General features: G+C 39.8%; 1 protein-coding gene and 1 long non-coding RNA gene across 2 annotated transcripts in view; both read right to left on the bottom strand.

The window, feature by feature from the left end:
* Positions 1-137517: 137517 nt before the first annotated feature.
* LOC123753854 (uncharacterized) lies at positions 137518-139202 on the bottom strand. The gene is made up of 3 exons (XR_006772331.2): positions 138324-139202; positions 137987-138113; positions 137518-137606 (listed from the first exon to the last, which is right to left on the bottom strand). It is a non-coding gene; the product is annotated as an uncharacterized lncRNA (long non-coding RNA).
* Positions 139203-143117: 3915 nt separating this feature from the next.
* The window catches only part of LOC123753855 (baculoviral IAP repeat-containing protein 8-like), a 1568-nt gene continuing 506 nt past the window's right edge, over positions 143118-144179 (bottom strand). The window contains exon 2 of the mRNA XM_045735803.2: positions 143118-144039. Coding sequence (XP_045591759.2) covers positions 143174-144039 — 866 coding nt within the window. The 3' untranslated portion in view covers positions 143118-143173. The remainder of the gene's footprint in view (positions 144040-144179) is intronic.

The raw sequence follows: 144179 nt of genomic DNA, 5'->3' as shown, positions 1-144179 counted from the left end.
TAGTGTTAATTAGTTATGCCATTAAGATAATGAGAGAGTGGAGGTTTACTCTCTACAAGGCTTATCCTGTACCATTAGGCCGCCTACTGCCCTTTCCCCAGAATGCGACCCACAACAGTTGCCTAACTCCTGGGTACGGGGTTATGTTTATAATAGTTCACTATCGAGGAATAATAATAATAATAATAATAATAATAATAATAATAATTTTTATTTAGGCAAAGGTACATACATAAAGAGATTTTACAAAGTTTGTTGGCTTTATAGATAAGAGCTAGTACATACAATGCCTAAAGCCACTATTACGCAAAGCGTTTCGGGCAGAAACGTTGTCTCTGTTGTCTCAGAATAAGTTGTCTCTCAAGGAAAATGTGAAATATTAATGAGCAGACTTTTTTGTTTTTATTTTTTTCCCCTCGACCAAATATACAGACCTCAGGATGCAAGCCACAACAGTCTCCATGGCACAGTGGTAAGACACTCTCCCGGTGCTTCGCGAGCGATTTGGCCATGGTTCATATCCCGGCCAGGGAGGATTGACTAGGCATCAATCCTTAAATGTAGCCTTTGTTCATCCAGTCGGTACCAGGGAATGGGTACCAGGTTGTTAAATGATTTGGCGGGTCGTATTCCAGGGAAAAAATAAGATTGAGAACCTGCCCGAAACGCTATGCGTGCTAGTGGCTTTACAAGCATGTTAAAATTCTTGTGTATATAAACAAATAAAAAAAGACATTTTTACCACATTTGACTGTTTCCAGTAATCCTGCTAATACAGCTTGGAGTTCAGCCTGCGTTGAATAGACATTGTCAATTAAGCGGCGTCCAATAACAGTATCTACAGTGCCGATGTCAGTGACTCCTCATCCTGCCTTTCCATCCCTAGCTACTGTTCCATCACAGTATACATGTAGAGTGTTTTCTGTACGTCATTTTCTAATTATACAATCATATCTCAGCTCTCTATCTCGTACATACTTTTTTCTTTTGCCTGGGAATAATTACTACATCTACGTTACACTCCTCCCATGGTGGTGTGAATTGTCTCTTAGGCAAAGCAATACATTTTGGAATAACATCATACTTTATAACATTAGAACATAAGGTACTCATATATGATCTCTTATTATACTTTAAAATAAATTATTCGCTATGCATGTTAGTGGCTTTACAAAAAAAGGAAAAATAGCAATCATATGTAATCTCACAAACCCATTGTACCTACTTGTAAATTAAAAATATTATTATTATTTATAAACAAGCTTAGGTATACACAGCAGTGTGCTGCTGACCTATTCTATATAAAAGATTACAGAGTGTAGCTACAAAAAAACTAAAAAAGCTAAAAAACTAGCTTTCAGTTCATCTAATATCCCTGTCTCACAGGATGGTTAGTCCTACATGAAATCAGAAGAGAACATGAAATATAAGGGTGACTGATCTATTTGCCTTCACTAGCACATACTAGGTTCAGCACAAGAATATCTTTCAATATTCTTGAGTGCATAAAGTAATTACATATCGTAAATTACCTCATACCATTTGGTCTGAAATCACTAATAACAGGGCAATAATCACAGATATAGTGTTGGAGAGTATGTCCCAGCTCTTGTTCACATTGTTTACAATTGGAATGTTCACCATTTGGGGATTCATTACCTGCAGCCACCTACTATATATATGAATATCCCAGCCTAATTCTGGCAATTACAATGTCACACTGTCTAGTGGATGTTTTATGTTGCCCGTACATATAATTCTCGGTTTTAAACATGGCATAGCTCTTCTTACTCGTGCTTTCTGGCCTTTGAGTGTAAGTAACTGATCTTCTGTTTTCCCTAATTTCCTGAAATATTGCGGCTTTTACAGCAGATATTGGAATGCCAATATCCAACTCAATTTCAGGCTTATCACATGCAGTTTTAGCTGCCTTGTCTGTGTCATCATGCTGGACAACACCTATGTGAGATGGTATCCATACAAATGAGACTCTGAAACTCTTGCTCTTTGCATTAAAAATGTTATTTATAATGGATGTTACAACATTCCTAATGTCTATTTTGCGTGTTGGGTTTTTAAGGCCGAAGAGCTGACTTTGAATCACAGAATCTCCACACATGCACCTAATTCTGCATGTGTGGAGCTAAGCCAGTTATTGAGTCTCACAATTGTGGTCTGTGTACATATGGTGTCTCTGTGTATTCTACAGGATGCTGCAGTACGACCTGTTGGGATTTGTAATAATTTCAATGGCATATATTGCTACAAAAATAAAACTGACCAATAAAAGAAGAATAGATTGTCATGTAATGTACGTATAATTATATTATTATATGTAACGTATTTTTTAAATTTAAATTGTCTTGAAGTTTCTATGTAAGATTTAAATTAAAATTTAAAATATCATTATTTTTCTTTTTTGTTTTATAAGCATTTATGTATTAAGCAAAAAGTTTTTCTCAATAAATGTATGCTTATAACAAAACTTAGAATATAATAGAACATTTGTGAAACATTTTTCATTTGATAAGTTTAAAATAGTCTCACTGGTTTATTTTTCTAATAAAGAAAATGAGAAGTATTAACTGGGAAGCTATCTTTTTATTTATGTTTTTATAAACAAGCTAAAGTATAGACACCAATGTGCTGCTACCCTCTTCTATATGACAGATTACACAGTGTAGATAAAAAACTAGCAATAAGTTCATCTAAGGCATAGGTTATGTTGGGTGTTTAGGTTCTGTTGGCGATTATTTGTATTTGTAGTACGTGGGTGAAGCAAATATCTGCCTCAATACACAAACAAATTAACTCTGACTAAACTACTACCTATATGTTCATCTATTTTCAGATATCCTAAGCGATTCGCATAGCCGGAGGCAGGAAGACCTTTAAATTTATAGATATGCCGTCAGGGGGGCTTGACGGCTGAGTGAACAGCACTCGGGTTTCATAATTCTAAGGGTCTGGGTTCGATCCCCGGCGGAAGCAGGTAGTAATTTATTACTACCTCTTCTCTACCCAGATGGTAGAGAAGAGGTCGTGGGTGTTCCGTGGTTGTCTAAAAGTGTGTAAGAGAGAGTCAATGTGTTGTTCGTGATAAGAGAGTAGTTTGTCAAGTTGTTTGTCTAATAAAGTTTTCCAGTAGACATTGATGGCAGGAATGTTGGTACTATCATGAAGACTTTCGCTGGTATTGAAATCGTCCCATCGAGTGTTGAGTACCCATCTAAGTGTTCTGTTCTGTATTCTCTGAAGTTTTAGTTTATTAGTGAGTGCGGCTAAGGAAAGAGTTATTGGAGCATATGTTAGGAGAGGTCTAATGAGTGCTTTATAAAGGTGCATTTCAATATCAGGTTTTGCAAATTTTAGTCTGTACAATTTGTTCATGGCATGGAGAGCTGTTGTATGTTTCTGTGTAATGTGTGTGAAAGAGTAGTTGTCGATCAAGAATTGTGGTAGAAGGACATACAGAGATGTTAGTAGGATTGAGAGAGTGAATAGAGTTGAACAGGAATAGGGCTTATAGTTCCTTCACAGGAAAAGTAGGTGATTTTTTATTTGTTGGAGTTAGTTTTAATGCGCCAGTCATACTCCCATTCTGTTACAGTATCGAGTTCTGCTTGTGCTCTGCGTGATAGTGTGTCAATGGTGTTGAGACATCATTAGCGTAACAGATAGATAATAGTGTGATAAATAGGCTCAGGAATGATGTTGATGAATAGGATGTAGAGTGTCGGGGCAGGAATAGAGCCTTGGGGAACACTTTCGTGTAAGTTGAAGTAGTCAGCGTGTTGTTGGAGGAACTTGATTCTAATTGTCCTAAGAAGTAAGAAGTTTGGTGGTGATAAGGGGATGATTAAAGTTATTGCATAGTTTGAATTTGAGTCCGTCATGCCAAAGAGTGTCAAAGGCTTTCTCAACGTCTTTAGTGATGAGTGCAGTCTTGAGTCTTTGGTGCTGATTGATGCTGATGTAATTGGTCATGATATTTAAGGCGTCGTGTGTGGACAGGTGAGGCCGGAATCCAAACTGTTTGTTAGTGAGTAAGTTATTGTCTTCTAGGTGCGTTCTGAGTCTCATGTTGACCAGCCTTTCAAAGACTTTGCCAAATGTCTTTAGACGGCTGATGGGACTATAGATTTTTGGATCAATGTGAAGTCTCCCAGGTTTTGGAATAAGAACAGCAGTGACAGATATGAAGGTGAGAGGGAAATATCCAGAGGCAAGAGAGGCGTTGAATAAGTTAGTGATAGCAGCAGTGATAGAAACAGGGAGTTGTCTAAGGAGGGTATGTTCAATGCCAGATGCACCAGGGGCTCTGTGACGAGTGCCCATGACAGCTGTCTTGACATCAGCTGGAGTCTGGGGAGTCTGTAGTTCAGTGCGGGAGTTGAGGTTGTCAAGGTGGATGAGGTCGTCAGGTGTAGTTCCATGTCTGTTTTGGTGTACCCATTCTTCAACTACTTCAGTGTTGGGAAGAGCAGTTGGTTCAGAAGGATGTGGATGAAAAATGCGTCCCCAATTGTGGTTAAAAATTTTAATTGCATCATCTGGTTCAGGGTGCCTACACAGATTTTGTTGTTGTTATGTAGGAGTTATTTAACACTTTGATGCACACGGCACCCGCGAAAAAACTCGGTGCATTGTGCACGCGGCGTTTTTTTCTCATGAGCGTAAACACCAAACAGTGTGTAATCTTTTCACTCTCCTGACACCAATTCTCGAGCTACATATTTCCTTTTGGTATCAATGTGTTGTCAATAAAAGTATCTACAAGATCATATGTATAAAATGTAACCAAAGCATTAGCTATTCCATCACGAAATAAATAAAAACGTAGATCACTAGTCATCTCGTTGTACGCCCAAACAGCTACAAAATGTTCATACTCTTTTGTTTGTTGTCAGCTCCATATTAGTCCTACAGCGTTAAATTTTATATCACTGATCTCGCAATAAAATTCTCTACACAGACATATGCATATAAATGTAGAATCATGATCGCGGCCAACACAAGAGTGTGTGGAGTGGGCGATTACCCTCGTTGTGTCACCAATTCAATAGCCTCTCCTCTAAGTTACAATACAATGCCGTTTTCTCAAATAGGCACTGTGCCTATTAGAGAAAACGAAACTTTAATGGCAAACATATTCATACAAACCCCAAGTCGATTGAGTAGTATATACCCACAATAACACGGACCGTAAATGTACGTCGTGATCGCACAACCCATTTCGGGCCGTAAATCCAAGTGAAGATGGCACGAAAGTGTTAAATGGTGTGTGAGTTGATCCCTGTAAGCGTTTGATTTGTTTCCAAAATTCCTGAGTGTCAGTTTTCTGTGTTGTTCTGCTTGTGCTATGAGGTGTCTCAAGTGTTTTGTGTGGTCTTCATCTGGGCTGTTGAGGATGTGTCTTTTAGTGTTGTGAGGTCCCAGAGTACTTGTCTATAGCGATGTATGTTGTGTAAGAATCGAGAATGATAACAAGCTAAGAGGCGTTTTGTGCAAATGGAAGTGGTGAAAGTGAATTGTGGATTGTGTAATGTTTTAGGAATGGAGATGTTTGCAGCATGGATGATGGTGTCTTGTATGTTGCGTGCTTGTGTGTCAATGTCAGTGTGATGTTTGTCATTGTGTTCATAAGTGAGATCAGTGTCATCAATGTGTTGTTTGAACACGTCACAATTATGGTATGGTATGAGAACTGAGAAGTGCTGGGGATGAGAATAGGATTGTTGGCAACTATGAGAATTAAGGGAATATGATCAGAGCCCGTAATGGGTCCTGGTGAAATGTAGTGTTGTAGGTTGTTGCCAAGTATGTAGGTGCATGTAAGATCAGGTCTGCCAGAACCTGCATGACTGAAAAAAATAGCGAAATCTGGGCCAAGGAAGAATAGATGTTGTTGAAGATATAGTTGATGAAACTGTTGTCCATGGTGATTTGAGGTATTGTGGTGGAATGTAGGGTGCACTGAGGTCTGCAAGCAGAAAAACAGGCAAATGAGTGTGGTTGAAGAGGGTGGTGATGTCTTGCATGGGAATGCCGGTGTTAGGACGGATGTAGGTGGTGCAGATGATGAGTGGGCCTATTTGGATGTGGAATTTGATAGCTAAGAAATGTTTGTGAAGTCAAGAAGTGTGTAAATGTTCGTGTTTGTTTGTAGAACGTTTGAGTATTGCAACTCCTTCATGTTCTTCATCAGGTGACTGGTAAGAGGAGTGGCCATAATGTTTGATTATATGTGAGTTTGTAATGTGTGTGATATTGAATAATAACACATCAGGTCTCTCAAGCTCAGCAAAATCTTATATTAGGTGTCTAATAATTGAATTGGATAATCTTTATGACTGTTGAGAGTAGGATGAGGTGCTGGTGGGATTTTGTGCGTGTACATGATGAACATGAGGATGGCGTGAGTCACTTTCTGCGGCATGCATTGAGAAGGGTGTGTTGGGAAGATGGGAGGGACGAGTAATGGGAGTTTTACAACGGGAAGTGGGAGTTAGACAACGAGATGTTGAACGGCCTCGGCGCGAGACACAAACAGTTACTGTCAAGTCCGGGAAACTATAGTATTCTCCACAGCTGAAGTAGTGGTGTTTTGTGGAGTGTGGACTGTAACTGAGAATGGAGTAGAGCGCAAGAGCTTAGGAGGAGGGACAGAGATACTGGGAAGACCGTTGTGAGTGAGAAAAATAGGAAGATAGTCAGCAAAGTCACGACCATCATCCTTGGCCCTTCAGATAAGCAACTTGTACACAGGCAGTGACTCCTTCGAAAGAGAGGTTCTAAAGAGAAGAATAAGGTGGAGGTGGTGAGTGAAGGAAGAGAGGTAGAGAGGACTGAGTTTGTTGTGCAGTAGAAGGGTGGTGATGTTGCTGGTGAGGGGAAGCATGAAGGACACTGGCATGGGACATGGTGTTGGCTGTTGCTGTTTGGTGATGGGATGGGGTTTGGGAGGTTGAGGAAGAATGAGGTTGTGCATGAGTGCGAGGCTGGTTAGTACGAAGAGTTTTCAAAGTTTGTTTTCTCAGAGGACAAGATTTATCTACTGCTGAATGAGCATCTTGGCAATTAGTGCATTTTAGGGTGGGGGCAGAGCACTGAGTGTAAAAATTACCTTCTTCAGAGCATTTAGAGCAAATTTGTGATCTTTTGAATTTGCGTGTTCCCTGACTGTACTTGTTGCATTTGAAGCATTGCAGCAAAGAAAGATATTCAACTGGACTGATGTGGTAGGGTGGAGTGCTGGTGTTGAGGATTTTAATACTTTGATGCAAGAGTTTTTGAGCATCTGCAGGGGAGGAACACTGGATCTTGATGTGTTTGGTATTAAACACTGGGTATATCTCCATTACATTAATAGTATTCCTGTCTGAAATGTCCTGAGAGAGAGAGAGATTTATATTTTTAGGAGCTGAAAGATCAGTGCTGTCGACATTTCGTACAAGAACAGAGCATTTAGTTTTTTGTTCAATCGTGAGTACAGGAGTCAGAGAAGCTTGGGCGAGTTTACTAAAAACAGGTTTCCTAAAACAGGTGAAAAGGTGGTTTTCAGAGGTAATGAGGTTTTTGATGCTGTTGGTGTTAGCATATTTGTCATGATAAGTGACAGGTGCACCAGTGGCAGTGAAGAAAGTAGTGATGCAGTTAACAGTGTCTATGGCTGTAGTGCCAGTGTAGTTCATCCACAGACAGTGAGCCATTGTGACTCACTGTCTACAGACAGTCCCGTGTTTGTGTCAATCACTGCGAATCCATAAAGCTCAGTGTGGGTCAGTGTGTAGGCCAGGTCTAGGCCAGGTCTAGGACCTGGCCTGAGGGTCTCACCACGAACAAACACCGGGTCCAGGAAGGTTGCAACCCCCAGTTATGGTGGGCTCGCATGATCACCGGAGTCCACAACTGCTCGGCACTGTCAGAAACGGAAGAATTTTAGGAGAAGAGAAGAATAATGCACCTATGCCATGCCGCAGCTGCAAAAGGTGAACTGCCGACTTCTCACCTGGGCCTGTTCTGGCTCGAAGTGGGGTTGTTCTCCTAAATGCAGTCCAACCTCGACACAAGCACATTAGACAATACACAAAAGATGCTGCGATAAAGATGTCACTGCTTAGGACGAGATGTGTTGACTGGGAAGCGCCTGGGTCTGCTCCAATACTTTTGTTGGCTGGAAAAGTTGTGGCTTGCACCGAAGTGCTCGTCGAGGCTGGAGAGTTCACAGCTGCTGTAGAACAGCGAGACGAGGCTGGCTTGCTTTATGGCCGGCGAGCTCAAGATCGACTAAGTACAATACAATACAATACAATTTTATTTAGGTAAGGTACATACATACAATAAATTTTTACAAGGATTGGTTGACTTATAGGTAGAGCTAGTACATACAATGCCTAAAGCCACTATTACGCAAAGCGTTTCGGGCATGATAAACTTAAATGACAAACTTAATACTAATTGAGCATAATGAGTAGAATGAAAACAAGAAATGAAAACATAGATGAAAAAGCAGCACAAATACAATTATGTCGACAAACAGCGCTCTTTAAAGAAAAACAGACATTGGTTGACAATAGAAGGGTAAGGTAGGTTACAGGGAATTTATTAGGTATAGCTTCGTTTTTAACTTAAACTGGTTGAGAGAGGTACAGTCTTTAACATGGTTGGGAAGGTCATTCCACATTCTGGGCCCCTTGATTTGTAGAGCATTTCTAGTTTGATTAAGTCGTACTCTAGGAATATCAAAGCTGTGTTTATTTCTGGTGTGGTGCTCATGGGTTCTGTTACAACCTTCTATGAAGCTTTTGAGATCAGGATTGGCATTATAGTTTAGCGTTTTATATATGTATAATACACATGAGAGAATGTGCAGTGACTTAATGTCTAACATATTCAGAGATTTGAGTAGGGGTACCGAGTGATGTCTGGGGCCAGTATTAACACGAGACAGAACACGAAACAATGGGTATAATTTGGGTAAGTTTTAGATTTAGGAAAAAGACCTGGGTAAATACTGGTTCGGTAACAGGGCTTAACCTATTTATTATGTTCATCATGAAATCTTAGCTAGAAAATGATCTAAGAAAATGGAAAACAGTATGAAAATACCTCATTAAGGAAAACGTGTTTATTATGGATGACGTCATTGTACATTAGGCTCGACAGAAGGCTGCCTTTTATTCTCCGCCCACCCCCATCCCCTTTGGAAATAAATATCGAAAATGGGAATAAATATATCATAATAAAAATTGTATATGATGGGAGGAAGCAGTTAGAGAAATGACAGGAAAAAGATCTGAAAATACCCCTGCTACAATGACCGCCCTTGAGGAAAAGCAAAACGGTCGTTCATTGTAGCAAAGGCGGGTATCCATCCCCCCCCCCCCATAGGCCGGTCATTGTAGCAGGGGTATTTTCAGATTTTTTTCCTATCAGTTCTCTAACTGCTTCCTTCCATCATATATAATTTTGTAAACTGGGAATACAAAGGTTCGCTCCTAAGTCCTGCCATTTTCTCTCAAGGGAATTAAACGGCCGCCTCCAGTCAACCCAAAATTTCGTCCGTTTTTAAGACCGTTTTTCTGTTATGAAATATTTATTCCCATTAATGTCAAGGGGGCTAAAAGGCCGCCTTCCATCGCACTTCAATTTCATTACCTTGGTGACCTGCACAGACATCGCTAGTGGTCAATGGCATCAGTCAGTCTTCATCTCCCCTGAATAAGTCCGTTTTCTATTATGGCATATTTATTTCCATTTTCTATATTTATCTCAAGGGGGAACTACGTGGCAGTGTGTAATGTCTGGTAACTGTCTTTCTTCTGCTGGAGACCGACATAAGGGAGACCTCCTTTGGGCATAATGTGTGTGGTTTTAACACCCGACGCTAACCACCGACACACAGGTGGCTCACCTGTCAGGTAGTCACAGACGTTCTACGTCCTCAACTTCACTGCTACTGCACATGTATGGTGTTTTCTGTGACATTTTCTAATTATACAATCATATGTTGCCCTCAGCTCACCTATTGCATATATACTTTGTTTTCTTTTGCAGGGGAATAATTACTACATCTACGTTACAATTGTCCCATGGTGGTGTGAATTGTCTCTTAGGCAAAGCAATGCATTTTGGAATAACATACTCAATAACATTAGAACACAAGGTACTCATATATGATCTCTTATTATACATTAACATAAATTGTTCACTATGTGTGTCAGTGACTTTGCAAGAAAGGAAAAATACCAATCTCACGTAATCTCACAAACCCATTGTACCTTCTTGTAAATTACAAATATTTTTATTATTATTATTATTCATAAACAAGCTTAGGTATACACAGCAGCGTGCTGCTGTCCAATTCTATACAAAAGATTACAGACAGTATATGAAAAACTAGCTATAAGTTCATCAAATATCCGCATCTCACAGGATGGGTTAGTGATACATGGAATCAGGAGAGAACATGATATATAAGGGTGACTGATCTATTAGCCTCCACTAGCACACACTGGGTACAGCACAAGAATATCTTCCAGTATTCCTGAGTACATGAAGTAATTACAGAGCGAAAAGTATCTCATACCATTTGGTCTGAAGTCACTTATAACGTTGCAATCACAGATATAGTGTTGGAGAGTATGTCCCAGCTCTTGTTCACATTGTTTACAATAATAATAATAATAATAATAATAATTTTTATTTAGGCAAAGGTACATACATAAAGAGATTTTACAAAGTTTGTTGGCTCTATAGATAAGAGCTAGTACATACAATGCCTAAAGCCACTATTACGCAAAGCGTTTCGGGCAGGAAAAAAAAACACTACTGACTAAAGCTTAAAACTAATGGGTAAAAAGAAAAAAATGCGTTGAGTACAAATAAAAATAGAGGTAAAAGAGGGGGGAACATTGTTGAAAAAACAGCACAAATACAATTACAAATTATTACAGAAAATTACATTAAAACAGCGTTGATTTGAAAAAAAAAAAAAAAAAAAAAACATACATGGGTTGACAATAGAGGGGTAAGGTAGGTTACAGGGAATTTATTAGGTATAGCTTCGTTTTTAACTTAAACTGGTTGAGAGAGGTACTGTCTTTAACATGGTTGGGAAGGTCATTCCACATTCTGGGCCCCTTGATTTGTAGAGCATTTCTGGTTTGATTAAGTCGTACTCTAGGAATATCAAAACTGTATTTATTTCTGGTGTGGTGCTCATGGGTTCTGTTACAACCTTCTATGAAGCTTTTGAGATCAGGATTGGCATTACAGTTTAGCGTTTTGTATATGTATAGTACACATGAGAGAATGTGCAGTGACTTAATGTCTAACATATTCAGGGATTTGAGTAGGGGTACCGAGTGATGTCTGGGGCCAGAATTGGATATTGTCCTAATAGCAGCTTTGTGTTGAGTAATTAGAGGACGTAAGTGATTTTGGGTAGTAGAGCCCCAAGCACAAATACCATAGTTGAGATATGGATAGATAAGGGAGTAATAGAGAGTCACCAGGGCAGGGCGTGGTACATAACTGTTACTGTTATTACAATTGGAATGTTCACCATTGGGAGATTCATTACCAGTAGCCACCTGCCATAGATACCGATATCACAGTCTAATTCAGACAATTACAATGTCACAATGTCTAGTGGATGTTTAATGCTGCCCGTACATAAAATTTTCGATTCTAAACATGTCCTAGCTCTTTATATTCGTTCTCTCTGGCCTTTGAGTGTCAGAAACTGCTCTTCTATCTTCCCTAATTTCCGGAAATATTGCGGCTTCTACAACAGAGATTGGAGTGCCCATATCCAACTCAATTTCAGGCTTATCACATGCAGTTTAGCTGCCTTGTCGGTGTCATCATGCTGGACAAGACTATGTGATATGGTATCCATACAAATGATACTCTGAAACTCTTGCTCTTTGCATTAATGATGTTGTTTATAATGGATGTTACAACATTCATAATGTCTATTTTGTATTTGGGGTTTTTAAGGGCCTGAAGAGCTGACTTTGAATCACAGAAAATTACTCCTCCACTGTTCTTCAGTGTGTTAGTGGCAAGTTGTAGTGCAGGTAATTCTGCATGTGGAGCTAAGCCAGTTGTTCAGTCTCACAATTGTGGTCCTTGAGCACGCGTTATTTGTATATTCTAAAGGATGTAACACTGTCACCTGTTACAATTTAAAATACATTCAAGGGCAAATAATGCCGTTAAAAATACAAATTTTGAGAAAGGAATATAATGGAACCTAATTTTTAATTGCAATGTCATTTTTATATAATTTTTTTTAAATATATTTATGAAGTTCTGCTGGACTTACTATGTAAGATTAAAATAATTTGTTAAAATATCATTATAATATGTTATTTACTTTTTACTACTTTATCCTTAAATAAAGATTGTTTCTCAATAAGAGTATTTTTTTAACGAAACTAAGAAAATAATAGAAAATTTGTAAAACGTTACGCATTTGATGTAAGTTTAAAATAGTTATCTGGATAAATTTATGTATTAAAGAAAATTAAAAATATTTACTAGGACGCTCTTTTTTTTAGATTTTGCTGTTGTATTAACAAGCTTAGGTATACATAGCAATGTGCTGCTACCCTATTCTGTATGAAAGATTACACAGTTCAGTATATGTACACAGTACGGTATATGTTCAGAGGGACATGACCAGAGACGAGATAGTAAGGGCAGCAGATGCAAGGAAAAGGCGCAAGGAGAGGGAAGAGAGCCAGGGAACCTCAGCCTCCAACCCAGCAATCCCAGAGGGGAGTGGGGAACCCCAATCCAGCAACCCAGGAACCCCAGGGGGGAATGCAACACCCCAGTCCACCACCCAATAGGGCCCTCTCTACCCCCCAGCACAAACCCTTCCTTGCCCCTGCATAATGCCCATCATGAAACCCAAATCCTCCCCCTCCCCTTACCCCAAGTAGCTCCTGCTTTCCCAACCCCTGGTCTTCTCCCTGCCCCAAGCAGGCCTGAGCAAGACCAAAGCCCTCTATCCCCCACTCCACCTCCCTCCAAACCCCTGTCAACTACACCGCAGGAGGGCGTGCCCTCTCCCCAAGCAATTCCTGCTCCCTCACCCCCAGGACTTCTTCCTGACCCAAGCAGGCCTGAGGAAGACCTAAGCCCTCCACCCCCCACCCCACCTCCCCCTGAACCCCTGGCAACTACCTCACAGGAGGAGGAGCCTACCCAAGTAGCAAGGACCATAGAACAACCTCCTACACTTGTAGGGAGTGTGGGTGAAATTGGATATAAGAAAGTGAGCTTCAAGGTAATGTACTCAAACATTGATGGGATTACCAATAAAGCAAGTGAACTGGCAGAAAGGGTGCAAGAAGAAAACCCTGATGTAATAGGACTAACGGAAACAAAATTGTCAGGAGTCATAACAGATGCTGTGTTTCCAAAGGACTACTATATAGTAAGGAAAGAGAGGGAAGGGAGAGGAGGTGGAGGAGTGGCCCTGCTGATAAGGAAGGACTGGAGTTTTGATGAGATGGAAATTCCGGGCTGTGACGGATTCAGAGATTACATAACAGGAACTATAACAATGGGTGGACCTAAGATAATAGTGACAGTCATTTACAACCCTCCCCTAAATGACAGAAGACCTAGACAGGAGTTTGATAGGAACAACATGGCAACCATTAATATAATAGAGAGAGCAGTTTCAGTTGCCTGCAGGAATGGCTCAAGACTCTTAATCATGGGTGATTTCAACCATGGAAAGATAGACTGGGAGAATGGGGACCCACATGGTGGTGCAGATACGTGGCGAGCTAAACTCTTGGAAGTGGCAACAAGGAATTTTCTGAGCCAGCATGTCAAGGAACCCACAAGAATGAGAGGCAATGATGAACCAGCTAGACTCGACTTAATATTCACCCTAAATGAGTCAGAAATAAGGGAAGTCAAAGTTGAAGCCCCCATAGGAATGAGTGACCACAGTGTACTGACCTTTGAGTACTTGGTGGAGGTAGGGATAACCTATCCAAGGATGGGAGTGGAGGGGAAAAGACTGAATTACCGAAGAGGAAAATATGACGAGATGAGGAACTTCCTAATGGGAATACCATGGGAAACAGAACTTAGAGACAAGAATGTGCAGGTCATGATGGATATTGTCACCCAAAAGTGCCAGGAAGCTGCAGACAGGTTTATCCCCGTCCAAAAGGAGAAAAACGAAAAACAACAGAAAAACCCATGGTTCAACCAGGAATGTAAGGTAGCGAAACAACTGAGTAAAAGAACATGGAGAAACTACAGAAATAACAGAACACCAGAGAGCAGGGAGAGGTACCAGAGGGCCAGAAATGAGTACATCAGAGTGAGGAGGGAAGCAGAGAGACAGTTTGAAAATGACATCGCGAGTAAAGCCAAGACCCAACCAAAGCTGCTCCACAGCCATATCAGGAGGAAAACAGCAGTGAAGGAACAAGTGATGAAGCTGCGGAAAGGGGAGAACAGATACACAGAGAATGACAAGGAGGTGTGTGAAGAACTCAACAAGAGATTCCAGGAGGTCTTCACAATAGAACAAGGAGAAGCCCCTGCACTAAATGAGGAGGCGGCAACCTTGGAAACCTTGGAGGAATTTGACCTCACCAGTGATGAGGTCAAAAGGTGTCTGCTGGAGCTAGATGTGACAAAGGCTGTTGGGCCTGATAGAATCTCACCATGGATACTAAAGGAAGGTGCAGAAGCACTAAGTGTGCCACTCTCTATGGTATATAACAGGTCACTGGAAACAGGAGACTTACCAGAAAGTTGGAAGACAGCTAACGTGGTCCCAATATACAAAAAGGGTGACAGGCAAGAGGCACTGAATTACAGGCCAGTTTCCTTAACGTGTATACCATGCAAGGTGCTGGAGAAGATCGTGAGGAAAAGGCTCGTAGAGCATCTGGAGGGAAATAACTTTGTAACGCACCACCAACATGGGTTCAGAGATGGTAAATCGTGCCTCACAGGGTTAATAGAATTTTATGACCAGGCAACGAAAATTAGGCAGGAAAGAGAAGGGTGGGCCGACTGCATTTTCCTGGATTGCCAAAAAGCCTTCGACACAGTACCCCATAAAAGGCTGTTAAAAAAGTTGGAGCAACAGGCAGGAGTAAAAGGGAAGGTGCTCCAGTGGATAAGGGAGTACTTAAGCAACAGGAAACAGCGAGTAACGGTGAGGGGGAAGACATCAGAGTGGCGAGATGTCACCAGCGGAGTCCCACAGGGCTCAGTACTTGGACCCATCCTGTTTCTAATATATGTGAACGATCTTCCAGAGGGTATAGACTCATTCCTCTCGATGTTTGCTGATGATGCAAAAATTATGAGAAGAATCAAGACGGATGAAGATAGACAGAGACTACAGGATGACCTGGATAAACTGGAGGAATGGTCTAGAAAATGGCTGCTGAAGTTCAACTCTGGAAAGTGTAAGGTGATGAAATTAGGCGAAGGGAGCAGGAGGCTGAACACAAGATATCATCTGGGAGGGGAAATCCTGCAAGAATCAAATAGAGAGAAGGATCTGGGGGTTGATATCACACCGAACCTGTCCCCAGAGGCCCACATCAAAAGAATATCATCAGCGGCATATGCTAGACTGGCCAACATAAGAACTGCCTTCAGAAACTTGTGTAAGGAATCTTTCAGAACCCTGTATACCACTTATGTAAGACCAATCCTGGAGTATGCAGCTCCAGCCTGGAGTCCATACCTAGTTAAACACAAGACAAAGTTAGAGAAGATTCAGCGGTATGCCACCAGGCTCGTCCCGGAACTGAGAGGATTGAGCTACGAGGAAAGGCTAAAGGAGCTGAACCTCACATCCCTGGAAAACAGAAGAGTAAGGGGAGACATGATAACCACCTACAAAATTCTCAGGGGAATTGACAGGGTGGACAAAGACAAACTCTTCAGCACGGGTGGGACACGAACAAGGGGACACAGGTGGAAATTTAGTACCCAGATGAGCCACAGAGACGTTAGAAAGAATTTTTTCAGTGTCAGAGTAGTTAATAAATGGAATGCACTAGGAAGTGATGTGGTGGAGGCTGACTCCATACACAGTTTCAAATGTAGGTACGATAGAGCCCAGTAGGCTCAGGAATCTGTACACCAGTTGATTGACAGTTGAGAGGCGGGACCAAAGAGCCAAAGCTCAACCCCCGCAAGCACAATTAGGTGAGTACAATTAGGTGAGTACAGTGAAGATATAAAACTAGCTATACGTTCATCTAATATTCTCATCTCACATGATTGTTAGTCATATATGGAAACATGGGAGCAAATACCAGATTTAATACAAAAATAAATCAACCGTGACTAAACATCAGGAGATAACATGAAATGTAAGTCTGATCTATTAGCCTCCACTAGCACAATCTGGGTACAGCACAAAAATATCTTCCAATATTCCTGAGTGTATGAAGTAATTACAGACCTCAAAGTACCTCATACCATTTGGTCTGAAGTCAATTATAACAGGGCAATAATCACAGATATAGTGTTGGAGAGTATGTCCCAGCTCTTGTTCACATTGTTTACAATTGGAATGTTCACCATTTGGGGATTCATTACCTGCATCCACCTGTTATAAAAATCGATATTCCAGCCTATTTCTGGCAATTACAATGTTACACTGTCTAGTGGATGTTTCATGCTGCCCGTACACATAATTGTCGGTTCTAAACATGTCATAGCTCTTTATACTCGTGCTTTCTGGCCTTTGAGTGTCAGTAACTGCTCCTCTGTCTTCCCTAATTTCCTGAAATATTGCGGCTTTTACAGCAGAGATTGGAATGCCCATATCCAACTCAATTTGCATGAATAATGTTGTTTTATTGGATGTCACAATATTTTTTGTATCTAATTTGCATGTTGGGTTTCTAAGTGCCTGAAGAACTGATTTTGAATCACAGAAAATAACTCCTCCACTGTTCTTCAGTGTGTTAGTGGCAAGTTGTAGTGAAGCTAATTCTGCGTGTGTGGAGCTAAGCCATTTATTCAGTCTCACACTTGTGGTCTGTGTGCATATGTTGTCTTTGTATATGCTACCAGCTGTTACATTGGGACATCTGAACAGACCCATCACCGTCAGCATAGTGCTCATGACGCCGTAAGTTATTTATAAAGGAATCAATGGTTTCAAATTTTGTTGGTTTCAGAAGTGCAGGGTTTTCCTTGCTCTATTTGCTGATGGGCGAGTAAGACTTGTATAACAGGAAAATAAATATCATTACCCCGGGAAATGTATTTACCTGAGAAAGTTTGAGCCAGCTACATCATAGCTTCTCTGTAAACAAAGCCAATCTATATTGATTAACGTGAACGTAAGTCAACCTGACCTAATGGAAATGTAGCAATTATATTAAGGAGCAATATAATTAGTTGCAATATAGATAATTTGATGCGCCTCTTAATTCCTCTTTCCAGGAAGTTCTACACTAATCCTATTCGCGATAATTACAATTATTATCACTTCCAAAGTGCATAAGCTTCAATCAGACCAGGCAACAGGTAGCCTGCATAGACGTTAGTCGGTTTGACAAAGTGAGGCAACGCTTGTAATATAAGCCTCTAGAACGGAATCGTCGTTGCCCTTACCACTTACGGGCTACTCGTGCCCGTGCCACTACTTGGGCGGCTTAATCTTCATCAATCAATCGTCGTTGGTCAGTTTACAGTCCAGAACGGCAGTGGTCCAGTCTGACACCACTCATCACAAGGAGCAGTGTGGGCACAATGCGACCCAAACGTCTTAAGGTCAGAGCTACTCCACTTGACGGTCATACTATCGGGAGAAGCAATATTTTAAAGGTCCTGAAGGACGTTACTGGCCTTGAACCCGCTGATATTACTCAGGAAGGTGAAGATATCGTGCTCTTCTTTTCATGTGAAGAGGAGCTAGAAAAACTCCTGACTAACGATGCCATTCTTCGTAAAGAGCACCACCTACATCCTCACTTCCCACGTCAGTTCCTGGCCGGAAGAACTGTTTTTACCAGCAAGACCAGCCGGTGGATCTCTGAGCGATCTCAACATCATATCAAGGACAATATCGAGGACGAAAATCCAAACCTGTCGGTATTCAACCTGGAGTTCTGCAACACCGACAAAACATCAATGAAGATTACGTTCACCACCATAGCTGCGGCCACCCAGGCTGCCACACAAGGATTCTACTGCTTCGGCCTAAAAATACCACCCCACCAAATAAAAAAGGAACGATACCATGAGATCCAGCAGAGTTTTAAGTGCTACGAGCTCTCCCACCCGACCAACAAGTGTCAGCACCCTGTCCAGAGGTGCAGCCTGTGCGCACTGGACCATCACTACTCCATATGCAAGGCAACAGTCCATCACTGCTTGCTCTGTGATGGCAATCACCCCGCAATTTCCTACCGCTGCCCCCGCAAACAGGAAAGCATCAAGGCCCAGGTTGAAGCCAAGAGAAACAACCCTTCTACCTCCTCGACCAGAGCCCCAAGCGTTCAACCCACCACCTTAGCTCTCACTAGTCGACCAGAAGACTTTCCGGTCTTACCAACATGTGGCTCCTCCCCAGCAGGAGACACAGCCTTCTCATTGGGGACCCAAGGTCCCACATGCTCCTTCACAGCCCCCTGCATCCCGTGCTGGCATTATCCCTGGTCTTCTTAAACTAGCGGAAAGGCTTGCAGGACCAGACAACCAGCGCTTTGTCAGTGAACTAAACGCATTATACATAGACAAAGGCCTGGCCCCCATCATAGCCACTGGCGTAAATCTCACTGCCTCCTCTACCACTCCGGAGACTACCACCATGACGACCAGGTGGTCAACTTCAACACCGACTCCAGAACCGCCCATGACCCGGGCGACACAAACAGAGGTAATTCCTTCTCCAGCTCCCAACACTCCTACCATCACTATCTCAGCAGCCGCGCTAGCAGACGTGCTGTCTACAAACGATAACAGCACCACCAGCGCTCCTGAAATAGCTACAACCACCAATCAACGACACCTGAACCTACCTAAGGCTGCGAGGCGAAAGACAAAAACGCCCACTACGGAGGTTACGGACTCCTCAGTCGAGGAAATCATAGTAGGAGCTCCACCGCCGCATCACAAATACGACACCTACACAGTTCAAGACTTCCTCATGGAGGCCACTTCACCAAACTCCAACGACAGCACTGCTCAGCCAAAGTCGCAGGCAAAGAAAAAACGGAAAACCTAGAGGTCTACACTAACCCCACCAGCTCCATAATTGGTATAGCCAGCCCTCCAGGCTGAAAACCATCATGAAGACCCCCATCCATCGCCATATCTCTAGTATCAGCCACTGATACAGATAATGGCTCCAAAGAGCCTCCACTTACGGGCTCACCATAGCCCGTGCTACTGGAACTTATTGTTCTGAGTAGTGGATCTTAAACAACAACAACAACTCCTACCAGTGTTATAGGTCTGCTCCCTGGGAAGTACAGAAAATAGACCTCGAAATCGTTTACCCCTCAAGGTGAAAAAGATTCATCATGAACCGGGACAATTACGGTGTTTGTATGGAAGCATGATATCTGGGTTACCAAGAGGCAACAGCTTACATGTATATTGTGACAAGGTCGGTGGCGGAGGATGGCAGGGCAGGGTGTGGTGTCCTAATAAGGGAATATACGGAGTTTGGGACTGTGGACAGGATAATTGAACTCCGACTTAGTAATTATATATCATCCACACAAGCTGAATTGCAGGCCATTCTGGCGTGTTTAGAGGAAGTACGTCATGACGACAAAGATGTTTTTGTATTTGTCGATAGCCGAGGAGCACTTGATTTCTTAAATAGTCGAAACCCAGTCTTCGTGTCCATAGTTGAGGATTGTAAGAAAAGGATAACTGAGATACAGCTGAAAGGTCACAGTGTGAAATTCATGTGGATTCCATCTCATGTTGGAATAGTGCTCAACGAGGTGGCGGATGACTTGGCCAAACGTGCCACATCAAAACCACAAGTTGACATTGAATGTGAATTCACAATGAGACAAATAAGAAGCATAATCAGAAATATTCAGGCACAGGCAGAAGTGGAGAGGAGAGGTATAATATATGAGAAGTCAAACCATAAGAACAAATCCACAAGGGCCGTGACGAGGATTCGAACCTGCGTCCGGTAGCATCCCAGACACTGCCTTAATCGACGGAGCTACGACAGGGTAAAAGGGTTGAAACCGAAGTTCTACTGAACTTACTGGATCCCGTAGCCTCTCCGAGGCACAAACCAGGAATTTACACCCCCCCCTGCACCCGAGCTATGTCAATAGGCCGTTCTCCCTCTTCGCCCTTACATCATTACACACAGCGATCACACTAACGTGATGCACCAAATGAACAAACCATACATGGTTAACCATAGCCCGTGCTTCTTGCCCCGCTCCTGTGCCAGGTAAGTTACGGGCTCACCATAGCCCGTGCTACTTGGAACTTGTTCCGAGTAGCTGAATCTGTAACAACAACAACAAACCATGCAACACTACATGTATGTTGTAGTCCGAAACGAAACGCTTTGCGTAATAGTGGCTTTAGGCATTGTATGTACTAGCTCTATCTATAAATCGATCAATTTTTGCAAAATCTCTTGTATGTATGTACATTACCTGAATAAACATTTATTTAATTATTTATTATTATTATTATTATTTATGTGAGTCAAAACACCCATTTCACTTGTGGTAAAAGGAGAAATGCTTGGAGTGACTCTGTGCACATGCGGCTCAGGCTTGGGTACAAATATTACTGGGAATATGGGACAGGTGTTCATGATAATGACACGAAGTGTAAGCTATGTGGTATGTTAAGGTCTTACACCCTTGTCCATTATGTTCTTGATTGTCCCTTGATTAATGTATATAGAAACACTGTGATAAGGACTGTTCCTGAACAAATAGCCTGGATGTGTCACAACGGAAAGGTTGATGATATTAGGAGAGATATAAGAATTTTGCACCAAGACTGTAATCTTTTATTGAATTATCTGCATGTCTCTTGCAAATTGTCTATACAGTATACCTAAGTCATAAAAGTATTTGTGTGTACGTCTGATACCATACTACTTGTGTAAAGGAGGAAATGTATACGTTCATCTCTCAGAATGTTCGGCAATATGTTTGTGATGTGTTTGTATATATGTATGAACACGATGTACTGAACGGGGTGAGAATAGCTTGAGCTACCTCATTCCTTTGTGTGTATTTTACCTCAATAAACTTATTTAAATTTCAATTGCAGTTTCAATCCATTATAAACAACATTATTAATACAAAGAGCAAGAGTTTCAGAGTCTCATTTGTATGGATACCATCTCACATAGGTGTTGTCCAGCATGATGACACAGACAAGGCAGCTAAACTGCATGTGATAAGCCTGAAATTGAGTTGAATATGGTCATTCCCATAAACAATAAGACTAGTTGTTTAGTCTGTTGATTTGTTTTTGTATTGAGGCAGGTATTTGTTCCCATGATTCCATATATGACTAACCATTATGTGAGCTGGGAATATTAGATGAACTTATAGCTTGTTTTTTTTATCTACACTGTGTCATCTTTCATACAGAATAGAGTAGCAGCACATTGTTATGTATACCTAAGCTTGTTAATACAACAACAAAATCTAAAAAAAGCGTCCTAGTTAATATTTTTAATTTTCTTTATTAGATAAATTTATCGAGGTGAACTATTTTAAACTTACATCAAATGAGTAACGTTTCACAAAATTTCTATTATGACCTAAGATTTGTTAAGAAAAAATACTCGTGCTAAGAAACAATTTTTTATAGATTTTAATATTAGGAATAAAATAACATAGAATAATGATATTTTAAAAGTTAAATTTATATATTACATAGAAAACAAGGTACAATTTAAAAAATGTCTTAAAAAATATTTATATAAAAATGACGTCGTCGTCATTTACCACTTATAACTGAGTAAAAATTTCCTCTGTTTATTTTTGAGGCATTGAATGCCCTTAAATTTATTTCAAATTATAGCAGGTGGCAATGTGGGATAGACAGTATATGAACACAGATCATAAGTGTGAGACTCAATAACTGGCTTAGGCACCACACTATGCAGAATTAGCTACTCTATAATTTGCCACTAACGCACTGAAGAACAGTGGTGGAGTAATTTTCTGTGATTCAAAGTCAGCTCTTCAGGCCCTTTAGAACCCAACATGCAAAATAGATACTAAGAATGTTGTAACATCCATTATAAACCACATTATTAATGCAAAGAGCAAGAGTTTCAGTCTCATTTGTATGGATACCATCTCACACAGGTGTCACCATCCTGGTCTCTTAAAAATAACGTCGCTTTTCGCTCGTATGCGCGCTATGGTCAAAAGTGAACGTAATTTGAAATGAAATCGACTCACAAAAGTGTACTTCCCGTTTTCTGTTTGAGTCCGGCTTATTCGGTAAGGTTAGAAGAAGAAACTTTCAATTAACGTTTTGAAACTTTATGAGAATTTCCTGCCCACCTAACCTACCAGAGGACCCTTAACTTACTGTTGTTGAAAAAATCCCAAATTTATTTTCATTTTTTTTCATTTTCATAGTATGGTCACTTTCAGCCATACGGGCAAACGGCCAAAAGCGACGTTATTTTTAAGAGGACAGGTTGGTGACACAGACAAGGCCGCTACAACTGCATGTGATAAGCCCTGAAATTGAGTTGGATATGGTCATTCCAATCTCTGCTGTAAAAGCCGTAATATTTCAGGCAATTAGGGAAGACAGAAGAGCAGTTACTGACACTCAAAAGCCAGAAAGCACGAGTATAAAGAGCTATGACAATGTTTAGAACCGAGAATTATGTGTACGGGCAACATAAAACATCCACTAGACAGTGTGACATTATAATTGCCAGAATTAGGCTGGGATATCGATATCTATAACAGGTGGCTGCAGGTAATGAATCCCCAATGGTGAACATTCCAATTGTAAACTATGTGAACAAGAGCTGGGACATACTCTCCAACACTATATCTGTGATTGCCTTGTTATAAGTAAATAAATAAATAAATAAATAAATGTTTATTCAGGTAAGGTACATACATACAAGAGATTTTACAAAAATTGATATTTATAGATAGAGCTAGCACATACAATGCCTAAAGCCACTATTACGCAAATGGGTTTCGGGCAGGAAAAACATTAAAAGACTAAAACTTACTTCTTAAGTAAGTAAACTTTTTAAGTAAAAACTTATTTAAGTGACTTCATACCAAATAGTATGAGGAACTTTGAGTTCTGTAATTACAAAATACAAATACAAATATTTATTCAGGCAAAGTACATACATACAAGGTGAGATACAAAAGTTGATGGATTTATAGATAGAGCTAGTACATACAATTTTATTTTATTATTATTATTTTCTAGTCTAGTAACTGATTACTATTTTCTAGTCTGATCTTCTAGTTTTTGTTTATTATTTTCTAATTTCCTGAAATATTGCGGCTTTTACAGCAAATATTGGAATGCCAATATCCAACTCAATTTCAGGCTTATCACATGCAGTTTAGCTGCCTTGTCTGTGTCATCATGCTGGACAACACCTATGTGAGATGGTATCCCTAGAAATGAGACTGAAACTCTTGCTCTTTGCATTAATAATGTTGTTTATAATGGATGTTACAACATTCCTCATGTCTATTTTGCATGTTGGGGGTTTTAAGGCCGAAGAGCTGACTTTGAATCACAGTATCTCCACACATGGACCTAATTCTGCATGTGTGGAGCTAAGCCAGTTATTGAGTCTCACAATTGTGGTCTGTGAACATATGGTGTCTTTGTGTATTCTACAAGATGCTGCAGTGCGACCTGTTGGCATTTGTAATAAATTTAATGGCATATATTGCCTCAAAAATAAAATTGAGTCATGGATACCAAGACATGCACAAAGAAAGCCATAAAAGTTTGTTAATTATATAATTATATGTAATGCATTTTTTAAATTTAAATTGTATAGAATTTTCTATGTAGGATATAAATTCAATTTTCAAAATATCATTATTTTTCTTCTTTGTTTTATAAGCATTTATGTATTAAGCAAAAAATGTTCCTCAATAAGTTTATGCTTTCAACAAAACTTAGAATATAATAGAACATTTGTGAAACATTTTTTGTTTGATGTAAGTTTAAAATAGTCTCACTGGTTTATTTTTCTAATAAAGAAAATGAGAAATATTAACTGCGAAGCTATCTTTTTATTTATGTTTTTATAAACAAGCTAAAGTATACACACCAATGTGCACCCTCTTCTATATGACAGATTACACAGTGTAGATAAAAAACTAGCAATAAGTTCATCTAATATTCCCATCTCATAGAATGGTTAGTCATATATGGAATCAGGGGAGCAAATATCTGCCTCAATACACAAACAAATTAACTCTGACTAAATTACTACCTATATGTTCATCTATTTTCAGATATCCTAAACGATTCGCATAGCCGGAGGCAGGAAGACCTTTAAATTTATAGATATGCCGTCTGGGGGGCTTGACGGCTGAGTGGACAGTACTCGGGTTTTATAATTCTAAGGGTCTGGGTTCGATCCCCGGCGGAAGCAGGTAGTAATTTATTACTACATCTTCTCTACCCAGATGGTAGAGAAGAGATCGTGAGTGTTCCGTGGTTGTCTAAGAGTGTGTAAGAGAGGGTCAATGTGTTGTTCGTGATAAGAGAGTAGTCTGTCAAGTTGTTTGTCTAATAAAGTTTTCCAGTAGACATTGATGGCAGGAATGTTGGTACTATCATGAAGACTTTCGCTGGTATTGACATGGTCTCATCGAGTGTTGAGTGCCCATCTAAGTGTTCTGTTCTGTATTCTCTGAAGTTATAGTTTATTAGTGAGTGCGGCTAAGGAAAGAGCTATTGGAGCATATGTTAGGAGAGGTCTAATGAGTGCTTTATAAAGGTGCATTTTAGTATCAGGTTTTGCAAATTTTAGTCTGTACAATTTGTTCATGGCATGGAGAGCTATTGCATGTTTCTGTGTAATGTGTGTGAAAGAGTAGTTGTCGATCAAGTGTGAGGCCAAGAACTGTGGTGGAAGGAGATACAGAGATGTTAGTAGGATTAAGAGAGTGAATAGAGTTGAACAGGAATAGGGCTTATAGTTCTTTCACAGAAAAAGTAGGTGATTTTTTATTTGTTGGAGTTGATTTTAATGCGCCAGTCATACTCCCATTCCGTTACAATATCGAGTTCTGCTTGTGCTCTGCGTGATAGTGTGTCAATGGTGTTGAGACATCATTAGCGTAGCAGATAATAGTGTGATAAATAGGATCAGGAATGATGTTGATGTATAGGATGTAGAGTGTCGGGGCAAGAATAGAGCCTTGGGGAACACTTTCGTGTAAGTTGAAGTAGTCAGAGTGTTGTCGGAGGAACTTGATTCTAATTGTCCTAAGAAGTAAGAAGTTTGGTGGTGATAAGGGGATGATTAAAGTTGTTGCATAGTTTGAATTTTAGGCCGTCATGCCAAAGAGTGTCAAAGGCTTTCTCAACGTCCTTAGTGATGAGTACAGTCTTGAGTCTTTGGTGCTGATTGATGCTGATGTAATTGGTCATGATATTTAAGGCGTCGTGTGTGGACCGGTGAGGCCGGAATCCAAACTGTTTGTTAGTGAGTAAGTCATTGTCTTCTAGGTGCGTTCTGAGTCTCATGTTGACCATCCTTTCAAAGACTTTGCCAAGTGTCTCCAGAAGGCTGATGGATCTATAGTTTTTTGGGTCAGTGTGAAGTTTCCCAGGTTTTGGAATAAGAACAGCAGTGGCAGATATGAAGGTGAGAAGAAAATATCCAGAGGCAAGAGAGGCGTTGAATAAGTTAGTGATAGAAGCAATGATAGAAACAGGAAGTTGTCGAAGGAGGGTATGTCCAATGCCAGACGCACCAGGGGCTCTGTGACGAGTGACCATGACAGCTGTCTTGACATCAGCTGGAGTCTGGGGAGTCTGTAGTTCAGTGCGTGAGTTGAGCTTGTCAAGGTGGATGAGATCGACAGGTGTAGTTTCATGTCTGTTTTGGTGTACACAGTCTTCAACTACTTCAGTGTTGGGAAGAGCAGTTGGTTCAGAAGGATGTAGATGAAAAATGCGTCCCCAATTGTGTTTAAAATTGATAATTACTTCATCACGTGTTAGTGGCAAGTTGTAGTGCAGCTAATTATGCATCTGTGGAGCTAAGCCAATTATTGAGTCTCACAATTGTGGTGTGTGTACATATGTTGTCTTTGTATATTCTACAGGATGGTGCATTGCAACCTGTTAGCATTTGAAATAAATTCAAGTACATGTAATGCCTAAAAAATAAAATTTGCTTGTAGATAATTTAAAGCTAGATATAAAAATTGTAATGTCTCCAATCTCCGTGGTGTAGTGGTAAGACATTGTTCTAGTGTTCCGAGACAACTTTGTCCTGGGTTCGTATCATAGCCGTGGAGGATTTACTGGGCGCAAATCCTTAAATGTAGCCTTTGTTTAACTCAACAGTAAAATGTGTACATGGTTGTAACAACGATTCTTAGGTGCGGGGATCGTATTCCAGGGAACAAAGAGTTAAGAACTTGCCCGAAACGCTACGCGTACTGGCTGCACAAGAATCTAACAACTCTTGTATATATCTCAAAAAAATGTATTTTTATATAAATATTTTTAAAGGTATTTTTGAAATTGTAAAGTGCTTACTATGTAAGATTTGTAACGTACGATTATGATACGTGGATGAGTAGGTTAGATACACGGTGTTCAGTGGATTTTCATATTTATTTATTAGTCTTGGATACGCTAGTAGTGTCGTAGACGTTGAGACGGAGCTTGGAGCAGAGCAGAGAGCCTAGTTTGGCCGGAGTCGCAGAGCTCTATGTGGGAGAGCATATGTTGTCTTTATATATTCAACAGGATGCTTATAGTATTTGAAATAAATTTTTGGGCATATAATGACTCAAAAATAAGTTATAATGATCAACTCTGACTAAAAATCAGGAGAGAACATGAAATGCAAGTCTGATCTATTGGCCTCCACTAGCAAAATCTAGGTACAGCACAAGAATATCTTCCACTATTCCTGAGTGTATGAAGTCATTTCAGAGCTCAAAGTACCTCATACCATTTGGTCTGATATCACTGATAACAGGGCAATCACAGATATGGTGTTGGAGATTGTGTCCCAGCTCTTGTTCACATTGTTTACAATGGGAATGTTCACCATTGGGGGATTCCTTACCTGCAACAACCTGCCATAGATACCGATATCGCAGCCTAATTCAGACAATTACAATGTCACAATGTCTAGTGAATGTTTTATTCTGCCTGTACATAAAATTATCGGTTCTAAACATGCCATAGCTCTTTATGGCCTTTGAGTGTCAGTAACTGCTCTCCTGTCTTCCCTAATTTCCTGAAATATTGCGGCTTTTACAGCAGCGTAAAATGCCCATATACAACTCAATTTCAGGCTTATCACATGCAGTTTTGCTGCCTTGTCTGTGTCATCAACCTGTCCTCTTAAAAATAACATCGCTTTTGACCGTTTGCCTGTATGGCTGAAAGTGACCGTAATTTGAAAATGAAAAAAAATGAAATAAATTTGGGATTTTTTTCAACAACAGTAAGTTAAGGGTCCTCTGGTAGGTTAGGTGGGCAGGAAATTCTCATAAAGTTTCAAAGCGTTATGAAAAACGTTAATTGAAAGTTTCTTCTTCTAACCTTTACCGAATAAGCCGGACGACTCAAACAGAAAACGGGACAGTACCTCACTTTTGTGAGTCGATTTCATTTCAAATTACGTTCACTTTTGGCCATAGTGCGCATACGAGCGAAAAGCGACGCTATTTTTAAGAGACCAGGTTGGTAACACCTGTGTGAGATGGTATCCATACAAATAAACTGAAACTCTTGCTCTTTGCATTAATAATGTGGTTAAAAATGGATGTTACAACATTCTTAGTATCTATTTTGCATGTTGGGTTCTTATTAAGGGCCTGAAGAGCTGACTTTGAATCACAGAAAATTACTCCACCACTGTTCTTCAGTGCGTTAGTGGCAAATTATAGAGTAGCTAATTCTGCATGTGTGGTGCTAGGCCAGTAATTGAGTCTCACACTTGTGATCTGTGTTCATATACTGTCTATCCCACATTGCCACCTGGTATAATATGAAATAAATTCAAAGGCATTCAATGCCTCAAAAATAGAAAAACAAGAAATTATAATTCTTAGCAAGATCCCAAATGATGTTGACGTCATTTTTATATAAATATTTTTTAATATATTTTTAAAATTGTATCTTGTTTTCTATGTAAGATATAAATTAAATTTTTAAAACATCATTATTCTATGTTATTTTCTTCCTAATATTTAAATCTCTAAAAAACTGTTTCTTGGAAAGAGTATTTTTTTTTAACAAATCTTAGGTCATAATAGAAATTTTATGAAACGTTACTCATTTGATGTGAGTTTAAAATAGTTCACCTCGATAAATTTGTCTATTAAAGAAAATTAATAATATTAACTAGGACGCTTTTTTTAGATTTTGTTGTTGTATTAACAAGCTTAGGTATACATAACAATGTGCTGCTACTCTATTCTGTATGAACGATGACACAGTGTAGATAAAAAAACCAAGCTATAAGTTCATCTAATATTCCCATCTCACATAATGGTTAGTCATATATGGAATCATGGGAACAAATACCTGCCTCAATACAAAAACAAATCAACAGACTAAACAACTAGTCTTATTGTTTATGGGAATGCCCATATCAACTCAATTTCACTCTTATCACATGCAGTTTAGCTGCCTTGTCTGTGTCATCATGCTGGACAACACCTATGTGAGATGGTATCCATACAAATGATACTCTGAAACTCTTGCTCCTTGTATTAATAACGTTGTTTATAATGGATTAAAATTGCAATTGAAATTTAAATAAGTTTGTTACGGTAAAATACACACAAAGGAATGAGGTAGCTCAAGCTATTCTCACCCCGTTCAGTACAACGTGTTCAAACGTATATACAAACACATCACAAACAATAAACATATTGCCGAACATTCTGAGAGATAAAGGTATACATTTCCTCCTTTACACAAGTAGTATGGTATCAGACGTACACATAAATACTTTTATGTCTTACCTATACTGTATAGACAATTTGCAAGAGACATGCAGATAATTCAATAAAAGATTACAGTCTTGGTGCAAAATTCTTATATCTCCCCAGAATATCATCAACCTTTCCGTTGTGACACATCCAGGCTATTTGTTCAGGAACAGTCCTTATCTCAGTGTTTCTATATATATTAATCAACGGACAATCAAGAACATATTGGACAAGGGTGTAAGACCTTAACATACCACATAGCTTACACTTCGTGTCATTATCATGAACACCTGTCCCATATTCCCAGTAATATTTGTACCCAAGCCAGAGCCGCATGTGCACAGAGTCACTCCAAGCATTTCTCCTTTTACCACAAGTGAAATGGGTGTTTTGACTCACATAAATAATAATAAATAAATAAATAAATAAATGTTTATTCAGGTAAGGTACATACAAGAGATTTTACAAAAATTGATCGATTTATAGATAGAGCAAGTACATACAATGCCTAAAGCCACTATTACACAAAGCGTTTCGTTTCGGACTATAACATACATGTAGTGTTGCATGGTTTGTTGTTGTTGTTACAGATTCAGCTACTCGAAACAAGTTCTAAGTAGCACGGGCTATGGTGAGCCCGTAACTTACCTGGCACAGGAACGAGGCAAGAAGCACAGGCTATGGTTAGCCATGTATGGTTTGTTCATTTGATGCATCACGTTAGTGTGATCTCTGTGTGTAATGATGTAAGGGCGAAGAGGGAGAACGGCCTATTAACATAGCTCGGGTGCAGGGGGGGGGGTGTAAAATCCTGGTTTGTGCCTCGGAGAGGCTACGGGATTCAGTAAGTTCAGTAGAACTTCGGTTTCAACCCTTTTACCCTGTCGTAGTTCAGTCGATTAAGGCAGTGTCTGGGATGCTCCCGAACGCAGGTTCGAATCCTCGTCACGGCCCTTGTGGATTTGTTCTTATGGTTTGACTTCTCTCATATATTATACCTCTCCTCTCCACTTCTGCCTGTGCCTGATTATTTCTGATTTTGCTTCTTATTTGTCTCATTGTGAATTCACATTCGATGTCAACTTGTGGTTTTGATGTGGCACGTTTGGCCAAGTCATCCGCCACCTCGTTGAGCACTATTCCAACATGAGATGGAATCCACATGAATTTCACACTGTGACCTTTCAGTTGTATCTCAGTTATCCTTTACTTACAATCCTCAACTATTGATATGAAGACTGGGTTTCAACTGTTTAAGGAATCAAGTGCTCCTCGGCTATCGACAAATACAAAAACATTTTTGTCGTCATGACGCACTTCCTCCAAACAAGCCAGAATGGCCTACAGTTCAGCTTGTGTGGATGATATATAATTACTAAGTCGGAGTTCAATTATCCTGTCCACAGTTCCAAACTCAGTATATTCCCTTATTAGGACACCACACCCTGCCCTGCCATCCTCCGCCACCGACCCGTCACAATATACATGTAAACTGTAGCCTCTTGGTAACCGAGATATCATGCTTCCATACAAACACCGTAATTGTCCCGGTTCATGATGAATCTTTTTAACCCTGAGAGGTAAACAATGTCGAGGTCTATTTTCTGTACTTTCCAGGGAGCAGACCTATAACACTGGTAGGAGTTGTTGTTGTTGTTGAAGATTCGCTACTCAGAACAAGAAAGTTCCAGTAGCACGGGCTAGGGTGAGCCCGTAAGTGGAGGCTCTTTGGAGCCATTATCTGTATCAGTGGCTGATACTAGAGATATGGCGATGGATGGGGGTCTTTATGATGGTTTTCAGCCTGGAGGGCTGGCTATACCAATTATGGAGCTGGTGGGGTTAGTGTAGACCTCTAGGTTTTCCGTTTTTTCTTTGCCTGCGACTTTGGCTGAGCAGTGCTGTCGTTAGAGTTTGGTGACGTGGCATCCATGAGGAAGTCTTGAACCGTGTAGGTGTCGTATTTGTGATGCGACGGTGGAGCTCCTACTATGATTTCCTCGTCTGAGGAGTCCGTAGCCTCCGTAGAGGGCGTTTTTTTCTTTCGCCTCGCAGCCTTAGGTAGGCTTAGGTGTCGTTGATTGGTGGTTGTAGCTATTTCAGGAGCGCTGGTGGTGCTGTTATCGTTTGTAGAAAGCACGTCTGCTAGCGCGGCTGCTGAGATAGTGATGGTAGGAGTGTTGGGAGCTGGAGAAGGAATTACCTCTGTTTGTGTCGCCCGGGTCATGGGCGGTCCTGGAGTCGGTGTTGAAGTTGACTGCATAATCGTCCTGGTGGTAGAGGAGGCAGTGAGATTTACGCTAGTGGCTATGATGGGGGCCAGGCCATTGTCTATGAATAATGCGTTTAGTTCACTAACAAAGCGCTGGTTGTCTGGTCCTGCAAGCCTTTCCGCTAGTTTAAGAAGACCAGGGATAATGCCAGCACGTGATGCAGGGGGCTGTGAAGGAGCCTGTGGGACCTTGAAGACCTTGGGTCCCCAATGAGAAGGCTGTGTCGCCTGCTGGGAGGAGCCACATGTTGGTAAGACTGGAAAGTCTTCTGGTCGACTAGTGAGAGCGAAGGTGGTGGGTTGAACGCTTGGGGCTCTGGTCGAGGAGGTAGAAGGGTTGTTTCTCTTGGCTTCAACCTGGGCCTTGATGCTTTCCTGTCTGCGGGGGCAGCGGTAGGAAATTGCGGGGTGATTGCCATCACAGAACAAGCAGCAATGGACTGTTGCCTTGCATATGGAGTAGTGATGGTCCAGTGCGCACAGGCTGCACCTCTGGACAGGGTGTTGACACTTGTTGGTCGGGTGGGAGAGCTCGTAACACTTAAAGCACTGCTGGGTCTCATGGTATCGTTCCTTTTTTATTTGGTGTGGTGGTATTTTTAGGCCGAAGCAGTAGAATCCTTGTGTGGTAGCCTGGGTGGCCGCAGCTATGGTGGTGAACGTAATCTTCATTGATGTTTTGTCGGTGTTGCAGAACTCTAGGTTGAATACCGACAGGTTTGGATTTTCGTCCTCGATATTGTCCTTGATATGATGTTGAGATCGCTCAGAGATCCACTGGCTGGTCCTGCTGATAAAAACAGTTCTTCCGGCCAGGAACTGACGTGGGAAGTGAGGATGTAGGTGGTGCTCTTTGCGAAGAATGGCATCGTTAGTGAGGAGTTTTTCTAGCTCCTCTTCACATGAAAAGAAGAGCACGATATCTTCACCTTCCTGACTAATATCAGCGGGTTCGAGGCCAGTAACGTCCTTCAGGACCTTTAAAATGTTGCTTCTCCCGAAATCATGACCGTCAATTGGAGTCGCTCTGACCTTAAGACGTTTGGGTCGCATTGTGACCACACTGCTCCTTGTGGTGTGTGGTGAGTGGTGTCAGACTGGACCACTGCCGGACTGGACCACTGCCGGACTGGACCACTGCCGGACTGGATCACCGTGCACTTGATATGCTTTTGGCTGCCTTTATTTTGTCTTGGTAGGTGAGGAGATTCTGGGTTGGGTCCAGGTGTCTTTGCTACATCCAGCTACTGGGGCATTTGATGATGTAGGGGTCGTCATTCGTGCTTGTGATGTCTTGGAGACAACAGCAGGTGTATTAATTTTGTTGCCCTGTTCTGTTCGGTTGTTGTTGCCTTGTGGAGTAGTGCTTTGTTTTCTCCACTTGTTCGAGGTCCTGTTCTAGTTTAGACTGGAAGGAATTGGTGCTCTAGTCTGTTGCTGATTTTTATTTCCATTTATTCGGACTTGCCGAGGAGTGTTCCACTGGCTTTCAACTGAGCGTCTGGTAGATTGTGGTCTAGAAGTTGTGGCTTTGGGTTGCTGGGCAGATCCGCAGGTTTGTATTCTTATGACCCTCTCTAGACATCGTTTGTTCCAGGCGTGATGAGTATCTCAGCAATTTGGACATTTTGCGTTTGTTGGTTTGCCTCCTTTATGCAGATGTTTGCATATGTCGGGTGTTGTAGAGCTCGCTGCATACTCCACATCGTATGTGATAAGGGTCATGGGTCATGGATAAGCCTGTCAGGCTTATCCATTAAGCCGTCTTCTGACCTTCCCCAGGATGCGACTCACAACAGTTCTCTATCTCCTGGGTATGGGGTTATGTTTATAATAGTTCACTATCTTGGAATAATTTGTCTCTCAACGAAAATATGAAATATTAATGAGGAGATTTCTTTGATTTTATTTTTTTTTGCCCTCGACCAAACATACAGACCTCAGGATGCAAGCTTCAACAGTCTCCGTGGTACAGTGGTAAGATACTCGCCCTGAGCTTCGCCAGCGATTTGGCCTGGGTTCATATCAAGGCCGGGGAGGATTGACTAGGTGCCAATCCTTAACTGTAGCCTATGTGTTCTAGTAGTGAATGGGTACCTGATTGTTAAACAATTTGGCGGGTCGTATTCCAGGGGAAAAATAAGATTAAGGACCTGCTCGAAACGCTATGCGTGCTAGTGGCTTTATAAGAATGTTAGAACTCTTGTATATATAAACAAATAAAAAAAGTCATTTTTACCACATTTGACTACTTCCTGTAATCCTGCTAATACAGCTTGGAGTTCAGCCTGCGTTGAAGAGACATTATCAGTTAAGCGGCGTCCAATAACAGCATTTACAGTGTCAATGTCAGTGTACTCCCTGATCAAGACTCCACATCCTGCCTTCCCATCCCTAGCTACTGACCCATCACAATATACATGTAAAGTGTTTTCTGTATGTCATTTTCTAATTATTCAATCATATGTTGCCCTCAGTTCTCTTATCTCATACATACTTTGTTTTCTTTTGCAGGGGAATTATTACTACATCTACGTTACATTCCTCCCATGGTGGTGTGAATTGTCTCTTAGGCAAAGCAAGTCATTTTGGAATTACATACTTTATAACATTAGAACATAAGGTACTTATATATGATCTCTAAATATACTTTACCATAAACTGTTAGTTATGTGTGTTAGTGGCTTTGCAAGAAAGGAAAAATACCAATCTTATTTAATCTCACAAACCCTTTGTAAATAAAAAATATTATAATTATTATTATTATTATTTCTAATAACAAGCTTAGGTATACACAGCAGTGGAATGCTGCAATATTCTATATTAAAGATTACAGGAGTCGATGAAAAACTAGCTTTAAGTTCATCTAATATCCGCATCTCACAGGATGGTTAGTCATACATGGAATCAGGAAAAAATATGAAATGTAAGGGTGACTGATCTATTAGCCTCCACTCGCACACACTGGAACCTGTTCTCGCACTTGCTTATAGTCAACATCTTGCTTATGAATAAGTGCCTATCAACCTGGGTACAGCACAAGAATATCTTCCAATATTCCTGAGTGTATGAAGTAATTACAGAGCATAAAATACCTCGTACCATATAGTCTGAAATCACTGATAACAGGGCATTCTCACATATAGTGTTGGAAAGTATGCCGCAGCTCATGTTCGCATCATTGGAATGTTCACCACTTGGGGATTCATTACCTGCAGCCACCTACCATAGATATCGATATCCCAGCCTATTTCTGGCAATTACAATGTCACACTGTCTAGTGGATGTTTTATGTTGCCCGTACATATAGTTACAATTATAATTACATATAGTTATCAGTTCTAAACATGTCATAGCTCTTTATACTTGTGCTCTCTGGTGTTTGAGTGTCGGTAACTGCTCTTCTGTCTTCCCTAATTTCCTGAAAAATTGCAGCTTTTACAGCAGAGATTGGAATGCCCATATCCAACTCAATTTCAGGTTTATCACATGCAGTTTAGCTGCCTCGTCTGTGTCATCATGCTGGACAACACCTATGTAAGATGGTATCCATACAAATGAGACTCTGAAACTCTTGCTCTTTGCATTAATAATGTTGTTTATAAGGGATGTTACAACATTCCAAGTGTCTATTTTGCATGTTGGGTTTTTAAGGGCCTGAAGAGCTGACTTTGAATCACACAAAATTACTCCTCCACTGTTCTTCAGTGTGTTAGTGGTAAGTTATAGTGCAGCTAATTCTGCATGTGTGGAGCTAAGTCAGTTATTGAGTCTCACACTTGTGGTCTGTGTTCATACACAGTATGCATATACTACAGTGCCACCTGTTATCATTTTAAATAAATTGAAGGGCATTTAATGCCTCAAAAAATTAATTTAGAACTTACGAATAAAGTGTATGAATAAGATGAAATATACGTTATTTTTATATTAATATTTATTAATATATTTCTAAAATTGTGTCTTATTTTCTATGTAAGATATTGATTTAGTTTTTAAAATTTTATTATGCAATGTTATTTTCTTTTCAACATTTAAATTTAAAAAAAAAATGTTTCTTAGAACGGATATTTTTTCTAACACATCTTAGATCATAATAGAAATTTTGTGAAACGTTACTCATTTGATGTAAGTTTAAAATAGGTCACCTTGATAAATTCATCCATTAAAGAAAATTCAAAATATTAACTAGGACGCCTTTTTTATATTTTGTTGTATTCAAGCTTAGGTATACATAACAATGTGTTGCTACTCTATTCTGTATGAAAGATGACACAGTGTAGATACAAAAAACTAGCTAATGGTTCATCTAATATTCCCATCTCAAATAATGGTTAGTCATATATGGAATCATGGGAACAAATACCTGCCTCAATACAAAAACAAATCAACTCAGACTAAACAACTAGCTATAAGTTCATCTTTTTTCTTTTTTAAATATCCTGAACGATTCCTATAGCCGGGTACAGGAAGACTTTTAGGTTTGCAGAGATGCCCTCAGGGGGGCCTGATGGGTAAGTAGACAGCGCTCGGAGTTTGTAGTCGTAAGGGTCCGGGTTCGATCCCCGGCGGAGGAGGAAAAAATAGGCAGTTTCTTTCATCCTGATGTATCTGTTCACCTAGCAGTATACATGTAATTGAGAGTTAGACAGCTGCTGCCTGGGTATGTGTGTGTGTGAAAATTAATATTAAGGACTTGCCTGTACCGCTATGCGTGTAATGGCTGTACAACAATGTAAGAACTATTATGTATGTCAATAAAAAGATATATAAATAAAGATCCTCCTAGACCAGTTATACCAACCTTCCTCAGGATGCAAGCCACAACAACAACAAACAGACTGCTGTAACCAAGACTATACTAAATAAATATATCACGAAAAGCCAGGCGATTGTCTCACTTCATAACGAGTACCGCTTAAAAAAAAAATCTTAACAAGCTGAACGTGTACACTTGAGAAGAAGTATAAATTGTAATTAGTGGATTAAGTAGAATTAACAGACCCATTTCATTATCTTAGCCCATCCTCCTGTTTTAGAAGTACTTATAGTAAGGATGAGGACTATAGTATATATATACCGACGTACAACGTAATTAGAAAGTGGAAACCGGTACCACTGAGTTTGTAACGTACAATTATGTTACGTTGTTGGGTAGATTAGATACACGGTGTTAGTGGGTTTTCATATTTATTTGGTAGTCTTGCATACAGCAGTGTCGTAGACGTTGAGACGGAGCTTGGAGTAGAGCAGAGAGCTGAGTGTGGTCGGAGTCGTGGAGCTCTATGTGGGAGAGCGTTGTAGCTGGATGAGGTCCTAGTCTGCTGCCTGTTCTGTGTCGAAGCTGTAGTGTCTTGGGGTCGTTTAGAACTGCATATGCCGAGTGCTACATTCTTGACTGGAAATTGTACCGTCCGCTATTCACATATCGCTTGCTTATATTCGGTAACTACACCTCAACTCCCTCCAATAAGATAGGAGGATGGCTGAACTGTTACCTGTAAATAGGGATAGGGTTATAGCTTGTGTAGTTAGTGCTAATTAGTTATGCCATTAGGATGATGAGATAATGGAGCGAGTATAAGGTTTACTCGCTACAGGACTCCCCCTGCCAGGGAATGGAAGAAAAGCATTACAACAAAAAATACGAGGCTACTGTTCCCTGGGTCGCTGTGGAACATGTTGTCCGGTACCAAAAGATGCAGGTAGTGTGTGGACAAGCTCGGAGAGAAGAATGTGCATGATTGTTGCGTCCTTGGGTCGCTGGTGGAGCATTTAGATCCGGGGCGGATGGGCTCGGGCACCATGACCATAGGAGGTAATGTAGACACGTAGGGAATCACTGTTAAAGCTAAATTGTCCTGAAAGCAACGATCAAGAGTCGGAAACGCAAGCTGTAGGTCCTGTACTGCGCAAGAAAAGTGCTTGAGTCGGCATCATACCAGAATGCAGTGAACGTGTAGATGAATCTGATGAAAGAGCAGCTGTCGTGGGAGTCCCTGAAGGACAAGCAGTGGCAGCGACGGAGAGTCTGCAGGCCAGGCTGTAGATCCTACATGATGTAGTTACTGATGAAGCTGTCAGATGAGTGAGTAACGATCGTGGTGTAGCAAGCTGTTGCAGATAAAAATACAGAGATGATCGCTATGAAAATCACAGCTGAGGTGAGGGTGTCGGCAGCGTTCCATGACAGGTGGCTGCGGTCCACAGTAAGCTGCAACAGCGGTAGAGGTCCAGTGAGAACCCATGTTGAAGTCCGTCGTGGCTGGGTATCGTCGAAACTCTCTGGGATCATCAATGTGATAAGTCCTAAGTGTCTGTACTGTAGCTCACTGAATCACTGTGGAAATTGTACTGTTGGCTATTCTTGTTGTTTTAGATTCAGCTACTCGGAACAAAAAGTTTGGCTATTCTCATATCGCTGGCTTATATTTGGTGACTACACCTCAGCTTCCTCCAATAAGATAGAAGGGTGGAAGAACTGTTACCTGTAATTATTGAAAAGATTATAGCTTCTGTAATTAGTGTTAATTAGTTATGCTATTAAGATAATGAGAGAGTGGAGGTTTACTCTCTACAAGGCTTATCCTGTACCATTAGGTCGCCTACTGCCCTTTCCCCAGAATGCGACCCACAACAGTCGCCTAACTCCTGGGTACGGGGTTATGTTTATAATAGTTCACTATCGAGGAATAAGTTGTCTCTCAAGGAAAATGTGAAATATTAATGAGGAGACTTTTTTGTTTTTATTTTTTTCCCCTCGACCAAATATACAGAACACAGGATGCAAGCCACAACAGTCTCCATGGCACAGTGGTAAGACACTCTCCCGGCGCTTCGCGAGCGATTTGGCCATGGTTCATATCCCGGCCAGGGAGGATTGACTAGGCATCAATCCTTAAATGTAGCCTTTGTTCATCCAGTCGGTACCAGGGAATGGATACCAGGTTGTTAAATGATTTGGCGGGTCGTATTCCAGGGAAAAAATAAGATTGAGAACCTGCCCGAAACGCTATGCGTGCTAGTGGCTTTACAAGCATGTTAAAATTCTTGTGTATATAAACAAATAAAAAAAGACATTTTTACCACATTTGACTGTTTCCTGTAATCCTGCTAATACAGCTTGGAGTTCAGCCTGCGTTGAATAGACATTGTCAATTAAGCGGCGTCCAATAACAGTATCTACAGTGCCGATGTCAGTGACTCCTCATCCTGCCTTTCCATCCCTAGCTACTGTTCCATCACAGTATACATGTAGAGTGTTTTCTGTACGTCATTTTCTAATTATACAATCATATCTCAGCTCTCTATCTCGTACATACTTTTTTCTTTTGCCTGGGAATAATTACTACATCTACGTTACCCTCCTCCCATGGTGGTGTGAATTGTCTCTTAGGCAAAGCAATACATTTTGGAATAACATCATACTTTATAACATTAGAACATAAGGTACTCATATATAATCTCTTATTATACTTTAAAATAAATTATTCGCTATGCATGTTAGTGGCTTTACAAAAAAAGGAAAAATAGCAATCATATGTAATCTCACAAACCCATTGTACCTACTTGTAAATTAAAAATATTATTATTATTTATAAACAAGCTTAGGTATACACAGCAGTGTGCTGCTGACCTATTCTATATAAAAGATTACAGAGTGTAGCTACAAAAAAACTAAAAAAGCTAAAAAACTAGCTTTCAGTTCATCTAATATCCCTGTCTCACAGGATGGTTAGTCCTACATGAAATCAGAAGAGAACATGAAATATAAGGGTGACTGATCTATTTGCCTTCACTAGCACATACTAGGTTCAGCACAAGAATATCTTTCAATATTCTTGAGTGCATAAAGTAATTACATATCGTAAATTACCTCATACCATTTGGTCTGAAATCACTAATAACAGGGCAATAATCACAGATATAGTGTTGGAGAGTATGTCCCAGCTCTTGTTCACATTGTTTACAATTGGAATGTTCACCATTTGGGGATTCATTACCTGCAGCCACCTACTATATATATGAATATCCCAGCCTAATTCTGGCAATTACAATGTCACACTGTCTAGTGGATGTTTTATGTTGCCCGTACATATAATTCTCGGTTTTAAACATGGCATAGCTCTTTTTACTCGTGCTTTCTGGCCTTTGAGTGTAAGTAACTGATCTTCTGTTTTCCCTAATTTCCTGAAATATTGCGGCTTTTACAGCAGATATTGTAATGCCAATATCCAACTCAATTTCAGGCTTATCACATGCAGTTTTAGCTGCCTTGTCTGTGTCATCATGCTGGACAACACCTATGTGAGATGGTATCCATACAAATGAGACTCTGAAACTCTTGCTCTTTGCATTAAAAATGTTATTTATAATGGATGTTACAACATTCCTAATGTCTATTTTGCGTGTTGGGTTTTTAAGGCCGAAGAGCTGACTTTGAATCACAGAATCTCCACACATGCACCTAATTCTGCATGTGTGGAGCTAAGCCAGTTATTGAGTCTCACAATTGTGGTCTGTGTACATATGGTGTCTCTGTGTATTCTACAGGATGCTGCAGTACGACCTGTTGGGATTTGTAATAATTTCAATGGCATATATTGCTACAAAAATAAAACTGACCAATAAAAGAAAAATAGATTGTCATGTAATGTACGTATAATTATATTATTATATGTAACGTATTTTTTAAATTTAAATTGTCTTGAATTTTCTATGTAAGATTTAAATTAAAATTTAAAATATCATTATTTTTCTTTTTTGTTTTATAAGCATTTATGTATTAAGCAAAAAGGTTTTTTCAATAAATGTATGCTTATAACAAAACTTAGAATATAATAGAACATTTGTGAAACATTTTTCATTTGATTAAGTTTAAAATAGTCTCACTGGTTTATTTTTCTAATAAAGAAAATGAGAAGTATTAACTGGGAAGCTATCTTTTTATTTATGTTTTTATAAACAAGCTAAAGTATAGACACCAATGTGCTGCTACCCTCTTCTATATGACAGATTACACAGTGTAGATAAAAAACTAGCAATAAGTTCATCTAAGGCATAGGTTATGTTGGGTGTTTAGGTTCTGTTGGCGATTATTTGTATTTGTAGTACGTGGGTTAAGCAAATATCTGCCTCAATACACAAACAAATTAACTCTGACTAAACTACTACCTATATGTTCATCTATTTTCAGATATCCTAAGCGATTCGCATAGCCGGAGGCAGGAAGACCTTTAAATTTATAGATATGCCGTCAGGGGGGCTTGACGGCTGAGTGAACAGCACTCGGGTTTCATAATTCTAAGGGTCTGGGTTCGATCCCCGGCGGAAGCAGGTAGTAATTTATTACTACCTCTTCTCTACCCAGATGGTAGAGAAGAGGTCGTGGGTGTTCCGTGGTTGTCTAAGAGTGTGTAAGAGAGAGTCAATGTGTTGTTCGTGATAAGAGAGTAGTTTGTCAAATTGTTTGTCTAATAAAGTTTTCCAGTAGACATTGATGGCAGGAATGTTGGTACTATCATGAAGACTTTCGCTGGTATTGAAATCGTCCCGTCGAGTGTTGAGTACCCATCTAAGTGTTCTGTTCTGTATTCTCTGAAGTTTTAGTTTATTATTGAGTGCGGCTAAGGAAAGAGTTATTGGAGCATATGTTAGGAGAGGTCTAATGAGTGCTTTATAAAGGTGCATTTCAATATCAGGTTTTGCAAATTTTAGTCTGTACAATTTGTTCATGGCATGGAGAGCTGTTGTATGTTTCTGTGTAATGTGTGTGAAAGAGTAGTTGTCGATCAAGAATTGTGGTGGAAGGACATACAGAGATGTTAGTAGGATTGAGAGAGTGAATAGAGTTGAACAGGAATAGGGCTTATAGTTCTTTCACAGGAAAAGTAGGTGATTTTTTATTTGTTGGAGTTAGTTTTAATGCGCCAGTCATACTCCCATTCTGTTACAGTATCGAGTTCTGCTTGTGCTCTGCGTGATAGTGTGTCAATGGTGTTGAGACATCATTAGCGTAACAGATAGATAATAGTGTGATAAATAGGCTCAGGAATGATGTTGATGAATAGGATGTAGAGTGTCGGGGCAAGAATAGAGCCTTGGGGAACACTTTCGTGTAAGTTGAAGTAGTCAGAGTGTTGTCGGAGGAACTTGATTCTAATTGTCGTAAGAAGTAAGAAGTTTGGTGGTGATAAGGGGATGATTAAAGTTATTGCATAGTTTGAATTTTAGTCCGTCATGCCAAAGAGTGTCAAAGGCTTTCTCAACGTCCTTAGTGATGAGTGCAGTCTTGAGTCTTTGGTGCTGATTGATGCTGATGTAATTGGTCATGATATTTAAGGCGTCGTGTGTGGACCGGTGAGGCCGGAATCCAAACTGTTTGTTAGTGAGTAAGTCATTGTCTTCTAGGTGCGTTCTGAGTCTCATGTTGACCATCCTTTCAAAGACTTTGCCAAATGTCTTTAGACGGCTGATGGGACTATAGATTTTTGAGTGAGTGTGAAGTTTCCCAGGTTTTGGAATAAGAACAGCAGTGGCAGATATGAAGGTGAGAAGAAAATATCCAGAGGCAAGAGAGGCGTAGAATAAGTTAGTGATAGCAGCAATGATAGAAACAGGAAGTTGTCTAAGGAGGGTATGTCCAATGCCAGACGCACCAGGGGCTCAGTGACGAGTGCCCATGAGAGCTGTCTTGACATCAGCTGGAGTCAGGGGAGTCTGTAGTTCAGTGCGTGAGTTGAGGTTGTCAAGGTGGATGAGATCGACAGGTGTAGTTTCATGTCTGTTTTGGTGTACACAGTCTTCAACTACTTCAGTGTTGGGAAGAGCAGTTGGTTCAGAAGGATGTAGATGAAAAATGTGTCCCCAATTGTGTTTAAAATTGATAATTACTTCATCACGTGTTAGTGGCAAGTTGTAGTGCAGCTAATTCTGCATCTGTGGAGCTAAGCCAATTATTGAGTCTCACAATTGTGGTGTGTGTACATATGTTGTCTTTGTATATTCTACAGGATGGTGAATTGCAACCTGTTAGCATTTGAAATAAATTCAAGTACATGTAATGCCTAAAAAAATAAAATTTGCTTGCAGAAAATTTAAACCTAGATATAAAAATTGTAATGTCTCCAATCTCCGTGGTGTAGTGGTAAGACATTGTTCTAGTGTTCCGAGACAACTTTGTCCTGGGTTCGTATCATAGCCGTGGAGGATTTACTGGGCGCAAATCCTTAAATGTAGCCTTTGTTTAACTCAACAGTAAAATGTGTACATGGTTGTAACAACGATTCTTAGGTGCGGGGATCGTATTCCAGGGAACAAAGAGTTAAGAACTTGCCCGAAACGCTACGCGTACTGGCTGCACAAGAATCTAACAACTCTTGTATATATCTCAAAAAAATGTATTTTTATATAAATATTTTTAAAGGTATTTTTGAAATTGTAAAGTGCTTACTATGTAAGATTTGTAACGTACGATTATGATACGTGGATGAGTAGGTTAGATACACGGTGTTCAGTGGGTTTTCATATTTATTTATTAGTCTTGGATATGCTAGTAGTGTCGTAGACGTTGAGACGGAGCTTGGAGCAGAGCAGAGAGCCTAGTGTTTCCGGAGTCGTAGAGCTCTATGTGGGAGAGCATATGTTGTCTTTATATATTCAACAGGATACTTATAGTATTTGAAATAAATTTTTGGGCATATAATGACTCAAAAATAAGTTATAATGATCAACTCTGACTAAAAATCAGGAGAGAACATGAAATGCAAGTCTGATCTATTGGCCTCCACTAGCAAAATCTAGGTACAGCACAAGAATATCTTCCACTATTCCTGAGTGTATGAAGTAATTTCAGAGCTCAAAGTACGTCATACCATTTGGTCTGATATCACTGATAACAGGGCAATCACAGATATGGTGTTGGAGAGTGTGTCCCAGCTCTTGTTCACATTGTTTACAATGGGAATGTTCACCATTGGGGGATTCCTTACCTGCAACAACCTGCCATAGATACCGATATCGCAGCCTAATTCAGACAATTACAATGTCACAATGTCTAATGAATGTTTTATTCTGCCTGTACATAAAATTATCGGTTCTAAACATGCCATAGCTCTTTATGGCCTTTGAGTGTCAGTAACTGCTCTCCTGTCTTCCCTAATTTCCTGAAATATTGCGGCTTTTACAGCAGCGTAAAATGCCCATATACAACTCAATTTCAGGCTTATCACATGCAGTTTTGCTGCCTTGTCTGTGTCATCAACCTGTCCTCTTAAAAATAACATCGCTTTTGACCGTTTGCCTGTATGGCTGAAAGTGACCGTAATTTGAAAATGAAAAAAAATGAAAATAAATTTGGGATTTTTTTCAACAACAGTAAGTTAAGGGTCCTCTGGTAGGTTAGGTGGGCAGGAAATTCTCATAAAGTTTCAAAGCGTTATGAAAAACGTTAATTGAAAGTTTCTTCTTCTAACCTTACCGAATAAGCCGGACGACTCAAACAGAAAACGGGACAGTACCTCACTTTTGTGAGTCGATTTCATTTCAAATTACGTTCACTTTTGGCCATAGTGCGCATACGAGCGAAAAGCGACGCTATTTTTAAGAGACCAGGTTGGTAACACCTGTGTGAGATGGTATCCATACAAATAAGACTGAAACTCTTGCTCTTTACATTAATAATGTGGTTAAAAATGGATGTTGCAACATTCTTAGTATCTATTTTGCATGTTGGGTTCTTATTAAGGGCCTGAAGAGCTGACTTTGAATCACAGAAAATTACTCCACCACTGTTCTTCAGTGCGTTAGTGGCAAATTATAGAGTAGCTAATTCTGCATGTGTGGTGCTAAGCCAGTTATTCAGTCTCACACTTGTGATCTGTGTTCATATACTGTCTATCCCACATTGCCACCTGGTATAATATGAAATAAATTCAAGGGCATTCAATGCCTCAAAAATAGAAAAACAAGAAATTATAATTTTTAGCAAGATCCCAAATAATGTTGACGTCATTTTTATATAAATATTTTTTAATATATTTTTAAAATTGTATCTTGTTTTCTATGTAAGATATAAATTAAATTTTTAAAATATCATTATTCTATGTTATTTTCTTCCTAATATTTAAATCTCTAAAAAACTTTTTCTTAGAAAGAGTATTTTTTTTAACAAATCTTAGGTCATAATAGAAATTTTATGAAACGTTACTCATTTGATGTAAGTTTAAAATAGTTCACCTCGATAAATTTGTCTATTAAAGAAAATTAATAATATTAACTAGGACGCTTTTTTTAGATTTTGTTGTTGTATTAACAAGCTTAGGTATACATAACAATGTGCTGCTACTCTATTCTGTATGAAAGATGACACAGTGTAGATAAAAAAAACAAGCTATAAGTTCATCTAATATTCCCATCTCACATAATGGTTAGTCATATATGGAATCATGGGAACAAATACCTGCCTCAATACAAAAACAAATCAACAGACTAAACAACTAGTCTTATTGTTTATGGGAATGCCCATATCAACTCAATTTCACTCTTATCACATGCAGTTTAGCTGCCTTGTCTGTGTCATCATGCTGGACAACACCTATGTGAGATGGTATCCCTACAAATGATACTCTGAAACTCTTGCTCCTTGTATTAATAACGTTGTTTATAATGGATTAAAATTGCAATTGAAATTTAAATAAGTTTGTTACGGTAAAATACACACAAAGGAATGAGGTACCTCAAGCTATTCTCACCCCGTTCAGTACAACGTGTTCAAACGTATATACAAACACATCACAAACAATAAACTTATTGCCGAACATTCTGAGAGATAAACGTATACATTTCCTCCTTTACACAAGTAGTGTGGTATCAGACGTACACATAAATACTTTTATGTCTTACCTATACTGTATAGACAATTTGCAAGAGACATGCAGATAATTCAATAAAAGATTACAGTCTTGGTGCAAAATTCTTATATCTCCCCAGAATATCATAAACCTTTCCGTTGTGACACATCCAGGCTATTTGTTCAGGAACAGTCCTTATCTCAGTGTTTCTATATATATTAATCAACGGACAATCAAGAACATAATGGACAAGGGTGTAAGACCTTAACATACCACATAGCTTACTCTTCGTGTCATTATCATGAACACCTGTCCCATATTCCCAGTAATATTTGTACCCAAGCCTGAGCCGCATGTACACAGAGTCACTCCAAGCATTTCTCCTTTTACCACCAGTGAAATGGGTGTTTTGACTCACATAAATAATAATAAATAAATAAATAAATAAATGTTTATTCAGGTAGGGTACATACAAGAGATTTTACAAAAATTGATCGATTTATAGATAGAGCTAGTGCATACAATGCCTAAAGCCACTATTACGCAAAGCGTTTCGTTTCGGACTACAAGATACATGTAGTGTTGCATGGTTTGTTGTTGTTGTTACAGATTCAGCTACTCGAAACAAGTTCTAAGTAGCACGGGCTATGGTGAGCCCGTAACTTACCTGGTACAGGAGCGAGGCAAGAAGCACAGGCTATGGTTAGCCATGTATGGTTTGTTGATTTGATGCATCACGTTAGTGTGATCTCTGTGTGTAATGATGTAAGGGCGAAGAGGGAGAACGGCCTATTAACATAGCTCGGGTGCGGGGGGGGGGGGTGTAAAATCCTGGTTTGTGCCTCGGAGAGGCTACGGGATTCAGTAAGTTCAGTAGAACTTCGGTTTCAACCCTTTTACCCTGTCGTAGTTCAGTCGATTAAGGCAGTGTCTGGGATGCTCCCGGACGCAGGTTCGAATCCTCGTCACGGCCCTTGTGGATTTGTTCTTATGGTTTGACTTCTCTCATATATTATACCTCTCCTCTCCACTTCTGCCTGTGCCTGAATATTTCTGATTTTGCTTCTTATTTGTCTGATTGTGAATTCACATTCGATGTCAACTTGTGGTTTTGATGTGGCACGTTTGGCCAAGTCATTCGCCACCTCGTTGAGCACTATTCCAACATGAGATGGAATCCACATGAATTTCACACTGTGACCTTTCAGTTGTATCTCAGTTATCCTTTACTTACAATCCTCAACTATTGATATGAAGACTGGGTTTCAACTGTTTAAGGAATCAAGTGCTCCTCGGCTATCGACAAATACAAAAACATCTTTGTCGTTTTGACGTACTTCCTCCAAACACGCCAAAATGGCCTGCAGTTCAGCTTGTGTGGATGATATATAATTACTAAGTCGGAGTTCAATTATCCTGTCCACAGTCCCAAACTCAGTATATTCCCTTATTAGGACACCACACCCTGCCCTGCCATCCTCCGCCACCGACCCGTCACAATATACATGTAAACTGTAGCCTCTTGGTAACCGAGATATCATGCTTCCATACAAACACCGTAATTGTCCCGGTTCATGATGAATCTTTTTAACCCTGAGAGGTAAACAATTTCGAGGTCTATTTTCTGTACTTTCCAGGGAGCAGACCTATAACACTGGTAGGTTTCAAAGTTGCTGTTGTTTAAGATTCGCTACTCAGAACAATAAGTTCCAGTAGCACGCGCTATGGTGAGCCCGTAAGTGGAGGCTCTTTGGAGCCATTATCTGTATCAGTGGCTGATACTAGAGATGTGGCGATGGATGGTGGTCTTCATGATGGTTTTCAGCCTGGAGGGCTGGCTATACCAGTTATGGAGCTGGTGGGGTTAGTGTAGACCTCTAAGTTTTTCGTTTTTTCTTTGCCTGCAACTTTGGCTGAGCAGTGCTGTCGTTAGAGTTTGGTGACGTGGCCTCCATGAGGAAGTCTTGAACCGTGTAGGTGTCGTATTTGTGATGCGACGGTGGAGCTCCTACTATGATTTCCTCGTCTGAAGAGTCCGTAGCCTCCGTAGAGGGCGTTTTTTTTCTTTCGCCTCGCAGCCTTAGGTAGGCTTAGGTGTCGTTGATTGGTGGTTGTAGCTATTTCAGGAGCGCTGGTGGTGCTGTTATCGTTTGTAGACAGCACGTCTGCTAGCGCGGCTGCTGAGATAGTGATGGTAGGAGTGTTGGGAGCTGGAGAAGGAATTACCTCTGTTTGTGTCGCCCGGGTCATGGGCGGTCCTGGAGTCGGTGTTGAAGTTGACCGCATAATCGTCCTGGTGGTAGAGGAGGCAGTGAGATTTACGCTAGTGGCTATGATGGGGGCCAGGCCATTGTCTATGTATAATGCGTTTAGTTCACTAACAAAGCGCTGGTTGTCTGGTCCTGCAAGCCTTTCCGCTAGTTTAAGAAGACCAGGGATAATGCCAGCACGTGGTGCAGGGGGCTGTGAAGGAGCCTGTGGGACCTTGAAGACCTTGGGTCCCCAATGAGAAGGCTGTGTCGCCTGCTGGGAGGAGCCACATGTTGGTAAGACTGGAAAGTCTTCTGGTCGACTAGTGAGAGCGAAGGTGGTGGGTTGAACGCTTGGGGCTCTGGTCGAGGAGGTAGAAGGGTTGTTTCTCTTGGCTTCAACCTGGGCCTTGATGCTTTCCTGTCTGCGGGGGCAGCGGTAGGAAATTGCGGGGTGATTGCCATCACAGAACCAGCAGCAATGGACTGTTGCCTTGCATATGGAGTAGTGATGGTCCAGTGCGCACAGGCTGCACCTCTGGACAGGGTGTTGACACTTGTTGGTCGGGTGGGAGAGCTCGTAACACTTAAAGCACTGCTGGGTCTCATGGTATCGTTCCTTTTTTATTTGGTGTGGTGGTATTTTTAGGCCGAAGCAGTAGAATCCTTGTGTGGTAGCCTGGGTGGCCGCAGCTATGGTGGTGAACGTAATCTTCATTGAATGTTTTGTCGGTGTTGCAGAACTCTAGGTTGAATACCGACAGGTTTGGATTTTCGTCCTCGATATTGTCCTTGATATGATGTTGAGATCGCTCAGAGATCCACTGGCTGGTCCTGCTGATAAAAACAGTTCTTCCGGCCAGGAACTGATGTGGGAAGTGAGGATGTAGGTGGTGCTCTTTGCGAAGAATGGCATCGTTAGTGAGGAGTTTTTCTAGCTCCTCTTCACATGAAAAGAAGAGCACGATATCTTCACCTTCCTGACTAATATCAGCGGGTTCGAGGCCAGTAACGTCCTTCAGGACCTTTAAAATGTTGCTTCTCCCGAAATCATGACCGTCAAGTGGAGTCGCTCTGACCTTAAGACGTTTGGGTCGCATTGTGACCACACTGCTCCGTGTGGTGTGTGGTGAGTGGTGTCAGACTGGACCACTGCCGGACTGGACCTACTGCCGGACTGGACCACTGCCGGACTGGATCACCGTGCACTTGATATGCCTTTGGCTGCCTTTATTTTGTCTTGGTAGGTGAGGAGATTCTGGGTTGGGTCCAGGTGTCTTTGCTACATCCAGCTACTGGGGCATTTGATGATGTAGGGGTCGTCATTCGTGCTTGTGATGTCTTGGAGACAACAGCAGGTGTATTAATTTTGTTGCCCTGTTCTGTTCGGTTGTTGTTGCCTTGTGGAGTAGTGCTTTGTTTTCTCCACTTGTTCGAGGTCCTGTTCTAGTTTAGACTGGAAGGAATTGGTGCTCTAGTCTGTTGCTGATTTTTATTTCCATTTATTCGGACTTGCCGAGGAGTGTTCCACTGGCTTTCAACTGAGCGTCTGGTAGATTGTGGTCTAGAAGTTGTGGCTTTGGGTTGCTGGGCAGATCCGCAGGTTTGTATTCTTATGACCCTCTCTAGACATCGTTTGTTCCAGGCGTGATGAGTATCTCAGCAATTTGGACATTTTGCGTTTGTTGGTTTGCCTCCTTTATGCAGATGTTTGCATATGTCGGGTGTTGTAGAGCTCGCTGCATACTCCACATCGTATGTGATAAGGGTCATGGGTCATGGATAAGCCTGTCAGGCTTATCCATTAAGCCGTCTTCTGACCTTCCCAGGATGCGACTCACAACAGTTCTCTATCTCCTGGGTATGGGGTTATGTTTATAATAGTTCACTATCTTGGAATAATTTGTCTCTCAACGAAAATATGAAATATTAATGAGGAGATTTCTTTGATTTTATTTTTTTTTGCCCTCGACCAAACATACAGACCTCAGGATGCAAGCTTCAACAGTCTCCGTGGTACAGTGGTAAGATACTCGCCCTGAGCTTCGCCAGCGATTTGGCCTGGGTTCATATCAAGGCCGGGGAGGATTGACTAGGTGCCAATCCTTAACTGTAGCCTATGTGTTCTAGTAGTGAATGGGTACCTGATTGTTAAACAATTTGGCGGGTCGTATTCCAGGGGAAAAATAAGATTAAGGACCTGCTCGAAACGCTATGCGTGCTAGTGGCTTTATAAGAATGTTAGAACTCTTGTATATATAAACAAATAAAAAAAGTCATTTTTACCACATTGACTACTTCCTGTAATCCTGCTAATACAGCTTGGAGTTCAGCCTGCGTTGAAGAGACATTATCAGTTAAGCGGCGTCCAATAACAGCATTTACAGTGTCAATGTCAGTGTACTCCCTGATCAAGACTCCACATCCTGCCTTCCCATCCCTAGCTACTGACCCATCACAATATACATGTAAAGTGTTTTCTGTATGTCATTTTCTAATTATTCAATCATATGTTGCCCTCAGTTCTCTTATCTCATACATACTTTGTTTTCTTTTGCAGGGGAATTATTACTACATCTACGTTACATTCCTCCCATGGTGGTGTGAATTGTCTCTTAGGCAAAGCAAGTGCATTTTGGAATTACATACTTTATAACATTAGAACATAAGGTACTTATATATGATCTCTAAATATACTTTACCATAAACTGTTAGTTATGTGTGTTAGTGGCTTTGCAAGAAAGGAAAAATACCAATCTTATTAATCTCACAAACCCTTTGTAAATAAAAAATATTATAATTATTATTATTATTATTTCTAATAACAAGCTTAGGTATACACAGCAGTGGAATGCTGCAATATTCTATATTAAAGATTACAGGAGTCGATGAAAAACTAGCTTTAAGTTCATCTAATATCCGCATCTCACAGGATGGTTAGTCATACATGGAATCAGGAAAAAATATGAAATGTAAGGGTGACTGATCTATTAGCCTCCACTCGCACACACTGGAACCTGTTCTCGCACTTGCTTATAGTCAACATCTTGCTTATGAATAAGTGCCTATCAACCTGGGTACAGCACAAGAATATCTTCCAATATTCCTGAGTGTATGAAGTAATTACAGAGCATAAAATACCTCGTACCATATAGTCTGAAATCACTGATAACAGGGCATTCTCACATATAGTGTTGGAAAGTATGCCGCAGCTCATGTTCGCATCATTGGAATGTTCACCACTTGGGGATTCATTACCTGCAGCCACCTACCATAGATATCGATATCCCAGCCTATTTCTGGCAATTACAATGTCACACTGTCTAGTGGATGTTTTATGTTGCCCGTACATATAGTTACAATTATAATTACATATAGTTATCAGTTCTAAACATGTCATAGCTCTTTATACTTGTGCTCTCTGGTGTTTGAGTGTCGGTAACTGCTCTTCTGTCTTCCCTAATTTCCTGAAAAATTGCAGGCTTTTACAGCAGAGATTGGAATGCCCATATCCAACTCAATTTCAGGTTTATCACATGCAGTTTAGCTGCCTCGTCTGTGTCATCATGCTGGACAACACCTATGTAAGATGGTATCCATACAATGAGACTCTGAAACTCTTGCTCTTTGCATTAATAATGTTGTTTATAAGGGATGTTACAACATTCCAAGTGTCTATTTTGCATGTTGGTTTTTAAGGGCCTGAAGAGCTGACTTTGAATCACACAAAATTACTCCTCCACTGTTCTTCAGTGTGTTAGTGGTAAGTTATAGTGCAGCTAATTCTGCATGTGTGGAGCTAAGTCAGTTATTGAGTCTCACACTTGTGGTCTGTGTTCATACACAGTATGCATATACTACAGTGCCACCTGTTATCATTTTAAATAAATTGAAGGGCATTTAATGCCTCAAAAATTAATTTAGAACTTACGAATAAAGTGTATGAATAAGATGAAATATACGTTATTTTTATATTAATATTTATTAATATATTTCTAAAATTGTGTCTTATTTTCTATGTAAGATATTGATTTAGTTTTAAAATTTTATTATGCAATGTTATTTTCTTTTCAACATTTAAATTTAAAAAAAAAATGTTTCTTAGAACGGATATTTTTCTAACACATCTTAGATCATAATAGAAATTTTGTGAAACGTTACTCATTTGATGTAAGTTTAAAATAGGTCACCTTGATAAATTCATCCATTAAAGAAAATTCAAAATATTAACTAGGACGCCTTTTTATATTTTGTTGTATTCAAGCTTAGGTATACATAACAATGTGTTGCTACTCTATTCTGTATGAAAGATGACACAGTGTAGATACAAAAAACTAGCTAATGGTTCATCTAATATTCCCATCTCAAATAATGGTTAGTCATATATGGAATCATGGGAACAAATACCTGCCTCAATACAAAAACAAATCAACTCAGACTAAACAACTAGCTATAAGTTCATCTTTTTCTTTTTTAAATATCCTGAACGATTCCTATAGCCGGGTACAGGAAGACTTTTAGGTTTGCAGAGATGCCCTCAGGGGGGCCTGATGGGTAAGTAGACAGCGCTCGGAGTTTGTAGTCGTAAGGGTCCGGGTTCGATCCCCGGCGGAGGAGGAAAAAATAGGCAGTTTCTTTCATCCTGATGTATCTGTTCACCTAGCAGTATACATGTAATTGAGAGTTAGACAGCTGCTGCCTGGGTATGTGTGTGTGTGAAAATTAATATTAAGGACTTGCCTGTACCGCTATGCGTGTAATGGCTGTACAACAATGTAAGAACTATTATGTATGTCAATAAAAAGATATATAAATAAAGATCCTCCTAGACCAGTTATACCAACCTTCCTCAGGATGCAAGCCCACAAACAACAAACAGACTGCTGTAACCAAGACTATACTAAATAAATATATCACGAAAAGCCAGGCGATTGTCTCACTTCATAACGAGTACCGCTTAAAAAAAAATCTTAACAAGCTGAACGTGTACACTTGAGAAGAAGTATAAATTGTAATTAGTGGATTAAGTAGAATTAACAGACCCATTTCATTATCTTAGCCCATCCTCCTGTTTTAGAAGTACTTATAGTAAGGATGAGGACTATAGTATATATATACCGACGTACAACGTAATTAGAAAGTGGAAACCGGTACCACTGAGTTTGTAACGTACAATTATGTTACGTTGTTGGGTAGATTAGATACACGGTGTTAGTGGGTTTTCATATTTATTTGGTAGTCTTGCATACAGCAGTGTCGTAGACGTTGAGACGGAGCTTGGAGTAGAGCAGAGAGCTGAGTGTGGTCGGAGTCGTGGAGCTCTATGTGGGAGAGCGTTGTAGCTGGATGAGGTCCTAGTCTGCTGCCTGTTCTGTGTCGAAGCTGTAGTGTCTTGGGGTCGTTTAGAACTGCATATGCCGAGTGCTACATTCTTGACTGGAAATTGTACCGTCCGCTATTCACATATCGCTTGCTTATATTCGGTAACTACACCTCAACTCCCTCCAATAAGATAGGAGGATGGCTGAACTGTTACCTGTAAATAGGGATAGGGTTATAGCTTGTGTAGTTAGTGCTAATTAGTTATGCCATTAGGAATGATGAGATAATGGAGCGAGTATAAGGTTTACTCGCTACAGGACTCCCCCTGCCAGGGAATGGAAGAAAAGCATTACAACAAAAATACGAGGCTACTGTTCCCTGGGTCGCTGTGGAACATGTTGTCCGGTACCAAAAGATGCAGGTAGTGTGTGGACAAGCTCGGAGAGAAGAATGTGCATGATTGTTGCGTCCTTGGGTCGCTGGTGGAGCATTTAGATCAGGGGCGGATGGGCTCGGGCACCATGACCATAGGAGGTAATGTAGACACGTAGGGAATCACTGTTAAAGCTAAATTGTCCTGAAAGCAACGATCAAGAGTCGGAAACGCAAGCTGTAGGTCCTGTACTGCGCAAGAAAAGTGCTTGAGTCGGCATCATACCAGAATGCAGTGAACGTGTAGATGAATCTGATGAAAGAGCAGCTGTCGTGGGAGTCCCTGAAGGACAAGCAGTGGCAGCGACGGAGAGTCTGCAGGCCAGGCTGTAGATCCTACATGATGTAGTTACTGATGAAGCTGTCAGATGAGTGAGTAACGATCGTGGTGTAGCAAGCTGTTGCAGATAAAAATACAGAGATGATCGCTATGAAAATCACAGCTGAGGTGAGGGTGTCGGCAGCGTTCCATGACAGGTGGCTGCGGTCCACAGTAAGCTGCAACAGCGGTAGAGGTCCAGTGAGAACCCATGTTGAAGTCCGTCGTGGCTGGGTATCGTCGAAACTCTCTGGGATCATCAATGTGATAAGTCCTAAGTGTCTGTACTGTAGCTCACTGAATCACTGTGGAAATTGTACTGTTGGCTATTCTTGTTGTTTTAGATTCAGCTACTCGGAACAAAAAGTTTGGCTATTCTCATATCGCTGGCTTATATTTGGTGACTACACCTCAGCTTCCTCCAATAAGATAGAAGGGTGGAAGAACTGTTACCTGTAATTATTGAAAAGATTATAGCTTCTGTAATTAGTGTTAATTAGTTATGCTATTAAGATAATGAGAGAGTGGAGGTTTACTCTCTACAAGGCTTATCCTGTACCATTAGGTCGCCTACTGCCCTTTCCCCAGAATGCGACCCACAACAGTCGCCTAACTCCTGGGTACGGGGTTATGTTTATAATAGTTCACTATCGAGGAATAAGTTGTCTCTCAAGGAAAATGTGAAATATTAATGAGGAGACTTTTTTGTTTTTATTTTTTTCCCCTCGACCAAATATACAGAACACAGGATGCAAGCCACAACAGTCTCCATGGCACAGTGGTAAGACACTCTCCCGGCGCTTCGCGAGCGATTTGGCCATGGTTCATATCCCGGCCAGGGAGGATTGACTAGGCATCAATCCTTAAATGTAGCCTTTGTTCATCCAGTCGGTACCAGGGAATGGATACCAGGTTGTTAAATGATTTGGCGGGTCGTATTCCAGGGAAAAAATAAGATTGAGAACCTGCCCGAAACGCTATGCGTGCTAGTGGCTTTACAAGCATGTTAAAATTCTTGTGTATATAAACAAATAAAAAAAGACATTTTTACCACATTTGACTGTTTCCTGTAATCCTGCTAATACAGCTTGGAGTTCAGCCTGCGTTGAATAGACATTGTCAATTAAGCGGCGTCCAATAACAGTATCTACAGTGCCGATGTCAGTGACTCCTCATCCTGCCTTTCCATCCCTAGCTACTGTTCCATCACAGTATACATGTAGAGTGTTTTCTGTACGTCATTTTCTAATTATACAATCATATCTCAGCTCTCTATCTCGTACATACTTTTTTCTTTTGCCTGGGAATAATTACTACATCTACGTTACCCTCCTCCCATGGTGGTGTGAATTGTCTCTTAGGCAAAGCAATACATTTTGGAATAACATCATACTTTATAACATTAGAACATAAGGTACTCATATATAATCTCTTATTATACTTTAAAATAAATTATTCGCTATGCATGTTAGTGGCTTTACAAAAAAAGGAAAAATAGCAATCATATGTAATCTCACAAACCCATTGTACCTACTTGTAAATTAAAATATTATTATTATTTATAAACAAGCTTAGGTATACACAGCAGTGTGCTGCTGACCTATTCTATATAAAAGATTACAGAGTGTAGCTACAAAAAAACTAAAAAAGCTAAAAAACTAGCTTTCAGTTCATCTAATATCCCTGTCTCACAGGATGGTTAGTCCTACATGAAATCAGAAGAGAACATGAAATATAAGGGTGACTGATCTATTTGCCTTCACTAGCACATACTAGGTTCAGCACAAGAATATCTTTCAATATTCTTGAGTGCATAAAGTAATTACATATCGTAAATTACCTCATACCATTTGGTCTGAAATCACTAATAACAGGGCAATAATCACAGATATAGTGTTGGAGAGTATGTCCCAGCTCTTGTTCACATTGTTTACAATTGGAATGTTCACCATTTGGGGATTCATTACCTGCAGCCACCTACTATATATATGAATATCCCAGCCTAATTCTGGCAATTACAATGTCACACTGTCTAGTGGATGTTTTATGTTGCCCGTACATATAATTCTCGGTTTTAAACATGGCATAGCTCTTTTTACTCGTGCTTTCTGGCCTTTGAGTGTAAGTAACTGATCTTCTGTTTTCCCTAATTTCCTGAAATATTGCGGCTTTTACAGCAGATATTGTAATGCCAATATCCAACTCAATTTCAGGCTTATCACATGCAGTTTTAGCTGCCTTGTCTGTGTCATCATGCTGGACAACACCTATGTGAGATGGTATCCATACAAATGAGACTCTGAAACTCTTGCTCTTTGCATTAAAAATGTTATTTATAATGGATGTTACAACATTCCTAATGTCTATTTTGCGTGTTGGGTTTTTAAGGCCGAAGAGCTGACTTTGAATCACAGAATCTCCACACATGCACCTAATTCTGCATGTGTGGAGCTAAGCCAGTTATTGAGTCTCACAATTGTGGTCTGTGTACATATGGTGTCTCTGTGTATTCTACAGGATGCTGCAGTACGACCTGTTGGGATTTGTAATAATTTCAATGGCATATATTGCTACAAAAATAAAACTGACCAATAAAAGAAAAATAGATTGTCATGTAATGTACGTATAATTATATTATTATATGTAACGTATTTTTTAAATTTAAATTGTCTTGAATTTTCTATGTAAGATTTAAATTAAAATTTAAAATATCATTATTTTTCTTTTTTGTTTTATAAGCATTTATGTATTAAGCAAAAAGGTTTTTTCAATAAATGTATGCTTATAACAAAACTTAGAATATAATAGAACATTTGTGAAACATTTTTCATTTGATTAAGTTTAAAATAGTCTCACTGGTTTATTTTTCTAATAAAGAAAATGAGAAGTATTAACTGGGAAGCTATCTTTTTATTTATGTTTTTATAAACAAGCTAAAGTATAGACACCAATGTGCTGCTACCCTCTTCTATATGACAGATTACACAGTGTAGATAAAAAACTAGCAATAAGTTCATCTAAGGCATAGGTTATGTTGGGTGTTTAGGTTCTGTTGGCGATTATTTGTATTTGTAGTACGTGGGTTAAGCAAATATCTGCCTCAATACACAAACAAATTAACTCTGACTAAACTACTACCTATATGTTCATCTATTTTCAGATATCCTAAGCGATTCGCATAGCCGGAGGCAGGAAGACCTTTAAATTTATAGATATGCCGTCAGGGGGGCTTGACGGCTGAGTGAACAGCACTCGGGTTTCATAATTCTAAGGGTCTGGGTTCGATCCCCGGCGGAAGCAGGTAGTAATTTATTACTACCTCTTCTCTACCCAGATGGTAGAGAAGAGGTCGTGGGTGTTCCGTGGTTGTCTAAGAGTGTGTAAGAGAGAGTCAATGTGTTGTTCGTGATAAGAGAGTAGTTTGTCAAATTGTTTGTCTAATAAAGTTTTCCAGTAGACATTGATGGCAGGAATGTTGGTACTATCATGAAGACTTTCGCTGGTATTGAAATCGTCCCGTCGAGTGTTGAGTACCCATCTAAGTGTTCTGTTCTGTATTCTCTGAAGTTTTAGTTTATTATTGAGTGCGGCTAAGGAAAGAGTTATTGGAGCATATGTTAGGAGAGGTCTAATGAGTGCTTTATAAAGGTGCATTTCAATATCAGGTTTTGCAAATTTTAGTCTGTACAATTTGTTCATGGCATGGAGAGCTGTTGTATGTTTCTGTGTAATGTGTGTGAAAGAGTAGTTGTCGATCAAGAATTGTGGTGGAAGGACATACAGAGATGTTAGTAGGATTGAGAGAGTGAATAGAGTTGAACAGGAATAGGGCTTATAGTTCTTTCACAGGAAAAGTAGGTGATTTTTTATTTGTTGGAGTTAGTTTTAATGCGCCAGTCATACTCCCATTCTGTTACAGTATCGAGTTCTGCTTGTGCTCTGCGTGATAGTGTGTCAATGGTGTTGAGACATCATTAGCGTAACAGATAGATAATAGTGTGATAAATAGGCTCAGGAATGATGTTGATGAATAGGATGTAGAGTGTCGGGGCAAGAATAGAGCCTTGGGGAACACTTTCGTGTAAGTTGAAGTAGTCAGAGTGTTGTCGGAGGAACTTGATTCTAATTGTCGTAAGAAGTAAGAAGTTTGGTGGTGATAAGGGGATGATTAAAGTTATTGCATAGTTTGAATTTTAGTCCGTCATGCCAAAGAGTGTCAAAGGCTTTCTCAACGTCCTTAGTGATGAGTGCAGTCTTGAGTCTTTGGTGCTGATTGATGCTGATGTAATTGGTCATGATATTTAAGGCGTCGTGTGTGGACCGGTGAGGCCGGAATCCAAACTGTTTGTTAGTGAGTAAGTCATTGTCTTCTAGGTGCGTTCTGAGTCTCATGTTGACCATCCTTTCAAAGACTTTGCCAAATGTCTTTAGACGGCTGATGGGACTATAGATTTTTGAGTGAGTGTGAAGTTTCCCAGGTTTTGGAATAAGAACAGCAGTGGCAGATATGAAGGTGAGAAGAAAATATCCAGAGGCAAGAGAGGCGTAGAATAAGTTAGTGATAGCAGCAATGATAGAAACAGGAAGTTGTCTAAGGAGGGTATGTCCAATGCCAGACGCACCAGGGGCTCAGTGACGAGTGCCCATGAGAGCTGTCTTGACATCAGCTGGAGTCAGGGGAGTCTGTAGTTCAGTGCGTGAGTTGAGGTTGTCAAGGTGGATGAGATCGACAGGTGTAGTTTCATGTCTGTTTTGGTGTACACAGTCTTCAACTACTTCAGTGTTGGGAAGAGCAGTTGGTTCAGAAGGATGTAGATGAAAAATGTGTCCCCAATTGTGTTTAAAATTGATAATTACTTCATCACGTGTTAGTGGCAAGTTGTAGTGCAGCTAATTCTGCATCTGTGGAGCTAAGCCAATTATTGAGTCTCACAATTGTGGTGTGTGTACATATGTTGTCTTTGTATATTCTACAGGATGGTGAATTGCAACCTGTTAGCATTTGAAATAAATTCAAGTACATGTAATGCCTAAAAAAATAAAATTTGCTTGCAGAAAATTTAAACCTAGATATAAAAATTGTAATGTCTCCAATCTCCGTGGTGTAGTGGTAAGACATTGTTCTAGTGTTCCGAGACAACTTTGTCCTGGGTTCGTATCATAGCCGTGGAGGATTTACTGGGCGCAAATCCTTAAATGTAGCCTTTGTTTAACTCAACAGTAAAATGTGTACATGGTTGTAACAACGATTCTTAGGTGCGGGGATCGTATTCCAGGGAACAAAGAGTTAAGAACTTGCCCGAAACGCTACGCGTACTGGCTGCACAAGAATCTAACAACTCTTGTATATATCTCAAAAAAATGTATTTTTATATAAATATTTTTAAAGGTATTTTTGAAATTGTAAAGTGCTTACTATGTAAGATTTGTAACGTACGATTATGATACGTGGATGAGTAGGTTAGATACACGGTGTTCAGTGGGTTTTCATATTTATTTATTAGTCTTGGATATGCTAGTAGTGTCGTAGACGTTGAGACGGAGCTTGGAGCAGAGCAGAGAGCCTAGTGTTTCCGGAGTCGTAGAGCTCTATGTGGGAGAGCATATGTTGTCTTTATATATTCAACAGGATACTTATAGTATTTGAAATAAATTTTTGGGCATATAATGACTCAAAAATAAGTTATAATGATCAACTCTGACTAAAAATCAGGAGAGAACATGAAATGCAAGTCTGATCTATTGGCCTCCACTAGCAAAATCTAGGTACAGCACAAGAATATCTTCCACTATTCCTGAGTGTATGAAGTAATTTCAGAGCTCAAAGTACGTCATACCATTTGGTCTGATATCACTGATAACAGGGCAATCACAGATATGGTGTTGGAGAGTGTGTCCCAGCTCTTGTTCACATTGTTTACAATGGGAATGTTCACCATTGGGGGATTCCTTACCTGCAACAACCTGCCATAGATACCGATATCGCAGCCTAATTCAGACAATTACAATGTCACAATGTCTAATGAATGTTTTATTCTGCCTGTACATAAAATTATCGGTTCTAAACATGCCATAGCTCTTTATGGCCTTTGAGTGTCAGTAACTGCTCTCCTGTCTTCCCTAATTTCCTGAAATATTGCGGCTTTTACAGCAGCGTAAAATGCCCATATACAACTCAATTTCAGGCTTATCACATGCAGTTTTGCTGCCTTGTCTGTGTCATCAACCTGTCCTCTTAAAAATAACATCGCTTTTGACCGTTTGCCTGTATGGCTGAAAGTGACCGTAATTTGAAAATGAAAAAAAATGAAAATAAATTTGGGATTTTTTTCAACAACAGTAAGTTAAGGGTCCTCTGGTAGGTTAGGTGGGCAGGAAATTCTCATAAAGTTTCAAAGCGTTATGAAAAACGTTAATTGAAAGTTTCTTCTTCTAACCTTACCGAATAAGCCGGACGACTCAAACAGAAAACGGGACAGTACCTCACTTTTGTGAGTCGATTTCATTTCAAATTACGTTCACTTTTGGCCATAGTGCGCATACGAGCGAAAAGCGACGCTATTTTTAAGAGACCAGGTTGGTAACACCTGTGTGAGATGGTATCCATACAAATAAGACTGAAACTCTTGCTCTTTACATTAATAATGTGGTTAAAAATGGATGTTGCAACATTCTTAGTATCTATTTTGCATGTTGGGTTCTTATTAAGGGCCTGAAGAGCTGACTTTGAATCACAGAAAATTACTCCACCACTGTTCTTCAGTGCGTTAGTGGCAAATTATAGAGTAGCTAATTCTGCATGTGTGGTGCTAAGCCAGTTATTCAGTCTCACACTTGTGATCTGTGTTCATATACTGTCTATCCCACATTGCCACCTGGTATAATATGAAATAAATTCAAGGGCATTCAATGCCTCAAAAATAGAAAAACAAGAAATTATAATTTTTAGCAAGATCCCAAATAATGTTGACGTCATTTTTATATAAATATTTTTTAATATATTTTTAAAATTGTATCTTGTTTTCTATGTAAGATATAAATTAAATTTTTAAAATATCATTATTCTATGTTATTTTCTTCCTAATATTTAAATCTCTAAAAAACTTTTTCTTAGAAAGAGTATTTTTTTTAACAAATCTTAGGTCATAATAGAAATTTTATGAAACGTTACTCATTTGATGTAAGTTTAAAATAGTTCACCTCGATAAATTTGTCTATTAAAGAAAATTAATAATATTAACTAGGACGCTTTTTTTAGATTTTGTTGTTGTATTAACAAGCTTAGGTATACATAACAATGTGCTGCTACTCTATTCTGTATGAAAGATGACACAGTGTAGATAAAAAAAACAAGCTATAAGTTCATCTAATATTCCCATCTCACATAATGGTTAGTCATATATGGAATCATGGGAACAAATACCTGCCTCAATACAAAAACAAATCAACAGACTAAACAACTAGTCTTATTGTTTATGGGAATGCCCATATCAACTCAATTTCACTCTTATCACATGCAGTTTAGCTGCCTTGTCTGTGTCATCATGCTGGACAACACCTATGTGAGATGGTATCCCTACAAATGATACTCTGAAACTCTTGCTCCTTGTATTAATAACGTTGTTTATAATGGATTAAAATTGCAATTGAAATTTAAATAAGTTTGTTACGGTAAAATACACACAAAGGAATGAGGTACCTCAAGCTATTCTCACCCCGTTCAGTACAACGTGTTCAAACGTATATACAAACACATCACAAACAATAAACTTATTGCCGAACATTCTGAGAGATAAACGTATACATTTCCTCCTTTACACAAGTAGTGTGGTATCAGACGTACACATAAATACTTTTATGTCTTACCTATACTGTATAGACAATTTGCAAGAGACATGCAGATAATTCAATAAAAGATTACAGTCTTGGTGCAAAATTCTTATATCTCCCCAGAATATCATAAACCTTTCCGTTGTGACACATCCAGGCTATTTGTTCAGGAACAGTCCTTATCTCAGTGTTTCTATATATATTAATCAACGGACAATCAAGAACATAATGGACAAGGGTGTAAGACCTTAACATACCACATAGCTTACTCTTCGTGTCATTATCATGAACACCTGTCCCATATTCCCAGTAATATTTGTACCCAAGCCTGAGCCGCATGTACACAGAGTCACTCCAAGCATTTCTCCTTTTACCACCAGTGAAATGGGTGTTTTGACTCACATAAATAATAATAAATAAATAAATAAATAAATGTTTATTCAGGTAGGGTACATACAAGAGATTTTACAAAAATTGATCGATTTATAGATAGAGCTAGTGCATACAATGCCTAAAGCCACTATTACGCAAAGCGTTTCGTTTCGGACTACAAGATACATGTAGTGTTGCATGGTTTGTTGTTGTTGTTACAGATTCAGCTACTCGAAACAAGTTCTAAGTAGCACGGGCTATGGTGAGCCCGTAACTTACCTGGTACAGGAGCGAGGCAAGAAGCACAGGCTATGGTTAGCCATGTATGGTTTGTTGATTTGATGCATCACGTTAGTGTGATCTCTGTGTGTAATGATGTAAGGGCGAAGAGGGAGAACGGCCTATTAACATAGCTCGGGTGCGGGGGGGGGGGGGTGTAAAATCCTGGTTTGTGCCTCGGAGAGGCTACGGGATTCAGTAAGTTCAGTAGAACTTCGGTTTCAACCCTTTTACCCTGTCGTAGTTCAGTCGATTAAGGCAGTGTCTGGGATGCTCCCGGACGCAGGTTCGAATCCTCGTCACGGCCCTTGTGGATTTGTTCTTATGGTTTGACTTCTCTCATATATTATACCTCTCCTCTCCACTTCTGCCTGTGCCTGAATATTTCTGATTTTGCTTCTTATTTGTCTGATTGTGAATTCACATTCGATGTCAACTTGTGGTTTTGATGTGGCACGTTTGGCCAAGTCATTCGCCACCTCGTTGAGCACTATTCCAACATGAGATGGAATCCACATGAATTTCACACTGTGACCTTTCAGTTGTATCTCAGTTATCCTTTACTTACAATCCTCAACTATTGATATGAAGACTGGGTTTCAACTGTTTAAGGAATCAAGTGCTCCTCGGCTATCGACAAATACAAAAACATCTTTGTCGTTTTGACGTACTTCCTCCAAACACGCCAAAATGGCCTGCAGTTCAGCTTGTGTGGATGATATATAATTACTAAGTCGGAGTTCAATTATCCTGTCCACAGTCCCAAACTCAGTATATTCCCTTATTAGGACACCACACCCTGCCCTGCCATCCTCCGCCACCGACCCGTCACAATATACATGTAAACTGTAGCCTCTTGGTAACCGAGATATCATGCTTCCATACAAACACCGTAATTGTCCCGGTTCATGATGAATCTTTTTAACCCTGAGAGGTAAACAATTTCGAGGTCTATTTTCTGTACTTTCCAGGGAGCAGACCTATAACACTGGTAGGTTTCAAAGTTGCTGTTGTTTAAGATTCGCTACTCAGAACAATAAGTTCCAGTAGCACGCGCTATGGTGAGCCCGTAAGTGGAGGCTCTTTGGAGCCATTATCTGTATCAGTGGCTGATACTAGAGATGTGGCGATGGATGGTGGTCTTCATGATGGTTTTCAGCCTGGAGGGCTGGCTATACCAGTTATGGAGCTGGTGGGGTTAGTGTAGACCTCTAAGTTTTTCGTTTTTTCTTTGCCTGCAACTTTGGCTGAGCAGTGCTGTCGTTAGAGTTTGGTGACGTGGCCTCCATGAGGAAGTCTTGAACCGTGTAGGTGTCGTATTTGTGATGCGACGGTGGAGCTCCTACTATGATTTCCTCGTCTGAAGAGTCCGTAGCCTCCGTAGAGGGCGTTTTTTTCTTTCGCCTCGCAGCCTTAGGTAGGCTTAGGTGTCGTTGATTGGTGGTTGTAGCTATTTCAGGAGCGCTGGTGGTGCTGTTATCGTTTGTAGACAGCACGTCTGCTAGCGCGGCTGCTGAGATAGTGATGGTAGGAGTGTTGGGAGCTGGAGAAGGAATTACCTCTGTTTGTGTCGCCCGGGTCATGGGCGGTCCTGGAGTCGGTGTTGAAGTTGACCGCATAATCGTCCTGGTGGTAGAGGAGGCAGTGAGATTTACGCTAGTGGCTATGATGGGGGCCAGGCCATTGTCTATGTATAATGCGTTTAGTTCACTAACAAAGCGCTGGTTGTCTGGTCCTGCAAGCCTTTCCGCTAGTTTAAGAAGACCAGGGATAATGCCAGCACGTGGTGCAGGGGGCTGTGAAGGAGCCTGTGGGACCTTGAAGACCTTGGGTCCCCAATGAGAAGGCTGTGTCGCCTGCTGGGAGGAGCCACATGTTGGTAAGACTGGAAAGTCTTCTGGTCGACTAGTGAGAGCGAAGGTGGTGGGTTGAACGCTTGGGGCTCTGGTCGAGGAGGTAGAAGGGTTGTTTCTCTTGGCTTCAACCTGGGCCTTGATGCTTTCCTGTCTGCGGGGGCAGCGGTAGGAAATTGCGGGGTGATTGCCATCACAGAACCAGCAGCAATGGACTGTTGCCTTGCATATGGAGTAGTGATGGTCCAGTGCGCACAGGCTGCACCTCTGGACAGGGTGTTGACACTTGTTGGTCGGGTGGGAGAGCTCGTAACACTTAAAGCACTGCTGGGTCTCATGGTATCGTTCCTTTTTTATTTGGTGTGGTGGTATTTTTAGGCCGAAGCAGTAGAATCCTTGTGTGGTAGCCTGGGTGGCCGCAGCTATGGTGGTGAACGTAATCTTCATTGAATGTTTTGTCGGTGTTGCAGAACTCTAGGTTGAATACCGACAGGTTTGGATTTTCGTCCTCGATATTGTCCTTGATATGATGTTGAGATCGCTCAGAGATCCACTGGCTGGTCCTGCTGATAAAAACAGTTCTTCCGGCCAGGAACTGATGTGGGAAGTGAGGATGTAGGTGGTGCTCTTTGCGAAGAATGGCATCGTTAGTGAGGAGTTTTTCTAGCTCCTCTTCACATGAAAAGAAGAGCACGATATCTTCACCTTCCTGACTAATATCAGCGGGTTCGAGGCCAGTAACGTCCTTCAGGACCTTTAAAATGTTGCTTCTCCCGAAATCATGACCGTCAAGTGGAGTCGCTCTGACCTTAAGACGTTTGGGTCGCATTGTGACCACACTGCTCCGTGTGGTGTGTGGTGAGTGGTGTCAGACTGGACCACTGCCGGACTGGACCTCTTCCGGACTGGACCACTGCCGGACTGGATCACCGTGCACTTGATATGCCTTTGGCTGCCTTTATTTTGTCTTGGTAGGTGAGGAGATTCTGGGTTGGGTCCAGGTGTCTTTGCTACATCCAGCTACTGGGGCATTTGATGATGTAGGGGTCGTCATTCGTGCTTGTGATGTCTTGGAGACAACAGCAGGTGTATTAATTTTGTTGCCCTGATCTGTTCGGTTGTTGTTGCCTTGTGGAGTAGTGCTTTGTTTTCTCCACTTGTTCGAGGTCCTGTTCTAGTTTAGACTGGAAGGAATTGGTGCGCTAGTCTGTTGCTGATTTTTATTTCCATTTATTCGGACTTGCCGAGGAGTGTTCCACTGGCTTTCAACTGAGCGTCTGGTAGATTGTGGTCTAGAAGTTGTGGCTTTGGGTTGCTGGGTAGATCCGCAGGTTTGTATTCTAATGACCCTCTCTAGACATCGTTTGTTCCAGGCGTGATGAGTATCTCAGCAATTTGGACATTTTGCGTTTGTTGGCTTGCCTCCTTTATGCAGATGTTTGCATATGTCGGTGTTGTAGAGCTCGCTGCATACTCCACATCGTATGTGATAAGGGTCATGGGTCATGGATAAGCCTGTCAGGCTTATCCATTAAGCCGTCTTCTGACCTTCCCCAGGATGCGACTCACAACAGTTCTCTATCTCCTGGGTATGGGGTTATGTTTATAATAGTTCACTATCTTGGAATAATTTGTCTCTCAACGAAAATATGAAATATTAATGAGATTTCTTTGATTTTATTTTTTTTTGCCCTCGACCAAACATACAGACCTAAGGATGCAAGCTTCAACAGTCTCCGTGGTACAGTGGTAAGATACTCGCCCTGAGCTTCGCCAGCGATTTGGCCTGGGTTCATATCAAGGCCGGGGAGGATTGACTAGGTGCCAATCCTTAACTGTAGCCTCTGTGTTCTAGTAGTGAATGGGTACCTGATTGTTAAACAATTTGGCGGGTCGTATTCCAGGGGAAAAATAAGATTAAGGACCTGCTCGAAACGCTATGCGTGCTAGTGGCTTTATAAGAATGTTAGAACTCTTGTATATATAAACAAATAAAAAAAGTCATTTTTACCACATTTGACTACTTCCTGTAATCCTGCTAATACAGCTTGGAGTTCAGCCTGCGTTGAAGAGACATTATCAGTTAAGCGGCGTCCAATAACAGCATTTACAGTGTCAATGTCAGTGTACTCCCTGATCAAGACTCCACAACCTGCCTTCCCATCCCTAGCTACTGACCCATCACAATATACATGTAAAGTGTTTTCTGTACGTCATTTTCTAATTATACAATCATATGTTGCCCTCAGTTCTCTTATCTCATACATACTTTGTTTTCTTTTGCAGGGGAATTATTACTACATCTACGTTACATTCCTCCCATGGTGGTGTGAATTGTCTCTTAGGCAAAGCAAGTCATTTTGGAATTACATACTTTATAACATTAGAACATAAGGTACTTATATATGATCTCTAAATATACTTTACCATAAACTGTTAGTTATGCGTGTTAGTGGCTTTGCAAGAAAGGAAAAATACCAATCTTATTTAATCTCACAAACCCTTTGTAAATAAAAATTATTATTATTATTATTATTATTATTTCTAATAACAAGCTTAGGTATACACAGCAGTGGAATGCTGCAATATTCTATATTAAAGATTACAGGAGTCGATGAAAAACTAGCTTTAAGTTCATCTAATATCCGCATCTCACAGGATGGTTAGTCATACATGGAATCAGGAAAAAATATGAAATGTAAGGGTGACTGATCTATTAGCCTCCACTCGCACACACTGGAACCTGTTCTCGCACTTGCTTATAGTCAATATCTTGCTTATGAAGAAGTGCATATCAACCTGGGTACAGCACAAGAATATCTTCCAATATTCCTGAGTGTATGAAGTAATTACAGAGCATAAAATACCTCGTACCATATAGTCTGAAATCACTGATAACAGGGCATTCTCACATATAGTGTTGGAAAGTATGCCGCAGCTCATGTTCGCATCATTGGAATGTTCACCACTTGGGGATTCATTACCTGCAGCCACCTACCATAGATATCGATATCCCAGCCTATTTCTGGCAATTACAATGTCACACTGTCTAGTGGATGTTTTATGTTGCCCGTACATATAGTTACAATTATAATTACATATAGTTATCAGTTCTAAACATGTGATAGCTCTTTATACTTGTGCTCTCTGGTGTTTGAGTGTCGGTAACTGCTCTTCTGTCTTCCCTAATTTCCTGAAAAATTGCGGCTTTTACAGCAGAGATTGGAATGCCCATATCCAACTCAATTTCAGGTTTATCACATGCAGTTTAGCTGCCTCGTCTGTGTCATCATGCTGGACAACACCTATGTGAGATGGTATCCATGCAAATGAGACTCTGAAACTCTTGCTCTTTGCATTAATAATGTTGTTTATAAGGGATGTTACAACATTCCAAGTGTCTATTTTGCATGTTGGGTTTTTAAGGGCCTGAAGAGCTGACTTTGAATCACACAAAATTACTCCTCCACTGTTCTTCAGTGTGTTAGTGGTAAGTAATAGTGCAGCTAATTCTGCATGTGTGGAGCTAAGTCAGTTATTGAGTCTCACACTTGTGGTCTGTGTTCATACACAGTATGCATATACTACAGTGCCACCTGTTATCATTTTAAATAAATTGAAGGGCATTTAATGCCTCAAAAAATAAATTTAGAACTTACGAATAAAGTGTATGAATAAGATGAAATAGACGTTATTTTTATATTAATATTTATTAATATATTTCTAAAATTGTGTCTTATTTTCTATGTAAGATATTGATTTAGTTTTTAAAATTTTATTATGCAATGTTATTTTCTTTTCAACATTTAAATTTAAAAAAAAAATGTTTCTTAGAACGGATATTTTTTCTAACACATCTTAGATCATAATAGAAATTTTGTGAAACGTTACTCATTTGATGTAAGTTTAAAATAGGTCACCTTGATAAATTCATCCATTAAAGAAAATTCAAAATATTAACTAGGACGCCTTTTTTATATTTTGTTGTATTGAAGCTTAGGTATACATAACAATGTGCTGCTACTCTATTCTGTATGAAAGATGACACAGTGTAGATACAAAAAACTAGCTAATGGTTCATCTAATATTCCCATCTCACATAATGGTTAGTCATATATGGAATCATGGGAACAAATACCTGCCTCAATACAAAAACAAATCAACTCAGACTAAACAACTAGCTATAAGTTCATCTTTTTTTTTAAATATCCTGAACGATTCCTGCAGCCGGGGACAGGAAGACTTTTAGGTTTATAGAGATGCCCTCAGGGGGGCCTGATGGGTAAGTAGACAGCGCTCGGAGTTTGTAGTCTTAAGGGTCCGGGTTCGATCCCCGGCGGAGGCGGAAAAAATAGGCAGTTTCTTTCACCCTGATGTATCTGTTCACCTAGCAGTATACATGTAATTGAGAGTTAGACAGCTGCTATGGGCTGCTGCCTGGGTATGTGTGTGTGTGAAAATTAATATTAAGGACTTGCCTGTACCGCTATGCGTGTAATGGCTGTACAACAATGTAAGAACTATTGTATATGTCAATAAAAGATATATAAATAAAGATCCTCCTAGACCAGTTATACCAACCTTCCTCAGGATGCAAGCCACAACAACAACAAACAGACTGCTGTAACCAAGACTATACTAAATAAATATATCACGAAAACCCAGGCGATTGTCTCACCACTTCATAACGATTACCACTTAAAAAAATTTTTTTAACAAGCTTAACGTGTACACTTGAGATGAAGTATTAATTGTAATTAGTGGACTAAGTAGAATTAACAGACCCATTTCATTATCTTAGCCCATCCTCCTGTTTTAGAAGTACTTATAGTAAGGATGAGGACCATAGTATATATATATACAGACGTACAACGTAATTAGAAAGTGGAAACCGGTACCACTGAGTTTGTAACGTACGATTATGTTACGTTGTTGGGTAGATTAGATGCACGGTGTTAGTGGGTTTTCATATTTATATAGTAGTCTTGCATACAGCAGTGTCGTAGACGTTGAGACGGAGCTTGGAGTAGAGCAGAGAGCTGAGTGTGGTCGGAGTCGTGGAGCTCTATGTGGGAGAGCGTTGTAGCTGGATGTGGTCCTAGTCTGCTGCCTGTTCTGTGTCGAAGCTGTAGTGTCTTGGGGTCGTTTAGAACTGCATATGCCGAGTGCTACATTCTTGACTGGAAATTGTACCGTCCGCTATTCACATATCGCTTGCTTATATTCGGTAACTACACCTCAACTCCCTCCAATAAGATAGGAGGATGGTTGAACTGTTACCTGTAAATAGGGATAGGGTTATAGCTTGTGTAGTTAGTGCTAATTAGTTATGCCATTAGGATGATGAGATAATGGAGCGAGTATAAGGTTTACTCGCTACAGGACTCCCCCTGCCAGGGAATGGAAGAAAAGCATTACAACAAAAAATACGAGGCTACTGTTCCCTGGGTCGCTGTGGAACATGTTGTCCGGTACCAAAAGATGCAGGCAGTGTGTAGACAAGCTCGGAGAGAAGAATGTGCATGATTGTTGCGTCCTTGGGTCGCTGGTGGAGCATTTAGATCCGGGGCGGATGGGCTCGGGCACCGTGACCATAGGAGGTAATGTAGGCACGTAGGGAATCACTGTTAGAGCTAAATTGTCCTGGAAGCAACGATCAAGAGTCGGAAACGCAAGCTGTAGGTCCTGTACTGCGCAAGAAAAGTGCTTGAGTCGGCATCATACCAGAATGCAGTGAACGTGTAGATGAATCTGATGAAAGAGCAGCTGTCGTGGGAGTCCCTGAAGGACAAGCAGTGGCAGCGACGGAGAGTCTGCAGGCCAGGCTGTAGATCCTACATGATGTAGTTACGGATGAAGCTGTCAGATGAGTGAGTAACGATCGTGGTGTAGCAAGCTGTTGCAGATAAAAATACAGAGATGATCGCTATGAAAATCATAGCTGAGGTGAGGGTGTCGGCAGCGTTCCATGACAGGTGGCTGCGGTCCACAGTAAGCTGCAACAGCGGTAGAGGTCCAGTGAGAACCCATGTTGAAGTCCGTCGTGGCTGGGTATCGTCGAAACTCTCTGGGATCATCAATGTGATAAGTCCTAAGTGTCTGTACTGTAGCTCACTGAATCACTGTGGAAATTGTACTGTTGGCTATTCTTGTTGTTTTAGATTCAGCTACTCGGAACAAAAAGTTTGGCTATTCTCATATCGCTGGCTTATATTTGGTGACTACACCTCAGCTTCCTCCAATAAGATAGAAGGGTGGAAGAACTGTTACCTGTAATTATTGAAAAGATTATAGCTTCTGTAATTAGTGTTAATTAGTTATGCCATTAAGATAATGAGAGAGTGGAGGTTTACTCTCTACAAGGCTTATCCTGTTCCATTAGGCCCCCTACTGCCCTTTCCCCAGAATGCGACCCACAACAGTTGCCTAACTCCTGGGTACGGGGTTATGTTTATAATAGTTCACTATCGAGGAATAAGTTGCCTCTCAAGGAAAATGTGAAATATTAATGAGGAGACTTTTTTGTTTTTATTTTTTTCCCCTCGACCAAATATACAGACCTCAGGATGCAAGCCACAACAGTCTCCATGGCACAGTGGTAAGACACTCTCCCGGCGCTTCGCGAGCGATTTGGCCATGGTTCATATCCCGGCCAGGGAGGATTGACTAGGCATCAATCCTTAAATGTAGCCTTTGTTCATCCAGTCGGTACCAGGGAATGGGTACCAGGTTGTTAAATGATTTGGCGGGTCGTATTCCAGGGAAAAAATAAGATTGAGAACCTGCCCGAAACGCTATGCGTGCTAGTGGCTTTACAAGCATGTTAAAATTCTTGTGTATATAAACAAATAAAAAAAGACATTTTTACCACATTTGACTGTTTCCTGTAATCCTGCTAATACAGCTTGGAGTTCAGCCTGCGTTGAATAGACATTGTCAATTAAGCGGCGTCCAATAACAGTATCTACAGTGCCGATGTCAGTGACTCCTCATCCTGCCTTTCCATCCCTAGCTACTGTTCCATCACAGTATACATGTAGAGTGTTTTCTGTACGTCATTTTCTAATTATGCAATCATATCTCAGCTCTCTATCTCGTACATACTTTTTTCTTTTGCCTGGGAATAATTACTACATCTACGTTACACTCCTCCCATGGTGGTGTGAATTGTCTCTTAGGCAAAGCAATACATTTTGGAATAACATCATACTTTATAACATTAGAACATAAGGTACTCATATATGATCTCTTATTATACTTTAAAATAAATTATTCGCTATGCATGTTAGTGGCTTTACAAAAAAAGGAAAAATAGCAATCATATGTAATCTCACAAACCCATTGTACCTACTTGTAAATTAAAAATATTATTATTATTTATAAACAAGCTTAGGTATACACAGCAGTGTGCTGCTGACCTATTCTATATAAAAGATTACAGAGTGTAGCTACAAAAAAACTAAAAAAGCTAAAAAACTAACTTTCAGTTCATCTAATATCCCTGTCTCACAGGATGGTTAGTCATACATGAAATCAGGAGAGAACGTGAAATATAAGGGTGACTGATCTATTTGCCTTCACTAGCACACACTAGGTTCAGCACAAGAATATCTTTCAATATTCTTGAGTGCATAAAGTAATTACATATCGTAAATTACCTCATACCATTTGGTCTGAAATCACTAATAACAGGGCAATAATCACAGATATAGTGTTGGAGAGTATGTCCCAGCTCTTGTTCACATTGTTTACAATTGGAATGTTCACCATTTGGGGATTCATTACCTGCAGCCACCTACTATATATATGAATATCCTAGCCTAATTCTGGCAATTACAATGTCACACTGTCTAGTGGATGTTTTATGCTGCCCGTACATATAATTCTCGGTTTTAAACATGGCATAGCTCTTTTTACTCGTGCTTTCTGGCCTTTGAGTGTAAGTAACTGATCTTCTGTTTTCCCTAATTTCCTGAAATATTGCGGCTTTTACAGCAGATATTGGAATGCCAATATCCAACTCAATTTCAGGCTTATCACATGCAGTTTTAGCTGCCTTGTCTGTGTCATCATGCTGGACAACACCTATGTGAGATGGTATCCATACAAATGAGACTCTGAAACTCTTGCTCTTTGCATTAAAAATGTTATTTATAATGGATGTTACAACATTCCTAATGTCTATTTTGCGTGTTGGGTTTTTAAGGCCGAGGAGCTGACTTTGAATCACAGAATCTCCACACATGCACCTAATTCTGCATTTGTGGAGCTAAGCCAGTTATTGAGTCTCACAATTGTGGTCTGTGTACATATGGTGTCTCTGTGTATTCTACAGTACGACCTGTTGGGATTTGTAATAATTTCATTGGCATATATTGCCACAAAAATAAAATTGACCAATAAAAGAAAAATAGATTGTCATGTAATGTACGTATAATTATATTATTATATGTAACGTATTTTTATAATTTAAATTGTCTTGAATTTTCTATGTAAGATTTAAATTAAAATTTAAAATATCATTACTTTTCTTTTTTGTTTTATAAGCATTTATGTATTAAGCAAAAAGTTTTTTTCAATAAATGTATGCTTATAACAAAACTTAGAATATAATAGAACATTTGTGAAACATTTTTCATTTGATTAAGTTTAAAATAGTCTCACTGGTTTATTTTTCTAATAAAGAAAATGAGAAGTATTAACTGGGAAGCTATCTTTTTATTTATGTTTTTATAAACAAGCTAAAGTATAGACACCAATGTGCTGCTACCCTCTTCTATATGACAGATTACACAGTGTAGATAAAAAACTAGCAATAAGTTCATCTAAGGCATAGGTTATGTTGGGTGTTTAGGTTCTGTTGGCGATTATTTGTATTTGTAGTACGTGGGTGAAGCAAATATCTGCCTCAATACACAAACAAATTAACTCTGACTAAACTACTACCTATATGTTCATCTATTTTCAGATATCCTAAGCGATTCGCATAGCCGGAGGCAGGAAGACCTTTAAATTTATAGATATGCCGTCAGGGGGGCTTGACGGCTGAGTGAACAGCACTCGGGTTTCATAATTCTAAGGGTCTGGGTTCGATCCCCGGCGGAAGCAGGTAGTAATTTATTACTACCTCTTCTCTACCCAGATGGTAGAGAAGAGGTCGTGGGTGTTCCGTGGTTGTCTAAGAGTGTGTAAGAGAGAGTCAATGTGTTGTTCGTGATAAGAGAGTAGTTTGTCAAGTTGTTTGTCTAATAAAGTTTTCCAGTAGACATTGATGGCAGGAATGTTGGTACTATCATGAAGACTTTCGCTGGTATTGAAATCATCCCATCGAGTGTTGAGTGCCCATCTAAGTGTTCTGTTCTGTATTCTCTGAAGTTATAGTTTATTAGTGGGTGCGGCTAAGGAAAGAGCTATTGGAGCATATGTTAGGAGAGGTCTAATGAGTGCTTTATAAAGGTGCATTTCAATATCAGGTTTTGCAAATTTTAGTCTGTACAATTTGTTCATGGCATGGAGAGCTGTTGTATGTTTCTGTGTAATGTGTGTGAAAGAGTAGTTGTCGATCAAGAACTGTGGTGGAAGGAGATACAGAGATGTTAGTAGGGTTAGGAGAGAGTGAATAGAGTTGAACAGGAATAGGGCTTATAGTTCGTTCACAGAAAAAGTAGGTGATTTTTGATTTGTTGGAGTTGATTTTAATGCGCCAGTCATACTCCCATTCTGTTACAGTATCGAGTTCTGCTTGTGCTCTGCGTGATAGTGTGTCAATGGTGTTGAGACATCATTAGCGTAACAGATAGATAATAGTGTGATAAATAGGCTCAGGAATGATGTTGATGAATAGGATTTAAAGTGTCGGGGCAAGAACAGAGCCTTGGGGAACACTTTCGTGTAAGTTGAAGTAGTCAGCGTGTTGTCGGAGGAACTTGTTTCTCATTGTCCTATTGTCTAAGTAGTTAGAAAGAAGTTTGGTGGTGATAAGGGGATAGGAAGAATAAAGTTATTGCATAGTTTGAATTTTAGGCCGTCATGCCAAAGAGTGTCAAAGACTTTCTCAACGTCTTTAGTGATGAGTAGTCTTGAGTCTTTGGTGCTGATGTAATTGGTCATGATATTTAAGGCGTCGTGTGTGGACCGGTGAGACCGGAATCCAAACTGTTTGTTAGTGAGTAAGTCATTGTCTTCTAGGTGCATTCTGAGTCTCATGTTGACCAGCCTTTCAAAGACTTTGCCAAATGTCTTTAGACGGCTGATGGGACTATAGTTTTTTGGGTCAGTGTGAAGTTTCCCAGGTTTTGGAATAAGAACAGCAGTGGCAGATTTGAGGGTGAGAGGGAAATATCCAGAGGCAAGAGAGGCCTTGAATAAGTTAGTGATAGCAGCAATGATAGAAACAGGAAGTTGTCGAAGGAGGGTTTGTCCAATGCCAGACGCACCAGGGACTCTGCAACGAGTGCCCATGACAGCTGTCTTGACATCAGCTGGAGTCTGGGGAGTCTGTAGTTCAGTGCGTGAGTTGAGGTTGTCAAGGTGGATGAGGTCGTCAGGTGTAGTTTCATGTCTGTTTTGGTGTATCCAGTCTTCAACTACTTCAGTGTTGTGAAGAGCAGTTGGTTCAGGAGGATGTGGATGAAAAATGCGTCCCCAATTGTGTTTAAAAATGTTAATTACATCATCTGGCTCAGGGTGCCTACACAGATTTTGTTGTTGTTATGTAGGAGTTATTTAAATGGTGTGTGAGTTTATCCCTGTAAGCGTTTGATTTGTTTAAAAAATTCCTGAGTGTCAGTTTTCTGTGTTGTTCTGCTTGTGCTATGAGGTGTCTCAAGTGTTTTGTGTGGTCTTCATCTGGGCTGTTGAGGATGTGTCTTTTAGTGTTGTGAGGTCCCAGAGTACTTGTCTATAGCGATGTATGTTGTGTAAGAATCGAGAATGATAACACGCTAAGAGGCGTTTTGTGCAAATGGAAGTGGTGAAAGTGAATTGTGGATTGTGTAATGTTTTAAGAATGGAGATGTTTGCAGCATGGATGATGGCGTCTTGTATGTTGCGTGCTTGTGTGTCAATGTCAGTGTGATGTTTGTCATTGTGTTCATAAGTGAGATCAGTGTCATCAATGTGTTGTTTGAACACGTCACAATTATGGTATGGTATGAGAACTGAGGAGTGTTGGGGATGAGAATAGGATTGTTGGAAACTATGAGAATTAAGGGAATATGATCAGAGCCCGTAATGGGTCCTGGTGAAATGTAGTGTTGTAGGTTGTTGCCAAGTATGTAGGTGCATGTAAGATCAGGTCTGCCAGAACCTGCATGACTGAAAAAAGTAGCGAAATCTGGGCCAAGGAAGAATAGATGTTGTTGAAGATATAGTTGATGAAACTGTTGTCCATGGTGATTTGAGGTATTGTGGTGGAATGTAGGGTGCACTGAGGTCTGCAAGCAGAAAAACAGGCAAATGAGTGTGGTTGAAGAGGGTGGTGATGTCTTGCATGGGAATGCAAGACATTTCGGGCGTTTCTGCCCGAAACGCTTTGCGTAATAGTGGCTTTAGGCATTGTATGTACTAGCTCTATCTATAAAGCCAACAAACTTTGTAAAATCTCTTTATGTATGTACCTTTGCCTAAATAAAAATTATTATTATTATTATTATTATAATGCCGGTGTTAGGACGGATGTAGGTAGTGCAGATGATGAGTGGGCCTATTTGGATGTGGAATTTGATAGCTAAGAAATGTTTGTGAAGTCAAGGAGTGTGTAAATGTTCGTGTTTGTTTGTAGAACGTTTGAGTATTGCAACTCCTTCATGTTCTTCATCAGGTGACTGGTAAGAGGAGTGGCCATAATGTTTGATTATATGTGAGTTTGTAATGTGTGTGATATTGAATAATAACACATCAGGTCTCTCAAGCTCAGCAAAATCTTATATTAGGTGTCTAATAGAGAAATATGACCGCACATTGAATTGGATAATCTTTATGACTGTTGAGAGTGGGATGAGGTGCTGGTGGGATTTTGTGCGTGTACATGATGAACATGAGGATGGCGTGAGTCACTTTCTGCGGCATGCATTGAGAAGGGTGTGTTGGGAAGATGGGAGGGACGAGTAATGGGAGTTTTACAACGGGAAGTGGGAGTTAGACAACGAGATGTTGAACGGCCTCGGCGCGAGACACAAACAGTTACACTCAAGCCCGGGAAACTATAGTATTCTCCACAGCTGAAGTAGTGGTGTTTTGTGGAGTGTGGACTGTAACTGAGAATGGAGTAGAGCGCAAGAGCTTAGGAGGAGGGACAGAGATACTGGGAAGACCGTTGTGAGTGAGAAAAATAGGAAGATAGTCAGCAAAGTCACGACCATCATCCTTGGCCCTTCAGATAAGCAACTTGTACACAGGCAGTGACTCCTTCGAAAGAGAGGTTCTAAAGAGAAGAATAAGGTGGAGGTGGTGAGTGAAGGAAGAGAGGTAGAGAGGACTGAGTTTTTTTGTGCAGTAGAAGGGTGGTGATGTTGCTGGTGAGGGAAAGCATGAAGGACACTGGCATGGGACATGGTGTTGGCTGATGCTGTTTGGTGATGGGATGGGGTTTGGGAGGTTGAGGAAGAATGAGGTTGTGCATGAGTGCGAGGCTGGTTAGTACGAAGAGTTTTCAAAGTTTGTTTTCTCAGAGGACAAGATTTATCTACTGCTGAATGAGCATCTTGGCAATTAGTGCATTTTAGGGTGGGGGCAGAGCACTGAGTGTAAAAATTACCTTCTTCAGAGCATTTAGAGCAAATTTGTGATCTTTTGAATTTGCGTGTTCCCTGACTGTACTTGTAGCATTTGAAGCATTGCAGCAAAGAAAGATATTCAACTGGACTGATGTGGTAGGGTGGAGTGCTGGTGTTGAGGATTTTAATACTTTGATGCAAGAGTTTTTGAGCATCTGCAGGGGAGGAACACTGGATCTTGATGTGTTTGGTATTAAACACTGGGTATATCTCCATTACATTAATAGTATTCCTGTCTGAAATGTCCTGAGAGAGAGAGAGATTTATATTTTTAGGAGCTGAAAGATCAGTGCTGTCGACATTTCTTACAAGAACAGAGCATTTAGTTTTTTGTTCAATCGTGAGTACAGGAGTCAGAGAAGCTTGGGCGAGTTTACTAAAAACAGGTTTCCTAAAACAGGTGAAAAGGTGGTTTTCAGAGGTAATGAGGTTTTTGATGCTGTTGGTGTTAGCATATTTGTCATGATAAGTGACAGGTGCACCAGTGGCAGTGAAGAAAGTAGTGATGCAGTTAACAGTGTCTATGGCTGTAGTGCCAGTGTAGTTCATCCACAGGCAGTGAGCCATTGTGACTCACTGTCTACAGACAGTCCCGTGTTTGTGTCAATCACTGCGAATCCATAAAGCTCAGTGTGGGTCAGTGTGTAGGCCAGGTCTAGAACCTGGCCAGGTCTAGGCCAGGTCTAGGACCTGGCCTGAGGGTCTCACCACGAACAAACACCGGGTCCAGGAAGGTTGCAACCCCCAGTTATGGTGGGCTCGCATGATCACCGGAGTCCACAACTGCTCGGCACTGTCAGAAACGGAAGAATTTTAGGAGAAGAGAAGAATAATGCACCTATGCCATGCCGCAGCTGCAAAAGGTGAACTGCCGACTTCTCACCTGGGCCTGTTCTGGCTCGAAGTGGGGTTGTTCTCCTAAATGCAGTCCAACCTCGACACAAGCACATTAGACAATACACAAAAGATGCTGCGATAAAGATGTCACTGCTTAGGACGAGATGTGTTGGCTGGGAAGCGCCTGGATCTGCTCCAATACTTTTGTTGGCTGGAAAAGTTGTGGCTTGCACCGAAGTGCTCGTCGAGGCTGGAGAGTTCACAGCTGCTGTAGAACAGCGAGACGAGGCTGGCTTGCTTTATGGCCGGCGAGCTCAAGATCGACTAAGTACTATACAATACAATACAATACAATTTTATTTAGGTAAGGTACATACATACAATAAATTTTTACAAGGATTGGTTGACTTATAGGTAGAGCTAGTACATACAATGCCTAAAGCCACTATTACGCAAAGCGTTTCGGGCATGATAAACTTAAATGACAAACTTAATACTAATTGAGCATAATGAGTAGAATGAAAACAAGAAATTAAAACATAGATGAAAAAGCAGCACAAATACAATTATGTCGACAAACAGCGCTCTTCAAAGAAAAACAGACATTGGTTGACAATAGAAGGGTAAGGTAGGTTACAGGGAATTTATTAGGTATAGCTTCGTTTTTAACTTAAACTGGTTGAGAGAGGTACAGTCTTTAACATGGTTGGGAAGGTCATTCCACATTCTGGGCCCCTTGATTTGTAGAGCATTTCTAGTTTGATTAAGTCGTACTCTAGGAATATCAAAACTGTATTTATTTCTGGTGTGGTGCTCATGGGTTCTGTTACAACCTTCTATGAAGCTTTTGAGATCAGGATTGGCATTATAGTTTAGCGTTTTATATATGTATAATACACATGAGAGAATGTGCAGTGACTTAATGTCTAACATATTCAGAGATTTGAGTAGGGGTACCGAGTGATGTCTGGGGCCAGTATTAACACGAGACAGAACACGAAACAATGGGTATAATTTGGGTAAGTTTTAGATTTAGGAAAAAGACCTGGGTAAATACTGGTTCGGTAACAGGGCTTAACCTATTTATTATGTTCATCATGAAATCTTAGCTAGAAAATGATCTAAGAAAATGGAAAACAGTATGAAAATACCTCATTAAGGAAAACGTGTTTATTATGGATGACGTCATTGTACATTAGGCTCGACAGAAGGCTGCCTTTTATTCTCCGCCCCCCCCCCCCACCCCCATCCCCTTTGGAAATAAATATCGAAAATGGGAATAAAAATATCATAATAAAAATTATATATGATGGGAGGAAGCAGTTAGAGAAATTACAGGAAAAAGATCTGAAAATACCCCTGCTACAATGACCGCTCTTGAGGAAAAGCAAAACGGTCGTTCATTGTAGCAAAGGGGGGTATCCATCCCCCCCGACCCCCCAAGGCCGGTCATTGTAGCAGGGGTATTTTCAATTTTTTTTCCTATCAGTTCTCTAACTGCTTCCTTCCATCATATATAATTTTGTAAACTGGGAATACAAAGGTTCGCTCCTAAGTCCTGTAATTTTCGCTCAAGGGAATTAAACGGCCGCCTCCAGTCAACCCAAAATTTCGTCCGTTTTTAAGACCGTTTTTCTGTTATGAAATATTTATTCCCATTAATGTCAAGGGGGTTAAAAGGCCGCCTTCCATCGCACTTCAATTTCATTACCTTGGTGACCTGCACAGACATCGCTAGTGGTCAATGGCATCAGTCAGTCTTCATCTCCCCTGAATAAGTCCGTTTTCTATTATGGCATATTTATTTCCATTTTCTATATTTATCTCAAGGGGGGACTACGTGGCAGTGTGTAATGTCTGGTAACTGTCTTTCTTCTGCTGGAGACCGACATAAGGGAGACCTCCTTTGGGCATAATGTGTGTGGTTTTAACACCCGACGCTAACCACCGACATACAGGTGGCTCACCTGTCAGGAAGTCACAGACGTTCTACGTCCTCAACTTCACTGCTACTACACATGTATGGTATTTTCTGTGACATTTTCTAATTATACAATCATATGTTGCCCTCAGCTCACCTATTGCATATATACTTTGTTTTCTTTTGCAGGGGAATAATTACTACATCTACGTTACAATTGTCCCATGGTGGTGTGAATTGTCTCTTAGGCAAAGCAATGCATTTTGGAATAACATACTCAATAACATTAGAACATAAGGTACTCATATATGATCTCTTATTATACATTAACATAAATTGTTCACTATGTGTGTCAGTGACTTTGCAAGAAAGGAAAAATATCAATCTCACGTAATCTCACAAACCCATTGTACCTTCTTGTAAATTACAAATATTTTTATTATTATTCACAAACAAGCTTAGGTATACACAGCAGTGTGCTGCTGTCCAATTCTATACAAAAGATTACAGACAGTATATGAAAAACTAGCTATAAGTTCATCAAATATCCGCATCTCACAGGATGGGTTAGTGATACATGGAATCAGGAGAGAACATGATATATAAGGGTGACTGATCTATTAGCCTCCACTAGCACACACTGGGTAAAGCACAAGAATATCTTCCAGTATTCCTGAGTACATGAAGTAATTACAGAGCGAAAAGTATCTCATACCATTTGGTCTGAAGTCACTTATAACGTTGCAATCACAGATATAGTGTTGGAGAGTATGTCCCAGCTCTTGTTCACATTGTTTACAATTGGAATGTTCACCATTGGGAGATTCATTACCAGTAGCCACCTGCCATAGATACCGATATCACAGTCTAATTCAGACAATTACAATGTCACAATGTCTAGTGGATGTTTAATGCTGCCCGTACATAAAATTTTCGATTCTAAACATGTCCTAGCTCTTTATATTCGTTCTCTCTGGCCTTTGAGTGTCAGAAACTGCTCTTCTATCTTCCCTAATTCCCGGAAATATTGCGGCTTCTACAGCAGAGATTGGAGTGCCCATATCCAACTCAATTTCAGGCTTATCACATGCAGTTTAGCTGCCTAGTCGGTGTCATCATGCTGGACAAGACCTATGTGAGATGGTATCCATACAAATGATACTCTGAAACTCTTGCTCTTTGCATTAATGATGTTGTTTATAATGGATGTTACAACATTCCTAATGTCTATTTTGTATTTGGGGTTTTTAAGGGCCTGAAGAGCTGACTTTGAATCACAGAAAATTACTCCTCCACTGTTCTTCAGTGTGTTAGTGGCAAGTTGTAGTGCAGGTAATTCTGCATGTGGAGCTAAGCTAGTTGTTCAGTCTCACAATTGTGGTCCTTGAGCACGCGCTATTTGTATATTCTACAGGATGTAACACTGTCACCTGTTACAATTTAAAATACATTCAAGGGCAAATAATGCCGTTAAAAATACAAATTTTGAGAAAGCAAAACAACGGAATTTAATTTTTAATTTCAATGTCATTTTTATATAATTTTTTTTAAATATATTTATGAAGTTCTGCTGGACTTACTATGTAAGATTAAAATAATTTGTTAAAATATCATTATAATATGTTATTTACTTTTTACTACTTTATCCTTAAATAAAGATTGTTTCTCAATAAGAGTATTTTTTTAACGAAACTAAGAAAATAATAGAAAATTTGTAAAACGTTACGCATTTGATGTAAGTTTAAAATAGTTATCTGGATAAATTTATGTATTAAAGAAAATTAAAAATATTTACTAGGACGCTCTTTTTTTTAAGATTTTGCTGTTGTATTAACAAGCTTAGGTATACATAGCAATGTGCTGCTACCCTATTCTGTATGAAAGATTACACAGTGAAGATATAAAACTAGCTATACGTTCATCTAATATTCTCATCTCACATGATTGTTAGTCACATATGGAATCATGGGAGCAAATACCAGATTTAATACAAAAATAAATCAACCGTGACTAAAAATCAGGAGATAACATGAAATGTAAGTCTGATCTATTAGCCTCCACTAGCACAATCTGGGTACAGCACAAAAATATCTTCCAATATTCCTGAGTGTATGAAGTAATTACAGACCTCAAAGTACCTCATACCATTTGGTCTGAAGTCAATTATAACAGGGCAATCACAGATATAGTGTTGGAGAGTATGTCCCAGCTCTTGTTCACATTGTTTACAATTGGAATGTTCACCATTTGGGGATTCATTACCTGCATCCACCTGTTATAAAAATCGATATTCCAGCCTATTTCTGGCAATTACAATGTTACACTGTCTAGTGGATGTTTCATGCTGCCCGTACACATAATTGTCGGTTCTAAACATGTCATAGCTCTTTATACTCGTGCTTTCTGGCCTTTGAGTGTCAGTAACTGCTCCTCTGTCTTCCCTAATTTCCTGAAATATTGCGGCTTTTACAGCAGAGATTGGAATGCCCATATCCAACTCAATTTGCATGAATAATGTTGTTTTATTGGATGTCACAATATTCTTTGTATCTATTTTGCATGTTGGGTTTCTAAGTGCCTGAAGAACTGATTTTCAATCACAGAAAATAACTCCTCCACTGTTCTTCAGTGTGTTAGTGGCAAGTTGTAGTGAAGCTAATTCTGCGTGTGTGGAGCTAAGCCATTTATTCAGTCTCACACTTGTGGTCCGTGTGCATATGTTGTCTTTGTATATGCTACCAGCTGTTACATTGGGACATCTGAACAGACCCATCACCGTGAGCATAGTGCTCGTGAGGCCGTAAGTTATTTATTAAGGAAACAATGGTTTCAAATTTTGTTGGTTTCAGAAGTGCAGGGTTTTCCTTGCTCTATTTGCTGATGGGCGAGTAAGACTTGTATAACAGGAAAATAAATATCATTACCCCGGGAAATGTATTTACCTGAGAAAGGTTTGAGCCAGCTACACCATAGCTTCTCTGTAAACAAAGCCAATCTATATTGATTAACGTGAACGTAAGTCAACCTGACCTAATGGAAATGTAGCAATTATATTAAGGAGCAATATAATTAGTTGCAATATAGATAATTGGATGTGCCTCTTAATTCCTCTTTCCAGGAAGTTCTACACTAATCCTATTCGCGCTAATTACAATTATTATCACTTCCAAAGTGCATAAGCTTCAATCAGACCAGGCAACAGGTAGCCTGCATAGACGTTAGTCGGTTTGACAAAGTGAGGCAAAGCTTGTAATATAAGCCTCTAGACCGGAATCCTCGTTGCCCTTACCACTTACGGCTACTCGTGCCCGTGCCACCACTTGGGTGGCTTAATCTTCATCAATCAATCGTCGTTGGTCAGTTTACAGTCCAGAACGGCAGTGGTCCAGTCTGACACCACTCATCACAAGGAGCAGTGTGGGCACAATGCGACCCAAACGTCTTAAGGTCAGAGCTACTCCACTTGACGGTCATACGATCGGGAGAAGCAATATTTTAAAGGTCCTGAAGGACGTTACTGGCCTCGACCCCGCTGATATTACTCAGGAAGGTGAAGATATCGTGCTCTTCTTTTCATGTGAAGAGGAGCTAGAAAAACTCCTGACTAACGATGCCATTCTTCGCAAAGAGCACCACCTACATCCTCACTTCCCACGTCAGTTCCTGGCCGGAAGAACTGTTTTTATCAGCAAGACCAGCCAGTGGATCTCTGAGCGATCTCAACATCATATCAAGGACAATATCGAGGACGAAAATCCAAACCTGTCGGTATTCAACCTAGAGTTCTGCAACACCGACAAAACATCAATGAAGATTACGTTCACCACCATAGCTGCGGCCACCCAGGCTGCCACACAAGGATTCTACTGCTTCGGCCTAAAAATACCACCACACCAAATAAAAAAGGAACGATACCATGAGATCCAGCAGTGCTTTAAGTGCTGCGAGCTCTCCCACCTGACCAACAAGTGTCAGCACCCTGTCCAGAGGTGCAGCCTGTGCGCGCTGGACCATCACTACTCCATATGCACAGCAACAGTCCATCACTGCTTGCTCTGTGATGGCAATCACCCCGCAATTTCCTACCGCTGCCCTCTTAGACAGGAAATCATCAAGGCCCAGGTTGAAGCCAAGAGAAACAACTCGTCTACCTCCTCGACCAGAGCCCCAGGCGTTCAACCCACCACCTTAGCTCTCACTAGTCGACCAGAAGACTTTCCAGTCTTACCAACATGTGGCTCCTCCCAGCAGGCGACACAGCCTTCTCATTGGGGACCCAAGGCCCCACAGGCTCCTTCACAGCTCCCTGCATCCCGTGCTGGCATTATCCCTGGTCTTCTTAAACTAGCGGAAAGGCTTGCAGGACCAGACAACCAGCGCTTTGTCAGTGAACTAAACGCATTATACATAGACAATGGCCTGGCCCCCATCATAGCCACTGGCGTAAATCTCACTGCCTCCTCTACCACTCCTGAGACTACCACCAGGACGACCAGGTGGTCAACTTCAACACCGACTCCAGAACCGACCATGACCCGGGCGACACAAACAGAGGTAATTCCTTCTCCAGCTCCCAACACTCCTACCATCACTATCTCAGCAGCTGCGCTAGCAGACGTGCTGTCTACAAACGATAACAGCACCACCAGCGCTCCTGAAATAGCTACAACCACCAATCAACGACACCTGAACCTACCTAAGGCTGCGAGGCGAAAGACAAAAACGCCCACTACGGAGGTTACGGACTCCTCAGTCGAGGAAATCATAGTAGGAGCTCCACCGCCGCATCACAAATACGACACCTACACAGTTCAAGACTTCCTCATGGAGGCCACGTCACCAAACTCCAACGACAGCACTGCTCAGCCAAAGTCGCAGGCAAAGAAAAAACGGAAAACCTAGAGGTCTACACTAACCCCACCAGCTCCATAATTGGTATAGCCAGCCCTCCGGGCTGAAAAACATCATGAAGACCCCCATCCATCGCCATATCTCTAGTATCAGCCACTGATACAGATAATGGCTCCAAAGAGCCTCCACTTACGGGCTCACCATAGCCCGTGCTACTGGAACTTATTGTTCTGAGTAGCGAATCTTAAACAACAACAACAACTCCTACCAGTGTTATAGGTCTGCTCCCTGGAAAGTACAGAAAATAGACCTCGAAATTGTTTACCTCTCAAGGTGAAAAAGATTCATCATGAACCGGGACAATTACGGTGTTTGTATGGAAGCATGATATCTCGGTTACCAAGAGGCAACAGTTTACATGTATATTGTGACGGGTCGGTGGCGGAGGATGGCAGGGCCGGGTGTGGTGGCCTAATAAGGGAATATACGGAGTTTGGGACTGTGGACAGGATAATAGAACTCCGGCTTAGTAATTATATATCATCCACACAAGCTGAACTGCAGGCCATTCTGGCGTGTTTGGAGGAAGTGCGTCATGACGACAAAAATGTTTTTGTATTTGTCGATAGCTGAGGAGCACTTGATTTCTTAAACAGTTAAAACCCAGTCCTCATATCCATAGTTGAGGATTGTAAGAAAAGGATAACTGAGATACAGCTGAAAGGTCACAGTGTGAAATTCATGTGGATTCCATCTCATGTTGGAATAGTGCTCAACGAGGTGGCGGATGACTTGGCCAAACGTGCCACATCAAAACCACAAGTTGACATTGAATGTGAATTCACAATGAGACAAATAAGAAGCATAATCAGAAATATTCAGGCACAGGCAGAAGTGGAGAGGAGAGGTATAATATATCAGAGAAGTCAAACCATAAGAACAAATCCACAAGGGCCATGACGAGGATTCGAACCTGCGTCCGGGAGCATCCCAGACACTGCCTTAATCGACTGACCTACGACAGGGTAAAAGGGTTGAAGCCGATGTTCTACTGAACTTACTGGATCCCATAGCCTCTCCGAGGCTATGGGATCCAGTAAGTTCAACTCAACCAGGATTTTACACAACCCCCCTGCACCCGAGCTATGTCAATAGGCCGTTCTTCCTCTTCGCCCTTACATCATTACACACAGAGATCACACTAACGTGATGCACCAAATGAACAAACCATACATGGCTAACCATAGCCCGTGCTTCTTGCCCCGCTCCTGTGCCAGATAAGTTACGGGCTCACTTTACCCCGCGCTACTTGGAACTTGTTCCGAGTAGCTGAATCTGTCACAACAACAACAAACCATGCAACACTACATGTATGTTGTAGTCCGAAACGAAACGCTTTGCGTAATAGTGGCTTTAGGCATTGTATGTACTTGCTCTATCTATAAATCGATCATTTTTTGCAAAATCTCTCGTATGTACCTTACCTGAATAAACATTTATTTAATTATTTATTATTATTATTATTATTTATGTGAGTCAAAACACCCATTTCACTTGTGGTAAAAGGAGAAATGCTTGGAGTGACTCTGTGCACATGCGGCTCAGGCTTGGGTACAAATATTACTGGGAATATGGGACAGGTGTTCATGATAATGACACGAAGTGTAAGCTATGTGGTATGTTAAGGTCTTACACCCTTGTCCATTATGTTCTTGATTGTCCCTTGATTAATGTATATAGAAACACTGTGATAAGGACTGTTCCTGAACAAATAGCCTGGATGTGTCACAACGGAAAGGTTGATGATATTAGGAGAGATATAAGAATTTTGCACCAAGACTGTAATCTTTTATTGAATTATCTGCATGTCTCTTGCAAATTGTCTATACAGTATACCTAAGTCATAAAAGTATTTGTGTGTACGTCTGATACCATACTACTTGTGTAAAGGAGGAAATGTATACGTTCATCTCTCAGAATGTTCGGCAATATGTTTATTGTTTGTGATGTGTTTGTATATATGTATGAACACGATGTACTGAACGGGGTGAGAATAGCTTGAGCTACCTCATTCCTTTGTGTGTATTTTACCTCAATAAACTTATTTAAATTTCAATTGCAATTTCAATCCATTATAAACAACATTATTAATACAAAGAGCAAGAGTTTCAGAGTCTCATTTGTAGGGATACCATCTCACATAGGTGTTGTCCAGCATGGTGACACAGACAAGGCAGCTAAACTGCATGTGATAAGCCTGAAATTGAGTTGAATATAGTCATTCCCATAAACAATAAGACTAGTTGTTTAGTCTGTTGATTTGTTTTTGTATTGAGGCAGGTATTTGTTCCCATGATTCCATATATGACTAACCATTATGTGAGATGGGAATATTAGATGAACTTATAGCTTGTTTTTTTTATCTACACTGTGTCATCTTTCATACAGAATAGAGTAGCAGCACATTGTTATGTATACCTAAGCTTGTTAATACAACAACAAAATCTAAAAAAAGCGTCCTAGTTAATATTTTTAATTTTCTTTATTAGATAAATTTATCGAGGTGAACTATTTTAAACTTACATCAAATGAGTAACGTTTCACAAAATTTCTATTATGACCTAAGATTTGTTAAGAAAAAATACTCTTGCTAAGAAACAATTTTTTCTAGATTTTAATATTAGGAATAAAATAACATAGAATAATGATATTTTAAAAGTTAAATTTATATATTACATAGAAAACAAGGTACAATTTAAAAAATGTATTAAAAAATATTTATATAAAAATGACGTCGTCGTCATTTACCACTTATAACTGAGTAAAAATTTCCTGTTTATTTTTGAGGCATTGAATGCCCTTAAATTTATTTCAAATTATAGCAGGTGGCAATGTGGGATGGACAGTGTATGAACACAGATCATAAGTGTGAGACTCAATAACTGGCTTAGCACCACACATGTAGAATTAGCTACTCTATAATTTGCCACTAACGCACTGAAGAACAGTGGTGGAGTAATTTTCTGTGATTCAAAGTCAGCTCTTCAGGCCCTTTAGAACCCAACATGCAAAATAGATACTAAGAATGTTGTAACATCCATTATAAACCACATTATTAATGCAAAGAGCAAGAGTTTCAGTCTCATTTGTATGGATACCATCTCACACAGGTGTCACCATCCTGGTCTCTTAAAAATAACGTCGCTTTTCGCTCGTATGCGCACTATGGTCAAAAGTGAACGTAATTTGAAATGAAATCGACTCACAAAAGTGTACTTCCCGTTTTCTGTTTGAGTCCGGCTTATTCGGTAAGGTTAGAAGAAGAAACTTTCAATTAACGTTTTGAAACTTTATGAGAATTTCCTGCCCACCTAACCTACCAGAGGACCCTTAACTTACTGTTGTTGAAAAAAATCCCAAATTTATTTTCATTTTCAAAGTATGGTCACTTTCAGCCATACGGGCAAACGGCCAAAAGCGACGTTATTTTTAAGAGGACAGGTTGGTGACACAGACAAGGCCGCTACAACTGCATGTGATAAGCCCTGAAATTGAGTTGGATATGGTCATTCCAATCTCTGCTGTAAAAGCCGTAATATTTCAGGCAATTAGGGAAGACAGAAGAGCAGTTACTGACACTCAAAAGCCAGAAAGCACGAGTATAAAGAGCTATGACATGTTTAGAACCGAGAATTATGTGTACGGGCAACATAAAACATCCACTAGACAGTGTGATATTATAATTGCCAGAATTAGGCTGGGATATCGATATCTATGGCAGGTGGCTGTAGGTAATGAATCCCCAATGGTGAACATTCCAATTGTAAACTATGTGAACAAGAGCTGGGACATACTCTCCAACACTATATCTGTGATTGCCCTGTTATAAGTAAATAAATAAATAAATAAATAAATGTTTGTTCAGGTAAGGTACATACATACAAGAGATTTTACAAAAATTGATATTTATAGATAGAGCTAGCACATACAATACCTAAAGCCACTATTACGCAAAGGGTTTCGGGCAGGAGAAACATTAAAGACTAAAACTTACTTCTTAAGTAAGTAAACTTTTTAAGTAAAAACTTATTTAAGTGACTTCATACCAAATAGTATGAGGAACTTTGAGTTCTGTAATTACAAAATACAAATACAAATATTTATTCAGGCAAAGTACATACATACAAGGTGAGATACAAAAGTTGATGGATTTATAGATAGAGCTAGTACATACAATTATTGTTTTATTATTATTATTTTCTAGTCTAGTAACTGATTACTATTTTCTAGTCTGATCTTCTAGTTTTTTTTTTATTATTTTCTAATTTCCTGAAATATTGCGGCTTTTACAGCAGATATTGGAATGTCAATATCCAACTCAATTTCAGGCTTATCACATGCAGTTTTAACTGCCTTATCTGTGTCATCATGCTGGACAACACCTATGTGAGATGGTATCCCTAGAAATGAGACTGAAACTCTTGCTCTTTGGATTAATAATGTTGTTTATAATGGATGTTACAACATTCCTAATGTCTATTTTGCATGTTGGGTTTTTAAGGCCGAAGAGCTGACTTTGAATCACAGAATCTCCACACATGGACCTAATTCTGCATGTGTGGAGCTAAGCTAGTTATTGAGTCTTACAATTGTGGTCTGTGTACATATGTTGTCTTTGTGTATTCTACAGGATGCTGCAGGGCGACCTGTTGGCATTTGTAATAATTTCAATGGCATATATTGCCACAAAAATAAATTTTATTTATATAAAAAGGAAATAGAATTGGCTAATAATGAAGTTTAATTATATAATTATATGTTACGTATTTTTTAAATTTAAATTCTATCGAACTTTCTATGTAAGATTTAAATTCAGGTTTTAAAATATTATTTTTTTCTTTCATATTTTATAAGCATTTATGTATTAAGCAAAAAATGTTTCTCAATAATTGTATGCTTTTAACAAAACTTAGAATATAATAGAACATTTATGAAACATTTTTCATTTGATGTAGGTTTAAAATAGTCCCACTGGTTTATTTTTCTAATAAAGAAAATGAGAAGTATTAACTGGGAAGCTATCTTTTTATTTATGTTTTTATAAACATGCTAAAGTATACACACCAATGTGCTGCTACCCTCTTCTATATGACAGATTACACAGTGTAGATAAAAAACTAGCAATAAGTTCATCTAATATTCCCATCTCATAGAATGGTTAGTCATATATGGAATCAGGGGAGCAAATATCTGCCTCAATACACAAACAAATTAACTCTGACTAAACTACTACCTATATGTTCATCTATTTTCAGATATCCTAAGCGATTCGCATAGCCGGAGGCAGGAAGACCTTTAAATTTATAGATATGCCGTCTGGGGGGCTTGACGGCTGAGTGAACAGCACTCGGGTTTCATAATTCTAAGGGTCTGGGTTCGATCCCCGGCGGAAGCAGGTAGTAATTTATTACTACCTCTTCTCTACCCAGATGGTAGAGAAGAGGTCGTGGGTGTTCCGTGGTTGTCTAAGAGTGTGTAAGAGAATCAATGTGTTGTTCGTGATAAGAGAGTAGTCTGTCAAGTTGTTTGTCTAATAAAGTTTTCCAGTAGACATTGATGGCAGGAATGTTGGTACTATCATGAAGACTTTCGCTGGTATTGAAATCATCCCATCGAGTGTTGAGTGCCCATCTAAGTGTTCTGTTCTGTATTCTCTGAAGTTTTAGTTTATTAGTGGGTGCGGCTTAGGAAAGAGCTATTGGAGCATATGTTATGAAAGGTCTAATGAGTGCTTTATAAAGGTGCATTTCAATATCAGGTTTTGCAAATTTTAGTCTGTACAATTTGTTCATGGCATGGAGAGCTGTTGTATGTTTCTGTGTAATGTGTGTGAAAGAGTAGTTGTCGATCAAGAACTGTGGTGGAAGGAGATTCAGAGATGTTAGTAGGGTTAGGAGAGAGTGAATAGAGTTGAACAGGAATAGGGCTTATAGTTCGTTCACAGAAAAAGTAGGTGATTTTTTATTTGTTGGAGTTGATTTTAATGCGCCAGTCATACTCCCATTCTGTTACAGTATCGAGTTCTGCTTGTGCTCTGCGTGATAGTGTGTCAATGGTGTTGAGACATCATTAGCGTAACAGATAGATAATAGTGTGATAAATAGGCTCAGGAATGATGTTGATGAATAGGATTTAAAGTGTCGGGGCAAGAACAGAGCCTTGGGGAACACTTTCGTGTAAGTTGAAGTAGTCAGCGTGTTGTCGGAGGAACTTGTTTCTCATTGTCCTATTGTCTAAGTAGTTAGAAAGAAGTTTGGTGGTGATAAGGGGATAGGAAGAATAAAGTTATTGCATAGTTTGAATTTTAGGCCGTCATGCCAAAGAGTGTCAAAGACTTTCTCAACGTCTTTAGTGATGAGTAGTCTTGAGTCTTTGGTGCTGATGTAATTGGTCATGATATTTAAGGCGTCGTGTGTGGACCGGTGAGACCGGAATCCAAACTGTTTGTTAGTGAGTAAGTCATTGTCTTCTAGGTGCATTCTGAGTCTCATGTTGACCAGCCTTTCAAAGACTTTGCCAAATGTCTTTAGACGGCTAATGGGACTATAGTTTTTTGGGTCAGTGTGAAGTTTCCCAGGTTTTGAAATATGAACAGCAGTGGCAGATTTGAGGGTGAGAGGGAAATATCCAGAGGCAAGAGAGGCCTTGAATAAGTTAGTGATAGCAGCAATGATAGAAACAGGAAGTTGTCGAAGGAGGGTTTGTCCAATGCCAGACGCACCAGGGACTCTGCAACGAGTGCCCATGACAGCTGTCTTGACATCAGCTGGAGTCTGGGGAGTCTGTAGTTCAGTGCGTGAGTTGAGGTTGTCAAGGTGGATGAGGTCGTCAGGTGTAGTTGCATGTCTGTTTTGGTGTATCCAGTCTTCAACTACTTCAGTGTTGGGAAGAGCAGTTGGTTCAGGAGGATGTGGATGAAAAATGCGTCCCCAATTGTGTTTAAAAATGTTAATTACATCATCTGGCTCAGGGTGCCTACGCAGATTTTGTTGTTGTTATGTAAGAGTTATTTAAATGGTGTGTGAGTTGATCCCTGTAAGCGTTTGATTTGTTTCCAAAATTCCTGAGTGTCTGTTTTCTGTGTTGTTCTGCTTGTGCTATGAGGTGTCTCAAGTGTTTTGTGTGGTCTTCATCTGGGCTGTTGAGGATGTGTCTTTTAGTGTTGTGAGGTCCCAGAGTACTTGTCTATAGCGATGTATGTTGTGTAAGAATCGAGAATGATAACAAGCTAAGAGGCGTTTTGTGCAAATGGAAGTGGTGAAAGTGAATTGTGGATTGTGTAATGTTTTAAGAATGGAGATGTTTGCAGCAAGGATGATGGTGTCTTGTATGTTGCGTGCTTGTGTGTCAATGTCAGTGTGATGTTTGTCATTGTGTTCATAAGTGAGATCAGTGTCATCAATGTATTGTTTGAACACGTCACAATTATGGTATGGTATGAGAACTGAGGAGTGCTGGGGATGAGAATAGGATTGTTGGAAACTATGAGAATTAAGGGAATATGATCAGAGCCCGTAATGGGTCCTGGTGAAATGTAGTGTTGTAGGTTGTTGCCAAGTATGTAGGTGCATGTAAGATCAGGTCTGCCAGAACCTGCATGACTGAAAAAAGTAGCGAAATCTGGGCCAAGGAAGAATAGATGTTGTTGAAGATATAGTTGATGAAACTGTTGTCCATGGTGATTTGAGGTATTGTGATGGAATGTAGGGTGCACTGAGGTCTGCAAGCAGAAAAACAGGCAAATGAGTGTGGTTGAAGAGGGTGGTGATGTCTTGCATGGGAATGCCGGTGTTAGGACGGATGTAGGTAGTGCAGATGATTAGTGGGCCTATTTGGATGTGGAATTTGATAGCTAAGAAATGTTTGTGAAGTCAAGGAGTGTGTAAATGTTCGTGTTTGTTTGTAGAACGTTTGAGTATTGCAACTCCTTCATGTTCTTCATCAGGTGACTGGTAAGAGGAGTGGCCATAATGTTTGATTATATGTGAGTTTGTAATGTGTGTGATATTGAATAATAACACATCAGGTCTCTCAAGCTCAGCAAAATCTTATATTAGGTGTCTAATAGAGAAATATGACCGCACATTGAATTGGATAATCTTTATGACTGTTGAGAGTGGGATGAGGTGCTGGTGGGATTTTGTGCGTGTACATGATGAACATGAGGATGGCGTGAGTCACTTTCTGCGGCATGCATTGAGAAGGGTGTGATGGGAAGATGGGAGGGACGAGTAATGGGAGTTTTACAACGGGAAGTGGGAGTTAGACAACGAGATGTTGAACGGCCTCGGCGCGAGACACAAACAGTTACTGTCAAGTCCGGGAAACTATAGTATTCTCCACAGCTGAAGTAGTGGTGTTTTGTGGAGTGTGGACTGTAACTGAGAATGGAGTAGAGCGCAAGAGCTTAGGAGGAGGGACAGAGATACTGGGAAGACCGTTGTGAGTGAGAAAAATTGGAAGATAGTCAGCAAAGTCACGACCATCATCCTTGGCCCTTCAGATAAGCAACTTGTACACAGGCAGTGACTCCTTCGAAAGAGAGGTTCTAAAGAGAAGAATAAGGTGGAGGTGGTGAGTGAAGGAAGAGAGGTAGAGAGGACTGAGTTTTTTTGTGCAGTAGAAGGGTGGTGATGTTGCTGGTGAGGGGAAGCATGAAGGACACTGGCATGGGACATGGTGTTGGCTGATGCTGTTTGGTGATGGGATGGGGTTTGGGAGGTTGAGGAAGAATGAGGTTGTGCATGAGTGCGAGGCTGGTTAGTACGAAGAGTTTTCAAAGTTTGTTTTCTCATAGGACAAGATTTATCTACTGCTGAATGAGCATCTTGGCAATTAGTGCATTTTAGGGTGGGGGCAGAGCACTGAGTGTAAAAATTACCTTCTTCAGAGCATTTAGAGCAAATTTGTGATCTTTTGAATTTGCGTGTTCCCTGACTGTACTTGTAGCATTTGAAGCATTGCAGCAAAGAAAGATATTCAACTGGACTGATGTGGTAGGGTGGAGTGCTGGTGTTGAGGATTTTAATACTTTGATGCAAGAGTTTTTGAGCATCTGCAGGGGAGGAACACTGGATCTTGATGTGTTTGGTATTAAACACTGGGTATATCTCCATTACATTAATAGTATTCCTGTCTGAAATGTCCTGAGAGAGAGAGAGATTTATTTTTTTAGGAGCTGAAAGATCAGTGCTGTCGACATTTCTTACAAGAACAGAGCATTTAGTTTTTTGTTCAATCGTGAGTACAGGAGTCAGAGAAGCTTGGGCGAGTTTACTAAAAACAGGTTTCCTAAAACAGGTGAAAAGGTGGTTTTCAGAGGTAATGAGGTTTTTGATGCTGTTGGTGTTAGCATATTTGTCATGATAAGTGACAGGTGCACCAGTGGCAGTGAAGAAAGTAGTGATGCAGTTAACAGTGTCTATGGCTGTAGTGCCAGTGTAGTTCATCCACAGGCAGTGAGCCATTGTGACTCACTGTCTACAGACAGTCCCGTGTTTGTGTCAATCACTGCGAATCCATAAAGCTCAGTGTGGGTCAGTGTGTAGGCCAGGTCTAGAACCTGGCCAGGTCTAGGCCAGGTATAGGACCTGGCCTGAGGGTCTCACCACGAACAAACACCGGGTCCAGGAAGGTTGCAACCCCCAGTTATGGTGGGCTCGCATGATCACCGGAGTCCACAACTGCTCGGCACTGTCAGAAACGGAAGAATTTTAGGAGAAGAGAAGAATAATGCACCTATGCCATGCCGCAGCTGCAAAAGGTGAACTGCCGACTTCTCACCTGGGCCTGTTCTGGCTCGAAGTGGGGTTGTTCTCCTAAATGCAATCCAACCTCGACACAAGCACATTAGACAATACACAAAAGATGCTGCGATAAAGATGTCACTGCTTAGGACGAGATGTGTTGGCTGGGAAGCGCCTGGATCTGCTCCAATACTTTTGTTGGCTGGAAAAGTTGTGGCTTGCACCGAAGTGCTCGTCGAGGCTGGAGAGTTCACAGCTGCTGTAGAACAGCGAGACGAGGCTGGCTTGCTTTATGGCCGGCGAGCTCAAGATCGACTAAGTACAATACAATACAATACAATACAATTTTATTTAGGTAAGGTACATACATACAATAAATTTTTACAAGGATTGGTTGACTTATAGGTAGAGCTAGTACACACAATGCCTAAAGCCACTATTACGCAAAGCGTTTCGGGCATGATAAACTTAAATGACAAACTTAATACTAATTGAGCATAATGAGTAGAATGAAAACAAGAAATGAAAACATAGATGAAAAAGCAGCACAAATACAATTATGTCGACAAACAGCGCTCTTTAGAGAAAAACAGACATTGGTTGACAATAGAAGGGTAAGGTAGGTTACAGGGAATTTATTAGGTATAGCTTCGTTTTTAACTTAAACTGGTTGAGAGAGGTACAGTCTTTAACATGGTTGGGAAGGTCATTCCACATTCTGGGCCCCTTGATTTGTAGAGCATTTCTAGTTTGATTAAGTCGTACTCTAGGAATATCAAAACTGTATTTATTTCTGGTGTGGTGTTCATGGATTCTGTTACAACCTTCTATGAAGCTTTTGAGATCAGGATTGGCATTATAGTTTAGCGCTTTATATATGTATAATACACATGAGAGAATGTGCAGTGACTTAATGTCTAACATATTCAGGGATTTGAGTAGGGGTACCGAGTGATGTCTGGGGCCAGTATTAACACGAGACAGAACACGAAACAATGGGTATAATTTGGGTAAGTTTTAGATTTAGGAAAAAGACCTGGGTAAATACTGGTTCGGTAACAGGGCTTAACCTATTTATTATGTTCATCATGAAATCTTAGCTAGAAAATGATCTAAGAAAATGGAAAACAGTATGAAAATACCTCATTAAGGAAAACGTGTTTATTATGGATGACGTCATTGTACATTAGGCTCGACAGAAGGCTGCCTTTTATTCTCCGCCCCCCCCCCCACCCCCATCCCCTTTGGAAATAAATATCGAAAATGGGAATAAAAATATCATAATAAAAATTATATATGATGGGAGGAAGCAGTTAGAGAAATTACAGGAAAAAGATCTGAAAATACCCCTGCTACAATGACCGCTCTTGAGGAAAAGCAAAACGGTCGTTCATTGTAGCAAAGGGGGGTATCCATCCCCCCCGACCCCCCAAGGCCGGTCATTGTAGCAGGGGTATTTTCAATTTTTTTTCCTATCAGTTCTCTAACTGCTTCCTTCCATCATATATAATTTTGTAAACTGGGAATACAAAGGTTCGCTCCTAAGTCCTGTAATTTTCGCTCAAGGGAATTAAACGGCCGCCTCCAGTCAACCCAAAATTTCGTCCGTTTTTAAGACCGTTTTTCTGTTATGAAATATTTATTCCCATTAATGTCAAGGGGGTTAAAAGGCCGCCTTCCATCGCACTTCAATTTCATTACCTTGGTGACCTGCACAGACATCGCTAGTGGTCAATGGCATCAGTCAGTCTTCATCTCCCCTGAATAAGTCCGTTTTCTATTATGGCATATTTATTTCCATTTTCTATATTTATCTCAAGGGGGGACTACGTGGCAGTGTGTAATGTCTGGTAACTGTCTTTCTTCTGCTGGAGACCGACATAAGGGAGACCTCCTTTGGGCATAATGTGTGTGGTTTTAACACCCGACGCTAACCACCGACATACAGGTGGCTCACCTGTCAGGTAGTCACAGACGTTCTACGTCCTCAACTTCACTGCTACTACACATGTATGGTGTTTTCTGTGACATTTTCTAATTATACAATCATATGTTGCCCTCAGCTCACCTATTGCATATATACTTTGTTTTCTTTTGCAGGGGAATAATTACTACATCTACGTTACAATTGTCCCATGGTGGTGTGAATTGTCTCTTAGGCAAAGCAATGCATTTTGGAATAACATACTCAATAACATTAGAACACAAGGTACTCATATATGATCTCTTATTATACATTAACATAAATTGTTCACTATGTGTGTCAGTGACTTTGCAAGAAAGGAAAAATATCAATCTCACGTAATCTCACAAACCCATTGTACCTTCTTGTAAATTACAAATATTTTTATTATTATTCACAAACAAGCTTAGGTATACACAGCAGTGTGCTGCTGTCCAATTCTATACAAAAGATTACAGACAGTATATGAAAAACTAGCTATAAGTTCATCAAATATCCGCATCTCACAGGATGGGTTAGTGATACATGGAATCAGGAGAGAACATGATATATAAGGGTGACTGATCTATTAGCCTCCACTAGCACACACTGGGTACAGCACAAGAATATCTTCCAGTATTCCTGAGTACATGAAGTAATTACAGAGCGAAAAGTATCTCATACCATTTGGTCTGAAGTCACTTATAACGTTGCAATCACAGATATAGTGTTGGAGAGTATGTCCCAGCTCTTGTTCACATTGTTTACAATTGGAATGTTCACCATTGGGAGATTCATTACCAGTAGCCACCTGCCATAGATACCGATATCACAGTCTAATTCAGACAATTACAATGTCACAATGTCTAGTGGATGTTTAATGCTGCCCGTACATAAAATTTTCGATTCTAAACATGTCCTAGCTCTTTATATTCGTTCTCTCTGGCCTTTGAGTGTCAGAAACTGCTCTTCTATCTTCCCTAATTTCCGGAAATATTGCGGCTTCTACAGCAGAGATTGGAGTGCCCATATCCAACTCAATTTCAGGCTTATCACATGCAGTTTAGCTGCCTTGTCGGTGTCATCATGCTGGACAAGACCTATGTGAGATGGTATCCATACAAATGATACTCTGAAACTCTTGCTCTTTGCATTAATGATGTTGTTTATAATGGATGTTACAACATTCCTAATGTCTATTTTGTATTTGGGGTTTTTAAGGGCCTGAAGAGCTGACTTTGAATCACAGAAAATTACTCCTCCACTGTTCTTCAGTGTGTTAGTGGCAAGTTGTAGTCCAGGTAATTCTGCATGTGGAGCTAAGCTAGTCGTTCAGTCTCACAATTGTGGTCCTTGAGCACGCGTTATTTGTATATTCTACAGGATGTAACACTGTCACCTGTTACAATTTAAAATACATTCAAGGGCAAATAATGCCGTTAAAAATATAAATTTTGAGAAAGCAATACAATGGAACTTAATTTTTAATTTCAATGTCATTTTTATACAAATTTTTTTAAATATATTTATGAAGTTCTGTTGGACTTACTATGTAAGATTAAAATAATTTGTTAAAATATCATTATAATATGTTATTTACTTTTTACTACTTTATCCTTAAATAAAGATTGTTTCTCAATAAGAGTATTTTTTTAACGAAACTAAGAAAATAATAGAAAATTTGTAAAACGTTACGCATTTGATGTAAGTTTAAAATAGTTATCTGGAAAAATTTATGTATTAAAGAAAATTAAAAATATTTACTAGGACGCTCTTTTTTTTAAGATTTTGCTGTTGTATTAACAAGCTTAGGTATACATAGCAATGTGCTGCTACCCTATTCTGTATGAAAGATTACACAGTGAAGATATAAAACTAGCTATACGTTCATCTAATATTCTCATCTCACATGATTGTTAGTCACATATGGAATCATGGGAGCAAATACCAGATTTAATACAAAAATAAATCAACCGTGACTAAAAATCAGGAGATAACATGAAATGTAAGTCTGATCTATTAGCCTCCACTAGCACAATCTGGGTACAGCACAAAAATATCTTCCAATATTCCTGAGTGTATGAAGTAATTACAGACCTCAAAGTACCTCATACCATTTGGTCTGAAGTCAATTATAACAGGGCCGTCACAGATATAGTGTTGGAGAGTATGTCCCAGCTCTTGTTCACATTGTTTACAATTGGAATGTTCACCATTTGGGGATTCATTACCTGCATCCACCTGTTATAAAAATCGATATTCCAGCCTATTTCTGGCAATTACAATGTTACACTGTCTAGTGGATGTTTCATGCTGCCCGTACACATAATTGTCGGTTCTAAACATGTCATAGCTCTTTATACTCGTGCTTTCTGGCCTTTGAGTGTCAGTAACTGCTCCTCTGTCTTCCCTAATTTCCTGAAATATTGCGGCTTTTACAGCAGAGATTGGAATGCCCATATCCAACTCAATTTGCATGAATAATGTTGTTTTAGTGGATGTCACGATATTTTTTGTATCTATTTTGCATGTTGGGTTTCTAAGTGCCTGAAGAACTGATTTTGAATCACAGAAAATAACTCCTCCACTGTTCTTCAGTGTGTTAGTGGCAAGTTGTAGTGAAGCTAATTCTGCGTGTGTGGAGCTAAGCCATTTATTCAGTCTCACACTTGTGGTCCGTGTGCATATGTTGTCTTTGTATATGCTACCAGCTGTTACATTGGGACATCTGAACAGACCCATCACCGTCAGCATAGTGCTCATGACGCCGTAAGTTATTTATAAAGGAATCAATGGTTTCAAATTTTGTTGGTTTCAGAAGTGCAGGGTTTTCCTTGCTCTATTTGCTGATGGGCGAGTAAGACTTGTATAACAGGAAAATAAATATCATTACCCCGGGAAATGTATTTACCTGAGAAAGTTTGAGCCAGCTACATCATAGCTTCTCTGTAAACAAAGCCAATCTATATTGATTAACGTGAACGTAAGTCAACCTGACCTAATGGAAATGTAGCAATTATATTAAGGAGCAATATAATTAGTTGCAATATAGATAATTTGATGCGCCTCTTAATTCCTCTTTCCAGGAAGTTCTAAACTAATCCTATTCGCGATAATTACAATTATTATCACTTCCAAAGTGCATAAGCTTCAATCAGACCAGGCAACAGGTATCCTGCATAGACGTTAGTCGGTTTGACAAAGTGAGGCAAAGCTTGTAATATAAGCCTCTAGAACGGAATCGTCGTTGCCCTTACCACTTACGGGCTACTCGTGCCCGTGCCACCACTTGGGCGGCTTAATCTTCATCAATCAATCGTCGTTGGTCAGTTTACAGTCCAGAACGGCAGTGGTCCAGTCTGACAGTACTCATCACAAGGAGCAGTGTGGGCACAATGCGACCCAAACGTCTTAAGGTCAGAGCTACTCCACTTGACGGTCATACTATCGGGAGAAGCAATATTTTAAAGGTCCTGAAGGACGTTACTGGCCTCGACTCCGCTGGTATTACTCAGGAAGGTGAAGATATCGTGCTCTTCTTTTCATGTGAAGAGGAGCTAGAAAAACTCCTGACTAACGATGCCATTCTTCGTAAAGAGCACCACCTACATCCTCACTTCCCACGTCAGTTCCTGGCTGGAAGAACTGTTTTTATCAGCAAGACCAGCCGGTGGATCTCTGAGCGATCTCAACATCATATCAAGGACAATATCGAGGACGAAAATCCAAACCTGTCGGTATTCAACCTAGAGTTCTGCAACACCGACAAAACATCAATGAAGATTACGTTCACCACCATAGCTGCGGCCACCCAGGCTGCCACACAAGGATTCTACTGCTTCGGCCTAAAAATACCACCCCACTAAATAAAAAAGGAACGATACCATGAGATCCAGCAGTGCTTTAAGTGCTACGAGCTCTCCTACCCGACCAACAAGTGTCAGCACCCTGTCCAGAGGTGCAGCCTGTGCGCACTGGACCATCACTACTCCATATGCAAGGCAACCGTCCATCGCTGCTTGCTCTGTGATGGCAATCACCCCGCAATTTCCTACCGCTGCCCCGCAGACAGGAAAGCATCGTGGCCCAGGTTGAAGCCAAGAGAAACAACCCTTCTACCTCCTCGACCAGAGCCCCAAGCGTTCAACCCACCACCTTAGCTCTCACTAGTCGACCAGAAGACTTTCCAGTCTTACCAACATGTGGCTCCTCCCATCAGGCGACACAGCCTTCTCATTGGGGACCCAAGGTCCCACAGGCTCCTTCACAGCTCCCTGCATCCCGTGCTGCCATTATCCCTGGTCTTCTTAAACTAGCGGAAAGGCTTGCAGGACCAGACAACCAGCGCTTTGTCAGTGAACTAAACGCATTATACATAGACAATGGCCTGGCCCCCATCATAGCCACTGGCGTAAATCTCACTGCCTCCTCTACCACTCCGGAGACTACCAGCAGGACGACCAGGTGGTCAACTTCAACACCGACTCCAGAACCGACCATGGCCCGGGCGACACAAACAGAGGTAATTCCTTCTTCAGCTCCCAACACTCCTACCATCACTATCTCAGCAGCTGCGCTAGCAGACGTGCTGTCTACAAACGATAACAGCACCACCAGCGCTCCTGAAATAGCTACAACCACCAATCAACGACACCTGAACCTACCTAAGGCTGCGAGGCGAAAGACAAAAACGCCCACTACGGAGGTTACGGACTCCTCAGTCGAGGAAATCATAGTAGGAGCTCCACCGCCGCATCACAAATACGACACCTACACAGTTCAAGACTTCCTCATGGAGGCCACTTCACCAAACTCCAACGACAGCACTGCTCAGCCAAAGTCGCAGGCAAAGAAAAAACGGAAAACCTAGAGGTCTACACTAACCCCACCAGCTCCATAATTGGTATAGCCAGCCCTCCAGGCTGAAAACCATCATGAAGACCCCCATCCATCGCCATATCTCTAGTATCAGCCACTGATACAGATAATGGCTCCAAAGAGCCTCCACTTACGGGCTCACCATAGCCCGTGCTACTGGAACTTATTGTTCTGAATAGCGAATCTTAAACAACAACAACAACTCCTACCAGTGTTATAGGTCTGCTCCCTGGAAAGTACAGAAAATAGACCTCGAAATTGTTTACCTCTCAAGGTGAAAAAGATTCATCATGAACCGGGACAATTACGGTGTTTGTATGGAAGCATGATATCTCGGTTACCAAGAGGCAACAGTTTACATGTATATTGTGACGGGTCGGTGGCGGAGGATGGCAGGGCCGGGTGTGGTGGCCTAATAAGGGAATATACGGAGTTTGGGACTGTGGACAGGATAATAGAACTCCGGCTTAGTAATTATATATCATCCACACAAGCTGAACTGCAGGCCATTCTGGCGTGTTTGGAGGAAGTGCGTCATGACGACAAAAATGTTTTTGTATTTGTCGATAGCTGAGGAGCACTTGATTTCTTAAACAGTTGAAACCCAGTCTTCATATCCATAGTTGAGGATTGTAAGAAAAGGATAACTGAGATACAGCTGAAAGGTCACAGTGTGAAATTCATGTGGATTCCATCTCATGTTGGAATAGTGCTCAACGAGGTGGCGGATGACTTGGCCAAACGTGCCACATCAAAACCACAAGTTGACATTGAATGTGAATTCACAATGAGACAAATAAGAAGCATAATCAGAAATATTCAGGCACAGGCAGAAGTGGAGAGGAGAGGTATAATATATCAGAGAAGTCAAACCATAAGAACAAATCCACAAGGGCCATGACGAGGATTCGAACCTGCGTCCGGGAGCATCCCAGACACTGCCTTAATCGACTGACCTACGACAGGGTAAAAGGGTTGAAGCCGATGTTCTACTGAACTTACTGGATCCCATAGCCTCTCCGAGGCACAAACCAGGATTTTACACAACCCCCCTGCACCCGAGCTATGTCAATAGGCCGTTCTTCCTCTTCGCCCTTACATCATTACACACAGAGATCACACTAACGTGATGCACCAAATGAACAAACCATACTTGGCTAACCATAGCCCGTGCTTCTTGCCTCGCTCCTGTGCCAGGTAAGTTACGGGCTCACGATAGCCCGTGCTACTTGGAACTTGTTCCGAGTAGCTGAATCTGTCACAACAACAACAAACCATGCAACACTACATGTATGTTGTAGTCCGAAACGAAACGCTTTGCGTAATAGTGGCTTTAGGCATTGTATGTACTTGCTCTATCTATAAATCGATCATTTTTTGCAAAATCTCTCGTATGTACCTTACCTGAATAAACATTAATTTAATTATTTATTATTATTATTATTATTTATGTGAGTCAAAACACCCATTTCACTTGTGGTAAAAGGAGAAATGCTTGGAGTGACTCTGTGCACATGCGGCTCAGGCTTGGGTACAAATATTACTGGGAATATGGGACAGGTGTTCATGATAATGACACGAAGTGTAAGCTATGTGGTATGTTAAGGTCTTACACCCTTGTCCATTATGGTCTTGATTGTCCCTTGATTAATGTATATAGAAACACTGTGATAAGGACTGTTCCTGAACAAATAGCCTGGATGTGTCACAACGGAAAGGTTGATGATATTAGGAGAGATATAAGAATTTTGCACCAAGACTGTAATCTTTTATTGAATTATCTGCATGTCTCTTGCAAATTGTCTATACAGTATACCTAAGTCATAAAAGTATTTGTGTGTACGTCTGATACCATACTACTTGTGTAAAGGAGGAAATGTATACGTTCATCTCTCAGAATGTTCGGCAATATGTTTATTGTTTGTGATGTGTTTGTATATATGTATGAACACGATGTACTGAACGGGGTGAGAATAGCTTGAGCTACCTCATTCCTTTGTGTGTATTTTACCTCAATAAACTTATTTAAATTTCAATTGCAATTTCAATCCATTATAAACAACATTATTAATACAAAGAGCAAGAGTTTCAGAGTCTCATTTGTAGGGATACCATCTCACATAGGTGTTGTCCAGCATGGTGACACAGACAAGGCAGCTAAACTGCATGTGATAAGCCTGAAATTGAGTTGAATATGGTCATTCCCATAAACAATAAGACTAGTTGTTTAGTCTGTTGATTTGTTTTTGTATTGAGGCAGGTATTTGTTCCCATGATTCCATATATGACTAACCATTATGTGAGATGGGAATATTAGATGAACTTATAGCTTGGTTTTTTTTATCTACACTGTATCATCTTTCATACAGAATAGAGTAGCAGCACATTGTTATGTATACCTAAGCTTGTTAATACAACATAATCTAAAAAAAGCTTCCTAGTTAATATTTTTAATTTTCTTTATTAGATAAATTTATCAAGGTGAACTATTTTAAACTTACATCAAATGAGTAACGTTTCACAAAATTTCTATTATGACCTAAGATTTGTTAAGAAAAAATACTCTTGCTAAGAAACAATTTTTTATAGATTTTAATGTTAGGAATAAAATAACATAGAATAATGATATTTTAAAAGTTAAATTTATATATTACATAGAAAACAAGGTACAATTTAAAAAATGTATTAAAAAATATTTATATAAAAATGACGTCGTCGTTATTTACCACTTATAACTGAGTAAAAATTTCCTCTGTTTATTTTTGAGGCATTGAATACCCTTAAATTTATTTCAAATTATAGCAGGTGGCAATGTGGGATAGACAGTATATGAACACAGATCATAAGTGTGAGACTCAATAACTGGCTTAGCACCACACATGCAGAATTAGCTACTCTATAATTTGCCACTAACGCACTGAAGAACAGTGGTGGAGTAATTTTCTGTGATTCAAAGTCAGCTCTTCAGGCCCTTTAGAACCCAACATGCAAAATAGATACTAAGAATGTTGTAACATCCATTATAAACCATATTATTAATGCAAAGAGCAAGAGTTTCAGTCTCATTTGTATGGATACCATCTCACACAGGTGTCACCATCCTGGTCTCTTAAAAATAACGTCGCTTTTCGCTCGTATGCGCACTATGGCCAAAAGTGAACGTAATTTGAAATGAAATCGACTCACAAAAGTGTACTTCCCGTTTTCTGTTTGAGTCCGGCTTATTCGGTAAGGTTAGAAGAAGAAACTTTCAATTAACGTTTTGAAACTTTATGAGAATTTCCTGCCCACCTAACCTACCAGAGGACCCTTAACTTACTGTTGTTGAAAAAAATCCCAAATTTATTTTCATTTTTTTTCATTTTCAAAGTATGGTCACTTTCAGCCATACGGGCAAACGGCCAAAAGCGACGTTATTTTTAAGAGGACAGGTTGGTGACACAGACAAGGCCGCTACAACTGCATGTGATAAGCCCTGAAATTGAGTTGGATATGGTCATTCCAATCTCTGCTGTAAAAGCCGTAATATTTCAGGCAATTAGGGAAGACAGAAGAGCAGTTACTGACACTCAAAAGCCAGAAAGCACGAGTATAAAGAGCTATGACATGTTCAGAACCGAGAATTATGTGTACGGGCAACATAAAACATCCACTAGACAGTGTGACATTATAATTGCCAGAATTAGGCTGGGATATCGATATCTATAACAGGTGGCTGCAGGTAATGAATCCCCAAATGGTGAACATTCCAATTGTAAACTATGTGAACAAGAGCTGGGACATACTCTCCAACACTATATCTGTGATTGCCCTGTTATAAGTAAATAAATAAATAAATAAATAAATGTTTATTCAGGTAAGGTACATACATACAAGAGATTTTACAAAAATTGATATTTGTAGATAGAGCTAGCACATACAATGCCTAAAGCCACTATTACGCAAAGGGTTTCGGGCAGGAAAAACATTAAAGACTAAAACTTACTTCTTAAGTAAGTAAACTTTTTAAGTAAAAACTTATTTAAGTGACTTCATACCAAATAGTATGAGGAACTTCGAGTTCTGTAATTACAAAATACAAATACAAATATTTATTCAGGCAAAGTACATACATACAAGGTGAGATACAAAAGTTGATGGATTTATAGATAGAGCTAGTACATACAATTTTTTTTATTATTATTATTATTTTCTAGTCTAGTAACTGATTACTATTTTCTAGTCTGATCTTCTAGTTTTTTTTTATTATTTTCTAATTTCCTGAAATATTGCGGCTTTTACAGCAGATATTGGAATGCTAATATCCAACTCAATTTCAGGCTTATCACATGCAGTTTAGCTGCCTTGTCTGTGTCATCATGCTAGACAACACCTATGTGAGATGGTATCCCTAGAAATGAGACTGAAACTCTTGCTCTTTGCATTAATAATGTTGTTTATAATGGATGTTACAACATTCCTAATGTCTATTTTCCATGTTGGGTTTTTAAGGCCGAAGAGCTGACTTTGAATCACAGAATCTCCACACATGGACCTAATTCTGCATGTGTGGAGCTAAGCCAGTTATTGAGTCTCACAATTGTAGTCTGTGTACATATGGTGTCTTTGTGTATTCTACAGGATGCTGCAGTGCGACCTGTTGGCATTTGTAATAAATTTAATGGCATATATTGCCTTAAAAATAAAATTGATTCATGGACTCTAAAACATGCACAAAGAAGGCCATTAATGTTCGTTAATTATATAATTATATGTAATGCATTTTTTAAGTTTAAATTGTATAGAATTTTCTATGTGGGATATAAATTCAATTTTTAAAATATCATTATTTTTTTTCTTTGTTTTATAAGCATTTATGTATTAAGCAAAAAATGTTTCTCAATAAGTTTATGCTTTCAACAAAACTTAGAATATAATAGAACATTTGTGAAACATTTTTTATTTGATGTAGGTTTAAAATAGTCTCACTGGTTTATTTTTCTAATAAAGAAAATGAGAAATATTAACTACGAAGCTATCTTTTTATTTATGTTTTTATAAACAAGCTAAAGTATACACACCAATGTGCACCCTCTTCTATATGACAGATTACACAGTGTAGATAAAAAACTAGCAATAAGTTCATCTAATATTCCCATCTCATAGAATGGTTAGTCATATATGGAATCAGGGGAGCAAATATCTGCCTCAATACACAAACAAATTAACTCTGACTAAACTACTACCTATATGTTCATCTATTTTCAGATATCCTAAGCGATTCGCATAGCCGGAGGCAGGAAGACCTTTAAATTTATAGATATGCCGTCTGGGGGGCTTGACGGCTGAGTGAAGAGCACTCGGGTTTCATAATTCTAAGGGTCTGGGTTCGATCCCCGGCGGAAGCAGGTAGTAATTTATTACTACCTCTTCTCTACCCAGATGGTAGAGAAGAGGTCGTGGGTGTTCCGTGGTTGTCTAAGAGTGAGTCAATGTGTTGTTCGTGATAAGAGAGTAGTTTGTCAAGTTGTTTGTCTAATAAAGTTTTCCAGTAGACATTGATGGCAGGAATGTTGGTACTATCATGAAGACTTTCGCTGGTATTGAAATCGTCCCATCGAGTGTTGAGTACCCATCTAAGTGTTCTGTTCTGTATTCTCTGAAGTTTTAGTTTATTAGTGGGAGCGGCTAAGGAAAGAGCTATTGGAGCATATGTTAGGAGAGGTCTAATGAGTGCTTTATAAAGGTGCATTTCAATATCAGGTTTTGCAAATTTTAGTCTGTACAATTTGTTCATGGCATGGAGAGCTGTTGTATGTTTCTGTGTAATGTGTGTGTGAAAGAGTAGTTGTCGGTCAAGAACTGTGGTGGAAGGAGATACAGAGATGTTAGTAGGGTTAGGAGAGAGTGAATAGAGTTGAACAGGAATAGGATGTATAGTTCTTTCACAGAAAAAGTAGGTGATTTTTTATTTGTTGGAGTTAGTTTTAATGCGCCAGTCATACTCCAATTCCGTTACAGTATCGAGTTCTGCTTGTGCTCTGCGTGATAGTGTGTCAATGGTGTTGAGACATCATTAGCGTAGCAGATAATAGTGTGATAAATAGGCTCAGGAATGATGTTGATGTATAGGATGAAGAGTGTCGGGGCAAGAATAGAGCCTTGGGGAACACTTTCGTGTAAGTTGAAGTAGTCAGAGTGTTGTCGGAGGAACTTGATTCTAATTGTCCTAAGAAGTAAGAAGTTTGGTGGTGATAAGGGGATGATTAAAGTTATTGCATAGTTTGAATTTTAGTCCGTCATGCCAAAGAGTGTCAAAGGCTTTCTCAACGTCCTTAGTGATGAGTGCAGTCTTGAGTCTTTGGTGCTGATTGATGCTGATGTAATTGGTCATGATATTTAAGGCGTCGTGTGTGGACCGGTGAGGCCGGAATCCAAACTGTTTGTTAGTGAGTAAGTCATTGTCTTCTAGGTGCGTTCTGAGTCTCATGTTGACCATCCTTTCAAAGACTTTGCCAAGTGTCTCCAGAAGGCTGATGGATCTATAGTTTTTTGGGTCAGTGTGAAGTTTCCCAGGTTTTGGAATAAGAACAGCAGTGGCAGATATGAAGGTGAGAAGAAAATATCCAGAGGCAAGAGAGGCGTTGAATAAGTTAGTGATAGAAGCAATGATAGAAACAGGAAGTTGTCGAAGGAGGGTATGTCCAATGCCAGACGCACCAGGGGCTCTGTGACGAGTGACCATGACAGCTGTCTTGACATCAGCTGGAGTCTGTAGTTCAGTGCGTGAGTTGAGGTTGTCAAGGTGGATGAGATCGACAGGTGTAGTTTCATGTCTGTTTTGGTGTACACAGTCTTCAACTACTTCAGTGTTGGGAAGAGCAGTTGGTTCAGAAGGATGTAGATGAAAAATGCGTCCCCAATTGTGTTTAAAATTGATAATTACTTCATCACGTGTTAGTGGCAAGTTGTAGTGCAGCTAATTCTGCATCTGTGGAGCTAAACCAATTATTGAGTCTCACAATTGTGGTGTGTGTACATATGTTGTCTCTGTATATTCTACAGGATGGTGCATTGCAACCTGTTAGCATTTGAAATAAATTCAAGTACATGTAATGCCTAAAAAATAAAATTTGCTTGCAGATAATTTAAAGCTAGATATAAAAATTGTAATGTCTCCAATCTCCGTGGTGTAGTGGTAAGACATTGTTCTAGTGTTCCGAGACAACTTTGTCCTGGGTTCGTATCATAGCCGTGGAGGATTTACTGGGCGCAAATCCTTAAATGTAGCCTTTGTTTAACTCAACAGTAAAATGTGTACATGGTTGTAACAACGATTCTTAGGTGCGGGGATCGTATTCCAGGGAACAAAGAGTTAAGAACTTGCCCGAAACGCTACGCGTACTGGCTGCACAAGAATCTAACAACTCTTGTATATATCTCAAAAAAATGTATTTTTATATAAATATTTTTAAAGGTATTTTTGAAATTGTAAAGTGCTTACTATGTAAGATTTGTAACGTACGATTATGATACGTGGATGAGTAGGTTAGATACACGGTGTTCAGTGGGTTTTCATATTTATTTATTAGTCTTGGATACGCTAGTAGTGTCGTAGACGTTGAGACGGAGCTTGGAGCAGAGCAGAGAGCCTAGTGTGGCCGGAGTCGCAGAGCTCTATGTGGGAGAGCATATGTTGTCTTTATATATTCAACAGGATACTTATAGTATTTGAAATAAATTTTTGGGCATATAATGACTCAAAAATAAGTTATAATGATCAACTCTGACTAAAAATCAGGAGAGAACATGAAATGCAAGTCTGATCTATTGGCCTCCACTAGCAAAATCTAGGTACAGCACAAGAATATCTTCCACTATTCCTGAGTGTATGAAGTAATTTCAGAGCTCAAAGTACCTCATACCATTTGGTCTGATATCACTGATAACAGGGCAATCACAGATATGGTGTTGGAGAGTGTGTCCCAGCTCTTGTTCACATTGTTTACAATGGGAATGTTCACCATTGGGGGATTCCTTACCTGCAACAACCTGCCATAGATACCGATATCGCAGCCTAATTCAGACAATTACAATGTCACAATGTCTAGTGAATGTTTTATTCTGCCTGTACATAAAATTATCGGTTCTAAACATGCCATAGCTCTTTATGGCCTTTGAGTGTCAGTAACTGCTCTCCTGTCTTCCCTAATTTCCTGAAATATTGCGGCTTTTACAGCAGCGTAAAATGCCCATATCCAACTCAATTTCAGGCTTATCACATGTAGTTTTGCTGCCTTGTCTGTGTCATCAACCTGTCCTCTTAAAAATAACCTCGCTTTTGACCGTTTGCCTGTATGGCTGAAAGTGACCGTAATTTGAAAATGAAAAAAAATGAAAATAAATTTGGGATTTTTTTCAACAACAGTAAGTTAAGGGTCCTCTGGTAGGTTAAGTGGGCAGGAAATTCTCATAAAGTTTCAAAGCGTTATGAAAAACGTTAATTGAAAGTTTCTTCTTCTAACCTTACCGAATAAGCCGGACGACTCAAACAGAAAACGGGACAGTACCTCACTTTTGTGAGTCGATTTCATTTCAAATTACGTTCACTTTTGGCCATAGTGCGCATACGAGCGAAAAGCGACGCTATTTTTAAGAGACCAGGTTGGTAACACCTGTGTGAGATGGTATCCATACAAATAAAACTGAAACTCTTGCTCTTTGCATTAATAATGTGGTTAAAAATGGATGTTACAACATTCTTAGTATCTATTTTGCATGTTGGGTTCTTATTAAGGGCCTGAAGAGCTGACTTTGAATCACAGAAAATTACTCCACCACTGTTCTTCAGTGCGTTAGTGGCAAATTATAGAGTAGCTAATTCTGCATGTGTGGTGCTAAGCCAGTTATTGAGTCTCACACTTGTGATCTGTGTTCATATACTGTCTATCCCACATTGCCACCTGGTATAATATGAAATAAATTCAAGGGCATTCAATGCCTCAAAAATAGAAAAACAAGAAATTATAATTCTTAGCAAGATCCCAAATGATGTTGACGTCATTTTTATATAAATATTTTTTAATATATTTTTAAAATTGTATCTTGTTTTCTATGTAAGATATAAATTAAATTTTTAAAAGCTCATTATTCTATGTTATTTTCTTCCTAATATTTAAATCTCTAAAAAACTGTTTCTTAGAAAGAGTATTTTTTTTAACAAATCTTAGGTCATAACAGAAATTTTGTGAAACGTTACTCATTTGATGTAAGTTTAAAATAGTTCACCTCGATAAATTTATCTATTAAAGAAAATTAAAAATATTAACTAGGATGCTTTTTTTAGATTTTGTTGTTGTATTAACAAGCTTAGGTATACATAACAATGTGCTGCTACTCTATTCTGTATGAAAGATGACACAGTGTAGATACAAAAAACTAGCTATAAGTTCATCTAATATTCCCATCTCACATAATGGTTAGTCATATATGGAATCATGGGAACAAGTACCTGCCTCAATACAAAAACAAATCAACTCAGACTAAACAACTAGCTATAAGTTCATCTTTTTTTTTTTAAATATCCTGAACGATTCCTGTAGCCGGGGACATTAAGACTATTAGGTTTATAGAGATGCCCTCAGGGGGGCCTGATGGGTGAGTAGACAGCGCTCGGAGTTCGTAGTCTTAAGAGTCTGGGTTCGATCCCCGGCGGAGGCGGAAAAATAGGCAGTTTCTTTCACCCTGATGTATCTGTTCACCTAGCAGTATACATGTAATTGAGAGTTAGACAGCTGCTATAGGCTGCTGCCTGGGTATGTGTATGTCTGAAAATTAATATTAAGGACTTGCCTGTGACGCAATGCGTGTAATGGCTGTGCAACAATGTAAGAACTATTGTATATGTCAATAAAAAGATATATAAATAAAGATCCTCCTAGACCAGTTATACCAACCTTCCTCAGGATGCAAGCCACAACAACAACAAACAGACTGCTGTAACCAAGACTATACTAAATAAATATGTCACGAAAAGCCAGGCGATTGTCTCACCACTTCATAACGAGTACCACTTAAAAAAATAATCTTAACAAGCTTAACGTGTACACTTGAGATGAAGTATTAATTGTAATTAGTGGATTAAGTAGAATTAACAGACCCATTTCATTATCTTAGCCCATCCTCCTGTTTTAGAAGTACTTATAGTAAGGATGAGGACCATAGTATATATATACAGACGTACAACGTAATTAGAAAGTGGAAACCGGTACCACTGAGTTTGTAACGTACGATTATGTTAAGTTGTTGGGTAGATTAGATACACGGTGTTAGTGGGTTTTCATATTTATATAGTAGTCTTGCATACAGCAGTGTCGTAGACGTTGAGACGGAGCTTGGAGCAGAGCAGAGAGCTGAGTGTGGCCGGAGTCGAGGAGCTCTACGTGGGAGAGCGTTGTAGCTGGATGAGGTCCTAGTCTGCTGCCTGTTCTGTGTCGAAGCTGTAGTGTCTTGGGGTCGATTAGAACTGCATATGCCGAGTGCTACATTCTTGACCGGAAATTGTGCCGTCCGCTATTCACATATCGCTTGCTTATATTCGGTAACTACACCTCAATTCCCTCCAATAAGATAGGAGGATGGTTGAACTGTTACCTGTAAATAGGGATAGGATTATAGCTTGTGTAGTTAGTGCTAATTAGTTATGTCATTAGGATGATGAGATAATGGAGCGAGTATAAGGTTTACTCGCTACAGGACTTCCCCTGCCAGGGAATGGAAGAAAAGCAATACAACAAAAAATACGAGGCTACTGTTCCCTGGGTCGCTGTGGAACATGTTGTCCGGTACCAAAAGATGCAGGCAGTGTGTAGACAAGCTCGGAGAGAAGAATGTGCATGATTGTTGCGTCCTTGGGTCGCTGGTGGAGCATTTAGATCCGGGGCGGATGGGCTCGGGCACCATGACAATAGGATGTAATGTAGACACGTAGGGAATCACTGTTAAAGCTTAATTGTCCTGGAAGCAACGATCAAGAGTCGGAAACGCAAGCTGTTGGTCCTGTACTGCGCAAGAAAAGTGCTTGAGTCGGCATCATACCAGAATGCAGTGAACGTGTAGATGAATCTGATGAAAGAGCAGCTGTCGTGGGAGTCCCTGAAGGACAAGCAGTGGCAGCGACGGAGAGTCTGCAGGCCAGGCTGTAGATCCTACATGATGTAGTTACTGATGAAGCTGTCAGGTGAGTGAGTAACGATCGTGGTGTAGCAAGCTGTTGCAGATAAAAATACAGAGATGATCGCTATGAAAATCATAGCTGAGGTGAGGGTGTCGGCAGCGTTCCATGACAGGTGGCTGCGGTCCACAGTAAGCTGCAACAGCGGTAGAGGTCCAGTGAGAACCCATGTTGAAGTCCGTCGTGGCTGGGTATCGTCGAAACTCTCTGGGATCATCAATGTGATAAGTCCTAAGTGTCTGTACTGTAGCTCACTGAATCACTGTGGAAATTGTACTGTTGGCTATTTTTGTTGTTTTAGATTCAGCTACTCGGAACAAAAAGTTTGGCTATTCTCATATCGCTGGCTTATATTTGGTGACTACACCTCAGCTTCCTCCAATAAGATAGAAGGGTGGAAGAACTGTTACCTGTAATTATTGAAAAGATTATAGCTTCTGTAATTAGTGTTAATTAGTTATGCCATTAAGATAATGAGAGAGTGGAGGTTTACTCTCTACAAGGCTTATCCTGTACCGCCTACTGTCCCTTTTCCCAGAATGCGACCCACAACAGTTGCCTAACTCCTGGGTACGGGGTTATGTTTATAATAGTTCACTATCGAGGAATAAGTTGTCTCTCAAGGAAAATGTGAAATATTAATGAGGAGACTTTTTTGTTTTTATTTTTTTCCCCTCGACCAAATATATAGACCTCAGGATGCAAGCCACAACAGTCTCCATGGCACAGTGGTAAGACACTCTCCCGGCGCTTCGCGAGCGATTTGGCCATGGTTCATATCCCGGCCAGGGAGGATTGACTAGGCATCAATCCTTAAATGTAGCCTTTGTTCATCCAGTCGGTACCAGGGAATGGGTACCAGGTTGTTAAATGATTTGGCGGGTCGTATTCCAGGGAAAAAATAAGATTGAGAACCTGCCCGAAACGCTATGCGTGCTAGTGGCTTTACAAGCATGTTAAAATTCTTGTGTATATAAACAAATAAAAAAAGACATTTTTACCACATTTGACTGTTTCCTGTAATCCTGCTAATACAGCTTGGAGTTCAGCCTGCGTTGAATAGACATTGTCAATTAAGCGGCGTCCAATAACAGTATCTACAGTGCCGATGTCAGTGACTCCTCATCCTGCCTTTCCATCCCTAGCTACTGTTCCATCACAGTATACATGTAGAGTGTTTTCTGTACGTCATTTTCTAATTATACAATCATATCTCAGCTCTCTATCTCGTACATACGTTTTTCTTTTGCCAGGGAATAATTACTACATCTACGTTACACTCCTCCCATGGTGGTGTGAATTGTCTCTTAGGCAAAGCAATACATTTTGGAATAACATCATACTTTATAACATTAGAACATAAGGTACTCATATATGATCTCTTATTATACTTTAAAATAAATTATTCGCTATGCATGTTAGTAGCTTTACAAAAAAAGGAAAAATAGCAATCATATGTAATCTCACAAACCCATTGTACCTACTTGTAAATTAAAAATATTATTATTATTTATAAACAAGCTTAGGTATACACAGCAGTGTGCTGCTGACCTATTCTATATAAAAGATTACAGAGTGTAGCTACAAAAAAACTAAAAAAGCTAAAAAAACTAACTTTCAGTTCATCTAATATCCCTGTCTCACAGGATGGTTAGTCATACATGAAATCAGGAGAGAACGTGAAATATAAGGGTGACTGATCTATTTGCCTTCACTAGCACACTCTAGGTTCAGCACAAGAATATCTTTCAATATTCTTGAGTGCATAAAGTAATTACATATCGTAAATTACCTCATACCATTTGGTCTGAAATCACTAATAACAGGGCAATAATCACAGATATAGTGTTGGAGAGTATGTCCCAGCTCTTGTTCACATTGTTTACAATTGGAATGTTCACCATTTGGGGATTCATTACCTGCAGCCACCTACTATATATATGAATATCCCAGCCTAATTCTGGCAATTACAATGTCACACTGTCTAGTGGATGTTTTATGCTGCCCGTACATATAATTCTCGGTTTTAAACATGTCATAGCTCTTTATACTCGTGCTTTCTGGCCTTTGAGTGTAAGTAACTGATCTTCTGTTTTCCCTAATTTCCTGAAATATTGCGGCTTTTACAGCAGAGATTGGAGTGCCAATATCCAACTCAATTTCAGGCTTATCACATGCAGTTTTAGCTGCCTTGTCTGTGTCATCATGCTGGACAACACCTATGTGAGATGGTATCCATACAAATGAGACTGAAACTCTTGCTCTTTGGATTAATAATGTTATTTATAATGGATGTTACAACATTCCTAATGTCTATTTTGCATGTTGGGTTTTTAAGGCCGAAGAGCTGACTTTGAATCACAGAATCTCCACACATAGACCTAATTCTGCATGTTTGGAGCTAAGCCAGTTACTTAGTCTCACAATTGTGGTCTGTATACATTTGGTGTCTTTGTGTCTTCTATAGGATGCTGCAGTGGGACCTGTTGGCAATTGTAATAATTTCAATGGCATATATTGCCTCTAAAATACAATTTATTTACATAAAAAGAAATATAGAATTGGCAATTAATGAACTTTAATTATATCATTATATGTAACGTATTTTTTGAATTTAAATTCTATCGAACTTTCTATGTAAGATTTAAATTTAGTTTTTAAAATACTATTTTTTTCTTTCATATTTTAGAAGCATTTATGTATTAAGCAAAAAATGTTTCTCACTAAGTGTATGCTTTTAACGAAACTTAGAATATTATAGGACATTTGTGAAACATTTTTCATTTGATGTAAGTTTAAAATAGTCTCACTGGTTTATTTTTCTAATAAAGAAAATGAGAAGTATTAACTGGGAAGGTATCTTTTTATTTATGTTTTTATAAACAAGCTAAAGTATACACACCAATGTGCTGCTACCCTCTTCTATATGACAGATTACACAGTGTAGATAAAAAACTAGCAATAAGTTCATCTAATATTCCCATCTCATAGAATGGTTAGTCATATATGGAATCAGGGGGAGCAAATATCAGCCTCAAAACACAAACAATATTAACTCTGACTAAACTACTACCTATATGTTCATCTATTTTCAGATATCCTAAGCGATTCGCATAGCCGGAGGCAGGAAGACCTTTAAATTTATAGATATGCCGTCAGGGGGGCTTGACGGCTGAGTGAAGAGCACTCGGGTTTCATAATTCTAAGGGTCTGGGTTCGATCCCCGGCGGAAGCAGGTAGTAATTTATTACTACCTCTTCTCTACCCAGATGGTAGAGAAGAGGTCGTGGGTGTTCCGTGGTTGTCTAAGAGTGTGTAAGAGAGAGTCAATGTGTTGTTCGTGATAAGAGAGTAGTTTGTCAAGTTGTTTGTCTAATAAAGTTTTCCAGTAGACATTGATGGCAGGAATGTTGGTACTATCATGAAGACTTTCGCTGGTGTTGAAATCATCCCATCGAGTGTTGAGTACCCATCTAAGTGCTCTGTTCTGTATTCTCTGAAGTTATAGTTTATTAGTGGGTGCGGCTAAGGAAAGCGCTATTGGAGTATATGTTATGAGAGGTCTAATGAGTGCTTTATAAAGGTGCATTTCAGTATCAGATTTTGCAAATTTTAGTCTGTACAATTTGTTCATGGCATGGAGAGCTGTTGTATGTTTCTGTGTAATGTGTCTGAAAGAGTAGTTGTCGATCAAGAACTGTGGTGGAAGGAGATACAGAGATGTTAGTAGGGTTAGGAGAGAGTGAATAGAGTTGAACAGTAATAGGACGTATAGCTCTTTTACAGGAAAAGTAGGTGATTTTTTATTTGTTGGAGTTAGTTTTAATGCGCCAGTCATGCTCCCATTCCGTTACAATATCGAGTTCTGCTTGTGCTCTGCGTGATAGTGTGTCAATGGTGTTGAGACATCATTAGCGTAGCAGATAGATAATAGTGTGATAAATAGGCTCAGGAATGATGTTGATGTATAGGATGTAGAGTGTCGGGGCAAGAATAGAGCCTTGGGGAACACTTTCGTGTAAGTTGAAGTAGTCAGAGTGTTGTCGGAGGAACTTGATTCTAATTGTCCTAAGAAGTAAGAAGTTTGGTGGTGATAAGGGGATGATTAAAGTTGTTGCATAGTTTGAATTTTAGGCCGTCATGCCAAAGAGTGTCAAAGGCTTTCTCAACGTCCTTAGTGATGAGTACAGTCTTGAGTCTTTGATGCTGATTGATGCTGATGTAATTGGTCATGATATTTAAGGCGTCGTGTGTGGACCGGTGAGGCCGGAATCCAAACTGTTTGTTAGTGAGTAAGTCATTGTCTTCTAGGTGCGTTCTGAGTCTCATGTTGACCAGCCTTTCAAAGACTTTGCCAAATGTCTTTAGACGGCTGATGGGTCTATAGATTTTTGGGTCAGTGTGAAGTTTCCCAGGTTTTGGAATAAGAATAGCAGTGGCAGATTTGAGGGTGAGAGGGAAATATCCAGAGGCAAGAGAGGCGTTGAATAAGTTAGTGATAGCAGCAATGATAGAAACAGGAAGTTGTCGAAAGAGGGTATGTCCAATGCCAGACGCACCAGGGGCTCTGCAACGAGTGCCCATGACAGCTGTCTTGACATCAGCTGGAGTCTGTAGTTCAGTGCGTGAGTTGAGGTTGTCAAGGTGGATGAGGTCGTCAGGTGTAGTTTCATGTCTGTTTTGGTGTACCCAGTCTTCAACTACTTCAGTGTTGGGAAGAGCAGTTGGTTCAGGAGGATGTAGATGAAAAATGCGTCCCCAATGGAGTTTAAAATTGATAATTACTTCATCACGTGTTAGTGGCAGGTTGTAGTGCAGCTAATTCTGCATCTGTGGAGCTAAGCTAATTATTGAGTCTCACAATTGTGGCGTGTGTACATATGTTGTCTTTGTATATTCTACAGGATGGTGCATTGCAACCTGTTAGCATTTGAAATAAATTCAAGTACATGTAATGCCTAAAAAAATAAAATTTGCTTGCAGATAATTTAAACCTAGATATAAAAATTGTAATGTCTCCAATCTCCGTAGTGTAGTGGTAAGACATTGTTCTGGTGTTCCGAGACAACTTTGTCCTGGGTTCGTATCATAGCCGTGGAGGATTTACTGGGCACAAATCCTTAAATGTACCCTTTGTTTAACTCAACAGTAAAATGTGTACTTGGTTGTAAAAACGATTCTTAGCGGCGGGGATCGTATTCCAGGGAACAAACGGTTAAGTACTTGCCCGAAACGCTACGCGTACTGGCTGCACAAGAATCTAACAACTCTTGTATATATCTCAAAAAAATGTATTTTTATATAAATATTTTTAAAGGTATTTTTGAAATTGTAAAGTACTTACTATGTAAGATTTGTAACGTATGATTATGATACGTGGATGAGTAGGTTAGATACACAGTGTTCAGTGGGTTTTCATATTTATTTATTAGTCTTGGATACGCTAGTAGTGTCGTAGGCGTTGAGACGGAGCTTGGAGCAGAGCAGAGAGCCTAGTGTGGCCGGAGTCGCCGAGCTCTATGTGGGAGAGCATATCTTGTCTTTATATATTCAACAGAATGCTTATAGTATTTGAAATAAATTTTTGGGCATATAATGACTCAAAAATAAGTTATAATGATCAACTCTGACTAAAAATCAGGAGAGAACATGAAATGCAAGTCTGATCTATTAGTCTCCACTAGCAAAATCTAGATACAGCACAAGAATATCTTCCACTATTCCTGAGTGTATGAAGTAATTTCAGAGCTCAAAGTACCTCATACCATTTGGTCTGATATCACTGATAACAGGACAATCACAGATATGGTGCTGGAGAGTGTGTCCCAGCTCTTGTTCCCATAGTTAACAATGGGAATGTTCACCATTGAGGGATTCCTTACCTGCAACAACCTGCCATAGATACCGATATCACAGCCTAATTCAGACAATTACAATGTCACAATGTCTAGTGAATGTTTTATTCTGCCCGTACATAAAATTATCGGTTCTAAAAATGCCATAGCTCTTTATGGCCTTTGAGTGTCAGTAACTGCTCTCCTGTCTTCCCTAATTTCCTGAAATATTGCGGCTTTTACAGCAGCGTAAAATGCCCATATCCAACTCAATTTCAGGCTTATCACATGAAGTTTTGCTGCCTTGTCTGTGTCATCAACCTGTCCTCTTAAAAATAACGTCTCTTTTGGCCGTTTGCCCGTATGGCTGAAAGTGACCGTAATTTGAAAATTAAAAAAAATGAAAATAAATTTGGGATTTTTTTCAACAACAGTAAGTTAAGGGTCCTCTGGTAGGTTAGGTGGGCAGGAAATTCTCATAAAGTTTCAAAGCGTTATGAAAAACGTTAATTGAAAGTTTCTTCTTCTAACCTTACCGAATAAACCGGACGACTCAAACAGAAAACGGGAAGTACACTTTTGTGAGTCGATTTCATTTCAAATTACGTTCACTTTTGACCATAGTGCGCATACGAGCGAAAAGCGACGTTAATTTTAAGAGACCAGGTTGGTAACACCTGTGTGAGATGGTATCCATACAAATAAAACTGAAACTCCTGCTCTTTGCATTAATAATGTGGTTAAAAATGGATGTTACAACATTCTTAGTATCTATTTTGCATGTTGGGTTCTTATTAAGGGCCTGAAGAGCTGACTTTGAATCACAGAAAATTACTCCACCACTGTTCTTCAGTGCGTTAGTGGCAAATTATAGAGTAGCTAATTCTGCATGTGTGGTGCTAAGCCAGTTATTGAGTCTCACACTTGTGATCTGTGTTCATATACTGTCTATCCCACAGTGCCACCTGGTGTAATATGAAATAAATTCAAGGGCATTCAACGCCTCAAAAATAAAGATAATCTTTGAGAAATTTTGTAAGGACATAAATAATGTTGACCTCATTTTTATATAAATATTTTTTAATATATTTTTAAAATTGTATCTTGTTTTCTATGTAAGATATAAAGTGAATTTTTAAAATATCATTATTCTATGTTATTTTTTTCCAAATATTTAAATCTATAAAAAAATTGTTTCTTAGCAAGAGAATTTTTTGAACAAATCTTAGGTCATAATAGAAATTTTGTGAAACGTTCCTCATTTGATGTAAGTTTAAAATAGTTCACCTCGATAAATTTATCTATTAAAGAAAATTAAAAATATTAACTAGGATGCTTTTTATAGATTTTGTTGTTGTATTAACAAGCTTAGGTATACATAACAATGTGCAGCTACTCTATTCTGTATGAAAGATGACACAGTGTAGATACAAAAAACTAGCTATAAGTTCATCTAATATTCCCATCTCACATAATGGTTAGTCATATATGGAATCATGGGAACAATTACCTGCCTCAATACAAAAACAAATCAACTCAGACTAAACAACTAGCTATAAGTTCATCTTTTTTTTTAAATATCCTGAACGATTCCTGTAGCCGGGGACAGGAAGACTTTTAGGTTTATAGAGATGCCCTCAGGGGGGCCTGATGGGTGAGTAGACAGCGCTCGGAGTTTGTAGTCTTAAGGGTCCGGGTTCGATCCCCGGCGGAGGCGGAAAAAATAGGCAGTTTCTTTCACACTGATGTATCTGTTCACCTAGCAGTATACATGTAATTGAGAGTTAGACAGCTACTATAGGCTGCTGCCTGGGTATGTGTATGTCTGAAAATTAATATTAAGGACTTGCCTGTGACGCAATGCGTGTAATGGCTGTACAACAATGTAAGAACTATTGTATATGTCAATAAAAAGATATATAAATAAAGATCCTCCTAGACCAGTTACACCAACCTTCCTCAGGATGCAAGCCACAACAACAACAAACAGACTGCTGTAACCAAGACTATACTAAAAAAATATGTCACGAAAAGCCAGGCGATTGTCTCACCACTTCATAACGAGTACCACTTAAAAAAATAATCTTAACAAACTTAACGTGTACACTTGAGAAGAAGTATTAATTGTAATTAGTGGACTAAGTAGAATTAACAGACCCATTTCATTATCTTAGCCCATCCTCCTGTTTTAGAAGTACTTATAGTAAGGATGAGGACCATAGTATATATATACCGACGTACAACGTAATTAGAAAGTGGAAACCGGTACCACTGAGTTTGCAACGTACGATTATGTTACGTTGTTGGGTAGATTAGATACACGGTGTTAGTGGGTTTTCATATTTATATAGTAGTCTTGCATACAGCAGTGTCGTAGACGTTGAGACAGAGCTTGGAGCAGAGCAGAGAGCTGAGTGTGGTCGGAGTCGCGGACCTCTATGTGGGAGAGCGTTGTAGCTGGATGAGGTCGTAGTCTGCTGTCTGTTCTGTGTCGAAGCTGTAGTGTCTTGGGGTCGTTTAGAACTGCATATGCCGAGTGCTACATTCTTGACTGGAAATTGTACCGTCCGCTATTCACATATCGCTTGCTTATATTCGGTAACTACACCTCAACTCCCTCCAATAAGATAGGAGGATGGTTGAACTGTTACCTGTAAATAGGGATAGGATTATAGCTTGTGTAGTTAGTGCTAATTAGTTATGCCATTAGGATGATGAGATAATGGAGCGAGTATAAGGTTTACTCGCTACAGGACTCCCCCTGCCAGGGAATGGAAGAAAAGCAATACAACAAAAAATACGAGGCTACTGTTCCCTGGGTCGCTGTGGAACATGTTGTCCGGTACCAAAAGATGCAGGCAGTGTGTAGACAAGCTCGGAGAGAAGAATGTGCATGATTGTTGCGTCCTTGGGTCGCTGGTGGAGCATTTAGATCCGGGGCGGATGGTCTCGGGCACCATGACTATAGGAGGTAATGTAGACACGTAGGGAATCACTGTTAGAGCTAAATTGTCCTGGAAGCAACGATCAAGAGTCGGAAACGCAAGCTGTAGGTCCTGTACTGCGCAAGAAAAGTGCTTGAGTCGGCATCATACCAGAATGCAGTGAACGTGTAGATGGATCTGATGAAAGAGCAGCTGTCGTGGGAGTCCCTGAAGGACAAGCAGTGGCAGCGACGGAGAGTCTGCAGGCCAGGCTGTAGATCCTACATGATGTAGTTACTGATGAAGCTGTCAGATGAGTGAGTAACGATCGTGGTGTAGCAAGCTGTTGCAGATAAAAATACAGAGATGATCGCTATGAAAATCATAGCTGAGGTGAGGGTGTCGGCAGCGTTCCATGACAGGTGGCTGCGGTCCACAGTAAGCTGCAACAGCGGTAGAGGTCCAGTGAGAACCCATGTTGAAGTCCGTCGTGGCTGGGTATCGTCGAAACTCTCTGGGATCATCAATGTGATAAGTCCTAAGTGTCTGTACTGTAGCTCACTGAATCACTGTGGAAATTGTACTGTTGGCTATTCTTGTTGTTTTAGATTCAGCTACTCGGAACAAAAAGTTTGGCTATTCTCATATCGCTGGCTTATATTTGGTGACTACACCTCAGCTTCCTCCAATAAGATAGAAGGGTGGAAGAACTGTTACCTGTAATTATTGAAAAGATTATAGCTTCTGTAATTAGTGTTAATTAGTTATGCCATTAAGATAATGAGAGAGTGGAGGTTTACTCTCTACAAGGCTTATCCTGTACCATTAGGCCGCCTACTGCCCTTTCCCCAGAATGCGACCCACAACAGTTGCCTAACTCCTGGGTACGGGGTTATGTTTATAATAGTTCACTATCGAGGAATAAGTTGTCTCTCAAGGAAAATGTGAAATATTAATGAGGAGACTTTTTTGTTTTTATTTTTTTCCTCTCGACCAAATATACAGACCTCAGGATGCAAGCCACAACAGTCTCCATGGCACAGTGGTAAGACACTCACCCGGCGCTTCGCGAGCGATTTGGCCATGGTTCATATCCCGGCCAGGGAGGATTGACTAGGCACCAATCCTTAAATGTTGCCTTTGTTCATCCAGTCGGTACCAGGGAATGGGTACCAGGTTGTTAAATGATTTGGCGGGTCGTATTCCAGGGAAAAAATAAGATTGAGAACCTGCCCGAAACGCTATGCGTGCTAGTGGCTTTACAAGCATGTTAAAATTCTTGTGTATATAAAAAAATAAAAAAAGACATTTTTACCACATTTGACTGTTTCCTGTAATCCTGCTAATACAGCTTGGAGTTCAGCCTGCGTTGAATAGACATTGTCAATTAAGCGGCGTCCAATAACAGTATCTACAGTGCCGATGTCAGTGACTCGTCATCCTGCCTTTCCATCCCTAGCTACTGTTCCATCACAGTATACATGTATGTGTTTTCTGTACGTCATTTTCTAATTATACAATCATATCTCAGCTCTCCTATCTCGTACATACTTTTTTCTTTTGCCAGGGAATAATTACTACATCTACGTTACACTCCTCCCATGGTGGTGTGAATTGTCTCTTAGGCAAAGCAATACATTTTGGAATAACATCATACTTTATAACATTAGAACATAAGGTACTCATATATGATCTCTTATTATACTTTAAAATAAATTATTCGCTATGCATGTTAGTGGCTTTACAAAAAAAGGAAAAATAGCAATCATATGTAATCTCACAAACCCATTGTACCTACTTGTAAATTAAAAATATTATTATTATTTATAAACAAGCTTAGGTATACACAGCAGTGTGCTGCTGACCTATTCTATATAAAAGATTACAGAGTGTAGCTACAAAAAAACTAAAAAAGCTAAAAAACTAGCTTTCAGTTCATCTAATATCCCTGTCTCACAGGATGGTTAGTCCTACATGAAATCAGAAGAGAACATGAAATATAAGGGTGACTGATCTATTTGCCTTCACTAGCACATACTAGGTTCAGCACAAGAATATCTTTCAATATTCTTGAGTGCATAAAGTAATTACATATCGTAAATTACCTCATACCATTTGGTCTGAAATCACTAATAACAGGGCAATAATCACAGATATAGTGTTGGAGAGTATGTCCCAGCTCTTGTTCACATTGTTTACAATTGGAATGTTCACCATTTCGTGATTCATTACCTGCAGCCACCTACTATATATGTGAATATCCCAGCCTAATTCTGGCAATTACAATGTCACACTGTCTAGTGGATGTTTTATGCTGCCCGTACATATAATTCTCGGTTTTAAACATGTCATAGCTCTTTATACTCCTGCTTTCTGGCCTTTGAGTGTCAGTAACTGATCTTCTGTTTTCCCTAATTTCCTGAAATATTGCGGCTTTTACAGCAGAGATTGGAATGCCAATATCCAACTCAATTTCAGGCTTATCACATGCAGTTTTAGCTGCCTTGTCTGTGTCATCATGCTGGACAACACCTATGTGAGATGGTATCCATACAAATGAGACTGAAACTCTTGCTCTTTGCATTAATAATGGTGTTTATAATGGATGTTACAACATTCCTAATGTCTATTTTGCATGTTGGGTTTTTAAGGCCGAAGAGCTGACTTTGAATCACAGAATCTCCACACATAGACCTAATTCTGCATGTGTGGAGCTAAGCCAGTTATTGAGTCTCACAATTGTGGTCTGTGTACATTTGGTGTCGTTGTGTATTCTACAGGATGCTGCAGTGCGACCTGTTGGCATTTGTAATAATTTCAATGGCATATATTGCCTCAAAAATAAAATTTATTTACATAAAAAGAAAGATAGAATTGGCAATTAATGAACTTTAATTATATCATTATATGTAACGTATTTTTTTAATTTAAATTCTATCGAACTTTCTATGTAAGATTTAAATTCAGTTTTTAAAATATTATTTTTTTCTTTCATATTTTAGAAGCATTTATGTATTAAGCAAAAAATGTTTCTCATTAAGTGTATGCTTTTAACAAAACTTAGAATGTTATAGGACATTTGTGAAACATTTTTCATTTGATGTAAGTTTAAAATAGTCTCACTGGTTTATTTTTCTAATAAAGAAAATGAGAAGTATTAACTGGGAAGCTATCTTTTTATTTATGTTTTTATAAACAAGCTAAAGTATACACACCAATGTGCTGCTACCCTCTTCTATATGACAGATTACACAGTGTAGATAAAAAACTAGCAATAAGTTCATCTAATATTCCCATCTCATAGAATGGTTAGTCATATATGGAATGAGGGGAGCAAATATCTGCCTCAATACACAAACAAATTAACTCTGACTAAACTACTACCTATATGTTCATCTATTTTCAGATATCCTAAGCGATTCGCATAGCCGGAGGCAGGAAGACCTTTAAATTTATAGATATGCCGTCAGGGGGGCTTGACGGCTGAGTGAACAGCACTCGGGTTTCATAATTCTAAGGGTCTGGGTTCGATCCCCGGCGGAAGCAGGTAGTAATTTATTACTACCTCTTCTCTACCCAGATGGTAGAGAAGAGGTCGTGGGTGTTCCGTGGTTGTCTAAGAGTGTGTAAGAGAGAGTCAATGTGTTGTTCGTGATAAGAGAGTAGTCTGTGAAGTTGTTTGTCTAATAAAGTTTTCCAGTAGACATTGAGGGCAGGAATGTTGGTACTATCATGAAGACTTTCGCTGGTATTGAAATCGTCCCATCGAGTGTTGAGTACCCATCTAAGTGTTCTGTTCTGTATTCTCTGAAGTTTTAGTTTATTAGTGGGTGCGGCTAAGGAAAGAGCTATTGGAGCATATGTTAGGAGAGGTCTAATGAGTGCTTTATAAAGGTGCATTTCAATATCAGGTTTTGCAAATTTTAGTCTGTACAATTTGTTCATGGCATGGAGAGCTGTTGTATGTTTCTGTGTAATGTGTGTGTGAAAGAGTAGTTGTCGGTCAAGAATTGTAGTGGAAGGAGATACAGAGATGTTAGTAGGGTTAGGAGAGAGTGAATAGAGTTGAACAGGAATAGGACGCATAGTTCTTTCACAGAAAAAGTAGGTGATTTTTTACTTGTTGGAGTTAGTTTTAATGCGCCAGTCATACTCAAATTCCGTTACAGTATCGAGTTCTGCTTGTGCTCTGCGTGATAGTGTATCAATGGTGTTGAAACATCATTAGCGTAGCAGATAATAGTGTGATAAATAGGCTCAGGAATGATGTTGATGTATAGGATGAAGAGTGTCGGGGCAAGAATAGAGCCTTGGGGAACACTTTCGTGTAAGTTGAAGTAGTCAGAGTGTTGTCGGAGGAACTTGATTCTAATTGTCCTAAGAAGTAAGAAGTTTGGTGGTGATAAGGAGATGATTAAAGTTATTGCATAGTTTGAATTTTAGTCCGTCATGCCAAAGAGTGTCAAAGGCTTTCTCAACGTCCTTAGTGATGAGTGCAGTCTTGAGTCTTTGATGCTGATGTAATTGGTCATGATATTTAAGGCGTCGTGTGTGGACCGGTGATGCCGGAATCCAAACTGTTTGTTAGTGAGTAAGTCATTATCTTCTAGGTGCGTTCTGAGTCTCATGTTGACCATCCTTTCAAAGACTTTGCCAAGTGTCTCCAGAAGGCTGATGGATCTATAGTTTTTTGGGTCAGTGTGAAGTTTCCCAGGTTTTGGAATAAGAACAGCAGTGGCAGATATGAAGGTGAGAAGAAAATATCCAGAGGCAAGAGAGGCGTTGAATAAGTTAGTGATAGAAGCAATGATAGAAACAGGAAGTTGTCGAAGGAGGGTATGTCCAATGCCAGACGCACCAGGGGCTCTGTGACGAGTGACCATGACAGCTGTCTTGACATCAGCTGAGTCTGGGGAGTCTGTTGTTCAGTGCGTGAGTTGAGGTTGTCAAGGTGGATGAGATCGACAGGTGTAGTTTCATGTCTGTTTTGGTGTACACAGTCTTCAACTACTTCAGTGTTGGGAAGAGCAGTTGGTTCAGAAGGATGTAGATGAAAAATGCGTCCCCAATTGTGTTTAAAATTGATAATTACTTCATCACGTGTTAGTGGCAAGTTGTAGTGCAGCTAATTCTGCATCTGTGGAGCTAAGCCAATTATTGAGTCTCACAATTGTGGTGTGTGTACATATGTTGTCTTTGTATATTCTACAGGATGGTGCATTGCAACCTGTTAGCATTTGAAATAAATTCAAGTACATGTAATGCCTAAAAAATAAAATTTGCTTGCAGATAATTTAAAGCTAGATATAAAAATTGTAATGTTTCCAATCTCCGTGGTGTAGTGGTAAGACATTGTTCTAGTGTTCCGAGACAACTTTGTCCTGGGTTCGTATCATAGCCGTGGAGGATTTACTGGGCGCAAATCCTTAAATGTAGCCTTTGTTTAACTCAACAGTAAAATGTGTACATGGTTGTAACAACGATTCTTAGGTGCGGGGATCGTATTCCAGGGAACAAAGAGTTAAGAACTTGCCCGAAACGCTACGCGTACTGGCTGCACAAGAATCTAACAACTCTTGTATATATCTCAAAAAAATGTATTTTTATATAAATATTTTTAAAGGTATTTTTGAAATTGTAAAGTGCTTACTATGTAAGATTTGTAACGTACGATTATGATACGTGGATGAGTAGGTTAGATACACGGTGTTCAGTGGGTTTTCATATTTATTTATTAGTCTTGGATACGCTAGTAGTGTCGTAGGCGTTGAGACGGAGCTTGGAGCAGAGCAGAGAGCCTAGTGTGGCCGGAGTCGCAGAGCTCTATGTGGGAGAGCATATGTTGTCTTTATATATTCAACAGGATGCTTATAGTAGCGGAATAAACTGGTTGAACAAAACAGGGAATAGTGAAGCAGAAGATTTTCTAGAATTAATTGACGATTGCTTTCTTACGCAACACATTAAGGAACCAACACGGGAAAATAATATTTTAGATTTAGTGTTAACTAACAGGGAAACGCAAATTAATGACATCGAAATAGGGAGTGAGCTAGGGAGCAGTGATCACAAAGAAATCAGATTTAGCATAGAATGGAATAGTCCAGTAGAAGAAAATTCTGTTAAAGTGCCAGATTTTCGAAAAGCTGATTTTAATAGCCTAAGAAATTTTTTGGGTCAAATTGATTGGAAAGTCTTGGGTATGGGGTGTGGGCCGGTCTTGGAGCGAGACATGAACCCAGCGATAGGTGACTTAAATGGGGATTTCGATGTGGATTCAATATATAACTTATTTAAGAATATTCTAAACAAAGCACAGGAACGTAGTATACCATACAAATTGAATAGATCGAATACTAATGACCCAAAGTGGATAACAAAGAATTTGAAGAACCTTATAGGTAAAAAGAGAGCTTGGTACAAAAGGATTAAAAATGGGGAGGTCACTTTAGAACAGGAATTCGTACAACTGGTTAGAAATGTTAAAAAAGAGATAAGGAAAGCAAAAAGAAACTATGAAGTTCGCATAGCAGGGCAAGCAAAGACAAATCCTAAAGGGTTTTTTCAGTTATATCGTACCAAGACTAGGGAAAGGATAGGTCCATTAAAAACTGAGACAGGTCAAATAACAGATAGTGATGAAGAGATGAGTAGTATTTTTAATAAATATTTTGTATCTGTATTTACTAAAGAGGAACTTAACAATATGCCTTCAGCCGAACAAGTCTATGTGGGTGGGGACGAGGACAGGTTGACGAGTTTAGCAGTTACCAGGGAGGATGTTCTTAAACAAATAGTAAAACTCAAACCAAACAAATCCCCAGGGCCGGATGAAGTGTTTGCCAGGGTGCTTAAAGAATGCAAAGAGGAGCTTTGTGACCCACTGTCAACCATATTTAATAAATCAATAGAGTCAGGCAGAGTGCCAGAGTTTTGGAAAGTTGCTAATGTGATACCAGTTTTTAAGAAAGGAGATAGATCACTTGCGTCTAACTATCGACCAATTAGCCTAACGTCTATTGTGGGAAAGTTACTCGAATCTATAATAGCAAATAAAATTCGTCTTCATCTTGAAAAACATAAATTAATAATTGAGTCGCAACATGGTTTTATAAATGGCCGTTCATGTTTAACAAATTTGTTATCTTTTTATTCTAGCATTGTTGAGGCAGTTGATAGTGGTAAGGATTGCGATGTTGTATACCTTGACTTTAGCAAAGCTTTTGATACAGTGCCACATGAAAGACTGATTAAAAAGATAGAGTCTCATGGTATTGGGGGTGCTATATTAAGCTGGATTAGGGCATGGCTATACCAAAGGAAACAGAGAGTTAGTATAAATGGAATCAAGTCAGAGTGGGAAAATGTTGTAAGTGGAGTGCCTCAAGGCTCTGTCCTGGGACCTCTGTTGTTTATAATATATATAAATGATTTAGATTCAGGTTTGAGTAGCAACATTTGCAAATTTGCCGATGATACGAAAATCGGTAGGGAAATTAATTCAAAGGAGGACTCACTATCACTTCAAGTTGATCTAGATAGGGTTTTGAAATGGTCAAAGGATTGGCAGATGCAGTTTAATGCTGATAAATGTAAAGTTCTGAGGTTAGGTAATGATGATAGAGTTACAAGATACGAGCTAGATGGTGTTGTGATTGCGAAGTCGGATTGCGAAAGGGATCTGGGAGTTATGATTAGTAAGAATTTAAAACAAAAGGATCAATGCATAAATGTTCGTAATAAGGCAAATCGGACACTTGGATTTATTAATCGCAGCGTTAGTAACAAGACACCTGGTGTGGTTCTCAAGCTATATCTTGCTCTAGTTAGGCCCCATTTAGATTATGCAGTTCAGTTTTGGTCGCCATATTATAGAATGGATATAAATTCACTTGAACGTGTCCAGCGTAGGATGACTAAGTTAATTCCCCAAATTAGAAATCTTTCATATGAAGAAAGATTAACAAAGCTTAAGTTGCATTCACTGGAAAGGCGAAGAGTTAGGGGTGACATGATAGAGATTTACAAGTGGATGAATGGACATAACCGGGGGGATACATAAGAACATAAGAACATAAGAACAAAGGTAACTGCAGAAGGCCTATTGGCCCATACGAGGCAGCTCCTATTCTATAACCACCCAATCCCACTCATATACTTGTCCAACCCGTGCTTGAAACAATCGAGGGACCCCACCTCCACAATGTTACGCGGCAATTGGTTCCACAAATCAACAACCCTGTTACTGAACCAGTATTTACCCAAGTCTTTCCTAAATCTAAACTTATCCAATTTATACCCATTGTTTCGTGTTCTGTCCTGTGTTGATACTTTTAATACCCTACCAATATCCCCCCGGTTATGTCCATTCATCCACTTGTAAACCTTTATCATGTCACCCCTAACTCTTCGCCTTTCCAGTGAATGCAACTTAAGCTTTGTTAATCTTTCTTCATATGAAAGATTTCTAATTTGGGGAATTAACTTAGTCATCCTACGCTGGACACGTTCATGTGAATTTATATCCATTCTATAATATGGCGACCAAAACTGAACTGCATAATCTAAATGGGGCCTAACTAGAGCAAGATATAGCTTGAGAACCACACCAGGTGTCTTGTTACTAACGCTGCGATTAATAAATCCAAGTGTCCGATTTGCCTTATTACGAACATTTATGCATTGATCCTTTTGTTTTAAATTCTTACTAATCATAACTCCCAGATCCCTTTCGCAATCCGACTTCGCAATCACAACACCATCTAGCTCGTATCTTGTAACTCTATCATCATTACCTAACCTCAGAACTTTACATTTATCAGCATTAAACTGCATCTGCCAATCCTTTGACCATTTCAAAACCCTATCTAGATCAACTTGAAGTGATAGCGAGTCCTCCTCCGAATTAATTTCCCTACCGATTTTCGTATCATCGGCAAATTTGCAAATGTTGCTACTCAAACCTGAATCTAAATCATTTATATATATTATAAATAACAGAGGTCCCAGGACAGAGCCTTGAGGCACTCCACTTACAACATTTTCCCACTCTGACTTGATTCCATTTATACTAACTCTCTGTTTCCTTTGGTATAGCCATGCCCTAATCCAGCTTAATATAGCACCCCCAATACCATGAGACTCTATCTTTTTAATCAGTCTTTCATGTGGCACTGTATCAAAAGCTTTGCTAAAGTCAAGGTATACAACATCGCAATCCTTACCACTATCAACTGCCTCAACAATGCTAGAATAAAAAGATAACAAATTTGTTAAACATGAACGGCCATTTATAAAACCATGTTGCGACTCAATTATTAATTTATGTTTTTCAAGATGAAGACGAATTTTATTTGCTATTATAGATTCGAGTAACTTTCCCACAATAGACGTTAGGCTAATTGGTCGATAGTTAGACGCAAGTGATCTATCTCCTTTCTTAAAAACTGGTATCACATTAGCAACTTTCCAAAACTCTGGCACTCTGCCTGACTCTATTGATTTATTAAATATGGTTGACAGTGGGTCACAAAGCTCCTCTTTGCATTCTTTAAGCACCCTGGCAAACACTTCATCCGGCCCTGGGGATTTGTTTGGTTTGAGTTTTACTATTTGTTTAAGAACATCCTCCCTGGTAACTGCTAAACTCGTCAACCTGTCCTCGTCCCCACCCACATAGACTTGTTCGGCTGAAGGCATATTGTTAAGTTCCTCTTTAGTAAATACAGATACAAAATATTTATTAAAAATACTACTCATCTCTTCATCACTATCTGTTATTTGACCTGTCTCAGTTTTTAATGGACCTATCCTTTCCCTAGTCTTAGTACGATATAACTGAAAAAACCCTTTAGGATTTGTCTTTGCTTGCCCTGCTATGCGAACTTCATAGTTTCTTTTTGCTTTCCTTATCTCTTTTTTAACATTTCTAACCAGTTGTACGAATTCCTGTTCTAAAGTGACCTCCCCATTTTTAATTCTTTTGTACCAAGCTCTCTTTTTACCTATAAGGTTCTTCAAATTCTTTGTTATCCACTTTGGGTCATTAGTATTCGATCTATTCAATTTGTATGGTATACTACGTTCCTGTGCTTTGTTTAGAATATTCTTAAATAAGTTATATATTGAAGCCACATCGAAATCCCCATTTAAGTCACCTATCGCTGGGTTCATGTCTCGCTCCAAGACCGGCCCACACCCCATACCCAAGACTTTCCAATCAATTTGACCCAAAAAATTTCTTAGGCTATTAAAATCAGCTTTTCGAAAATCTGGCACTTTAACAGAATTTTCTCCTACTGGTCTATTCCATTCTATGCTAAATCTGATTTCTTTGTGATCACTGCTCCCTAGCTCACTCCCTATTTCGATGTCATTAATTTGCGTTTCCCTGTTAGTTAACACTAAATCTAAAATATTATTTTCCCGTGTTGGTTCCTTAATGTGTTGCGTAAGAAAGCAATCGTCAATTAATTCTAGAAAATCTTCTGCTTCACTATTCCCTGTTTTGTTCAACCAGTTTATTCCGCTAAAATTAAAGTCACCCATGACATAAATACTGTTAGATCTAGATGCTCTAGATATTTCATCCCATAGATGCTTTGCTTCCATTCTGTCTAAATTTGGTGGCCTATATATTACTCCTATTATAATATTATTAGCTTTTTCGTTTAATTCAATCCAAATAGTTTCTGTGTGTGGCTCTGTTTTGATTCCCTCTTTGAGACTACATTTCAAATTGTCCCTAACATATATGGCTACTCCACCTCCTCGTCTAATATATCTATCTGTGTGAAATAGTTTAAATCCATATATTTGATATTCAGCTAATAGTTCTCTATTTTCTACATTCATCCACGTTTCGGTAAGTGCAATAATATCTATTTTTTCTGTGCAGACAAGAGCATTTAATTCGTTAATTTTATTTCTTAGACTTCTACTGTTAGTGTAATATACCCTAAGTGAATTGTTATTTTGCGGACCTTCTCTTTCCCTGATCGTTTTGCCAATTCCTTTCTCCCACAAACACATACTTTTATTACCTCCTTCCTCCAAATCAATTCCCATACCTCTATCTACTAACAGTTTAAACCCAAACAAACACCTCTAACCACTTCTTCTAACGAGTTCGCAACAGCAACAACCCCAGCTCTCGATAGATGCACCCCATCACGAGCATACATTTCATTTCTTCCATAGAAGTGTTCCCAGTTGTCTATGAAAGATATTGCATTTGATTTGCAATATCTTTCCAGCCGGCAATTGACACCAAGTGCCCTCGATATCCATTCATTTCCCACTCCCTTTCTTGGAAGAATGCCACATATGATCGGGATTCCTCCCTTGCTCCTAACTAACTCTATGGCTGTTTTATACCTCTGAATCAGTTCCTCACTCCTGACTCGACCAACATCATTTCCTCCCACGCTAATGCAAATAATGGGATTGTTCCCATTACCAGCCATAATATCATTCATGTTGTTTATAATATCACCAATGCCAGCTCCGGGATAGCAAACCCTTAACCTGTTCCCCCTATCTCTAGCACAAAACGTTCTATCCAAATACCTTATCTGGGAATCTCCCACAACTAATGTTTGCTTAGGTACTTCCTTTACTTTCTGAGGGGCCTGCGCTTCCTTTCTCTTCGTTGCTTTCCCTTTTGCGCGATCCACAGTCTCTCCACAGCACTCGTCCTCCAAAACGTCAAATGAATTTGAAGTTGCTATGGCGTTTGAAGGCGGCTTTATCAAAGTCTTCTTAAGGCCCCTGTCTTTCACAACTCTCCAAGACGAGGTCCCTTTACTGCTGGTCTCCTCCTTCGTTACTTCTCGTTGTTCTTTCAGCTGACGCACCTCCTCCCGCAGAAAGTCCAACTCTGTCCTCAGGGCTCCCACTAGAGTCACCAGGTCCTTAACTACAACTTCCATATTGCAATATATTAATAGGGTATTAAAAGTATCAACACAGGACAGAACACGAAACAATGGGTATAAATTGGATAAGTTTAGATTTAGGAAAGACTTGGGTAAATACTGGTTCAGTAACAGGGTTGTTGATTTGTGGAACCAATTGCCGCGTAACATTGTGGAGGTGGGGTCCCTCGATTGTTTCAAGCACGGGTTGGACGGGTGATATGAGTGGGATTGGGTGGTTATAGAATAGGAGCTGCCTCGTATGGGCCAATAGGCCTTCTGCAGTTACCTTTGTTCTTATGTTCTTATAGTATTTGAAATAAATTTTTGGGCATATAATGACTCAAAAATAAGTTATAATGATCAACTCTGACTAAAAATCAGGAGAGAACATGATATGCAAGTCTGATCTATTGGCCTCCACTAGCAAAATCTAGGTACAGCACAAGAATATCTTCCACTATTCCTGAGTGTATGAAGTAATTTCAGAGCTCAAAGTACCTCATACCATTTGGTCTGATATCACTGATAACAGGGCAATCACAGATATGGTGTTGGAGAGTGTGTCCCAGCTCTTGTTCACATTGTTTACAATGGGAATGTTCACCATTGGGGGATTCCTTACCTGCAACAACCTGCCATAGATACCGATATCGCAGCCTAATTCAGACAATTACAATGTCACAATGTCTAGTGAATGTTTTATTCTGCCTGTACATAACATTATCGGTTCTAAACATGCCATAGCTCTTTATAGCCTTTGAGTGTCAGTAACTGCTCTCCTGTCTTCCCTAATTTCCTGAAATATTGCGGCTTTTACAGCAGCGTAAAATGCCCATATACAACTCAATTTCAGGCTTATCACATGCAGTTTTGCTGCCTTGTCTGTGTCATCAACCTGTCCTCTTAAAAATAACATCGCTTTTGACCGTTTGCCTGTATGGCTGAAAGTGACCGTAATTTGAAAATGAAAAAAAATGAAAATAAATTTGGGATATTTTTCAACAACAGTAAGTTAAGGGTCCTCTGGTAGGTTAGGTGGGCAGGAAATTCTCATAAAGTTTCAAAGCGTTATGAAGAACGTTAATTGAAAGTTTCTTCTTATAACCTTACCGAATAAGCCGGACGACTCAAACAGAAAACGGGACAGTACCTCACTTTTGTGAGTCGATTTCATTTCAAATTACGTTCACTTTTGGCCATAGTGCGCATACGAGCGAAAAGCGACGTTATTTTTAAGATACCAGGTTGGTAACACCTGTGTGAGATGGTATCCATACAAATAAGACTGAAAATCTTGCTCTTTGCATTAATAATGTGGTTTATAATGGATGTTACAACATTCTTAGTATCTATTTTGCATGTTGGGTTCTTATTAAGGGCCTGAAGAGCTGACTTTGAATCACAGAAAATTACTCCACCACTGTTCTTCAGTGCGTTAGTGGCAAATTGTAGAGTAGCTAATTCTGCATGTGTGGTGCTAAGCCAGTTATTGAGTCTCACACTTGTGATCTGTGTTCATATACTGTCTATCCCACATTGCCACCTGGTATAATATGAAATAAATTCAAGGGCATTCAATGCCTCAAAAATAGAAAAACAAGAAATTATAATTCTTACCAAGATCCCAAACGATGGTGACGTCATTTTTATATAAATATTTTTTAATATATTTTTAAAATTGTATCTTGTTTTCTATGTAAGATAAAAATTAAATTTTTAAAATATCATTATTCTATGTTATTTTCTTCCTAATATTTAAATCTCTAAAAAACTGTTTCTTAGAAAGAGTATTTTTTTTTAACAAATCTTAGGTCATAATAGAAATTTTATGAAACGTTACTCATTTGATGTAAGTTTAAAATAGTTTACCTCGATAAATTTATCTATTAAAGAAAATTAAAAATATTAACTAGGATGCTTTTTTTAGATTTTGTTGTTGTATTAACAAGCTTAGGTATACATAACAATGTGCTGCTACTCTATTCTGTATGAAAGATGACACAGTGTAGATACAAAAACCAAGCTATAAGTTCATCTATTATTCCCATCTCACATAATGGTTAGTCATATATGGAATCATGGGAACAAATACCTGCCTCAATACAAAAACAAATCAACTCAGACTAAACAACTAGCTATAAGTTCATCTATATTTTTAAATATCCTGAACGATTCCTGTAGCCGGGGACAGGAAGACTTTTAGGTTTATAGAGATGCCCTCAGGGGGGCCTGATTGGTAAGTAGACAGCGCTCGGAGTTTGTAGTCTTAAGGGTCCGGGTTCGATCCCCGGCGGAGGCGGAAAAAATAGGCAGTTTCTTTCACTCTGATGCATCTGTTCACCTAGCAGTATACATGTAATTGAGAGTTAGACAGCTGCTATGGGCTGCTGCCTGGGCATGTGTATGTGTGAAAATTAATATTAAGGACTTGCCTGTAATGCTATGAGTGTAATGGCTGTACAACAATGTAAGAACTATTGTACATGTCAATAAATATATATATATAAAAAAGATCCTCCTAGACCAGTTATACCAACCTTCCTCAGGATGCAAGCCACAACAACAACAAACAAACTGCTGTAACCAAGACTATACTAAATAAATATATCACGAAAAGCCAGGCGATTGTCTCACCACTTCATAACGAGTACCACTTAAAAAAATAATCTTAACAAGCTTAACGTGTACACTTGAGAAGAAGTATTAATTGTAATTAGTGGACTAAGTAGAATTAACAGACCCATTTCATTATCTTAGCCCATCCTCCTGTTTAAGAAGTACTTATAGTAAGGATGAGGACCATAGTATATATATACAGACGTACAACGTAATTAGAAAGTGGAAACCGGTACCACTGAGTTTGTAACGTACGATTATGTTACGTTGTTGAGTAGATTAGATACACGGTGTTAGTGGGTTTTCATATTTATTAGGTAGTCTTCAATACAGCAGTGTCGTAGACGTTGAGACGGAGCTTGGAGCAGAGCAGAGAGCTGAGTGTGGTCGGAGTCGTGGAGCTCTATGTGGGAGAGCGTTGTAGCTGGATGAGGTCGTAGTCTGCTGCCTGTTCTGTGTCGAAGCTGTAGTGTCTGGGGGTCGATTAGAACTGCATATGCCGAGTGCTACATTCTTGACTGGAAATTGTACCGTCCGCTATGCACATATCGCTTGCTTATATTCGGTAACTACACTTCAACTCCCTCCAATAAGATAGGAGGATGGTTGAACTGTTACCTGAAAATAGGGATAGGGTTATAGCTTGTGTAGTTAGTGCTAATTGGTTATGCCATTAGGATGATGAGATAATGGAGCGAGTATAAGATTTACTCGCTACAGGACTCCCCCTGCCAGGGAATGGAAGAAAAGCAATACAACAAAAAATACGAGGCTACTTTTCCCTGGGTCGCTGTGGAACATGTTGTCCGGTACCAAAAGATGCAGGCAGTGTGTAGACAAGCTCGGAGAGAAGAATGTGCATGATTGTTGCGTCCTTGGGTCGCTGGTGGAGCATTTAGATCCGGGGCGGATGGGCTCGGGCACCATGACCATAGGAGGTAATGTAGGCACGTAGGGAATCACTGTTAGAGCTAAATTGTCCTGGAAGCAACGATCAAGAGTCGGAAACGCAAGCTGTTGGTCCTGTACTGCGCAAGAAAAGTGCTTGAGTCGGCATCATACCAGAATGCAGTGAACGTGTAGATGAATCTGATGAAAGAGCAGCTGTCGTGGGAGTCCCTGAAGGACAAGCAGTGGCAGCGACGGAGAGTCTGCAGGCCAGGCTGTAGATCCTACATGATGTAGTTACTGATGAAGTTGTCAGATGAGTGAGTAACGATCGTGGTGTAGCAAGCTGTTGCAGATAAAAATACAGAGATGATCGCTATGAAAATCATAGCTGAGGTGAGGGTGTCGGCAGCGTTCCATGACAGGTGGCTGCGGTCCACAGTAAGCTGCAACAGCGGTAGAGGTCCAGTGAGAACCCATGTTGAAGTCCGTCGTGGCTGGGTATCGTCGAAACTCTCTGGGATCATCAATGTGATAAGTCCTAAGTGTCTGTACTGTAGCTCACTGAATCACTGTGGAAATTGTACTGTTGGCTATTCTTGTTGTTTTAGATTCAGCTACTCGGAACAAAAAGTTTGGCTATTCTCATATCGCTGGCTTATATTTGGTGACTACACCTCAGCTTCCTCCAATAAGATAGAAGGGTAGAAGAACTGTTACCTGTAATTATTGAAAAGATTATAGCTTCTGTAATTAGTGTTAATTAGTTATGCCATTAAGATAATGAGAGAGTGGAGGTTTACTCTCTACAAGGCTTATCCTGTACCATTAGGCCGCCTACTGCCGTTCCCCCAGAATGCGACCCACAACAGTTGCCTAACTCCTGGGTACGGGGTTATGTTTATAATAGTTCACTATCGAGGAATAAGTTGTCTCTCAAGGAAAATGTGAAATATTAATGAGGAGACTTTTTTGTTTTTATTTTTTTTCCCTCGACCAAATATACAGACCTCAGGATGCAAGCCACAACAGTCTCCATGGCACAGTGGTAAGACACTCTCCTGGCGCTTCGCGAGCGATTTGGCCATGGTTCATATCCCGGCCAGGGAGGATTGACTAGGCACCAATCCTTAAGGGGTCATCTAGATGGAAATTGAAAGTTGTTGTAGGGCATTGAAAATTTATTATCCTGATACATGTGAAAGGTGCTGCAACTGGGCCAAGTTTCAGCATCGCAGCCTAAATGGAGAGGGAGAAAAAAAATAAAAATAATTTTTAGACAATTTTTCAACAATGTTCAAATCATTTCACAGGCCACAATTGTGAACCGAAATCAGTTCTATGAAACTTAGCTATGACCTTACTATATAATAAAGATTTGTGTGGTGGATTTTTATCCCAGATGTATTTAGTGCAATAATACAGATTTTGTAAATTTCCCAAAACTCCTGTGCACTAATATGATATTTATAAATATTTATAAAATCAATAAATCTACGTAGAAAGAAAAGCCACCACAATGTTTTAGAGGCATAAACTTTACATATAATGTGCAAGTTTCATGTAAATTGAATAATAAATAAAGTTTGTGAAATCAGATAAAATTGCAAAATATTTACCTGCACAAACGGAGGTTAAAGTTCAGCCACCTTTAGCTGAGGTTGATGTTGACCGATATCATTCAAAATTTGCACCCTTGTAGATAGGCATGGGTTCAGTAAGGTGTGCAAGTTCCATGCAGATCGCCTGATAAATAAAATAAAAAAAATATATAAAAAAAAAAATAACAATATATATATATATATATATATATATATATATATATATATATATATATATATATATATATATATATATATATATATATATATATATATATATATATATTTGCCACCAGTTTTATATGTACAAATATATATGAAGTAATATCACAATATAACACTAAAACATACTAACCTAATATAATTGGTCAGAAATATGGGTCCTAAAGGTGGCACTGGAGTGGCACTAGTTGGCACCTGCGCCATAGCCGGGGTCAGCTCCCTCAGGGGCCTTTCTTGGTTTGGTTGTGGGTCTCGTTGGTCTCTGCATATCCTTGTCCTTTTTGTTCAAGTACCAGTCCCGTACGTCAGTTTGTGGTAGACCGAGGAGGTTGTTCAGTGATCCCATCACATACCCAGCGTTATAGTTGACAGCTGTCATTGCCATGGCAAATTCTACCATTACACGACTGCAACAGCACTTGAGGTGCTGGGCCCTGCAACATCAAGAGCGAGAACGTCTGGAGTAGCAGGTGGAACGTCTGGAGTAGCAGGTGGAACGTCTGGAGTAGCAGGTGGAAGACCTGGAGTAGCAGGTGGAAGACCTGGAGTAGCAGGTGGAACATCTGGAGTAGCAGGTGCAAGACCTGGAGTAGAAGGTGGAGAATGTGCGGTGGCAGAGGGTGGGATTGTGGGGGGGGGGTAGCGGGCTGCGACAAGTTTCTCACACTCGCGGCTGAGAGGCCTCCACGATCTTCACTCGTCAAAGTGCGTAATCCATGGATTCTAGCCAGCTCGCACCTTCTACGGGCAGCTAGCATGCTTTTAGCTTTCAGAGTTTTCCTCGTCTTCGTTTTGTACGTCATTTTGCAGTAAAAATAGCACAAATACTGATAATTCTGGGAGATATTGTGAGCGCGCGTCCACGATAGATCCGCTAGCTATCGGACACAGAGAGTGACTGACTTATGTTAGCAATCCCATCCCTCCCTCACTCGCGACTGTTGCCAATAAGTGAGTTTATATTTGTTTTATGCATCACACGTTATTTTCAACGCTATTACGAAATATTAGACAGCTACAATGTAAGACGCAATACCCCACGGCGCACCCAGGCCGCGAGAACCGGAATGGGGAAACTTGCAGCGGGAATTTTGACTCTAATTACGTTATTTTTCAAGATAACATGAAACAGTTTTCACCACAGTGTTGCCAGAACGTTGTAGTATTTTTCAGAATTTTTTGTAGATTTTCGAAATTTTTCGGATTTGAGCAGAGATGTCCCCTTAAATGTAGCCTTTGTTCATCCAGTGGGTACCAGGGAATTTGTACCAGGTTGTTAAATTGAGATATATGCAAGAGTTATTACATTCTTGTAGAGCCACTAGTACGCGTAGCGTTTCGGGCAGGTCCCTGGAATACGATCCCCATTAAAATGATTTAGCGGGTCGTATTCCAGGAAAAAAATAAGATTGAGAACCTGCCGGAAACGCTATACGTGCTAGTGGCTTTACAAGCATGTTAAAACTCTTGTATGTATAAATAAATAAAAAAAAGACATTTTTACCACATTTGACTATTTCCTGTAATCCTGCTAATACAGTTTGGAGTTCAGCCTGCGTTGAATAGACATTGTCAGTAAAGCGGCGTCCAATAACAGTATCTACAGTGACTCCTCCAGTGACTGACTCCGATGTCAGTGACTCTTCATCCTGCCTTTCCATCCCTAGCTACTGACTCATCACAGTATACTGTAAGTGTTTTCTGTAGGTCATTTTCTAATTATGCAATCATATCTCAGCTCTCCTATCTCGTACATACTTTTTTTCTTTTACCTGGGAATAATTCCTACATCTACATTACACTCCTCCCATGGTGGTGTGAATTGTCTCTTAGGCAAAGCAGCACATTTTGGAATAACATCATACTTTATAACATTAGAACATAAGGTACTAGTAGTGAATAAGGAGACAGATTGAGGTAAAAAAATTTCAGAAACGGTTGGGCACTTCCATGCCGACTTGACCCTGTCGGGCCAGATCGTCCATCCCTCTTGTTTTAGGTGGTTAGGTTAGGGCACAGTCAGCACGCTCCTGGTTGGCTGGCGGTGGTAGGGTGGTGGTCCCCCCCCCCCCCGGGGTCCCGGGGGGACCACAACCCATGGTGTACCTGAGGAACTGGTGCCCTATCCTAACCTGTTTTTTTTACTTTTTGTCGCCTTGCTTTAAGATGAGTCTAGGGCCTCAAGAAGGGGGTCTCTACTTATGAGAGGTACCGAGGACGAATGTTCAATAGTTGGAAACTAAAAAATACACTGGTGAAAGGCATATAAACGTTTTTGGAGTATTTTAATGGCATGAGCAAAAATGCACGATTTGTCCCGGGGGTGTTACGAGAGTACTACGGTATCAATTTGGGGGCCCTTACTTTTGAATGGATCAGAGGGTGAATGTTCAATAGATTCAAACCAAGAAACGCAGTTGAAAGCGAATATAGAAGTTTTTGGAGTACTTTAATGAGGCTATGACTGAATAGCATAGGGAGTCCTTGGGCACAGCTCCATTTTCTGTAATGGTCAGAGGTGGATAACCCCAGTGGGGGTCAAGCATACAAGGGGGGGTCAAGATTCCTTACAAAGACCATTTTGGATATATAGGTGTAGTAAGCCTTATCTTGAATTTGCATGATACTGTGGGGTACATTGACATGAAGGGCGAGTCATAGAACAGGATCTGCATGTGAGATGGGTCATATTGGGGTTTTAAAGAAGTTAAGATAGCTTTAAAGAGTCCTGTGTGCTTGATAGTGGGGAAATGTTCAGTCAATAATTCTCGTGTTTTGAATCTGAATGAGGGGTCCTAGTTTGCGTTCTAGTCGTAAAATGAGTTCCTTAGTATATTTGCTATGGAAAATGAGCTTTCAGTACTCTATATAATTTGAAATGAGGTCAAGAAAGACATGTTTATGTGCGAGAAGAGTCAGGTTGGAAACTGTTTATTCCAGTCATCCCCCCTCGGCATTGCTCCGTTTTCTGTAGCTAAAGTAAAGATTCCATTTTCTGTGGTATTCAGTTGAATACTGGTGAAAAAGGCATACTTGCATTTGTATGGTTCTAACCTGTTTATAGATTTTATAGATATATTTTTCGAGCCTCAAATTAGATTTTAATATGAAAAATAGCATCAAATGTATGTCTATCTGTTGTAATTAACGTTACAAGCATTAACAATACCTGTGATATTTCATAGCATACGAAAAGAAGTTTAAATAGTGGGGCCTCAGCCATATTATGTTGGGTTTGACACTCCAAACATTAACTTGACACTCTTGTAAATATACTATAAAGGAAAGTACTTGAGTATTCTGTATTAAATTTCATTTTTTAACATAATAGTTTTCAGCTATTGTGGTGGGGGCCCAATAACTTCATATAGCGCAACGACTGGCGCTATCTGTACTTAGTCCCCCCTAAACTTAAAACTGTTGCACAATCTTAATTAAACACATTGCTAAACTCTTATACACAAACAAAACTCAATTTTTAACTTACACAAATAAACCCAGGGCTTTCACATTCGCGCAAAATACTTAGTCCCCCCTAAACTTGAACACTCACAATCTTACGGTGCTTAATTTCCAAAGCCTTCCAAACCTGCACTGGATCCTGCCCAGCTGACTGCGGCTGGATGGATTACAATTGAGCCAAAAACAGTTGGTCAGGGCGAGATACGGCCTCATTTTTAGAGACATTTACTATAGCAAAAGCTTGAACGTCGAAAACTGAATGCGGGCCTGCACGAGAGTTGTTCTTGGCACTCGAATGTTTAGAGATTAAAATACATAGAATCTGCAAGAGCCCACCCAAGTCACTTACGCGGGCAATAGACATGTTTTTCGCCCAAATGTATTTATTTAAAATAATACGTCAGATAGAAAGAGTTTCGCATTGCTATTATATTTACCTTATAAAGCCTCTTTATGAAAATGATATGCCACTGCGTATTATGATTGTTTTATAATAAATATTGCATAAATACTTACACTATTTCATAAACAAAAAAAAACTTTTAATGAGCCATGGTTGGAAGGCTTCATCATTACAGTAAATACAAACTTGTAAAACTAATTAAAAATATATATCTCATAGAGGAAGATTTATTCTTCAGGATATATATTATTTATTAATTAATAGTTTCATTCTGTTTAAAAAAAAGTTGCCAATATTTTCAAATCTCTGGCCACAAATTTTTTATAAAGGTTTTCCAAGGGAGTAAATCTTGCTTCCTCTCTTTCTCCCAAATGTTTCCTCATTTGCACAGGATCAGAGCAACCTTCGTGTGGGCCCTGGTTCAGTTCCCCAACGTCCGACCTAATGGACATTACAAATTTCACTAAATGATGCAGTATCTTAGCTGTCTCTCTAATTATAAAGGTGTTAATCTTTTTTTTTTAACCATTGAGTGCTAGGTCTCAAAAAAGGTTCTTTACCTCAGAAAGAAAGAGAGAGAGAGAGAGATTCTATTTTTGTCCATATTCGAGCGGAATGTTGAACAACCTTCGTGCGGGTCCTGGTTCAGTTCCCCCAACGTCCGAGATATTGGACATTACAAATTTCACTAAATGATTCATTATCTTAGCAGCCTCTCTAATTATAAAGTTGTTAATCCTTTTTTATAACCTTTGAGTGCTAGTTCTCAAAAGGTTCTTTACCTCAGAAAGAGAGAGAGAGAGATTCTATTTTTGTCCATATTCGAGCGGAATGTTGAGCAACCTTCGTGCAGGACCCGGTTCAGTTCCCCAACGTCCGAGCTATTGCACATAGCAAATTTCTCTAAATGAGGCAGTATCTCGCCCCCCCCCCCCCCCGATCAATGATTTTAGGGCAGTAAATAAGCAATTGCAATCTAATCCCCCCCCCCAAAAAAAAAAATACTGTTCATGAAAATGTGAGCTTATTTATACTAATTTATGAATATAAAAAAACAACTCGACATTTGTACAATTTTTATTTACATAAATAAATTAGTCTATGCCTTTTTTGTCTTCTTAGGAAATAATCGGTCGAAGGACATGCGAAATGGTGCATCTGCAAATGGGGCAGTTTCTCATAGATACAAGACAATTACTGCATGTTACCATATGTCTGCAGGGCAGCAGTACGACACTCAACGCATTGTTAAAGCACACCTTACACAAAATATCAGTAGCCCAAGACGTTGGCGTAGATGTGTTCATCACAGTTTCAACATGGGATGTCGCATCAAAGTCTGTGGCCTCTTCGCCAGTTTCAACATCCATTTCATTAGCGACTATAGTCGTCTCTTCCGCCTCTGTTTCAACAGGAGAAGGCAAAGCCCGCAAACCAAGATTAGTGCTCATGAACCCGCTCATTGATCCAACAACGTCGACATCCATTTCATTAGCTGTGGCGACTGTTTCCATGTCAGAGGGCGCGGATTGCCATTCCAGATTCGCAGGCTCTACCCTACCTTCCACATCCTCATGATGAATTCCCCTTAAACCCATTTCGGCTTTAGTGCTCTCTTGCATATACCACAACATTAATTCTATACATCTGGCCTCTGTAACAAACGGTAATAAATCTTTGGTGCTTTTGAGATATAGACTTAAGGCAGGTCTCACACAGACATCAGGAAATCCAAAATGTTCAATTAATGCTGGGAAAAAACCCAAACCTTCCATCAGAACAGTTAAAAGATGTTCATCTATGGGTTTTATAGTTCGACGCTGCGAAGATTCTCTAGCATTCTTAATGAACTGTGCATCCTTTTTAATGTTGACAAAGGTGCACTCAGGATACCATTGCGCGTGCAGTGTCCAAGGGTCGTCAGCGGGTTCCCAATTACGAAAACCATTCCCACAGAAAAAGCAGCGCATGTGGTCACTTAGGCCTGTAAATTTAAGAAAAAAAAAATATTCCCATTCATTATTATTATTATAGCTCACATCCGGCAATGTTGTAATACAAAAACACACACGCGCACACACACACACACACACACACACACACACACACACACACACACACACA

This window comes from Procambarus clarkii, chromosome 19 (assembly GCF_040958095.1).
Source record: "Procambarus clarkii isolate CNS0578487 chromosome 19, FALCON_Pclarkii_2.0, whole genome shotgun sequence".
In the NCBI taxonomy this organism is placed as follows: domain Eukaryota; kingdom Metazoa; phylum Arthropoda; class Malacostraca; order Decapoda; family Cambaridae; genus Procambarus; species Procambarus clarkii.
The sequence above is the reverse complement of the archived record's forward strand: the minus strand, read 5'-3'. Positions and strand labels throughout refer to the sequence as shown.